The 144179-nt window shown below is 50.0% G+C and overlaps 1 protein-coding gene across 3 annotated transcripts; it reads right to left on the bottom strand.

The window, feature by feature from the left end:
* Positions 1–6696: 6696 nt before the first annotated feature.
* Positions 6697–91552, bottom strand: CHST15 (carbohydrate sulfotransferase 15). 3 transcript variants are annotated; one of them, XM_025396459.1, is made up of 8 exons: positions 91330–91552; positions 43579–44639; positions 42486–42825; positions 40086–40232; positions 36273–36429; positions 20460–20616; positions 11525–11672; positions 6697–9380 (listed from the first exon to the last, which is right to left on the bottom strand). In XM_025396459.1, exons 2-8 carry the CDS (start codon positions 44122–44124, stop codon positions 9190–9192), a joined length of 1686 nt encoding a protein of 561 aa, XP_025252244.1. In that variant the 5' UTR covers positions 44125–44639; positions 91330–91552; the 3' UTR covers positions 6697–9189. The 3 variants fall into 3 exon arrangements, with proteins under 3 accessions (XP_025252244.1, XP_025252245.1, XP_025252246.1); XM_025396460.1 differs by lacking the exon at positions 91330–91552 and adding an exon at positions 90186–90325; XM_025396461.1 differs by lacking the exon at positions 91330–91552 and adding an exon at positions 61985–62881 and having other exon boundaries at positions 6701–9380.
* Between the last annotated feature and the right edge of the window lie 52627 nt (positions 91553–144179).

Below are 144179 nucleotides of genomic sequence, written 5' to 3' on the forward strand. Positions count from 1 at the left end.
CCGCACTCTAGCCTGGGCATCGGAGTGAGACCCTGTCTCAAAAAAAAAAAAAAAAAAAAAAGATCGCCTTTGACACAATGGTTTGTTACTCACAGTTCCCAAGAGGAAGAGACACACCGGGCTATGTGGGGCCACTGGGAAGCACCGGGGTGAGGAGGCAGAGAGAGCACTGGGGAAATGGTGAGCCAGAGCCTTTGCTGTGGTTTTCATAGCAAGAAATGAACAAATAGCAACCGGGTTATGCAGGGCTAAAGCTGAGTTTGAATAATTTTATAGGGCTCAGGGTGTCTGGGCTTCCAAGTTGTCTGGGCTCTGGCCCCGGGACGACTGGGGAGCTGCATTGCCCACTGTAAAAGCTCAGGAAGGGAGATGGTCAGGGTGGGCTGGGATTGATTGTTTTGCATACAAAAGGTGTGCTCCAAGTGCTGCTATATCTAGGGGTTAGCTAGTCCCGAGGGGGCAGTCCTTCCCAGGTCAGCAACATGTCAAAGGATCATAAAATACAGAAAATAATCAGCATAACTAATACAAGCGTGGTTAAGATGAGGGGGCAGAGCCGGGAGAACGGTGGATCCTCTGAGGCAGGGGGAAGACCTGATGGTGAGAGAGTGGCTTGGGAAGGGGCGGGGTGGCTGTTTGGTCAAGGTGGTCGGGTTGATTGGGAGGTTGCTGTCAGCCTGAAGGAGGAAGCCGGGGCAGAGCCTTCCCGCAGAAGAGACTGCAGGAGCAGGACAGTCGGCGAGATGGGTTCCAGGGTGGGTGTGGGCGAGCAGTGCCCGGTGGAGCTCAGCGATGTGGCCTGCATGGGCTGGTCACTGCGACTGAAGATGGAACCGTGCTGGGGAGGCGGCTTAGGTGCGGGGACAGACCCAAGAGCTCCGAGTCATTAATGCTGGGGGCGCCACCTGTCACACAGTGGGTGCACCAGCCTGTGCTCAGGGCTGAGGTCTGGGAGTCATCGGCATAGAGATGGCGTCTGAGGCCACGGACTGGATAAGACCAGTTATGGGAGAGGGCTGAGGACTGAGCCGCTGGGCACCCTGACATTCATGGCCAGAAAGAAGAGCAGGTGCAGCCATGGAGGCACGATGGGGACCAGCGAGGAGTCCATTGTCCTGGAGACCAAGTGAAAGTTTCAGGAGGAGCTGCCAACAAAGTCAACAGGGCCAGAAGATTGGATTAGGGTTGGCGTCTCCAGACGAGCGTCTGTGGAGGGTCTGACAGGGTGCACTCAACTTGACCCTCAATGAAGCAGAATATTACCCACTCCCAAAAGAACCCCTTGCTTCTCATAAGCAGAGCTATATTACCAAAAAATTGTACTCAACGATTGTATTTTGAATTCTTTCTCTAAATATTTGTGGAACCTCTTTTCTCTCTGTTACATTAGTACCTAATATCTTCTATTTTTCCTCTTGGGTCCACAAAGTGTAATATATTTACCATCTGGCCCTTTATGGAAACACTTCAGTCATCTTGAGCCAGAGCAAGAAAGTGGAGGAGGCATTTTGAGAATGGATGAGGGGCCACGGGACACATAGGACCCAATGCAAGGTATAGTGGCTTCCTGAGGATCAGGGCATGGCAGCTTTGGGGTGATCTGGTAGGTAGAGACTCTGGTAGGCCTGAAACATTCTGGGAGTGGTCTTCGTGCAGCCTGGGGAAAGCTGGGCGGTCAGTTCCAGCCCAGCCTCCTCCTGGGGCTTCGTCTCTGAGACAGATGGGGAAGTCAGAGAGAGTGGAGTAGCTGGGGAGGGGTGAGGGTATCTCACCAGAAATATGTCACTGTCCCCAGTATCGCCCCTCATGGCTGTTGCAGTTCTGAAATGCTTTAGGCAATGCTGTGATCAATGTCTTGTCTGTTTCTGATCAATATCTGTCTGCTGCACTGCAAGCAGGCAGGGACCAGCTCTGCTCTCCCAGGTGCCTCTAATACCAAGGACATGGCTGGTGCTCCCTCAATATTTATTGGAAGAACCAGTGAAGGAATCAATGAATGAGCAAATGAACTATGCCCCACCCTCACCACAGTGCCCAGCCCAGTGACTCGTGCATAGTAGATGTTCAGAAAATATTTGCTGAGAAAACTAAATTTTGGCTTTTTTATGCTTTCTAGCTCAGGTGTGTATGTTTGGTGCCTTTGACGCCCTGGGCAGGGCTGAGACCTGGGGTGGAGCAATCTGCTTCTGATGTGACTCAGGGCTCACAGGATTCCTCTCCGTAGCTAGCCCATCACAGCCAGCCCCTGAAGTCTGCCTTCAGGGAGGCGCAGACAACTCACGCCAGCCAGCCCAGGGCAGGGGGAATATCCATGGCAGCAAGTTTCGGCTGAGAGAGCCTTTTGGCAGAAAAAGTCATGTTTATTTCCCTTGTTTCCCCCTAGAAATCCCAGTCATCACCTAGACCCTTGATGAGTTAAGTTGCACAAACCCCTGGCCCAGGTGACCTCAGAAACCACTGGCCTTCCCCGAGGGAACTTGAAAGGGGGGCATTTGAAATGGAGGGGAAGGAGAACTGACCCTCGAAATGCAGACAGGCTGCTGAGGATGGGAGCCTGGGGCTGGTGCTAAGGGTGTACAATGCAGCACTATGGTTAAAAGTACTGACTCAGAATGTCTGAGCTGCCATTCTGCTCTTTCTGGGGATCTGAGCTGTGTGACCTCAGGCAGGTGTGCAGCCTCTCTGATCCTCAGTCCATATTTGTTAACTCTGAGACCCACTCATGAGCAAGACAGACCTGTGGGTGCAGAAAGGGCCTGTGGTGTACCGAAGGTTATGAGATGGCTGTCCCAGGCCCTCTGCTGCGGAATTGGGCTTTGAATCCAGCTCATCTGGCTCCAAACTCAGGGCTTACCCTCTTCCCACACTGTCCCTATCGGGGGCAGAGTTTGGTGGATACAAATCACAGTCCCTTATGGTGGAAAAACAGTCGAAAGGGGATGGCTTATGACCTGGGGGAGATGGACCAGGGTGCAAGGAGAGGCAGCTGGGATTTCCCCACCCCGATTCCCTGGCCCCTGCCTTTCTCTGCCCTGCCAGGAAGAGAATTCCTCAGGGAGCGTTGGGCCTCCGACCCTGGGCAAGTCACAAGGCTCAGGGAGGCTGAGGTTTCAGCCTCAGCTGAGACTTGCCCACTTCTAGATCTGACCAGGACCTGACTTTAAAGGGGCCTTTCAAAGCATGCAGAGCTGATGGTACACCCCAAAAAGCCCTCAGGATCCCCATTGGCCCTCAGGCCTGCCAAGGACCCTGCAGGAACCCGGCCACCTCATGCTGCTGGCGGCTCTCCACCATGGGAGAGGAGGCCTTTCACAGTCTCTGTGCCCCAGACACGGTGCCCAGCACCTATAGGGCAGTCAGCAGAGGCTGCCCAGCAGGGAGGAGACCAAGTCTCCTCCTCGCTTTGCCACAGGTTCAACAATGAAGAACCCGGGTGCAAGCCTGAGCTGGGTCCTGGGTGCCCCATGGCAGGACGACGCAGCCACTTGCAGGTGGCAACTGAGAGCCCTGGTGCTCTTCCCCAGCCTCTCTCACGGGCCTGCTGCGTTGCCTGAGAATCCCCACCTTCTGCCTTCGTACCCAGCCTTACAATCCAAGGTTAGCAACCTGTGCAGCCTCAGGCTCCCAGGACGGCCCACAGTGCTCAGCCTGCTGCCCCGGACCTGAGTAGGAGCAGGTTTGCAGAGGATACTGGGGATGAGCCACGGGGCTGGGGACAGGGTTGGTGAGGACAGAGATGGTGGGGGTGAGTCCAGTCTGTAGCCATCAGTGAGACTGGACACCAGCCTTCCCAAGCCCAAAGCCATGAGGCTGGGGGCCACGGAGGTCACCAACCCCTGAACAGGGACTGGAAAATGTTCTATTTCTGCAACTTTCATCAGCTGCTGCCTTTGAAGTCAACAACAGCTGAACTTCAGCAACTCAAAACTACCCAGGTGGCTGATGTGTGTAGTTTACACGCATCCTGGAAAACTCACAAAGTAACTTCACAGACATTTTTTAAAAAGCAAAAAGGTAAATAACTAGTAAGCACTCAAAAATTACTTCTACCAAGAGCTGGAGAAAATGTCCTGTCTCCATTGTGGGGGACAAGGCTGAGCCTTGGAAACCAGGTGACCTTCTGTGAGAAAAACACTGATGTGAATTCGGGAGGAGGTGGGTCTGCGGCCTGACCCCTCACATCGCCCTGTCCACCTACTCCACTACCCCAGTCATAGGGCCTTGCCTGGACAGGAAGATGCACTGTCCTGGAATGATGCATCCAGAAGCTCGGCCTTCTGCTGAGGGCAGCCCCCTCCCCACTCAGACCTGCTTGGGCTGTACAATAGAGCATGGGGAAGCGGCCAGGGGGTACCCCCTCCATCCCATGCTTGCCCGACTGGCCAGCTCTCCACACCACCCTCCTGTGGTTGGCTGAATAACGGCCTTTGAAGATGTCCACGTCATAATCCCTAGAGACTACAAATATGCTCCCTTCTATGGCAAAAGAGGCTTTGCAGATGTGATCTGGAGATGAGGAGATAATCTCGGATGATCTGGTGGGCCCAGTGTCATCACGAGGGTCCTTACGACACCGGGAACATGAGGGTCAGAGAAGGCCATGTGATCTCGGAAGCAGAGGGAGAGAGTTAGACTTGAAGATGCCATGCTTTTGACAATGGAGGAAAGAACCAGGAGCCATGAGTGCAGGCGGCCTCTCAAAGCTGGAAAAGGTAGGAAAACAGACTCCCTTTGAGCCCCTGGAGAGAACCAGTCCCGCTCATCACTTCACTTTAGCCCAGTGAGACCGACTTCAGACTGCCAGCCTCCAGCACTGTGAGATCATAAACTTCTGTTGCTTTGAGCCACTAAGTTTGGGGTGATTTATAGTAGCTGCTGCAGTTTAGATGTGTGTACCCCAAACCTCATGTTGAAATCTGATCCTCATTGTTTGGGTCATGGGGGCAGAGCTCTCAGGAATAGCTTGGTGCTGTTCTGGGGGTAGTGAGTTCTTGCTCTATTTGTTCCCACAAAAGCAGGTTGTTAAAAAGAGCCTGGCACCTCCCTCCCCCGGCCCTGCCCTCCCCTCTGTGACCTCTGTGCAGCCAGCCCTCCTCACCTTCCGCCAGGAGTGAAGCAGCCTGAGGCTTTCACCTGATGCTTAATCCTTAGCCAGCAGAATTGTGAGCCAAACAAGCCTTTTTTCCTTTATAAATTTCCAGCCTCAGGTACTCCTTTATAGCAACACAAACTCACGAAGCTCCCAGGCTGCTCCAGCTAATGCAGCGTCTGCCCCACGGAACCTGCTCTGTCTCTGCTGCTCCGCAGAGAACCCTGCCCGGTGAAGTGCTGGGAAAACCCGATTTAACAGTGATGTTTTCCGATCAGTCCCCCTGGGATCCACCGCACCATAGGCAGCACAGCTGTCTGGAGGGTGAGATTTCTGGAGTAACAGGAAAATAGCCACCCACACAATCCCTGTCTCCACACTCAGGGATCCTTGGAGTTCCTCCACCTGGAGCACAGCCTTTGCTTCAGTCCCCAAATAGGGTCACTGTGGGGAAGAGGCGTGCTCATCAGGATCCTTCCCGAGAGCTGGTTTCTCGGTGGGGAGTGGGTGGCCTCACGGGAGAGGCTTTCAGAGGAAATCTGAAAGGGAGGGAAGTCGTGCCCTCAGCCCTCAAAGATGCACCCCAGCTGTTCTGCTCCTGACTCCCACCTGTCCTCCATTCCCTGCTGGGTAAAGCCATTCCTGACGCTGGCAGGAAAAGATGGGGTCTTCCCTATTTCCAGCCTGGACACACCAGCCCCCAACCTCAACACACCACCGTGGGAGGCGGTGCTGGGGAGAAAGGGTCCCCCAGGAAGGTCTGCCCAGAACTGGGGGACCCACCAGGGTCCACGCTGTGCTCAGGATGGCCCAGCTTCCAGAGCCCTAAGCCTGAGATGTCCCCTCTGTATGGGCTGAAAAGTGTGCCTCAAATTCATATGTTGAAGTCCCAATCTCGAGTACCTCAGAATGTGACTGCATTTGCAGACAAAGTTTTTTAAAGAGGTGATGAGGTTAAGATGAGGCTGTCAGAGTGCGCCTTCATCCCCTCTGACTGGTGTCCTTACAAGGAGAGGAAGAGGCAGCAGGGCCGTGTGTGTGTGGCCACACGAACACACAGAGAGCATCAGCCATCAGCAAGCCAAGGAGAGAGACCCCCAGAGAAACGAGCCCTGCAGCACCTGCAGCACCTTGATCTCAGGCCTTTGGTCTCCGGACTGAGAAAAACAGTTTCTGTTGTTTGTGATCTTTTTTTCCTGGCTGCCCCAGCTGAGTGCACACCACCTCCTCAGCGATAAGGACACGTGCCACAGACACCAGGGGTCTCAAACTCACAGCTGCCGGGGACCAGGCAGGCCACCGGAATGAGGCCTGTGGTCACCCAACCTTCAAATTGGAAGGTCTGAAGACAATGCTAGGCCTGACCGTGGGCTGGGCCGGACCTCCCACCCTGACTCACACCCCAACAGGACTCGCACGGGGAGTCCCTGCTAACATCTGAATCCTTTTCTCTCTGGTCTTGAGTTTTCTTCTGCCTGTTGCTAGCACGATCACACCTCATCTCGCAGCAGCCAGCACAGCTGTAACTCCCCTTTACACAGAGCCTGCACAAGTCGAGCAGGTCCGACACTAAACCACTGTGATTCATTCACGCCCCAGGAAGAGCCTGGCTGCAGAGGAAGAGCACCCGCTCCACAGGCGTCACTCACATGGGTCCATCTTTAATTATGTTAAATATTAATAAAAGTACAGTGTAACTGCGATTTACTGAACATACTTTACAGGACTAAGGGAGTACAATTTAACACAGTCTGGTACACAGCTTTTGAGAACAAAAAGGAACTTCAATACCATGTTATGAGAAATGCTCTAATTCACTTTGGTTTTGAATGGCAGGCTCGAGAACCACCGCCCAGAACAGAACCTATCCTGTCAGCAAGAGCCGGGCCTCGAACGAGAGGAAGCAGAGGCAGCAGAAGTGCCCTCTGGAGAAAGGCCCCTGGAGGGAAAAACCATGTCTGGATGGCATTGATTGGCACAGAAGGGATGGGACTGCATATATAAAAAAGATCCGCATAATAAACCAAATAATATTGGAAATAATACCTTCAGTAATACTTCTGTAAGAAGCAGAATTACACCACATGTTATTCACATGCATAGGAGTGCATAAGAAAAATCCCTTGTTATAATTATGGTTGGTGTGGAATAGTAAAATATGTACTGAAAATGACAAGTTAATTGGCAGAGAAATTAATCTATAAAAGGGTTGTGTCCAGAGCGGAGGAGCCTCATTAGCAACTGGAACTGAACAGAACTCACTCAGAAGACGCACTCACCCACACGTGCGAGTACACACACACACACACACACACAGAGTACTGCAAATAAATACACACACACACTGAAGGGATCTCTCCCTAAAGCATCCTTGTGCTCAGACCAGATTTCCCTGCTGGCGGCTGCTCCCAGTGCTGGCTATAGAGAAGGTGGGGACTGTCCCTGCAAGTGGGAGTTCGGGACACACAGCTCCTTCAGTAGCAGGAACAGCTCCCGGCCATCCTGGTGCTCAGAGCCCTCTGCACACCTTCAAATGGGCTGTGTGTCCCTTCCCTGATGGCAGAAAGACAACAGCACCAGGGGACGGCTGAGCGATTGCAGATCCTCCTACCCCTAAAGCCCGGTCTGTCTCACACATGCAAGTTAGGGCTGGGTAGACGGGTGCTTGCACTTTCTGGCTTTGGTGGACGAGACCTTGGCCTGAGAACTTTGGTTCACAGGAAGCTTCCCTTGACAACACTTGAGTGCAAAGCTTCATCCAGGTCCCACCTGGGCTGTTGCCAAGGATGCTCAAGTCTTCTCTTCAATCTTGCCCGTGACTGCCAAGAAATGACAAGATCTCTTGCCCATCCATCGGTAAACCAAGCTGCCAAGTAGCCTGGAAAATTCCATGAAGAACACGACTCTTAGAAACCTCATCCCAAATCTCAACACGCCACGTTCAGCCCAAGTTCAGCTTATGCATTGTGTTTCGGAATTGGGACATGGGTATCTATAGTCCCTTGCTGGGCGAGGAACTTTGACCACACGTAGTGGAGAATGTGGAAATAAACGTTTTCCAATGGGAAGGCGGAGAAATGGAGCCTGTAGCCGGCCAGAACTGAAAATTAAAATCCTCTGTTTCTCTGATGATCTTGTAAACCTGATGAGGGCTTGAATTACCTACATTTTCCATGAAGTGTTCAATTCCTTCGGGTTGCTCATTCTGGCATTAACAGCAAAAATTTCCCTTCCAATTATAAACTGAATTTCTTGACATATAAAGAGGCAGCAGAGAGAGAGAGCCAGGACTGGTTAAATGCAGAAAGTGGTTTTGTTTTCAATGTATTCATTTTCTAGGTTAAACATAAGTAAAGTCCACAAGGACAGAATAGGAGGAGGTCAGAGAGATGAAGGTGCTGCCAAAAACTGACTGATTTTTTTCCTTTTGGAAACAGTGACGTTAACAGGGTTTACATCTGAAGAAACTAGAGGGCTGACTTTGGAGTAAAGGAGAAAAAAAAATGAAGAGCCTCCATTCTCGAAAGACTGCGGTTCTCTGTCCCAGTGAGCTTAGCGATCCCAACAAGCGTTTCAGAAGTGAATGTGATATGATCACACCTGTGAAGATAGCCATTGAATATAGACAGTCTGCGCAACACAGCGAGACCCCATCTCTAGGGGGAAAAAAGGGAACGTGAAGTGTAAGTTCCAGCCAGCCCTGTGGCATGACCTCTGGCGTGCTGACTCAGAACCCAGACTGAGGCTCGCCAGAAGGCGGAGGCGGGCAGCGCTGGGCTGCCTTCCCTAGGTGTTCTCTCCACACCCAGTGCAGGGTCAGCTGGCTGCATCCCCAAGCTCCAGGACGCTCGGAGCAGAGCTGAATTCTTGAGAAATGGGGTCTCCACTGGCCTCAGACAGGAGCTCTGTGAGGGGTCCATTGCTGAGCTCTTGAACATCACAAAAGAAATTCCAAAATGGTTATACTTTATGTGTGCCTAGAGTGGCGGAGTCCTGGGGTTTTCCATACCATGAGTCAAACAGTTCCCTGCAAAGAGATTTGTAAAATCCTGGTGATGACGGCATTGGCGGGCCCAGCACGTGCAGCAACAGTTCAGCTCTCACGTCGTCTTCCACGCAAACGCCTCATCAGCGAGGACCTGCGCCAGCCTAGCGTTGAAAGGCCTGTAGAAATCCCGCAGAATCTTCTGTGTGATGGGCCACATGGGCCCCAGGTTCCGGTCCTCGGGACGCCGTGCATTGGAGGCGGGGCTCTTGGTCATCAAAGCCTCCTGCTTCTCACTTAAGGGCCCTAGAATGAAAGAAGAGGCGTCCCGTAAGGCAGGAGGCATGGCAGGAAGTAAAAGGGACTTTGCAAAAATCCCAGCTATGCTTCGTATTCAGACAGGATATTCCTTTAAGAAGAATGTATTTGGGGATTAAAATTCTTTGGCTGGATCCATTTTGGAAGCACTGAGGAAAGTGGAAATACCATTAGGAAATTGCAAAGAAATTCTGTGGCGGGTGCAGGATGCCCACCCACGGGGGAGCCCAGCTGGCATTTAATGATGATACAGCGTCTGAGGCTGACCTCAAGGATTCCCTTCCAATTGCCCTTGGTGGGCTGCTCTCCATGGGTGTCAACCCATCCTTGGAGGAACGTGCAGCCTGCCGGGCACAGCCCATGGGCTTCAGTTTTCCTGCTCAGCAGCCCTCTGGAATTCCGCCATCATCGTTTCTATTTCAGGCTGCTCATGCCAAGGGCCCTGGGCCTGCAGTTTCACCCTGTGCGTCTTGCTGTGAAGTGGCCATAGGTTGGAGGGTGGGGAGGAGGCCACCTGTACCCAGAGCCCCCACGGGGTGAACCTCCATCTGCAGCAAGGAGATCAGTGAGGAGAGGTCTGCCGGCAGGGGCTGTCAGTCGCCCCCACGCCCCGCCCTCTGGAGTGAGGAGAGGCACTAGATCAGGCCGGCAGAGGTTGTCAGTCACCCCCACGCCCCGCCCTCTGGAGTGAGGAGAGGCCCTGGAACAGGCCGGCAGGGGCTGTCAGTCACCTCCACGCCCCGCCCTCTGGAGTGAGGCGAGGCACTAGATCAGGCCGGCAGAGGTTGTCAGTCACCCCCACGCCCCGCCCTCTGGAGTGAGGAGAGGCCCTGGAACAGGCTGGCAGGTGCTGTCAGTCACCCCCATGCCCCGCCCTCTGGAGTGAGGAGAGGCCCTGAAACAGGTCGGCAGAGGTTGTCAGTTACCCTCACGCCCACCCCTCTGCGCCACAGCTTCTTAGTGTAACCCATCACTGCTCAAGCCTCTTTACCCAAGGCTCTTGGGATCTGGCCAAAGTCCTTAGCCCATATACAGAAAAAGCACATCCCAGCATCCTGGGGCCATATGAGATACAGAATTGGCCTTACTATCCATCTTGGGGACAAAAGACAAGCTCATTAATGGGACAGAGACAACATGTGGTCAAATCAAAGAAAGATGAGTCTAAGCCTTGGAAGGGAAAGAACTCATCCAACTCCATCACATTACCAGCTCTCCAAAAAAAGGAGAAACAAAATCAAATGATCAAAGGGTCCAAGTCCCAGTGGCAGGCAGATATATTTCCAGAAACACTCAATTAACCAAGTTCCCGGGCAAGACCATCAGTCAGAGCTGCAGGAGGTGTTCTGGGAAGGAGGGCAGCTTGTTCTGAGCCTGTTCAGCCTTTCAAGCCATCCCTGGGTGCCCCGTCCACATGGGCAGCCCTCACTCTGCCAGCACATGCCTCTGCCAGCCATCACCACAGTCAGCAGTGTGGCCTGTCACCACAAAGTGACTCTCAGGCCCGTGGGGGCGCTGGTATCCACAAGCTGAGGGCAGGTGGTCATGACCCAGGGGCCCAGCACCCATGACCAGCAGCCAAAACTCAGCCACATGGCTGTGACTCCAGGAATTTCCCAGAATACCCAAGATGATGCAATGATCTGTCTGTTCCCTCCTCCAAGCCCCATGTCCTCTGCTCCAGCTCCCCGGTGACATCCTGTTGGTCATACAAAGCTCAGCTCTCAGGCCCTTTCCTTCCATGAAGGCTTTCTCATCCCTGCAGTAGCTGGGATCCCAAACCATCAGCACGTACCTTACATGACAGTGCTGACCTTCCCCATGGCACCCTACCTGTCATTCAGTTAGGTGAGCTATGGCCTCTTCCTCTGCCTTCACTAGACTATAAGTTCCCAGAAGGGAAACTATCTCCTCCTCTCCAGAGAATCCCTCACCATACTGTGCACAATGACCTGTGTACAGCTAGTGCTCAATAAATGGTACTTAACAGGCCTCCTGGAGGGCATCCCCAGGTCTCCCAGCTCAGCCCATTCCTACCCAGCTGACCAGGTCTGCATTTGCCCCAGAGGACTCCCAGAATAGGTCCACAGAGCTCATGCTTTGCCCCATCAGTCTAAGCACCACACTCATACCTAGGTTCAGAAACTGGAAGACCTTGTGCATGGTGTACTTGACGTTGGATGCATGATCTTCCAGGCGAAGAATGAGAAACTGTTGCTTGTCAAAAACACTGAGCCAGTCCAGAAGGTACACAGCATAGAGCCCGACCTGGAGCCTCACCTAGGACCACAGAAGAAGGGCATTATTTCAGGAGCAGTTGCCCCAACACCATAGGGTACTTTTCCAAAAGTGGTATGGCATTTCACTAGGATACCACAAAAGAGTTATCCTAGCAAAGTTACTTTCAGAAGCTGGATTTTAACACAAGGTGTTCTTGCTTCTTTACAGGGGGTTTTGTGCTACATGTGCAAAGAATTCCTATATTAGGGGTTGCATTTAATCCTCACAACACCCTGTGGGTAGCTGCATGCCTCCATTTCACAGGTAAGGACTGAAGTGCAGGGAAGACGTCAAGGTTGTGGCCACAATGGTGCGCATGTTCTTTGCACAATATCCTGGCTATTTCTCTGTTCCCAGTGTGACCTCTATGCCCAGCACACAATGGGCTGTGAAAAATCAACCACAGACACCCCAAAGACAACCTAGATGAGTGAAGAGCCAAATGCCTGATGCCAGAGGAACATCCTTGACTGTGAGGGTGTGTGTAAATCAGCATCTAATCAGCACTGAACCAAGTCCACAGGAGGATGTTTCTATTTAAGTCCTTTCTACTTTCTAGTACCCATTTCCTGGGTCTTCACCCTTCTGTTCCTTCTCTCAAGCCTTGCTGCAAGCTGTGTGGTAAAGATTTCACTCTATTCTAAGAGAACTCTGGCCTTTCCCTCAGCTCCTGGGGGGTGATCTCTAGGCCCCTGGACATCCTACCAGACAGAAGTGTCCTGGTTGGCCTGGGGGTTTTGGTCATAGGCAGGCTAACACTGTGCTTTATGATGGGGCCTTGGGCCACATGGTATCAGTCCTGACTCTAATAGGACTGGAGACTAAAGGTCAGCCACAGGAGCTGCATGTGATGGAGCCCCAGTAAAAGGCCTGGCCCCCAAGGCTTGGCCTGGCAATACTCCCCAAGGATTGTCACATACCATGGCCAGTGGCACTAACACCGTCCATGACTCCACAGGGAGAGAAGGACCCAGAGCTCCGCATGTGGGCCCCTCCCGGACTCTGCCCCCTGCACTTCCTCTCCCTTGGCTGATTTTAATCTTCATCCTTTCCCTGTAATAAATCATAATCAAGAGCGTAATAGCCTCCAGTGTGTTCTGAGAATCCTTCTGGAAAATTACAGAACCTGAAGGTGGGTTGGGGAATATCTCTCCTGAACTTGCAACTGGTGTCAGAAGTGACAGCAGTCTTGGGAACAGTTTCCTCTAACTCCACAGTTCACCCTAAACTCTTAGCAAAGCTTCCAGGAAAAACAAAAACAAAACAAAACAAAACAAAAAAACAAAAAAAACAGCCTCTTCCTCTTTCGCTGAGGCCCCCTTCTCCAGGACTTCTCCCCTTGCCCCTTCTCCAAGTGCCCAGGGACCCTGCTCTGCCTATCTGTATCTGCACAGAACTTCTCATCTCCCATCTCTCCCCAGTTCACACCACTCCCTTTGTTTGTGCCCCATCTACAGCTGCCTGAAGCTGATACAGCCTCCTGGCTGGTCCTCCTTCCCCTGCACTCCCATCTGCACACTGACACCAGCATGGGCTTTCCAAAGCAGTGAGCTAGCCACAGCCAGCCCTGCTTAAAGCTTCCATGGCTTTCTATGTATAGAATGTTCTGGGCCTGGCTTAAACTTCCAGCTCATCCTCTCATATATGCAGCACTTCCCGGCTCCCCAGGCTCCTCTCTGGAGTTCCCATTTTTTAGGCAGACACTCTCATGTCACATTTCCTTTCCTGCCCAACTTGACCTGGACCTTGACCTTGAGGGCAGGGACTGTGGCTTCTCCACCATCCCATCCTTGCGAAGCCTGCACTCTGGCCCTCAACATGGTTCTCGGGTGCAAATGCCGAATACAGTGTTAACAATAAGACAATGAAAGATTGGGCAAAATATGTACAGATGCTAACTATTCTTTTCCCATTTCATTATTTTTCTAACCATGGAGGAGGATGGGGAGGAAGAAAAGCAATTAGAGTGGATAAGTTGCCTTCAAAATTCATTAGCTGTTTCCAACCCACACTTTGTTGCTACCTCACATGCCAGCTCAGAAAAAAAAGACCTCAAGCTGGGCCGAAGCTAAAGAGAAAATGAGAACGTGCCAGTCTCGGAAATAAACATGCGTGTCGCCTCCAACGCAGACGAATCATGACGAGACCATCTCGCCGTTAAGTCACCGGCCTCCCGGGGCTTTTCAATTCTCTCCCTGGCAGGCTTGTAGGCCGTCCCTCGTAGGGGAGACCAGTCTGATGAGGTTTTTCTTTTCCAGAGAACGTGCCTTTCAACAGGAGAACTTTCCAGAAGGAAAGCAGCCAGGTGTCTGTGGCAAGCTGGGGTGTTTTAGAGCAGCTGTGGCCTGCCGAGCACCTGGCTGGGCACCTGCCCCTGACAGCTCTCTGAAACCTCGTTTGTGCCCATCCTCGTGAAAGCCCCCTGAGTGGTCTCAGGTGGACACAGGCCTGCACCGCAGCATGGTCCTCCTCAGCAGGCGGCGCTGAGCCAGGAAGGGGAGGAACAGAGGAAACCGCAGGGGCTGCGCGCGGGGAAGGCCTCCAGGCACTTGGCTGCTTCTCCGGGGGCTAGCTCCCCTCCCGCTTTGTGCCTTCCCTCTGATCCATCCACCCCAAAGTCCCCTCAATTCCCACCCCAACCCCCAGCCCCCGTGCCAGGGAGGGGGAGTGCGGTCACCTGAAGTGACAGTTTCTGGTGCAGGCAGTATCACTACTGCAACCATATGCACCATGAAGACAGGACAAAGACAGCCCCCAGCAGACTGTTTTCCCTCACCTTTTCCCAGTATAGGACAGAGAATCAAAATAGAACAAAAAGAAAAAGGGTATTTAGGGCAAGTGCCCAATGTGCTTAAAATTAGAAAACATCAGAGCTGCGAGAAGCCTCTGAAGTTAACTGCGCCAGCCGATTCATCGATAGAAACATGAAGGTGCAGGGCAGGGCAGGGGGCTACCCGGGGTCGGTGGCCAATACCCTTGAAGCCAGGACCCGAAGCCAGGTCACCTGTGCACATGGAGCTTGTCCCCCATGCAGGGCCCCAGGGAAGAGCAATCCCCACCGAGATCCGAGGCTGAGCTGAGCACAGTCCCAGTCCCCTCTTCTCCCCAGACAGGTACCTGGCCAAGCCTCTCCATCCCCTGCTAGGGATTTCAGTTGGGAGTTCCCACTCAGCCTCCCCACTAATCCCCATTCATTCATTTGGCAAATAAGCTGAGCTCGTGCCACCATGTGCCAGGCACCCTGCTAGGCAATGGTGATGTGCTGCTAACAGAAGTGGCCCTGGCCTCAGGGAGGCTGCAAACTCGTGGAGACAGAGCTCAACTGGTAAAGAAACAGACTTCAGCGATCACCTTGTGATGCACGCAGTGGAGAAAAGGAGTGGGTAGAAAGAGAAGACCGTCAGAGTAAAGCAAGCCCTGGAGTAAGTCTCCCCAACCCCAGAGGGCAAGAAGGAGAGAGTGGTGACAAGAGCCCTGGTGGCTCTCCAACCGGAGCCCACAAACACCCACCTGGAGGGCCTGAGAAACAGACCATGGCCCTGTCCCCAGAGTTTCTGATTCAGGAGGTCTGGGGCTGGCAGAGCGTTTGCATTTCTGACAAGTTCCCAGGGGCTGTGGCTGCTGCTCATCCAGGCACCAGGCTTCTCGGGACCCTGCTCTGAGGCAGGCGCACTGGCCCCTCTGAGCACCCCCAGGGTAGGGTGTGCTGCAGAACAGTGGCGGGGGCTGGCCAGAGGCAGAGGGGTCTGTGCTGCCCCTGCGTCTGGGTGCCACAGGAAGGTGGTGAATGACTCCAGCAGGGTGTGCCAGGGCCTGGGGTGCCTCACAAAGCTGCCCTCCCAGGGCTGTGGCCGGGCTGGGATTCACAGCTGGAGGGAAACTGGCTTCTCCCAGAAATGAAAATTCACCTCTATGAGGAGCGTTTCCGATTTCGTGGCTCTTTCTCTGACGTGTGAGCTCTCCAGGGACTGAAGAGAAGATTAAGGGACAATCTGTTACTGCTACATCCCTCCTGTCCACTGAGCCTGCCCCTGGGGATCTCCTTTGACCAGAGGCACCCGCTAAGCTACTGTCTTGTCACCCTCAGCAAAACACAAAATTGAACATAAAAGCCCAGGCCTCCTGGCAGCAAAACCCTTTGCTTTTAGGAGCCAGCTAGGGAAGGCAAAAACTCCCTGAGTGTCAAAGGCCAGCAGACCCAGGACTGACCCTTGAGCCTGCCTGATAACAGCTATTGGTGGGAGGATTCACCTCTGTGGGCCTCAGTGTTCCCATCTGTGAAGCAGGGATGGATTTCAGGGGATCTCTAATGAGACGATGCAGTGAAAGGACCTGGGACAGGGGCTGGCAGTAAAGAATAAAGGTTAGATCCCTTTCGCCTCACACAGATGGAGTTTCAGAAACCTTTTATCAGAAAGATTCAAGCATACACAACACGGGGAGGATCACGATGGCGCCCACGAACTTATGGCTCAGGTTCAGCAGCGCTCTTAAGTTCAGTCGGAGTGTCGACCTGGAGCAGGAGGGCAGGGGCACACCCTCCCTTCTGTGTGGGAGAAAGTGTCCAAGTGCTTGGCCCCAGGGCACTGGATGGGGGTCAGCACGCTCTACGTGGTACAAAGTGCACGGTAGCATGCAGATTGCACATGCATATTAAATATTCGCTCTTCTGCAGCAAGAAACACTATTTAAAGCTATTAAAATAAACTGTGCCTCGGGTCAGGAGTTCCCCCTGCCCTGCCTCTCCTTGCCCATCAAAACCCAGCCCAGCTTAAGCCGCTTCCTCCTAGGAGTCCCCAGTGCAAAGCCCACACCTACCCCACTTTTCCCAGTCCTTTTCAGGCAGTCTCCTGCAGAGAGAACTCAGTGGTCCCAGGGCCGCAGCAGAGGGCTTTGGCCCCTTCTGCGACCACATTAGCTGGATATCTTGCCCCTCGCTCTCCTCATCTGCTGACAGTGACACTGACTGACTCCTGTCTTCCCACCCACCCATCGGGTTTGTTACGAGAGTCACGCAGGAGAATGAACAGGAGAAAGTTTCAAAAGGCACAATGTGGTAGAAATGCCAAGGTGGGGACGGACACATGCCTCATTCCAAGCACACAACTGGTCACAGCACCGTGCTGCACCTTCTCTCTTGGACCAGGGCCTGCCACGCCATGGGTGCCGAGTAGCAACCACTGAAGATCAGACCGTTGGGGAAATGTTGAGGCCAAACACACGTCTCGGGGAAGCTGGGTTAAAAGGCCTAGCTTTGGGTCCTATATCCTCTGCTTACTGGCTGTGACTCCAGAGGAAGGCTGCCTCCCTGAGCCTCAGTTGTCCCAGTAGGACGCCCCAGGCATGCAAGGGCCTGTGTTAAGGTTTAGTGCCAGGCTGATGCTGAGTCTACACTAGCTGAATCCATCACTTCCCATCCATACTCTGACGAGCACACATAGCCTCCTCGGCAGGCTCCATCTGGTGGCTCTTGTCTACCAGAAGGCACTTGGGCAGAGAAGGGGGCCAGGCAAACAGGGTCACCTGGCCGGATGGGGCCAGGAACCACCAATGCCTTCCTCCTTCTCATCCCTCCCTCAGTCAGGGTGCTGGCCTCAGACAAGCCTTGAAGGTCGTGCATCAAGCTCTTCCTTCCCTTAAACGAGGCCCCTATCATAGACAGGACAACACTCCTATTTGGTTCCTCTTGGATTTTCCTTGGACTTTTCCCTCAAGATCCATTCCTGGCGGAGGCCTGCACCACCTGACCCTCGAGGGACAAAGGTGCACCCTCACTTCCCACACTAAAGTAGGCGAATCCCCCCAAGACGTGCTTTAAATTCACCTGGAGACAGTCTCCTGACGACGTCACAAATTTTGTTCATAATTACAGTTGTTTAGGATTTCAAATTATATCATTTAATAATGCTGGGGAATTTCCTCTCTTTGCTTTGCATTTATAAATATTGGCTGATTAAGTGAGAGGGTGAGTGCCAGCCAAAGAAGTGAGCTCGGAGCCACGAACCCCTGTAAGGGGGAATTATCTAGTGGTCACGCACTGGGGGAGACACAACCAGGCCTGTCTGTTCAGATTCGCCTCTGTGCCCCCAGATCTTCAGAGATGAGGACGTACAGGGAGGGCACCTCTGCTCTGAGCGTTTTACGGCCAGCTTCGGGGAGGAGGGGACAGGGAGGCAAGGGTGGCCTTCCTGTTTCTGCTGTTTTCTCAAATGCCAAGCTGTTGTATTTTGGAGCAGTGTGCCCTGAACCCCATCAATAGTGATGGCAGTTTGGCATTTCAGAAAGATGCCTGGTGCAACGGATCAAGGTGAGAAGGGGTCTGGGGAGGGGCTGCCTCCCAGAGAGAGGGATGTTGTGCAGGTGGGGGTTGCAATGAAAGGGCCAGTGGCTGAATCAGGGCAGTAGCAGAGGGTGGCAGAACAGTGGAGCTCTCTAGAAATAACTGGGAGAAAGAGGGAAAAGGACTTGTGGGTGGATTGAATCAGGCATGCTGGGATGATGGGGAAACGCAGTCCGCGAGCATGTTCCCCGATGTGCGTGCCACCTCGGCATGTGACCCATGACAGCCCTGGCTCTTAGCTGCTGCGATTACTGTTTATGCCAGGACTGAGGGTCCTCCATGTGGGGCCTGCAGGATGGAAGAGCCACCTGCAGCAGGAAAGTGTAGATGTGGCACAAAATGGGCCTGGCCTGAGTCACAGCTACAACTTGATTTGTGTCTGTCAGCACACGCTGGGCACCCCTCTGTGCTCAGCATCGTGATCGTGCTGGAAGAAACCACAACCCCACCTTGAGGCGTCACGCCCGGCGCCCCTTTCCTCCTGCCAGCCCCAGCCCTCAGATCGCCAGGTGGGCTGCCCTGCCTGTTCTCTCAGACTCACTCCATAGGGGTCCAGGGCCAAGAATCACAGGTGAGAGCAGTTCTGGGTCACGAAGCTGGGTCGACAAGCTGTGCTGGCCAAGCCACACACAAATAAAGTTTCTCCAAGACCCTGTGTCCCCTGTGACGGTGGCCGCAGAGCCACTGGGTCATTCCCCCTTTGACAATCATAGCCCTGTGCCCGACTGCTCTCTTCATCAAACCCAAGCACAAACACACACAGGTTTCCCGTTTCTCCGGGTCTCCGTTTCCTTATGAAGGCTCCCTCCCGTGTTACATGAAACTTACGTTAAACAAGTATGTGTGCTTTCTTGCTTTAGTCTTTTATTACAGGTGCCTCAGCCATGAACATAGTAGTGAGATATTCCTTTTCCACTCCTACACTATCCTCCGCTTAAAACCCTCCGAGGGGTCCCATCTCTCTCAGGGTGAAGTCTAGACTTCTTCTGAGGCTCACTAAGTCCTGGGGGTGCGGCCCCACGTGCCACACACTCAAGCCCCCTCCCTCAGTGCCCCCATCTCCCACACCACACGGCTGGCTGTGTTCTGCATGGTAGGTGGTGCTGACCACTGGGCCTTTGCACACGCTGCTCTCAGTTCCCTGGCCAACTCTCCTTCGGGCCTCAGCACAGACATTCCCTCTCCTAAGAACCTGCCTGATGCCCTGTTCTCAGGTGGTTCTCTGGTGGCCAGAGCTCCCTGCCCAGCCTCCATCTTCTCTCCCTGCCAGTTGCACAGGAAGGCAAGGACCACACCTGTCCTGGCACTGCTGTGGCCCCAGGACTCAGCACCATGCAGGGAACATAGTGGCAAGAATGAATGCAGGAATGCAAGACAGACTCATAGCTCTCTAATCCTTACAACGGCCTGGTAAAGCAGTATTATTACCCCATTGTGTGACAAAGCAACTGAGTCTCAGAGAGGCTGAGACAACTGCCTAGAGTCACACAGCCAGCAAATGGCCAAGCTAGAAACCTGATCCACACCAATGGCTGGTTCCAAAGTGCACTCCTCCCACCTGGCACCAGAGCAGACTCTGGGGTACCTGTGTCCCTGTGGCATCTTCCTTACCAAACTACAAAGTCCAACAGGGCAGGCTGGAATCCCACCCGCTGCCCCTGCATGCTGCCTCCCAGATCCGACGGCCTCTGTAATAAGAAAGAGGGGACAGAGCCTCTAGGCCTGAAGTCCCACCACCCTGGGGCCTTCCGAGATTCCACAGCAGGCCTGTTCCTGCCTTGCCATGCGAGACGCTGAGCAGAGCAAGGATTGTAAAGCCACTCCGGAACAGGCAGCGGCATTAGCCTTGCTGCATAAGCCCTGCTGTTGAAGCACACAGCCAGCCCAGGGAGCCCAGCATGGAAAACTATCCCAGGGCTAAAAGGTGCTGAATTCACGATTAACAGCATTCAAAAAGGCTAGAAATTTACAGACATAGTTCTGAAGGAAGAACAAGAGATACGATTGAGGAATCAACCGAAAATATTTTTCAACTGAGACTCTGTCAAAGAAGCATTGAAAATCATTGGTGGGTAATTTTTTAAACCAACAAAACAATCCGCCGATCGAGAGAATGCTCTTAAGACAATTTGAGAGTCGGGTGTCCTCGCGTCTGCCGATTCTAATTGCCGGGTGTCTTGCTAAATGGTAATCTTCCTAAACGCACCCTCATTCTCCTGCTGAGGGAGGAGGGGGAGGTGGCAGGTGACCAGCAGGGAAGAAGGCAGGGAGCCAGCCTAAGAGCCCATCAGTTTTCAGCTTTTACATCCATGAATAATGGGGAACAGCATTTGCACATTAAAACGCTTCTCTCTGTTCCTATGCTAAAACCCAAGCCCACAATGCCACTTGCATAATAACAACAAACCAGCTCCTTCTGCCGGGGGCCAGCTCGGGGGGATACGCACAGGCATGGCGTTGTTGAGGGTGTTGTTGTAGACGCAGGCGCGCAGTGAATAATCAAGCATGCAATTTTCAAACAGCTGCAGAGCTTCTGTCACTTTCTCATGGAAGTCGTCTGCGGATTTATTCGAACTTGCAAAGTAGAGATAGTCTGAGTACAACCTGTGAATAAAATAAATGTATATTTTTACCACCCATGAACGTGCAATCACACCATTTGGGTGACAATGAAAATCAATGTACAATTACATTATCCAGTTTTCCTGATTGAAACACAACCACCCCTCTTCCTTCCCTTGCAGATGAGCCGCCTCCCTCATCCCTTGGAGCTCCCACCCTTCTCGTGGTCACCTAAGCTCTTCCAGACCCAGACATGTCTACACTGGCCCCACACAAGCCACCGGCCGCTTTTCTGTTGTTGCTCGTTCTAGTCATCTCAGGCAGCCTCTGTTTTCACAGTAACAGGGAGCTTCAAACAACACCAGATTACAAAAATGGTACACTAGCAAAGAGAAGCCATGAAAATTTTATACACCTTCTCATTCCTCTCTGCTCTGCTGAAGGGAGCAAAAATAAAGAGCATCTGTTGCTCTCGCAATATTACAATTTCACATGAAATTCCCAGTCCTTTGCATACACATTCCTGACATTGAAAAAAAAAAAAATGATGAAATGTGTCTTTCTAGGTTGGTAGGGACCTCGTTTTTAACACAATATAAAAGCACCCCCACATATGCACGTGAATACCTGCAGACTTACACGTTTACCTGTGGACATGGATCTGTTCATAGACACCACACACGCTATGGCAGATCGCTGCCGCACAGGAACTGGTTGTCTTCCTTGACCCACTTCGGGCTCCTCTGTATCCTCCTCCCAAGTAAACCTCAACTTTTCTACCTCCACATCCATCTCTGCATCACCCTATTTTACCAAGAATCCTGCTGTTAAATAAACTTTATGAGAGGCTACTGTTCTGGACTGAGCTTCTGCACAGGCCAGAACAGTCATCTGTGCTAGGTGCCACGTAATTGAACTGAACTTAGAACGGGCCAGTTTCCAAAAACCAGGGGATTCACAGCAACCAGTCAGACGTCCCCTTTGCTTTAACCCTAGAAGGAAAGTCACTTTGAAATGAACAATCCACTCTCTGTTCCCTGTTTTTGTTTCTTCAGCCCATTTCTGCCTATAAAGCCAGAACCTGGCTGGGTCCACAGGAGCACCTTCGTATTACAGGAATGGGATGCTGCCCTGTTTACGGACCGTGCTAATAAACACCAGGGAGATCTTTAAACTAAATTTGTCAAAATGTTGTTTGTTGACACAGCTACACTGGTTTAGCCAGAATCCCCCACCCTTGATAACTGATCACCCTTCTTATCCAATCAGGTTCCTGGTCCACCACCTCCAGGAGGTGCCTGGCCACCTGGCCTGTCTCCAGCAAGAATCCCATCGGGTTGGTTTAGCAGGAATCCCCACCCCTTCCCCCTTGATGTTTCCCCTTAGTAACTTTCCAGCCACCAACCCCCTCGCCCTGCTCCTGGCTTTTTTTTTTTTTTGAGACGGAGTCTCAATGTGTCGCCCAGGCTGCAGTGCAGCTGCGTGATCTTGGCTCACTGCAACCTCCGCCTCCCAGGTTCAAGCGATTCTCCTGCCTCAGCCTCCCAAGTAGTTGGGACTACAGGCGCCTACCCACCAAACCTGGCTAATTTTTTTGTATTTTTCATAGAGATGGGGTTTCACCATGTTTGCCAGGCTGGTCTTGAACTCCTGACCTCAACTGATCCACCTGCCTCGGCTTTAAAATCCCTACTTTTCCTAGTTGTATTCGGAGTCTCTCTCCTCTACTGGAAAACTGTCATGGCAGTCCCTATACCTACTACCATGGTCCTGAAGAAGGCCTGCATTGCCATTTTAATAAATGTCAGGGCCAGGCACAGTGGCTCATGCCTGTAATCCGAGCACTTTAGGAGGCCGAGGTGAGAGGATCACTTGAACCTAGGAGCTCAAGGCCAGCCTAGGCAACATAGTGAAACCCTGTCTCTACTAAAAATACAAAAAATTAGCCAGGCATGGTGGTGCGTGCCTGTAGTCCCAGCTATTCTGGAGACTGAGGTGGGAGAATCACCTGAGCCCAGGAAGTTGAGGCTGCAGTGAGCCGTGATCGTGCCATTGCACTCCAGCCTGGGCAATGGGAGTGAGACCCTGTCTCAAACAAAACAAAACAAAACAAAAAAAAGTGTTTTTATCTTCAACAGAACTTTCAGGGTGTGAATTTCCTATTCTTTTTTCTCCTCTCTCTCTCCTTGCAGCCCCTTTTGTCTGTTTTCAACCTTCCTGCCATATGTCCCACTCTCTTCTTGCACACACACCTCATCATGAGCCCCATGGCTCTTCCCAGAACCCTTCACACATTCATAGCCTTCGCTGTGTCACCTGCATCTCTGGATCAAGGGTGAAACCGGGCTTATGAAAAATGTGGCCTACATGGCTCTGCGGGGTCAGGCTTCTCTCTCCTCGAAGCTCTATACTTTCTATTCCTTCAGCTTCTCTAACCTGGCTTCCCCTCTTTCCAGGGACTCTCCATCTGCACCCATATCACAGGAAAGAAAGAGAGTCTGTCCTGTGACTCTCCTTCTGCACCCATGCATCCGGGTATCTGACATCCATACTTCCAAATACACCCAGACCTTCAGCCACACACTGTCCTGCAAAAACTGTGCTCCCTTATAGCAGGGTCTGTTGCCAATGTGCCTCCTCCACCGCCCTCCCCTCTAACTGAGGTCATGATACAGGGATCAGCATTTCTCAGGGACAGGCCCAGAAGCTATCCACCTCCGTAGCCCGCCTTGGCACATGGGGTGCCTCTGACACAGCCCGCTAGAATTCATCCACGGCCAATGTCCACAGAGGACACCTCTTGGAAGTCTTGAGCGAGTGGTTTGAGATCTACCCACAGAGTTCCTAGAATCAAAACACCCACCGGAACAGGAGTGTTCCGTCTACCACAGCCTGGTCAGCCAAACTGTCCAAAGGGACCAGTCAGCAAAGGTACTCGGTGGTCACTGAGTGGATTTCCCCAGATCCACACTCACCTGAGAATATTCCCCACGACAACACCACATCAGCTTATTACTAGTGTCCCCAACATCACCTGTACTATTTTCCTTCTTCAGAATTAGGAGACACATCAAAACTGAAACACGGCATCTGTCACCATAGGGTCGCTCATAGTTACTATGACCTAAATGACTGGTCAATAAATGCCAAAATCAGATACACGTGAACCTTCAAGCAGGGTTTGGCTGTGTGCACTGAGGGGTGCCAGGTGGCAACGGGTCCGAGGGGTACCCTTCCTGGCTCACACATTTCCTACGAGTCCTGTCAATATTATGGCTCAGCCCAAGAAACTGCGTCAATGAAAAGTAACAGATGCTTCTGAAAATGTCATAAAATCCCACGTTAAATAAGAATTTGAAGCCCAGTTTTTACCAAAGATGCCCACAGAACTACCCAAATTGTTTGGCGGAACTGGAATTCCATCACATAAATTACCTCATACAAACCCAAACATTGGCTGAAGGTTTCCATACTGAGAATTTCTTTGTGGTAATAACATTTCTTACAGATATTTGGCTCATAAGTAAAACAAAAGCACCTAAGCCTGTCTTGATTTTAAATACAAAGTCACTTTATGAGGGATCTACTGATTCCATACAATTCTTCAGAGATCAAGAAGTAATCCCTGGGAAAAACTGAGACATACGTACTGTTCCAACCAGGCAAGCCCACCCCCAGAAGGTGAAACGGCTGATTTTCATGTTTGGGGTGGGTTAAAGTGAACTCACTACCTCCCTTCCTGTGAGTCCCATTTACAGACTTTGAGAGCCAGGTCACGCTCCTTCCTGGGCTGGATGAAAAGAGACTCCTTTGGCCTCTCAGTCACCTCTGGATACTTTGGATCTGCTCAGAGAATTGGCAGTGGGCTTTGGGAGACCCTTGAACCCCACTGTGAGAACCCACTCTGGGTCCCTGGAATCCTGCTGTGTCACAGACATCTGAACAGGGTCTAGATTCACCACAAGCCATGGCCACCATCTGGATTCTGTAGCTGGATGGACAGTGGACACCAAAGAATTATGTCCAAGTCTTAAGCCCAGCCCCTGTGAATGTGACCTTTCTTGGAAAAAGGGTCTTTGCAGACGTCATTAAGTGCAGCATCTTAAGATGAGATCCTCCTGGATTTAAGGTGGTCCCAAATCCAATGGCAGGTGTCCTTATAAAAACAGAAGAGGACAGAGAGCACCACAGAAAGACGGAGGCAGAGCCTGGAGTGCGGCATCTATGAGCCAAGGAACGCCAAGGAATGCTGGAGGCCACCAAGAGCTGGGAGCAGGGGACGGCTTTTATCCCTTAGGGCCACCAGAGGGAACCAACACTGCAGACATCTTGATTTAGGACTTCTGGCCTCCAGAATCATAAGAGAATACATTTCTGTTGTTTTAAGAAGCCAAGTTTGTGGTGATTTATTCCGACTGCCCTAGGAAAGCAATACAGATTTTAAACCCCAATTCCAAGGAAGACCAGTAACTCCAAGGAGTCACTTTCGCTGACACCTCTCTGCCACCCTGAGACCCTGGAACAGTGGCCATGAGGGAAGTGGGGGACTGGAGCCATGTGGCCAGGTTTCCCACAAGGAGGCATGAAGGAAGGCAAATGCAGACAGGAGCACTTCCCTTCAGGGGAGCACTGGGACAGGGGAGCACTGTTTGGGTTCTCCCCAAAAATTAAGCGAATGCTTCCTAAGACTGTCTCCAAGTAACAAAGCTATCATTTCCCCCTTGACGACTCTCCAGGGGAAAGCAGTGAGTTAATAATCTTGGGTGAGGGAAAGCCACTTGGGTGGGTTAAAGCCACTCAGAAAATGTCGAGAAGAACAGCAAACACATCAAGAATAAGTATCCAGTGGACCTCAAAAGGCTGGACAGGCACACCATTGAACAAGATGAAACATACAGAGACAAACTGAAATGTCCACCTTTTAGTCTTCAAAATCCACTGTCCCATGAGGAAGTGGGGGAAGGAGACCAACACGGAAAACACACAGCTCACGATGAATCATCACAGAACTGCAGGGGCACAGATGCAACCCCAGGAAGCATTAACAGAGGCACCGCATCAGGAATGTGGGAGGGCGGAGCCAGGCAACGGGCAGCTCACGGCCTCAGCGGACGCTTGCTTTCAGTGCTGGGCACCAAACCTGGCTGCTCTCCCTGGAGATGCAAAACCTCAGCAGGAGGGAGCCCAGTCCCGAACTCCTGAAAGACTGACCAGCAGGCAGAAGGTTTAGGAAGAAAACCTGGTGCAGGCAAGGGGAAATATCTCCAGTCACGGCAGCCCAACACAATCAGATGGTCCTAGGAGGCAGAAGCAGCCTAGGCTGGAGGGAAGGAGGGCTCCAGGGTAGCGTGGGGGCCAGGGGACCTGATACCCTCCCAGCCCTGAGTTTCAGGGCTGCCCAGCCCCCTCCAGCTGAGCCACCTCATTTTCTTACTCTCAAACCATCCCGAACAGATGGGTATTACATTTGGCCAGGACTGTTTCCAACGACAATTCCAAATATAAGTCCAAATGCATTCCAGGCCTTCTGTGCTACGGTTATTTTAGAAGGCTGCCGGTGCGGCCCCTCACACTGGGCCTGTGCTCATGGGGTGCTGCTCAGTCCCTTTCCTGTGGAGCACAGGGGTCCTGGGACCCCTGGAGGAGCAGTGGGATGGGAAATGTATGTTGGGGGCATAGGGCTCCATCAGTCCAGTGCCTCTGAAAGTGACCATATCTCTCCCCAAGGGACAAAGGAGAGGCCAGCAGTGGGCAAGGCCCTACTATGTAAAATCTGGATGATCACCCCAAGACCACTGCTGAATTCATTCAGGGACACTTACAGGGTGCTGTTCTGAGCCAGCGTGAGCAAAGGTCAGTGAGCTGATCACTATTAAAGCAGGACAGGGCTCTGTGTGATTGCTTTCCGGGTTTAGCACCTGCAATGTTCTCAGTTTCCACTCCTGATGTGGATGCTGGGGGGTAGGGAGGGCCACCACCACCAGGCCCTGTGCAGGGTGCTGCAGGCATGCTCTGCTTCTATCTTCACAACCCTACAATGAGATACGGGCCACTGCATTTTATGGAGGAGAAGGCTGACACTAGAGAGGTTAAGGAGTTTGCCCATGGTCACACAGCCCAGAAAGCTCCAGGACAGGACAGGGACCCAAAGCAACCCACGCCTGCCTGACCCCAAACCCCCTCACCCAGCAGGATGTGGCCCCTGCCCTCCGAGCTTAGGCAAGGAGATAAATCCATGGCTGACTAGAGTGGGTGCTGGCTGTCTGCACTGACAGTTTTCGGGTTTTGTTTGTTTAGATGTTTTTATTATTTTGGGTGCACAGTGATTTGGAAGAAAAAGTCAGCTCTCCTCCAGAACTACTTAGTAAGTCACAGGAGACTGATAAACAATTACAAATGTAACAGAGCGGCAAACAAACACTTAGGATAAACGTGAGGAACTCCAACGCCACGGTCGGGAACAGCAAATGTGTTTATGGAACATCACACTGGGCATCTAGAAAAGTGACAGCAACAGCAAAAGGGAATTCAGGCATCTATCATGAAGCCGGAACACACTGCGGGATCTTGTACCTCTTGGAAAAGCTAATATTCCTTGGTGATCGCAATAGCTCATTAGAGTTCAACGGATCCAGTTCCTAAGTGACGATGTGGTTGTTCATTGGCCTGCCCTCTACGTGGAGAACTCCGCAGGTCCCGGCTCCAATGCCACTAGTTTGGGAAAACCTCTCTCCACGGTGGGTTCCTCCTCCTTTTGTAGTATTTTTGTTCATATCATTTTTATATTGAGAAATGATCCACATACCGTAGCATTCACCCATTTAATGTGAACAAGTCGCCAGTTTTTAGTATACACCACACAGCTGTGCGAACACACCACTCCCCAGTCCCAAGGTGTCTTCATCACCCTGATAAGTGACTGCTGGTTCTAACACAGCAGTTCCCAAAGGGACTCATGTCAGAAGTCACTAAGATCACCCAGCTCAATAGGCACCGAAACACACAAGCTTCAATCTCAGCTTCAGCTCAGACAAGGGCAGGTGCTCGGTGGCCTTGAGCTGTGACATTTCCTCCAGTTACTGCTCCATGCATGGGACTTCTCAGAGGGCCACTTTTGAGAAAAGATCCCAAGCTGGTGCTGCAGTTGCAGGCGGCGGGGAGCAGGTGACCATCCCTGGGCTGGCTCACCCCAGTGGCACTGGCTCCACCTCCCGTATTCCTCAAACACCCCCAGCTGGTTCCTCAATGACAGTTACGGGAACGGTCACATTTCCTCAGGCAGGAGGACCCGAGATGGGGACACGCTCATGTCCTCCAATTCACCCTCAACAACATCTTGCAGTCCTGTGGCCACGTGAGGGTCATAATGAGAGGCAGCCAGAGCACCTGGCCTCATTATTCTCCATTTGCTGGAATCCGAATTGAAATCACTGATCAATAATTCCCAGCCTGTGATATGGTGCCATCAATAACGATTATATATATTTTTCCTACCAGGAAAAAAAGGCCATTTAATGTAGCTGAGACGGAGCCCTTTTGTTCCACCGAATCACGAACTGTGACTGTCTCATCAGGAGGCTCGATGAGACAGGACTGGCCAGGCCAGCTGATCTGGAGGGACTGTCTACGGTCACCTTAGACTGAACACGGGGGTGACACTGGGGAGGCTCATTTTCTGCCAGTTAAGAACATCCACATTTGGTCCTAAAAACGCCCACATGAATGACAGGTGTCCTGTTTATCGGGGCCATTCTATTTCCTACCAGGCCCTAGGTTCCTTGTGCACAAGTGGGCTTCTCAGCCCCTCTTTGTTCCTTCCAGAGCATCCAATCACAGGGCCCCGGTAACTGTTCACAGACTGGGAGACAGCACTTCTCAGAGATGACACCAAGCATCCCTGACATCTCCGAGCCTGGTGTGGTTTACAGAGCACCTTCTCGTGATTCACCAGTGATCCTGATGGCAGATGTTTCTACAGGCAAGAAATCTGGGGTGCACTGAGGATTGCCCTTGTAACCAAGGATTACCCAGGTGTGGGCCTCTCACTGCAGGGCAATGGCCACTGCACACCGGGGGGTCCAGTATGTGACATGTGTGATCTCCTCCTTCAACAGCGTCAACCTCACTAAGCAGCCCAGAACTCTGGGCAAGACAGGTCCCAAAACTCTGGCTGCCCCAGGGTCGTTTCTAAGTGCCCTCCCTGATCCCGGCCCAGCGGGCAACATCTCACTTTGGGATCTCTATAGATACAGACACAACGGGACTCTTTTTCCCTAGGGTGTGCCTCCTGCTCGGAACTGTCCTTTCCAAACAATCGTGTGGGAATACACAGGACTGCCAAGAACTTCGCAAACATTTCCCCACAACATAAACATCGTTCAACACTTGGGAGTTTTCAGCTTGGTGGTTTCTCTCCCACCAATAACAAGATGTGGCGCCTCACCAGGCAGTCCCTCCTGAACAGTCTTCAGAGAACTCCTTCACAAAGACCGGAGCTGTCCTTCTGGCCTGGGCGCTGCCAGCTCTCCCTCCCCTCTCTGTGGTCAAGGCCAACCCCCTTGACCTCGGGTGGCTCAACAGCTCAGTCCTATTAAAGTGACCTCGCACCACTTCCAGGGCCCATATCAAGGTGTGTCAACAGGCAGCTTCTGGAAAGCAAAGTGCCTGAACCCACCAGGAATCAATAGGCAGCTTCAATAAAGATACCGCACTACAGTAGTCCTCGCAAGGACCCTTGTGATTCTTAATCTTCCAAAATCTTAGAGAAAAGGAAAGAGTGAGAGCTGGAGGGAGGAGCGAGAAAGAGAAATCGATCTGTGGCTGTTGCTGCAACCTCTACACCCCCACGGCTTTCTCCTCATTCCGTCTCTTCTGCACAGAGGCGTTCTCCTAATTTCCCTTTGAGATGGTTTAAATCAATAATGAATTCCTCAGTGCTAGGAACAGCCTGCGTTTTAATCCTTGTGCAAATCTGTTCTAGAGAAAACATCGCATGACATTCCCAATGCCAGGCTCTCTTCTGACTGAGAACATATCCACGGCTTTCAATCAGTGCTTCTAGGGGCTGGGGGAAGTTCAGTTGTTTGGAGAAGGGCCTTTGGTGCTGCCTGAATAGCAAGAGAGATTCTCAAGTCAAAGTTCTGCTGCGGTTCAAAGGCATGAAACCAGCTCAGCTCCCTCCTGTGCGTGCTGGCTCTTGCCCTAGGGTGGGCATCCTGCTCCCTCTGATGTGGAAGTAGGTGAATGAGGTGTAGACAGAGGCTCCCTGAGAGCAAACGGGATGGATTTTCCTCTCGTATGTACAGCTTGCATCTAGCACATCAAGGGTGTTCGATAAATACAGCCATGCGTCACTTAACAGCAGTGACATATATGTTCTGAGAAATGCATCATTAGGCGATGTCATTATGTGAACATCATAGAGTGCTCACACAAACCCAGATGGCACAGCCCCCTACACACCTAGGCGGCAAGGTACAGCCTACTGCTCCTATGCTATCAGCCTGTACAGCAGGAATCCTGTAGGCAGTTGTAACATAAGAGTTAGAATTTATGTATTGAAACATAGAAAAGGCACAGTGAAAATACGGGATTGTAACATTATGGGGCCACCATCATACATGGGGTCCACTGTTGAGCAAAACTTGGTTATGTGGTTTGCAACTCTATTTGGGGAATGAGTAAATGAGTGATCAGTTTATTGTTATTATTATGAGCTATTACTGATACCTAATAATAATAGCTAATGATTACATATTTTCCATTTGTCAAGCCCTGTTTAAACACATCACTACATATATTAAGTCACTGAACTCTCACTACCCCGGAAGTAGAACTATCTTCCCCCATTCTACCGATGAGAAAATGAGGCACAGAGAGGTTAAGTTTCTTGTCCCAGTTTACAGAGCAGTAAGTGACAGAGCTGGGGTTCCAATGCCTGTATCCCTAGCACCAAAACCCCAGTACACCTCCTACTCAGCGGGTGAAAGCTGCGCACCACCCTCACGCCCCCTCACACGCTCTGCAGACAGAGTGAAACTGATGCAACCAGGATTCCTGTCCAAATGTTCAGCCCCGCTATTCCTCTGTGTCCCCCTGAGTGACTGCCTATAACAGAATCCATTTCATTAAAAGCCTGCTTCCTTTCCTAGTTGATCGTCATAACTGAATCATTTGGCCAGTCCAACGGGTTGTTTAAAAACGCAGTTTATAGAAGCCGATGAAGAAAAGAATGAGCCAGGCTCCAAGACTCCAGGCGTTTGGGTCAAAACCGAGTTTGAATTCTTCACTGAGCTGAGTTCTCCTGCCCTTTGGACTCGTCGTCATAAAAAGGGAAAACGAACCATTCCTGTGGTGGGTCGTTTCTGGGCATTGCATTAAGACTATACACAGAATTAAACCCAAAATATAGACACTGTAAAATCGTTAACAGATGGTGCATGACCCCACTCCAAATGTCCCTTGAATAAAAGAGGAATGCAACTAGGTTGGAGGGGCCAGCACCTTCCACGCATTTTTCACATTTAATGGGGGCTATAACTGCCTCTGAAGTAAGAGACAAACTCTATCAACTGTCTCACAAACGAAGAGGCAGGAGGCTAATGTGAGATGCATTTGAAAAGAATAGTCTTTACCACTTACGAATGGGATTAAATAAAGACAAATTCTGCTTGCAACTGGTAGCTTCTTTTTAATTAACTGGGCCAATTTAGCATAGGAATGCATGAAGCTAGTTTTAAATTGTCATGATCTCTTACAGAGAGAAAACTGGAACATGAATTCTTGGCTGGCTTCTTTGGCCATATGAACCATCCCGTCCACTTCTTTCCAGTATTCCTCTGTTCTCCTCCAGGAAAAAAAAAAAAAAACAACTTGCCACTTGAATCTTTCTCTGGAAATTTAAAAGTGATTTGACTTCGCTTAAAATTCCAACATTTTCAAACCCTCTACTTTGGATCAATTATAGAAGTAAAGGTTGAATGTGAACCTAAAACTAAAAATAAAAGTAGTATTTCCCCTCTCCAAGTCAATTTATAGAAGGAAAAGAACAACTTGGGACCAATCCAACTTGCACCCAGCGACCCACAACATCTCCCGCGTACAGAAGTGCAAGGCCACAGAACAGGGCTAATGGCCCAGGATCCTGTTATGCTAATGGAACTTGGGCTCAGAGTGTTTGTTTCTTCAAGAGTGATCTAAACACACAGTATTTATCATCCTTTCTGGCTGAGATGGGAAACGCGCCAGCCTTCGAAAAAGAAGAAATTCCTATTGTTACTTATTTTTATAAATGTTTAAGAATAAATGAAATAGCTGCTATGTCAGTAACTTACACAGAAAATACGCACATAAACACAATTCCTCTGCCGCTAGAGCTGGGATCAAGCTGGAAGCTACTCTCCTGGCTGCAAAGCCCAGGCCCCAGTTTCCTGAGGATCAGGTGCAGAACAGGAGGTGGCTGACTCCTAGGATGGTCCTCAGTGATCCCCGGTTCTTGGTATTCACACCCTGTAGTCTCTTCACATTGAGTGTGGCTAGACCTCACGACTTGCTTCTAACCAACAGAATATGGCAATGATGATGGGATTTCACACCCATGACTAGGTTAGGAAAAATCGTGACTTCTAATCTGCTAGCAGACGCTCTAGCTTGCTGGCTTGGATAAAGCCTGCAGCCACACTGGAGAGGCCCTTTGGCGAGGTACTGAGGGTAGCCTCTCGCCAAAAGCCAGCAAAGATCTGAAGCCCTCATTCCAACAGCTCTTGAGGGGCTAAATTCTGCCCACAACCATGTCCAGTTGGGAGCAGGTCCTTCCGCAGTCAAGCACATGGAAGAGCCCCAGCCTGGTGACAGCTGGATCACAGCCTTGAGAGAGACCCGAAGTAGAGGACCCAGTAAAGCTGCACCCAGGTTCCTGATCCCCAGAAACCATTTGAAGCTGCTAAGTTTTGGCGAACTTGTTCCCTAGCAGTACATAACTCATACAGCAGGCAATCAAGGCCTGGGTCAGCGTCCTAACACATGCTGCTGCCCCGGCATCTTGCCCTTCTCCTCAGCACCAGGACATATGCCACGACAAAGCCGCCGCCCACTTCTCTGATAAAGCACCAGCTCCCAGGGGGTAGGCACTGGGTGGCCACTGTTGTTCATCAGGGCACGTATGCTCAGTGCCCAGCACAGCACCCAGCCTGTGGCAGGGGCTGAATATGTGTTTGAATTGACCAACTATTTCTGTTAGGCTGAGGACCAGGGAGGCAAGAAGCTTTCACGTTCAATTCCTAGGATAAATGGAGTATTTGTTATTAAAAGAAGAAAACATGGTGGCTACTCGGGGGGACCACGCTGTGAACTGTGAGCCTCCTTCTAGCTGGCAGACTCGGGCTGGGTATGAGAGAAGAGTTTGGCAGGTCTTGCTCCTGGCTGAGCCGCTTGCACCTGCACGGTGCTGCTGTCTTCTGTTCCAACGCTCACCTTTGTAGTGTTTGTGTCCTCAGAGGTGGGACCAGAACCCAGGAAAAAAGCAGCACACTCAGGGACCCTGGCTCCACCCCCTAACAGGGACCCTGGCTCTACCCCTAACAAGGACACTGGCTCCACCCCCTAACAGGGACCCTGGCTCCACCCCTAACAAGGACCCTGGCTCCACCCCCTAACAGGGACCCTGGTTCCACTGGACCCTGGCTCCACCCCTAACAAGGACACTGGCTCCACCCCTAACAGGGACCCTGGCTCCACCCCTAACAAGGACACTGGCTCCACCCCTAACAGGGACCCTGGCTCCACCCCCTAACAGGGACCCTGGCTCCACCCCCTAACAGGGACCCTGGCTCCACTGGACCCTGGCTCCACCCCAAACAGGAGAACACGTGGTCTTTTCCTTTGCACTTGTCCTTCTCTCTGCCTGGAAGGTTTCTTCATCTTAACCCACCTTCCTTCCTTGTTTACACAGCAAACTCTTATTCATCCTTCAAAATCCAGTCTGGCATCAGTTTTCTCCGGGTCAATTCCTTCTGGATCTCCCCATTCAGGAGCCCACTCCCCCAGCCTCCTACTTTGCACTACTGTAACCAACCACAGCCACGCCCACGTGCCCACCGGGAGCTCCAGTCTCTCAGGGCCCAGAGCAGGGCCCACACACACCAAACCCAGTCCTGACAGATGGGCCCCCACCTCTCTGTGCCCAGAGAGCACACAAGGCTGCCCCTGAGGTTAAGGCGTGGTCTGACCTTCCTCAGAATGAGGAACTAAGGAGCAGCGACAGGAAACAATTTGATGAGCACACCGAGCACTTGCGCCCTTCAGCTGGGAGCCGTGGGGGGGAGGGAGGCAGAGCAGCTGTGAAAACACCTCCAGGGACTGCGAGGGGTCAGTGCGAGGTGACAGTTACGTCACCATGAGAGCTCCGCTAGTGTGCGTCAGCCCTGCTGAACAGAGGGAGACCAGCCTGCTCAGCAAGGCCAATTTCTGCCTCCAAAACACAGGAACCAGCAGGTGGGACGGGACATGGCAAGTGACAGCAAGTCAGTGGCTGCCTCGGAACAGAGTGGACGAAGTCCTGGGCTGGGAGATGCAGAGGGTAGGGAGCGAAACCACACCTGGCACCTGCCAGAATGCATGGCACTGGGACAGCCACCAAGAGCTCAGGCTCAGGCGCTGGGGCTGAGGGAGGGCGGATCCAGCCTCTCCCTAACCAGGTCATACTCAGAGTGGCGGGAGCCCTGCAGACTCCATAAGAGGGACATCAGCTCAGAAGTGTGACCAGGGCAGACTTTAAAGCATGTTCTTTGGGGACAAGAATGCAAAGTGAAAGAAGCAGGACATAAGACTGTACCGTCACACCCACGTGTATACACACACACACACACACACACACACACACACCTATTTGCATAGAAAAAGTCTGGAAGAAAATACACCAAAACATAAATAGTAGTTATCTAGGTGAGAAATTATAGTTTGAAAACAGTTTTCCAATATATGTTCTAAAATTTCCACAACAAACACGCCTTATTGTTATAATTGGCAAATACGTGGGGCCACGAAGGTATGCCACCTGAGGAAGGGATCCCACAGGTCAGTGTCCTGGGGCTGCCAGGACAAATCACCATGAACTGGTGGTGCACAATGACAGGACTCTTCCCCCAGTGTCCTGGAAGCTGGAGTCTGAAACCCAGGTGTGGGCAAGGGGGGCTCCTCTGGGGTGCCGGGGGAGAATCTGTTCCATACCTCTCCTGGCTTCTGGTGTCTGCCGGCACTCCTTGGCACCCCTTGGCTGGTGGCAGCATCACTCCAGCCTTGTCATGAGGCATGCTCCCTGTGTCTTAGGGTGGCTCAGGGTCTACCCTGATCCAGTATGACCTCATTTTAACCTGAGTGCATCTGCAAAGATCCTATTTCCAAATAAGGCCACAGTCATACACACTGGGGGAGACAACTTCGGCATATCTTTTTGCGGGGCATAATTCAATCCATCAGAAGATGCAGTTGGATCAAAGGAAAATACGACACAAAGGGCTGTGGTCCCCGTCTTTAAATATTGCCAGCCTCTCCTGTTTTGGAAGGATTAGACTTGGTCTGTCTCACTGTATTGAGAAGAAACAGGACTAATGAGTGCATGTTCCCCCAAAACAGACCTGGTCTCAAAATAGGAACACAGCTGTCCTAAGCTACACTGGCCATCTTGTGTGGAGAATTCCCTGACTCAGAGCGCCTCGGATTAGACTGGGGCCCCTCTGCTCTGATGTGGTGGTACTGGAGGGAGCGTTGGACTAAATAATTTTAAAGTCCTGGCAGCCCTGAGATTCTGTATTCACACAGGCAACAATGATGCAAGCAGCGCCCAGTGGCAGCTGGGCCGCCCCACAGTGGCTGTTCAATATCCCACTACCCTGGCCTCACCCACGCTGGGCAACCCTTGATCTTAAAGCAAAGCTGCTCTACTCATCACTGTTCTTCCTTTTGGTCTCTCAAGGAAAGCTGGAAACTGTACATTCAATGCAGACAAGGATAAAGGCATCGACCACGTTGAGAGACACAGAATTCTAGGAGTTAAACCACGTGGCGAAGCCGACGCCCCTGATTCTAAGGGTGTTTCCTGAGCCTTGACAGCACCAAAGAACTGTCCTGTGTCCCTGGTCAGGCCCACTGGGGCTGAAGACATGCAGACCAGGATCAGAATGGTTAAGAAAACAATCTGCAATGTGTGTCAACTCAGTGACGACAGCCCCAAGAATAACACTTACGTAAGAAACAGCAGTAACATTGCAAGTTCCATTGATTTTTATTTGTTTTTATTTATTTATTTTGAGATGGAGTCTTGCTCTGTTGCCCAGGCTGGAGTGCAGCTGCGCCATCTTGGCCCACTGCAGCCTCCACCTCCTGGATTCAAGCGATTCTCCTGCCTCAGCCTCCCGAGTAGCTGGGACTACAGGAGTGTGCCACCACGCCTGGTAATTTTTGTATTTTCAGTAGAGACAGGGTTTCACCACGTTGGCCAGGCTGGTCTTGAACTCCTGACCTCAGGTGATCCACCCACCCTGGCCTCCCAAAGTGCTGGGATTACAGGCGTGAGCCACTGCACCTGGCCTGTTCAATTTTTTCTAAAGGAGACAAAATCTTAATTGTGATGACAGGAGAATACCTTTCTTCAAAAGTGCTTCTTCTTCTCACCCCAAATACAACACACAGAAACTGCTCACCTCTCCACAGGGTCCCTGAGCATGACAATCAGTTTGGCATTCGGCTGAAAGGCATGGATGAAGTCCTGGGTCAGAAACGGTGGCTCGCCGTCTGTGCTGTTGTCGTAAAAGAACGTCCAGGCATTGTTATCCCACATAGTGGAAGCACTGGCCTCCCCTGGAAATAGAAAACACTCCAAGTGAGCAGGGGTGGGATTCAGGCTCCCACGAAGTGGCCCCGGGTGCCAGAGGCCAAAGCTGGCCCCGATGCCTTCCTCTTAAGCAGCAGGAGAGGCCAAGCTGTCAGCCTTTGTGGGCAAACAGGACTCCAAAGAGAGAAGGTTGGATGCCCACCCCTGCCACAGTCGCACCCCACCTCCAGCCCAAAAACCTCTGTCTGGAAGTCCAGGCAATCCATGCAACACTGAGTGTCCCCACCCCTGAGCCCCCTTTCCAAGCGGAGCAAAAAAGAAAACCTTCACCAGCATCTGGGCCCCCAGTTTCACAGTATTTAACTTTGCTCATGGTGCACAGCTCTGTGGCATTTTAAGGGCCCACGGAGAATGCAGTCTGTGAGAAAATAGACCAAAACACAAATAGCAGTTATCGAGGTGGGAAATTATAGGTGGTTCTGAAAATGGTTTTCCTGTATAGTTTTCCAATATATGTTCTATATAGTAGATGGTTCTAGTAATAGATGGAGTTCTCTCTGAACTGGGGGCCCAAGATAGCGAAAGGCCTTGCCATTTCTGCCCCGGATCTAACAAAGAGAAAGAGCTGGGGCAGAGCCAAACCACGTTTCAGAGCTGGGAGGAGCCGAGAACTGGTCTAGCAGCCCAGGAGCCTGGAGCTGGTACTAGATGGTTTCCTTCCAAGGCATCAGGAGAAAGCAGGAGGGTGGGAACACTAACCCTGACGAGGAATTCGAGTGCGATTTCCTTCCTTGAAGCTGTAACTGTTCATCTCAGGGCATACTCTAAGACTAAAAGACAGAGGGGCTTTGCCATAGGGCTCACACACCCTGTCTCCTGTGAGCCACTGCTCTGCACGCAGCTGGTGCCTACTCAGTGCAGACTGGGTGAACGGGAACTGGGTCCCAGCCAGTTTCACATTTCATCATGGTCCTCATGAGTGAAGGATGTAAATGGCAAACACACATCCCAGCACAGAGGTGATGCCAAGATACAGGCAGGCATTCCAACAGCGCAGACTCTCCCAGAGGACGAAGCCAAGTTCCTGAGGGTTTGAGGGTGTGTGTGTGTGTATGTGTGTGTGTGTGTGTGTGTGTGTGTGTGTGTATGTTTGGGAAAGTCTTCAGAGATTTAAAAAGGAAGGCAAATCCATCAATCAGCTCTACACTTGATTTCCTGACAGTTTGCCAAGGACCACAGGACACATCTGAAAGTTACTTATCCGGGGAAAGACTGAGCCAGATGACTGAGTCTTTGGTCAGTGACAAGTGTATCATATCCCTGCAGGCCCCTATCAGTTCTGTCGGATGCATAATCACATCCAGGTGAACAGCTCTGTTCTGGCCTTTTTTTCTTTCTTTTTTTAAAGAGATAATACCCCAGGACACAGAAAAAACAAGTCAATCAGAAGTCCCTTGAAAATTCTACTCACAACGAATAAGAATATAAAGGACAAATGAACTCTCTAGCTAAATTGGCACAAATTCTGTCAGATCTCAAAAATGAACTGGTTCTAGAGCCATGGAGGCATTTCTCCATCCACCTGACTGTCTTTCTTCCATCCGGCCACCATCCATCCTTCATCCACCCAGGAAGCATTCATTTGGTGTCTAATCTGTGCTCAGCATTGTGCTTGGCACCAGGGACAGATCAGGGGAGGAAAGCACAGCCCCTCGTCTCTCAGACCTTAAGAAACAAGGGGGACAACAGGCAATTCAAGAAACAGAGTACCACGTTGGGTACCTGGGAGTAGACGCAGGAGCCTTTCAACATGCCTAAAGCCCTAGCCCCAAGTTCAGCCATCACGTTCAGGCCACTTGCATCCTGAAGCTCTTGTGTGACTCTAGCTGTCAACAATGACAGCAGAAGAAAGGTCCTCTCTGCCCTAGGGGCCCAAGATGAGGCAAGATCCTGCTATCTCTGCCCCGAATCTAACACAGAGGAAGGGCTGGGGCAGAGCTGAGTCACATTTCAGAGCTGGAAGGAGTCTAGAACTGACCTGGTCCAACTATTCCACTTTGCAGAGGTGCAGACAGAGTCCAGGAACAGGAAAAATGACCAGCTGCATGGCACAGAGCTGGCTGCTGGCCCAGGCAGGGCTAGATACCTGTCACACCACAAGACTACCATAAAACTCACCAAACTCTGCTTTAAGTAAATATCAGCACAGTGATTTTATTTTTTGTTCTTTTTAAAACCTAGGAGCAAGCAAAATTAGGAGACCAAACGGAGGCTTTCCTTTTTCATTCATTGTCTTAGTCTCTGTTTCCTGGCCCGAGGATACATATTTTTAGCACTTTCATAAGAACATGTGATTTTCCCAGAGGCATATGGTATAGGAGTCACAATGAAATGTAAGTCAGACTTGAGATTTGGGGAGTTTGGACCCCCAAGTTTGCAAAAACCTAGCTAACAGCCAAATCATACTGGAGGTGACTCCCAGTGACTTAATTTCTTTGAGTTTAAAACAAAAAAAAAAGAGTAAGTCAAGACTTTGGCACATAAGCCTGTCCCCTTGGATAGGAGAGTCTTAAGTTCAAAAGTCATCTTTCAAAGGGTTGATTACAATTCCTCTTAGTAGCTAATAGATTTATTTAATTTGGAGACTGCAAATATAACAGATCTAGGGAAATTAAAAAATAGATCACTGTCTACGGTAAACAATTTAAGCAAAACGTGATTCAATTTCTCTTTCAGAAGGCATCAGTGGATAAACGCCTTCTAAGCTGAATCCAATAAAAAGAATTATGTCAGACAAATAACAACTCTAGTGATGTAAGGTAGAGCGTGTGCACCGTAGTTACTAATCCTATTCCTCCTGTACTGCATGCCGGAAGTTCTCCAGGACAGTATATTTCAGGTGCTTTTACCACACACACGCCTCCCCTCCCCACACACAAAAGTAACTGTGAAAAAAAAAAATGGCTACGTTAATTTGCTTTACTGTAGTAATCATTTCATTGTCTCTGTTTCCAACAAAACATCACATTATGCTGTACACCTTTAATTATACAATAAAAAATAAATTTTAAAAAGAGTAAACATATATGTTTACTTATAAAATAATCTTGTGAATATTTAAAACAAATTATTATTAATCAACCTCATTTTGAATGCCCAAAGGCATTAGGTTGACAGAGGCTAGGCTTTTTAAACAGCAATTAGTTATAGGCGATGTGTCAGAGCGGAGTCTATTTCAGAAGAAGCTGCCTCCGTCTTATATGGTCCCAGTGGCCAGGGATTACAAAAGCCCCAAGCAGCAAATCAATGACTAACCAGTTAACTGCATTTATAATTCCCCATCCAAACCTACCAGATCAGTACATCAGGAAAAGAAGTCAATATCCCTGCTTAATTTCTTAAAAACAAAGAAATGGCAACTTCTCATGAAAGCCATCAGCTGTCCTTAAGTCTCCACAGACGGAGAAAGTCAACATTTCTGCTTTATAGTAACTGTTCAAGTGATGTGAACATTTTATGTAGTGGTAAAAGTGACGGCCAGGTGGAGCAGTGGAGGCTCAAAAGAAGTCTGCTGCCACGATGCAAATGTTCTGCAGGTGAAGCAGAGCTGGGCCAGGCCTGGAGCCTGAGCCAGGACCTCAGGGAGGGTGCTAGCCCTGCCAGAGTAACACAGAAGCCTTACCGATAATGATTGTATTCATCTTGCTCTGCTCCTTTGCAGAGCTGGCCTGCAGTCCTTGATGGATCTGGTGTGCGGCCAGGTCAAAGAGGTCCAGATAATCTTCCACAGGATAGCGGTCTCGCAGCCCATCTCTTAGGCGGACAATTCCTACAAGAACCAAGATGCAGGAGATACTGAGGACAAAGTTGCTACTGCTGGAGCAATGGCCTCCCAGACAGCAACCAAAGAGAGATGGAACGGCCTAAAGGGCCTGGCTACAGCAGCAAGAGGCTCAGCCCGGGTAGCTTCAGAAAGGGTCGCTGGGGATGGGGGTCTATGGGGCCTGGCTACCCACTTTCAATCCATGCATGCTTCAAGGGCTGGAAGATACCACCACTAAGCTGGACAGTGGGAGATTAAAGACTGGAACACCTATTCAAGAGCTAGAAACATGTTTGCTTGGAGGGACAGAGTCTGGGGCTGGTTAACTTGTGCACAGGTGGGACTCTTAAGTGGCCAGGCAGTAATGACAGCCAGGATGCATATGTTGTGTGAAACAGGGACAGAGGACCAAGGGCAGCCCACGGGGGAGAGGAGGGCAGTATCCTATAAACTCCATGATGTCTTCCTCATGGGGGCCAGCCAGCACCTGCCTGATGTTCTCTCTCCTGCCCTGTTCAATCAAATACCCTGCCCTTTGTCCAAACAATAAGGGGAACTGATCACACTCTAGACAGACATGGATTCTGGCATCGGCCACATAGAGCTTAAATTCACCCCCTGCCTGAAAAATAAATAAATTTCACTTGCAAACATTTAAAAATCCACTTCCCAACGCCACAACTCCTGAAGTCAATGGAAATTGGAAAGAGAACATCCGTGGCCAAAGCAACAAGAGGTTCAAGGTGACATTGAAGACTAGATTCCAGAGGCCCGCCTCTGTTCTTCCTCCTTTCCTGCCAGTGGGAAGCTGGTTTTCATTAAGGGGAAATCACTGTGAGCCTCGGGGGAGCACCCTACGGCAGGGGAGTGTGTTCAGACACACCAGCAAATGCATAGGGATGTGAAACCCTGGCTCCTACAGCGGCCGCTGCTAAACCACAAAAGAAACATTTACACTTTAGCTCACTGTAGGACGAACATCATCAAAGGATGAAAGCAAACGTTTGTCAGGAAACACATTAAGAGTTGGTCTAAGGAAAACTTTGAAGATTCCCTTCTAGGCAACCTGAGTCCATTACTGGAAAACACCCTCGTGGCCTGCCCAGACTCTGGTTGACAATAGGCACGTATCACCCCTCAGCTCCAGTGACCAAACCTCTCCTGGCACAAGCAAAAGGTTACAGAAAGGAAACAGTGATCTGAGGACCACAGGGTGCCTGGGGCTGGGCTGGAGCAGAAAGGGATGGGCAGTGGTCATGGTCAGCCTGCGGCAAAGGGCTGAGAGCAGGGCCTCCAGAATGATCTCCATGTGGTTATCATATGGAACCCATAAGGCACATGGGGCAGGTCAGAGAAGCTGAGGCCTGAAGCAACTCAGTATCCCCCAGGTGCAGTGACTGCAGCTGAACAGCACACAGCTGGGAATAGCACAGAGGAGGGAACAGCACAGAGCAGGGAGCAGCACAGAGCACGGAGCAGCACAGAGCAGGGAACAGCACAGAGCAGAGGAACAGCACAGAGCAGGGGAACAGCACAGAGCAGGGGAACAGCACAGAGCAGATAAATAGCACAGAGCATGGAACAGTACAGAGCAGGGACCAGCACAGAGGAGGGAACAGCACAGAGCAGGGAGCAGCACAGAGCAGAGGAACAGCACAAAGCAGAGAAAAGCACAGAGCAGGGGTACAGCACAGAGCAGGGAGCAGCACAGAGCAGGGGTACAGCACAGAGCAGGGAGCGGCACAGAGCAGGGGTACAGCACAGAGCAGGGAGCGGCACAGAGCAGGGGTACAGCACAGAGCAGGGAGCGGCACAGAGCAGGGAACAGGAAGGAGCAGGGAACAGCAGGGAATGGTACAGAGCAGAGGAAAGGCACAGAGCTTGGGAGCAGCACAGAGCTGGGAGCGGCACAGAGCTGGGAGACAAGAGTCCCGATCACACCTTCCTTGCGGGCCCTTACTAGCCACTGGCACTTACTGCTCACTGCTCGGATCATGTGCCCGGGCTTTCGGAACAAGAAGAGCTGCCAGTTCTGACTCATCCCCCTGTCCTGCACACAGCTGGCAATCAATGCTCACTGCATGGCTCACTGGAACCGGGTTCCAGTGCTGGGTCTTTGCCTGAGAACAGCCTCCTAACAAGGGAATTGTGCAATCTCTTTCTGCGGCCCTCGCCCCCCAACCCCAGCGCTAACGTTGCGGGAGGAATGAACGAATGATGGAACGAGACCAGACAGGAGCCCTGGGACCCGGCACTCACCAAACCGCTTCCGGGTCCACCAGTGTGGCTCCTTGATGGCGGAGAACTTGACCTCAGGGTGCAGCCGCAGGCGGTCATAGAGATCTGTGGTCCCGCACTTAGGCTGCCCTATGATGTAGAAGTGCGGCAGGCAGCGCAGGCGGAAGTGCTTCCCGTGCGCGTGCGCCAGGTGGCCCCAGAAGGCCTTGCGCAGCGCGTCGAAGGTGGAGCGGAAGCGCTTGGAGTAGAGCACGTAGGAGTTGGTGAGGTACGGGTCTGTGGTGTTCCGCCCCGAGAACTCCTCGTACCAACAGGGGCTCTTACTGTTTGGAAGGAATTTATTAGGGATGACTGAAAACATCTGCAAGGAAACAGAGGAGGAGAGACACCGAGGAGGGGAAAGTGAGCAAAGACACAATCTAACCGCAATGGGAACATGCCGTGAGACTGACGACCGTGTTCAAATTCGACCTGTTTGACAATGACTAACAAATAAAGCAAAACTTGGTAGACGGTCAATGACTGTGCTTTCCTCACCCCCCCCCCCCCCCCCCCCCAAAAAAAACTTGGATTAAAGATAATCCAAAATAAAGATTATTTTGATTAAAGTTAAAGAATAAAAGTTTAATTAAAATCCATTCAACCATAATTTACCTTTCTGACACACAACACACACGCACACATGGTAATTAAACAGAATCTTTTTACTAGTTGTATATTTAAATTGCCGTTAGAGATTAAAATATAGAATAGAAGCAGAAAATCAAATTTAACGCAGCTTTAAAATCCCAAATGATGGTGATCTGCAAAAGCAACTTTTAACTACCGCGATCACATGTCAAGCAAGAAGTTCTGGAATGAAATAATGAGAGCCGGCGGCCCTTGAACATGCCTAACCCAGCGTTCAGGACAGCAGATTCCCTTCCTAGCACTCCATGGCGTAAGCAAACATCACTCTTTCAGTGCATTCAAATCCATAAGGCTGTCAAATGATCCTTGCTACATCTGAGACATTTTTCAGTCATTTTCCTTCTGTGTTCCCAAAGATGGTGATAGAAAGAAAAGCACTCATTTCTAAAAATCAATCAGTCAAGATTAGCACAAAGCTACTCACATGCAACTCCTGCTTCTTAAGGTCTTCTAAGTCTGGGAGTTGTCTGGTCGTGAACTCAATCCTAGCTGTGATGCTGTTGATAATTAATTTAATGCTTGGATAGTCCTTCACGTATGAAATATTATTTACAGAGGATTGATGATGATGTTCTTTTGTGTCGCTTGGGTTTTCGCTGTCCATCAAGCTGGGGTTGCTGGGGAAGCCTCCGTAATGGAAAGGTGATGAGATCAGAAGCTCTTGGTGGGCCCCAGAAAGGATGTAAGAAGCCATTACCAAGGTCATTATTATCAGTCCAAAAACGAGGCTACATCGCTTCCCCTTCTTGAAGCGCATAAACCCACCCCAGTTCTCGTTCCCTTCAGTCCTCACTTCGAGAACAGCAAGCAAGTTCATCTGCTTACTGTCCACACGAAACAGAATTTTGTTTTCTCCTTTGCACGTGGGGCACGCCTGGTGACCGTGGTGGGGGCCCCCTCGGCAGTTGACCTGGTGCTTGTGTGCACCGTCGGGTAACAGCTGTATGCAGCAATTAATGCAGTGCCTCATGGTAGTGCCAGTGCCCTGGGCTGCTGGCTTACCGAGCCATGGGTGGTGGTCCCCCCAGGAGTCTGGATGTCCACAAATTGTGCCGGAAAACCTTAAGGATGCCTTGTGATTACATAAGATGGATGGAAAGCACAAATACAAAAATAAGCACACACCACAGCACTAGAGAAAGAGGACGCACATTCTTTGGTTCCGCTCCGAAAGAAAACAAAAGGAAGTGATGTCCCAGAGTCATGTTCTACAAGAGCCTCTGCAACCTTGGAGGAGGTCACTAGTTCGGGAGCAGCTCTGCCTGCCCTTCAGGTTTTTCCCATGGCACAAAAAAAGGTGGAAGAATTCTCACTGGGGAATATGGAAACACACAAAAAATTAAAAGAAATCATGGTCTTCTCACTGATGGATGGATTGCCATGCCATCCACGGAGGCATCTGTGAAGATCTCCACTTTTACATCCTGAGTACCTTTGGAATATTTCCTCTTTGTGGGGCGCAAACTTTAAAAAATGCCAGATTTCCTACACAAAAAGACAAGAGGCTTTATTACATTGTGTGGTAATAGCGATAACCCAAAGCTCATCCTCCAACCAGAGACAGATGCTCACTCTCTTTTCCACCTCTAAGTCCAGCCAAGCCAGCCTGGTTCTAAGCAAGTCATAGAAAATCATGAGGATAAAGGAAGAGGTTTCAGGTCCTTGCAGTTGGCTTTGGGGCTCAATTTCTGCCACCAAACATGGTCCCAATTCCAGCACCACCAGCGCCACATCAAACATCTCACATTGTGCATGGTCCACATCTCCCCTAATCCCTCTGCCTTGATATATCTCAGTTACAGGATCTCTGAATCCCAGGATGTTGTGATCATTCTCAGATTCATGCACAGTCAATGACTACAAATTTGAGGGATGAATTGAAATATCAGTGCTTTTCAGTCAATGAAAAATCTCAAGAATACTAAGGAGGATGGTTAGAATGGGAGCAGGCAGAGAAAATGTGTTTTTTCCCTCTCACTGGCATCAGCAGTCTCTTTCTTAGAGTTAACCTTTATTGTCAGATTAGGAAGCAAAAGTTAATGAAAATTTAGAAACAATGAAATGAGTCCCTCCTTCAGTAGAATGTATCATATTAAAAAAACCACTTGACTTTAAGTTATTAAGCAATTAAATCCAATGTATAGTATTCCCTCGAGTGGCACAGAGCTTCAGACCCTGACATAATTTTTCATTTTCATCATCTCGAGCAAGATATGATTCTTAAAAACCCATTAATAGAATCCTGTGGTTATAAAATATATTGTTGCCCAAATGACACTTCTTTGTAGATGTCATAAAAAGAGCCATGGATAAGCAAAAAAGGAGACCTACTTAGTTTCTGGCAGTGGTAGATCACCACTAATTGGCTGTGTGACCCTGAGCAAGCCACATAACCTCTCTGAGCTTTGGTTTCCTCAATAGCAAAATTAGGAAAATAGGGCACCTTAACAGGTACTAAATTAGCTACTACATGTAAAGAGTTTGAATAATGCCTGACACATATTTAGCATACCATAAAAGGTAGATAGTATTGATAATAATAGCATCATCAACTACTACTATGATTTTTCATTGTCAGTGAATGCCAAAAACATTTGAAATGGGATCAAAGATGAGAGATCCTATACCACATGATTATCCTTTAGCAATTGAAAATTACCCAAGAGTGATAGATTCATCTCCAACTCTACACACGCCACGCCTCAAACAACCCTCACTGTGTCCATAGAGGCGGCATTAACTAACCCCGCATCAAGATCTCCATGTACTGGCTGAAGGATTAAACAATCAGAACTCAACAGAAGAAATGTTCATGCCCCTTGGACTGAAAACCTCGTGTTTTCTCAAAATATGGTGGCCAAGAAATAGCCAAGCTGTGTGTTTCCCAAAACGTCTTCCTCCCACAAAATGTTCCGCTTGCCGTTGGTGAGTGTTCCATGCTTAAATTATTTGGAGAAAATGTGGAATGGACAAAATTACACAGAATTCTTTACAGCCGAACTTTTCAGGGCCTTTGATATGCTAATAAGCCCTGTGAATCCACAAGAGAGGAATATAATACACAAAGTTGTAAGTACATAATTGGCCAAGGAATCTCACTAGGGTATCAAGGAGCCAGTTTGAGAAAGGCTGGTCAGTAGAGGCTGAGACCTGAGTCCTGCAGAGGCGCTGGGGCGGGGATGCAGAAGGGGCCAGTTCTGGGAAGCCAGGCCGGACATCTCAGGCCCTACCCCCATCTCTTATCCCTGAGGGCAGCTGGAGGGACATGAGGGCAGCTGAAAGGACATGTCAGAAACCTCAAGACTCAACCTCTGCTTCAAACTTGCTCAACCACCCCTGACCCATCGCTTGCTACAAACAATTCTTCCAAACTAAAGAAACAAAAGGGCAAGATCCCCTACTTGGAAACTCCATCATTAAGGCCAAGAAAACATTTTTTCACATGTCCAAGACAGGGCCAAGCCGGGGTTAAAAATGAGACTCCAACCAGCAGCTCAGCAGGGAGGGAATTCACACCCTCCTGTCTTTCTGCTGCAGAAGATCGAATTAGATTCTTTAAAAAGCAAACAAAACACGGACTTTGAAGCTCCAAGACAGGAATGTACATAATCTGGACCCAAACGAATGGGCAAAACATTCCTAAACAAGGGCAGGGGAAGCTCATTTCAAGCAAAGCGAAAACATGAGCAGCTGACAGTCTCAACAGAGAGGAGGGAAGATGGGGTGCCCGGATCGGGTCCACAGAGCATGTCTGCCGGGCAGCCGCCCCCTCCAACCAGCCCAGCCTCTGCAAGTCCTGCTTCCTAAACAGAAAGAACTGAGGAGGCAATTTGAGAGGCTGCAAGAACCTAAGCAAAACACTCAGATACAGTGTTTTCTCAGCTCCTAGCATTCTTTCATTCGTTCATTCATCTGTTCAACAAATATCTTTTGAAGAACAGCTGAGTGTTGCACATGTCCAGTTAGGGGGAGGCCAGCCAAAAGCCAATACAAGATGAGGGATGTGATGTGGAAATAAAGAGATGAGTATTTGGACTCTATCCTTGGGTACTGGTACACAAGTACACAAAAAATTTTTGGTACACAAAAAATCCTTGGAATTTTTCTGAGTGATGGGGTGAGAGAAGCACCTGTCGTCATTCATGACAAGCCCCTTTCAGCCATATCTGAGTGTATCCTGATGCGGTGACCCTTTGCAGGCCAGGATAGCTCCAAGCTGAGGGCTGGTCACCAGAAAGACCAAGCCTTAGTGAGCAGCTTTCAGCAAACCCCCCAAACTCCAGGTAGGGAAGAAGGGCTGCAGATGAAGTCAGTCACCAGTGGCCAATGATTTAACCAATCATGCCTTTGTAATGAAACTGCCATCAAAACCCCTAAACCACTGGGCTCAGGCAGCTTCCAGGTTGGTGGACCCTTCGAGGTGCTGGGAAGGTGGAGTGGAGGGAGAGGGCATGGAAGCTCTACACACCTTCCTCCAACATACCTCACCCCATGCGTCTCATCTGCTGGCTGTTTCTGCATTGTATCCTATAATAGACTGATGATGAGCCAAGCACTCTCCTGAGTTCTGTGAGTCATTCTAGAGAATTACTGAACCTGAGGAGGTTGTGGGACTCTCTTGCCTTTGTAGCCAATTTGGACAGAAGCATGGGTAACCTGGGGACCCAGTACTTGGGACTGGCATCTGAAGTGGAGCAGTCTGGTGGGACCAAGCCCTCAAACCTGTAGAGTCTGCCTCTGGTAGGGGCAGACTTGAATTGAATGGTAGGATAATCAGTTAGGTTCTGGAGTTGGAGGATTTGCTGGTGTTGGAAAACACCCCTGGGCTGGGGTGGGAAGGGGGGTCCTCTCTGAGAAAAAACATAAAACTACCTCACATTTACAAGTTTTTACCAAAATCGATAGCCACTGTATAGTATGTCAAACATGCAGTAAGATGGACAAGCAATCTGAAGGCCAGGTGAATCCCTTGTAAGTGAAGGCCCTAGAGCCCGGCGGCTTCCAGACAAGCCCTCCCCTGACGGGTGCGAGTGGTGCAGGGCTGACCCAGAGAGGAGTTCTGTTCCCAAGTGGAGCTCCTGTCCCACCAGGGGTAGGGGTTGCAGGGCACAGGCTATAAAGAAGTCCCAAATGAATAAGATAATCCCAGATGCTGCTAGATAGAGGCTATGCAGAAAAGAATAAAGAAAAAGGGGAGAGAACAATAAAACCATTGGAACAGGGTTTTGGAATTCTTTGTGCCATCCTAGGATGGCCCATTCTTTGTTGTCAGGGCTGTCCTGCGTAGGATGCTTAGCAGCACCCTGGCCTCTACCCACTGGATGCCATAGCACGCGTTCCCCTGAGATGTCACAACTAAAAACGTCTCCAGGCATTGTCAATGTCCCCTGGGGTGCATAATCACCCCTGGGTTAGAGTCACTGCCTTAGAGGAGTGGGAGGTATGATACACAGGGTGACAGGGAAGACGATTTCACAGGGACATTGGAGGAGAAACCTGAATGACAAGAAGGAAGCCAGTCACATGGAGACCAGGGGAAGCAAAGGCCCTGTAGAGAGATGCTGTGGGGAGTCCCAACCCATGAGGGCTACTGGCAGGGTAGGCCAGTAGTGGGGGTGGAAACCCAATGGGAGAGGAGGCAGGGACCAGGCTCTATAAAGTCTTGAAGGCCAAAGTCAGGGGTGGGATTTGCTCAAGTGCAAAAAGGGAGGCACACTATATATTCTTTTTTTTTTTTTTTTTTTTTTTTTGAGATGGAGTCTCACTCTGTGGCCCAGGCTGGAGTGTAGTGGCACGATCTTGGCTCACTTCACTCTGCCTCCCAGGTTCAAGCGATTCTCCTGTCTCAGCTTCCGATGTACTGAGATTACAGGCACACACCACCACGCCTGGCTAATTTTTGCATTTTTAGTAGAGATGGAGTTTCACCACATTGGCCAGGCTAGTCTCGAACTCCTCGCCTCAAGTGATCCAGCCCGCCTTGGCCTCCCAAAGTGCTGGGATTACAGGCATGAGGCACCATGCCTGACCTCAAAAGAATTTTTATACTATGTATAATTATTAAAGAGCATAACTCAGGGAAGAAAAATCCAAGTAATGGGGTGGTATTGAAAGGAAAATGGATTGCTGTTATGTTCCTTATCTGGCCTTTTCCATAGGCCACAAATTATCCCAAGCACAGTTATTCAGAAACCTAACACTCAAGTGGTTCCTCCTTCAGAAAGGAGTCATGTATGCCCCTGCACTTCACCTGTCTGGAATGTCCACGTTTGGTGCCGGTCGACTCAGACAAGACGGGGCCCTTGGCGCTTCCGTTCATGTATGAAACCAAAGGATTCAGGTGTACATTTCAGTGAGATTACTTCCCACCTGGGCTGAATTCTGAGCCTGATGGATGCAGACCATCACTGTGGGAACCTGGCACCAGGAGAGAAATCAGATAACGGGTCCCAAAATAGAAAGTGTTCAATTACCCAGCCCTTGCTTGGACACCCCCTATTAACCTATGCACCCAAGCATCATTAGCAAGCCATTTATAACAAAATTGTAATTGAGAGACCCAGAAATACCACTTTAGATTAAGTAATTGAATGCCCCCTCAGTGTAAGATCGATAAAGGGCATCCAATTTCACCCTAGGAAAAACTTATTAAATTATTGTAGCTATAAGCTGATATAGCAGAGGAAAGATGTATGAAACTTCAGAAGAAATCTGGATGGATTTAAATAAATAGCTTCATTTTGGTAGAACATTTACATCTGTCCTCTGCGGAGAGAGAGGGAAAAAAATAGCTAATTACATTATTTTACCTTTATGTTTTAAGGAAAAAAATTCAATGGCTCTTAATTAACCTTTACTAAAACACAAAGCCTTCTTCTGATTAGTATGTCTAACTGCTGACATTCCTCTTTAGGCTATATATATGGAAATACATTTTTTCAAGGAATATTAATCAACAAGTAGGAGAAGGAACATTTTTCACATGTAGCTCGAAGACAGAAGGTTGTTGCTGAGACTGAGAAGAAAGCCAACAAGACTGAAGAGTTCTGTACAAATTGTAAATCATCAGATTCCGTCTTCTACCTGGACGTTGACAGTTTTGATCACATCCAGTCAATAGGCAGAATAAAGCCGCATCACAACATTCACTGGCCCATAGCATAGTGGAGAGAACACAGCAGTCACATGGGTTAGGATTCCAAGTCCATGTCCACCCAGTGGCCTTGGGAAAATCACTTAAGGTTTCTGGGCCTCTGTATTTTCAAAAGAAGTCCCTGCTAGCAACAGATCACGTACAGCATTGGAGTTCAGAGCCCAAGTGCTAGAGCCAGGCTGCCCAGGTTTGATCTTGAACAAGACATTAAACATCTCTTCTCCCCATTTCCTTGGATACAACTTAGGAATAATCACAGGACCTGTGTCACGGAAGTGCTGTAAGCACCTAGTGAACTCATTCATGCAAGGTGCTTAAAAGAGTATCTGGCCCGGCTGAGCGCAGTGGCTCACGCCTGTAATCCTAGCACTTTGGGAGGCTGAGGCGGGTGGATCACAAGGTCAGGAGTTCGACACCAGACTGACCAACATGGTGAAACACCATCTCCACTAAAAATACAAAAATTAGGGAGTGGTGGCGCACGCCTGTAATCCAAACTACTCAGGAGGCTGAGGCAGCAGAATCATTTGAATCCGGGAGGCAGAGGTTGCAGTGAGCCAAGATTGTGCCACTGCACTCCAGCCTGGGCAACACAGCAAGAGTCCGCCAAAAAAAAAAAGTGTCTGGCCCATAGTTAGTGCTCAATAAATGTTAGCTGGTATTACAGATGCACAGTGCTGGCCCACAGTGGGAATTTGATAAATAGTTATTTATTACTCTTTACCATAGATTGCATTATTGGTCTCAAGTTTTTCTTCTTCCCCTTGTTCACATTCTTTGCCACTTTGGAGGGCCTTCAGCTGCAGCAGTGATGTATTTCTCCACCCTTCGGTTTGAGTTGGGTGGCTTGCTTTGGCCAGCAGAATGAGGCAGAAGTGGGCTTAGAGCTGGCACATGCCAGGCCCTCAGACATGTCCTGTGTACTCATTTGTCCTCTTGCACCCTTGCTTGGCCAGGAGGAGTTGAGACAGGTGGAGCAGGGCCACCTGGCTGAGCCCACCCAGAGCAGCCAACACCCTCTGGATCTCAGCCAATTCCTAAAGACAGCAGAGAAATAATAAAGGGTCGATTTTTCTTTTTCTTTTTTTTTTTTTTTTTTTTTTCCGAGATAGAGTCTCACTCTGTCGCCCAGGCTGGAGTGCAGTGGTGTGATCTCAGCTCACTGCAACCTCTGCCTCCTGGAGGCTGGCTACCACCAGCAGTAGATATGCCAACATGATGATGGAAACTCAGAGGGGAGGCTGGGCGCAGTGGCTCACACCTGTCATCCCAGCACTAGGCAGTCGGATGACTCAAGCCCAGGGGTTCTAGACCAGCTTGGGCAACATGGCAAAACCCCATCTCTATAAAAAATACAAAAATTAGCTGGGTGTGGTGGTGCACACCTGTAGTCCCAGCTACTTGGGAGGCTGAGGTGGGAGGATTGCTTGAGCCTGGGGAGGTTGTGGCTGCAGTGAGTCGTGATCACACCACTGCACCAGCTGTGCAACAGAATGAGACCCTCTCTCAAAAACAAACAAACAAAAAGAAACTCAGAAGGGAGCTGTTCCTGAATCAAGACACAATGGCTGAAACATCGGAAAATAACACACCAGGTTATTTTCTGACAAAATGTGTGTGTATGACAACCACAGCTGTTTTGTTTTAGATATCCAAACAACCAGCCCACACTCCCCCGCCTCCTGATGAAGAGGCCTTCCTCCTTGCCTCTTTTTAGTTACTAATTTCTTCCTTGCTTCCTTCCTCTCCCTGAGCAAGCCTTTCCTGTAATCTGATCCTTATGGTTTCCTTGCCAGATTTCATCTTTCCTGATGCCTGGGACGCGTCACTCATGCTTTGTCTAAAACAGGTATTCTCAAACCACGATCTGGGGGATCTTCCTGGCCGGCCCAAAATCTGTGCATACAAAACCCAGGCAGTTTTTAAGCTTATTATTAAAGCACACTTGACTGTCTTTTAAGTTCATCATCAACATTACTTTTGGTTAATCACGACCACCTTACATGCATACAAAGTACATTCAATGCTATTATTTTAGTCCGTAAGCCATATCCATAATAAACAGGCATTTCCCCAAGACCAGATCTCTATAATATGCAGCCAGCGCCTTCCCCGTATTCTGAGCTCACTGATTCTCAACTTAGTAGTGTCATGTACGTCCGTGTGAAGAGACCACCAAACAGGTTTTGTGTGAGCAATAAAGCTTTTTAATCACCTGGGTGCAGGCGGGCTGAGTCCCAAAAGAGAGTCAGTGAAGGGAGATAAGGGTGGGTCTGTTTTATAGGAGTTGGGTAGATAAAGGAAAATTACAGTCCAAGGGGATTTGTTCTCTGGCGGGCAGGAGTGGGGGTCGCAAGGTGCTCAGTGGGGGAGCTTTTTGAGCCAGGATGAGCCAGGAAAAGGACTTCCACAAGGTAATGTCATCAGTTAAGGCAAGGACCAGCCATTTTCACTTCTTTTGTGGTGGAATGTCATCAGTTAAGGCAGGGCAAGGCATTTTCACTTCTTTTGTGATTCTTCAGTTACTTCAGGCCATCTGGGTGTACATGTGCAAGTCACAGGGGATGCGATGGCTTGGCTTGGGCTCGAGGCCTGACAGGTAGAAAGATGGGATGTAGGAAAAACGGTTTCCAAGCAGTCAAAAATAAGACATTATGCCAGGCTTGGGAGTCAGGCAGACCTGAGTTTCAACCCGAATCAAGTCTAAGGCTGCTCTAATGATCTCAGGCAATGAATTTAAACATTCTGTGACTAGGTTTCCTCATCTGTAAAATGGGACTCAAAAGATGTCTCCTAGTGTGAACGTGAGGAAGAAATGAGGTCATATACACAAAATGCGTAACCCAGAGTCTAGTACCCTGCAAGCCTTGGAAGGATGAGCCATCCCAAAATATGCCAAATTGATATGTTGATTATTTTGAGTCAAAAACACTGGAGGAATTATAGTTTCAGACAGGGCCAGCTGACCTGTCTCTTCCTGCATACTCCAAGCCGTAGACTCCTCTGGGAGGAGTACCCTTCCCCTGCCAGGCTGAGAAAATGGCCCTCCTCAGCAAAGCCTGGGAACTGGGGGCTGCAATGGACCAGGATAAATACACTTCACAAAGGAACCCTTCTCTTCCACTGGTTTTACACACCCCATATATCTCCCAGAGACTCCCCTAGAAATGTATATTGCTCCACCAGATCCCTTGTGTTCCATCTCTTCTGAAATTGATTGTCCTTTGTCTAAAAGGTCTAAAACCTTCAACTCCACTCTCTTGTGAAGATTCCCAGGTCCGTGTAAAACTAACAAAGTGTGTTTGCTTTCCTTTTGTTTGTCTGCCTGCTGTCAAGTTGGCTTCTGGCTGCAGTTGAGGAGCCCGCAAAAGAGTTAACGAGGAGGGGGCTGGAGGTGATCTCTGGCTCTCCTGCATCTCAATACATGACCTGGATTCCTTGCATTATTACTGGAGAGACCCTTGCGTCCTCACTCCAGGGTTACTTGCTTTCAGTGTGCATATATTATAATTCCAGACACTGGTGTCCAATTTTCTTGTCTGCCACTCATCTGAGGTGATGCCTTGGAAGAGGCAGGTAGCCACACAGATGCAGGAAGTAACACCCAAGTTCTACACTAGAACAACGTACTAAGAAGCTGAGCTGGCCGGGATCATTTGGGCACCCCTGGCACCAGGGCCCATAGCTCTGGCGAGCCGGGCACAGCTATGGGGAAAATTCTGGAAAAGCTCACCCCCCTCCAACGACCGTGGCCATCCAGAACTTGTTTTAGTGCTCAACAGCAAGGGCCAACCTTCCAGAAACGCACCCATCCCCAAAGATCTAGGGTAAACCAGCCACTGCTGTACAGATGGGAAATGCCAGACAGTGAAGCTCCTGGGATCCCTGAGGATTCTACTGCAGTCATTTACAATCAGAAACACCCGGAACCCCTCAACAATGATGGTGAGCACACTCAGACCCAGGGCAAAACCCAGGTGGCCTCCAGCAAATCAACTTGCCAGTATAAACCTACGGGTACCTGTCACCCAGCCTGCCTTTTACAGAGAAACTAAGGCCGGTGTGGTCTGTACTTCCCCAAGGACATGCAGCCCATGATAGAAAGGTGGGGCAAGAGGCCCCAGGGGCCTGACACTCAGTCTTCCACCATCCCTCAAGAGAAGAGCCCATCCTAACCTCTACCCCTACTACCCAGGCGTGGCCTCAGATAGTCCAGCGGCTTCTCCAGGCCCCTGGTGTTCTTCTCCCTTCCAATCTTCTGAGGAATCCCTTCCAAGAAAACAGATTTGCAGTCTCACCCAGAGACACAGGACAGGAAGGCGAGGGAAGCATCCCAGGAGGAAGCTGATGGGATGAAACTCCCCAACCTCCTTCAATCTCCTTTGAGCGCCTTGTCGGCCTGGGGCATTGTCTTAAACTGTCTCAATTCAGACTCTAGTCATCACTCAGGCTTGTCTCCTGCAGCCAGGGAAGAGCCTGCTAGGACCGGGTACAGCCCCAGGACAGAGACAAGGGATGGGGGAACAGAGATGTGCAGAGGCTGGCCTGGTGCCAAGTGTGGGGACAGGGGAAGGAAGGACAGAAAGCAAGGCGGGCAGGGGCAGGGGAGGAGGGAGAGGCGGGGCTGTCCCTTGTCAGTTGCCCTTGCAGCTGAGTCAATGGATAGGAATGGAACTAGCCCCATGCACAGGAGGCAGGCCCCAGTGCACACCCCCCAACTCCTATTTTGTCCCTGTACATCAAAGAAGCCTGGGCTGTGTATAACTGGACACACTGCAGCCCAGGCCTGTACAACCAGACACTCTGCAGTCCAGGCCTGTACAACTGGACACTCTGCAGCCCAGGCCTGTACGACCAGACACGCTGTGGCCCAGGCCTGATGGACCGGACACACTGCGGCCCAGCCAGTACGACTGGACACGCTTTGACCCAGGCCAATACAACCAGACACTCTGTGGCCCAGGCCTATAGGACCGGACACTCTCAGGCCCAGGCCTGTATGACCGGACACGCTGCGGCCCAGGTGGTGGCTTCCATGATGATTTGCATTTTAAAACTTCGGAGCAGCAAAGGAGGGACCCCCCAGCAAGGCAGGGAGCTGCTTGGTGTCCTGATCACTAACCTGGCTGGTCACCCTGAGCGTCACTTCATCTCTCAGGGCCTCTGTTTATCCGTATATAAGATACGGATTTGGGACTACCCCTTTTGGCCCTAACACTCATAGGTGTATGATTTGAAGTTAATTTCTCCTTAATAAAAACTCATTATCTTCATCTGTTATGTCTTTCAGGGCTGCTCAGAGGCCAGTGATTTTGCAATGAGCGTTGACTAGCCGGCGCAGCGCTTGCTTTATTAGCCAGATAATTAATTCAACAGAGACGCAGAGTTTTCTCCAGATTAGTGGTCCACACACTTTTGTACATGTTTATTTAAACACCTACTATGTGCAGGGCTTGCATTTGCCGGGGCTCCAAAGACAAAGAACGCAGCGTGTCCGGTCGTACAGGCCTGGGCCGCAGAGTGTCCAGTCATACAGACAAAAAAATGAACAGCCTGAATCCTCTGGGAACATCCCATCTAACTCCAGAACAAAGACTCCAGAGGCTCCAGAAAAATGCCCACATTCGGGACTGTATATCCCATTTCAAAGACAGCCGTGAAGCCCACCCATTCCAGGGAATCTGCAGAAGAACTAGCTCTGCTCCAGGAATCCGAAAAAGCATGGTAACAACAGCCGTGATTCAGTGAACCAGGGCCTCTGGCCATGGCAGGCAGGAGGGAGAATGGGGTCTTTTTCCTGTTCTCTGTGATAGCTTGGTCTCTAATAAGGCAATCAGCTCCGGCTCCCTTGTGCAGCCACCAGAGATATAGGCCAAACACAGCAGATGTCCCAGTCTCTCTGAAATGCACAAAATAATCAGGTTTTCTCAGCGAAGGGGCAGGGTGGACCACAGACTTCAAATATGTTCATGCTGCATTTCTCCCCCAGTGATTTCAATGTGCACAAAAGACTCTAAAGGTCTTTGTGACACAATCAATAATTTTTTCTGAAACCAAGTGAGGAGAAAAACTATTTCAGAGTGCTCATTTTATTATTTCCAGTAGTAAATCACACCAGTGTAGGGACTAGATTTTCTCATGCCTATATCTACTGACTCTGGTTTTCCAATAAGGCAGAGGCCGCTCAAGAGGAGCTTACGGGGTGTGCCGTGAAACGCGTCTACCGAAATGGCTCTAGGGAACAAAGCGAGGACAGTCATATAGCTGCAAAGCATTTTAGCAGCACGTGGAGTCAGTTTAGGGTATTAAGTGGCCCCAGGGATAGCGGCAAAAGAAGGAGGAAATGCCTGATAGTCCAGTATCTGCCACCTGCAGAGGACTGTGCTCGGTCCCTTCTTGAAGGCACTCTCTGAGGTCAGCACTGAGATTCCCCAAGTCGTGTGTGGGAAACTGAGGCACAGCAGGGTTAACCACATGCCTAGAGTCACAGGGCTCCCCAGTGGTGGGGCCAAAATCCAACCGCAGGTCTGTGTGGCTGCAAAGCCCGTGATCTTTCTCCTGCAGCAGGCGAACCAAGCTGTTGTTGGCAGCTGTAGGGGAACCTGCTCAGAACTCAAGGCTCACAGAGGAGCACGGTCAGCCATCACTCAGCCCACTGGCCACCTGTCTCCCTTGTAAGGAGGTGAGGCTGGACTACAAGCTCCATAAAAGGCCAGGTCAGTGGTGCTCAACACTGAATAGCACAGAGTAAGTGCTCAATAAATACTTTTAAATTAAAGAGTCAGGGAACAAGCTCCAGAAAGCATGGCAAATATCCAGCAAATATCCAGAACAGAGTCATTATTGCTGAGTCACAACAACAATGATGCCAGCTAACATGTGTTGAGAGCTTCCTTGTGTCCAGACACCAGGCTGGGGTTGATGGGGATTATTCTATTTAAATGTCATAATCTAAGAGGAAAGTACAATTATTACTTACATTTTACAGATGGGGAAACTGTGGCCCAGAGAATTTAATACTATACACTTCCTCCCCAAATGACTTACAGAATACAGGAGAGCGAGCTGGCCTAAGGAAGAGCTGGAGACCCAAGGCCTAGGCTGAACACTGGCCACACGGTTTAACCAGCCACATGACCGTAGGCAAACCCCTTCACCAGTTCGACCCTCATTCTCTTCATCTCAAAGTCGACGTGGAAGGCTCAGCATTGTTACATGGGTGCAGTGATCTCAGGAGTCCAGGATGTTTAACACATGTTATAATTATTCTTTTTGCACATTTTCGGGGTTCAAACACCTGCAACATCAAACCTTAACTACCAGGAAAAAGTGACCCATTTTCAGACTAGGGCTCATTCTGGCTGTCGTGTATTTAGACTACAAAGATGAGTGGTCCCTTCTAGTTGCTGTCCAACAATTTTTCCCTGACACAAATAGAGAAATGAATGAAAAGAAGCAGCCCAGAGTATAATGCGCAGAGACTATAGATTAGGGACAGAAGGAGCAGGGTGACTCTGTCCACCCTCAGGTCCCCAGAGTTCTCCTGCCCACTTCGACCTGACTTCATGAAAAGCAAAAAGGTTGCAGGATAGTGGAAGATGCCCAGCCCAGATGTCCTTCAGGACGGGCAGAGGAGAAAGGTCTCGCGTGGACACATAGCTCACACGTTCAAAACCAACTGCAAATCATGATTCTGCAGATGCACAACGCACCCTAGAACGAATCCATTACAGGCAGCGCGACTGAAAGGGGAGCAGCTGCACACTCCCCACCAGATGGCCTTGCTGATCCGGGTAGTTCTAAACATTGTTTTATTTCCAAAGATGAGCAAAATAAGAATCTGGTTAACCCTTCAACGAGAAGAACGGCCTGAAAACACTTCATTGGAATTTCCTTCTTTTTGATGGAAAGACCAAGCAACCCAAATAAATGAGGAGGTCCTCTGGAGGGTTTTAGAGCCAGGCGAGGGGAGTTTCTCCAGGGGGTCACCTGAGGTCAGCTGACATCCACTGTCTGCCCCCAGATGGACCCAGCCCTTACTAAGCGTGCCAAGAGGTGAGGAGAACAGCTCCAGTGCCAACCCGGCTTGGCTATAGGGACCTCAGGAGTGTGCAGAGTGTGCCAGCCCCCATGCAGTGTGTGCACAGCAGGTGTGCCAGCCCCCATGCAGTGTGTGCACAGGTGTTCCAAACCCCCGAGTGTGTGCTGGTCCTCCCCAGGAGTGTATGATGTGCCAGCCCCACCCCCAGAAGTGTGCAGAAGTGTGCCTCCCCCAGGAGTGAGTGTGCAGAGGTGTGTCTGCCCCCCAGAAATGTGTGTTGTGCCAGGCTCCTCCAGGAGTGTGCAAAGGTGTGTCCCCCCCCCAGGGTGTGCGAATGTGTGCCAGTCCCACCAGGGGTGTGTGGAGGTGTGCCAGGCCTCCCAGGGGTGTGTGGAGGTGTGCCAGGCCTCCCAGGGCTATGTGAAGGTGTGCCAGCCCCACCAGGAGTGTGCAAAGGTGTGCCTCCCTCAGGGGCATATGGGCATGTGGAGGTGTGCCAGCCCCTCTACCTCCAGTGTGCAGAGGTTAGCCAGGAGCTGTATGAAGCTGCAAGAAAAACTGAAGCTTCCATGTTTAAAATATTTGAAATTTTCAACATTGAAAACATTGTTTTCAAATAAGTTATACCCACGTATATTACTAACTGACAAAATTTGCAGAGATCCAGCTCGCCTTGCTGGCTGCAAGCTGTCGGGACCAGCCTGGGGGACTCCAGGGAGCCCTCACTGTCTTTCACCTTTGAGTACTGAAGAGGAAATTTTGAGAAGCACTGGTGTAGGGAGAGGGGGAAAGGAACCAGGATGACCTGCTGTTTTATGGCAGGCATGAAGCTGGGAACTTGCTTCCTCTCATCTCTTTCTGACTTTTAGACAACACTAAAGGTAGGTGTAATTGCCCCATTGTGCAGATAAGAAAATGGAGGCTCTGGGTGAAGTGGCTTGCCCTAAATCATGCTGTAAGTAAATGGCAGAACTGGATTTAAACACAAGCTGAAGCCCAAACTGCCTCTCACTTCATGGAGGATGGGGACATGCACATTCACATTCACTCCCTGATATGGTTTGGCTGTGTCCCCACCTAAATCTCAACTTGAATTGTAGCTCCCAGAATTCCCACGTGTTGTGGGAGGGACCCGGGGGGGTAATTGAATCATGGGGGACGGTCTTTCCCACACCATTCTCGCGACAGTAAATAAGCATGCCATCTGATGGGTTTATCAGGGGTTTCCGCTTTTGCTTTTTTCTCATTTTCTCTCGCCACCGCCATGTAAGAAGTGCCTTTTGCCTCCCACCATGATTTTGAGACCTTCCCAGCCAAGTGGAACTGTAAGTCCAATTAAACCTCTTATTCTTCCCAGTCTTGGGCATGTCTTTGTCAGCAGCATGAAAACGGATTAATACACTCCCCAAACAGTTCCCCATTGTTGACTGTGGGTAGCATTTGGGGGGTTTTGCTTTCTATTTACACATTTTCATCTTGCTTCCAATTTTACTTATATAGAGCAAGCAACACTTTTGTAACTACAAAGATAATAAAGAAGAAATAATAAATGTTGCACAAAAAACGATGTGGCAAACAGAAAACGGACTGGGCCCAGGCCTCCAGGACGTGAGTTCACATCCAGTCAGACAGGTTTCTGAGACTCAGTTTCCTTATCTGTTGAACATGCATGCACTCCTTGCCTCCCTCGTCAGATCAGGTGGAATAGGGAATTGAAATGAGGCCACAGGCCACAAAGGCAAGGCAGAGGTGGGCTAAAGGCTTTGTGCAAAGCACCAGTGGGAAGCTCTATCCAAGCTGCACTGTGTACCCTCCTTTCTCAAGTTATCTTTGATTTAATAACATCTTTCCTTCAGATATACTATAAACCATTAAAAAACAAAAACAAAACCAAAACCAAAAACCCTCCCATTACCATTCAACTCCAAATGACAGGCCTGGGAGTGCAGCTGGGAAGGACATTTTTCCTTGTCTTCTCTGCCACTGCAATGGAAAACCCCAAGCAGACCACAGAATTCCCTGGAGTGGGCATGCAGTTTTATACACACGCACAGACCAAAAGAACTCCAGGTCCAAGAGCAAAAGGGACAATGTGACCCCGGAGGATGCTGTTTTATGAACGTTCACCAATGCCCAAAGAGAATTCGACAGCAGCGGCCGAGGATCTCATCCCGTACAGCTACTGGGCACATAGGAACGGGCACATACCCTTGTGGAAAGAGAAACGTGGTGGGGAAGAAAGACAAAAAGCCAAAACCCAGAGGCAGGTAAACATCCACACACGCCATCTGGTTTGTATCAACCCCTTACCGGCTATGTGCCCTCGGGCAAACTGCTTTGCACTTCGGTGCCTCCCTTCGCTGATCTGTAGCAGGGAGATAACGGCAGTATCGACCATTTGGACAGGCGTGGAGATTAGGTGGGAGAATCCCTACAAAAATACGCCCGTGGTACCTGCCAACTCTAACTGCTCAACGAACGGCAGGCACCACCACCACCAGCCTCATTTCTTTTTCTTTCCTCCCTCCCGTTTCTGCAAACAGGATCTCAGCTCAACAGTAAGGACTTTGGCCTGGTGTATAAAGACCCAGCCGAGCCAGAATCAGTGGCCGAATACTTTTAAAAAGGAGGAAGGGAGCCCGAGGCTCTGGCAGTGAAGTGGCTTGCCCTAAATCACACTGCAAGTAAGAGGCAGAGCTGGACTCAAAGGCAAGCTGAAGCCCTCTCACCTCATGGAGGATGGGGACATGCACATTCACATTCACTCATCAAGCAGTTTCCCATTGTCAAGAGTTGGGGGGTTTGGTTAAAGCTGCATGCAGACCAGCAATGTCTGAACAAAACTGCTTTGGAGAGGCTGGGAGAGAGCCCTTCTCCACCCTGACGTGGCCATGAAAACACTAGTCCCATCAAGACATCAGGAGGCAAAAGCTGTTTTTCGGAGGAAGAGAGAGATCCAGAGAAGAATCTAATTAAAAAAATGGTCATTTCAGGCTGGGTGCAGTGGCTCATGCTTGTAATCCCAGCAATTTAGGAGGCCGAGGCAAGTGGATCACCTGAAATCAGCAGTTTGAGACCAGCCTGGCCAACATGGTGAAACCCCGTCTCTACTAAAAATACAAAAATTAGCTGGGTGTGGTGGCAGGCACCTGTAATCCCAGCTACTAGGGAGGCCGAGGCAGGAGAATCGCTTGAACTCGGGAGGCGGAGGTTGCAGTGAGCTGAGATCACATCACTGCGCTCCAGCCTGGGGGACAGAGCGGGACTCTGTCTCAAAAAAAAAAAAAAAAGTTCATTTCAGACCCTCCTTCTCCTTGTCAACTTCCTCTTGCCTTTTAGATAACAGACCTAGTTTCTGATAGCTCCACTCAGATCTAGAATCTAGATTTCCAACGTCTGTAAAATAGGTCAAACAAGTATTTATTTATAGACCTATCGCCCAAGACACTGAACTTAGATATGCCCAGTCTATCAAAAAGGAATGTTTTTCTTTTCTCTTTTCCATTAGAGACAACCTAAAAGTGTTGATGGGGCATGGCTTTAAAAAAATATATCTCTAAGTTTCCTTATTCAGAGCCGGAAAAGTGAACATTCAATAAATATTATAACAAAGGCATGTTCCCCCAGAATACCCACGTGTCTTCAGAGCATAGTGAAGACCCTGCGTAAACTGCTGCTGTCTTGCTCATCCTGTCAAGAACCAGGGGCAGCTGCCAGCTCTGGAGGGAAAGCCTCCTTTTGCAGAGAGGTAGAGTAGAGAGGGGAAGTGAGAAGTGAGAGGCAGCGATACAGCGTATGAATCAGACAGCTGAGCTTCAAGCGTTGTGTTGTGTCCTCAGTGCTGTGTAAACATGATAATAAAAAAAAACTTGTTCAAAAAATAATAAGTGGATCTTGGCTGAGGCACAGTCGTCTCCCACAGAGCAAATGATCTATGGTATGAGAAATTAGTAACCTCTCTGAATTAACCACAGAAGAGTGGGATCTTTCTCATAAAGATCTGGAAAGCATTCAGGCCTCATTACGAAGGCCAGGACTTTTTTGCAGATAGCAGATTTCCTCCTGGGCTAAAAAGAAGTCTCTCCCAAAAAAAAAAAAAAAAAAAAAAAAGAACTTAAGAAAAGTCATTGGAGCTGACTGGTTCAAGCTGACTGGTGCAATCAAAAACTGCTCTGGTTTCTGTTTCAGAAAAATAAATATTTGATCAAAGCACGCAGTTGTTCAGACCTGAAGTCAGTTCAGAGTAAGAATTTTGCTCCACGCAGTCGAAGTGCCTGTGTGATGGCCTCCCCATCCCCAAAGCCTTCCCCATCCTTGCAAAGGTACAGCAGCGGCCACGGAGCTGAACGCAAGCCCCTGAGTTGGAGTCCATGGGGATTCAGAGTGCGCAGCGTAGACACAGCCCTAGCTTTGTGGGGCTTGCAGCCCAGGAGACACCACACGATCATGAAACAGCCACACCCACGCTGTGACTTTGGGCAAGTCCCCCAACCTCTGAGGCCCTTCTTCATTGCTGGGCTGTACTTGGGAACATTCAATCCCCCTTACAGCACTGCATCCCCCAACCCCACCCCGGACCCCCGACCCCTGCTGGCTGCCTTTATCTCGCTGTCTCTGTGTGTCCATCTCCACCTCTCCCAGCCTCCTTAGCCAGATCCCATTTTCCTCAACACCACTGGCCCTGCTAGACGCTTTCACTCTTGTTCACCCTTCAGATCTCAGGCAAGGACCCCTTCCCTGAAACCCCAGACCACACTGGCCCTGCCCTGATCTCTCCAACCCTTCCCACTTCCCTTTTTTGTGTGTGTGCTTGTCTGACTAGCATCTGCCTTAACCAGCTGATAGTCTTATCGGCTCTGTGAAGGCAAGAGAGTCTCTTGTTTTGTTCACTTTTACAAAAAAAGTCCTGGAGGAAATTATAAAGGTAGGCAAGCAACACATATAAAAACTTAGCCCAGTCATAAAGAGAGAATGCCCAATACATGTTGGGGTGGGGGCCGGGGGTTGAATTTAAAATTTGGGCTGAGCTCGGTGGCTCTTGCCTGTAATTCCAACACGTTGGGAGGCCGAGGTGGGAGGATGGCTTGAGCCCAGGAGTTCAAGACCAGCCTGGGCAACATGGCAAAACTCCATCTCTACAAAAAATTTAAAAATTTGCCAGGCATAGTGGTGGTGCTTATAGTCCCAGCTACTTGGGAGGCTGAGGTGGGGGGATCTCTTGAACCCAGGAGATCCAGGCTGCAGTCAGCCGTGATTATGCCACTTGCACTGCAGCCTGGGTGATGCAGCAAGACCCTACCTCAAAAAGAAGAAAACAGTAAATAAATAATAAAACTTGCCTCTAGGCTTAGTCTCCATGTCACTGAAAACCTGTTTCTCCATGACTTTCAGGGGAATTGTTGTCACCCAATATTGCTGTGGGACTGCTGGGGGTTGGCCCCAGGCTTCACTGGCCGTGGGGTTCCCGACACCCACAGAGAGCTGCTCCCTGCACCTCCCCACCCAGTCCTGCTGGAAGCAGACACAAGGGTGATTCTGAGGGCCCCATTACAACATCTCATTCCTACCAACCTCAAGAGCCCCTTCCTGCCTCTTCCAAATTAGCTTTCACCCTTAACAAAACATGCCAAAATGATATGTCTCAGTAAATTATATGATTCTTATCTGTGGCCAGAAGTCTTGTTTTTTCCGTTTTGTTTTGTTTTGACCCATTCTCAGTTTCGTATAACCCTTTCAGGCAAATTTCTGCATCCAGAAGATATAATTTTTCAGCACATGCCGCAAAATCCCAGGTACTGAGCTCAGGACAAAAGAAGGGGAAAAAAAAATCCCACCTCCCCTTTTGGATCATTTTCATTCCTTTCCCGTAAAGGAAACTTGGAAACGTTTCAAAAGCATCAAGTATTCAGAATCAACTAAAAACCCAAATTCTTCTGTCTTTTTGTCTTGTTTGGTCCCCTCAGTCATTTTTTCCCTCTTCTACCTTCCAGAAAAGACAAAATACCAGTTACCTACTAATTAAATGAGTGCCTCCATTTAATCAATTTGAGAGATTCACTGGGTTTTGTGGGAGGCCTAGATTTGGGGGTTAAAAAATTATTCATCAAGTTACAGATGAATTGGGCTAGGAGAGCTTTGAGTGTCGACCAGCTAGGAGAAGGGGAAGGAGGCTGAAATGGGAAGAAAGAGACAGGTGCTTCTCAAACTTCTTTAGCTAACACACTGCGGGTCTGGGACTCGAACCCAGGGCTGTCTTTCTCCACCACCACCAAGACATGTTCTGTCACTGCTTCTGCATCTATTTCTGGGACTGACCCACACCTCCTCTTATGTAACTGGCTGGGGGAAAAAAAAAGTTTACATGGTCACAAAGCAATTTGCAATTATCTTCTTTCTAAATATTCATAAGCTGGGATTATTTTCCCCTTTGGATGACAACACAGTCGATGACATCGCTGGAAAGTCTTTGGTTGACTTAGTTTTTCTGAGGTTTTCACACCCAAAACCTTGAGCAAAAATGAAGGATGATGAACCACCCAAGGGGCTTTTCCTTAGAAATGGCCAAAAGCGTTCACCTTACAATTTAAACAAGAGGTGGAGACCTTTCATCTTAGGGTGGCGGCACCCCCACCTGAGCTGCCATGCACCTCCCTCCTGGGGAGGTGGGCTCCAGCCCAGCTACAGCTCATTTCCTGGGCTGCGTCTCCCTGTTTCCCTGAGCAACCAAGCCCGACCCAGCCACAGCTTTCTGAGACAAAGCCACGACTTTTGGTGACAGCACATGCCTTGGGCTCAGCCTCCTCCTTTTGTCCCATTCTTCCTGCCCCCACTAGGACCTGAGCCACCCCAAGGGGGCTCTGCAGCTGGGGCAGAGGGTCCATTTGCACACACCAGAGTAACTGGCTGCACTTAGCACTGTGCCGGGCATGCAGCCTCCCATCTGAGTGACAAGACAACCGCGCCCCACACTCCACATCTTGCACTTAACACTGTGAACACCACGACTTCTGCAAGGGGCACACTTCCAACTCCCTGAAAAATCTCTTTGGGGATCACAAAGAAGAGATTAGGGACATTTTTCAGGAAGTAGCATGAAGCCCAGATATTTATCGTCCATGGGTATTTTCTGGCCAGTGATTCACATTCACATCATTCGTGGAAATCTCTGGCATCTACTGCACTTATTCAGACCAATTTGCTTAGTAATCACTGCAGGCGCGCTTCTGTCCTGCTTCCTAAGACGTGTAATCCAGTTGGGCATGGAAGCTGCTAGAACAGAAGCTCAGATCCAAGCTGAGACACTTGAGAGATCATGCTGTTGAAACCTCTCATCTCCCAGATAAGGACCAGGAGCAGGCCATCTGCCCCAAACCACGGCTGACTTTCAAGTCTGATAAACAAGGCAGCTGGAGACTTCTTCTGCATGTTGGGCAATTAAGCTTATAACTGGAAGTCTGAGCCCTCAACTACTTTCAGAAACAGATTTAGAAATAGATGGTTTTTGTTTTTTTGTTTTTTTGAGACGGAATGTTGCTCTGTTGCCCAGGCTGGAGTATAGTGGCGTGATATCAGCTCACTGCAACCTCCACCTCCTGGGTTCAAGCAATTCTCCTGCCTCAGCCTCCCGAATGGCTGGGATTACAGGCGCCCACCACCATGCCCGGCTAATTTTTGTATTTTTAGTAGAGACAGGGTTTCACCAGGTTGGCCAGGCTGGTCTCGAACACATGACCTTGTGATCCGCTGGCCTCACCCTCCCAAAGTGTTGGGATTACAGGTGTGAGCCACCGTACCCGGCCTAGAAACAGAAGTTAATATTATTTTCCCCAAGTAGAGTTGGGTTTTCAAGTTTCATTAAAGGTTGTGTCTGAGGGTGCAAAGTGAAAATGATACATTGAGGCAATTATCCAGATACTTACTGTCAAACTACCAGAACCTTTGCCTCAATTAGTGAAATAACTGAAGCAAAAAATGAGAATATGGCTAATTCCAGGAATAGCCGGCTCAAGCTCTCCACCTGCTCCAGGGGTCAGAGGCAGAGCCAAGGGGATGGTGAAACCAGTCCCCACCCCGCAGTGGTGTATGTGCTGACCACTTGGGAGCAGAGTGGCGGTTACCAGGACATGGGTTGTCTAGACAGCTGGTGTTCTCATCCTGGCTCCATGGCCTGACACTTAGCCCACCTCAGTTCCTTATCTGAAAAATGGGGATGATGTGACAATATGTAGTCTAATGGAGCCACAGGGAGGACTGAGATAATCCATGGGAAGCATCAAGCAAAGACCCGGCACCTGGGAAGTGCTGGAATCGTTGGCAGTGCTCCTCATTATGGCAACCATCATTGTCACTATTATTTCTGTTTCCACCTGCTCTTTGACATTTAGCTGATGGGCCGGGTACATGTCTGGTCTGGTTTGTGTCACACACTTCCATATTTTATTCCAGCGTCTCCTAGAGGGCTGCCTTGCTGAAATGCATCCGAAATGAATTACTTTACTGTCTGTTACAATAACTAGTCCTTCATATTCAAATCCAGAAAAAGATCAAAACGCATACATTTTAATGTCTTCTAAGTCCGTTGTGAAAAGCATCACTATGCTCTTATTAAAAATTCTGCTTTCATCACCTGCCTTAATATCCCTGTTCTTGAATTTAAAAAAGAAGTCAGAAAGACAGAGGAAAACAGTTATTTTTAAAGTAAGACCTTATCTTATGAATAACTGTAAAATGTTCTATTTTAATAAGAAACACAAATTCAAGCAATAAAAAGGGGATCATTTTTACTTTAGAATGTTCGGCCTTTTGGCATTTTGGGCCCTAAGTATACAAAGAAAGCATACAAGGAGATAATCCAAGCTAGAAAGTATCAGAACATGCTGCAGCACGCCTCTCTCTGGGCTGAGCTGGGGTCAGATATGAATCAGACAGGACCAGGCAGGATGAGAACTGCCCCTCAGGTGAAGAGGACAGTCCCTTGTCTCTGCACAGACATCCATGAGCTTAGCATTCCTCCCCAGAGGCCTCTCCCAAGGATGCAGGTCTGTGCTGCTAGGCAAAGTTGCAAACTCCCACAAATCAACATCTGGTTTGAGTTCCTACATCCTGTAGTCCTCCTAATATAGAGAGGTCGGGTTCAACTGACTTCTGCAGGCTCCACTCTAGTACAAATCAGTGCCACACAGATCATAAATATAGCCAGGAAATTCAAGAGTCTTGCAAAGTTCAAGTTAGTCCCTGTTGTTTGGGGGATACCCCCACCATTGGTGATATGGCACAGATGAAAATGGGGCAGAGGCACCATGAACAGAGTAACATCACAAGAATCATCGGGGCCAGGCTCGGGGAATTTGGGACAGGGAGTCCAGGGTCTCTGGCAAGTCTCTGAGTCATCAAGATCAGTGAGCTTCAAAAGCAACACAGAGGAGAACCACGAACAAGCAGTGCCGCGTGCAGGACCCATGGCCTGGGGAAGGCTGAACAGGGATGGAGAGTTTACGGTTTCACAGTTTTAAAAGTTTGAGTCACTGACTTTCAACAGGTGAGGCAGAGCAGGGGACCCAGAAAACAGGAACAGTGCTCCTCCACGAGCCCCTGCCATAGGACATCTGGGCAGAGGCCAGCCTGAGCCTGGACCTTCCCAGTCAGCCAGCTCATCCCTCGAGGAAGGACGAAGATTTCTCTCTCATTGCCCGCCTTTAACACTTCTGTATTCCAGGCCTGACCAAACCAGATTTATCCATTAGGTTCCATGACATGTGGAATATAATGAGGGCAAAGAAGTCACCCCGAGATGGGAGTTCCCCTGAATCTAAGGTACAACTGTGCCTCCCTTTAGCTGTAGGACTTTGGACAAGTGGGGACATGCAGAAAATGGTGATGTCCCCCCCAGCATGTTGTCAGGAGCAAATGATATAGTCTGGCTGTGTGAGTGCTTTGTAGAGAGCACACAAAGGACAGGATTTTTCTTTGCAATGGAAAGTAGTTGCAGTGTTGTCCAAGAAACAGTTTCTGGAAAAAAAAAAAAAAAAAGGAAAAATCTGCACTTACAGATCTAGAGTAAAAACACAATGTAGGTCTGAGGTTCCTAGCCACTCCCAAGCCAGAGGCCCCTCTGGGAATCTCTCCCAAGGGAAATGCATATGCCCACCTACGGGGGTGTCACTTCAGGGAGGTCAACATGAAGGCTATATTTGATCAGCAGATTTAGGGGGCATGCTCCAAATGAACCCATTCAATAACGTTTTGTGGGATTTTTTTTTGTTTTCGTTTTGACACTGAGTCTCGCTGTGTCGCCCAGGCTGGAGTGCAGTGGCTCGATCTTGGCTCACTGCAACCTCTGCCTCCCAGGTTCAAGCGATTCTCCTGCCTCAGCCTCCTGAGTGGCTGGGATTAAAGGTGCGCACCACCATGCCCAGCTAATTTTTGTGAGGTTTTTTTGTTTTGTTGTTGTTGTTGTTGTTGTTGTTTTAGTAGAGACGGGGTTTCACCATGTTGGCCAGGATGGTCTTGATCTCTTGACCTTGTGATCTGCCTGGCTCGGGCCTCCCAAAGTGCTGGGATTACAGGAGTGAGCCATCGTGCCCGGCCCTCAATAAAGATTATTAAAGCCCTACTCTGTGTCAGGCCCAAGTGTAGAGCCCTGGGATGCAGCAGTAAACAAAACAAGTCCATGTTCAGCTGCACCTCGCAGGCTGGTGGGGAGGCTTCCAGAATCCAATGAAGAAGAGGGCAGATGACCTCAGACGGGTTGAGGACCTTGGATGAGAACCTGAGAACCTGCCAACCCACTACCCGGCTCACCTGCGAGTCCCTGCCCGCCGCAGCCTCTGTAGGCTGCCCTTCATGGCACTGTCTGGGGGGTCTCCTCCAGAAACAGTGGGGCAAAGGCAGGAGGCAGAAATAAAACCTAATTTGCTTTCTGGGCCACATTCCTGTAGCTTAGTATTTGGCGGTGCTCTCTACCCCACAGGGGTAAAGAATTCAATTTGATTTGATTTGATTTGATTTGATTCTAATTTAAAGGCAGAGTTCTCACCCTGACCAGCAGCAGGCCATGTCCCACTTGTGTGAGATGCAGTGCAGCCCAGGGTGAGACGTGCTCAGCTCTCTCTTCCTAGCCTAGAGCATTAGAGAAGATTCTCATTTTCTAAAGGCACTCCCTAGAGGGAACTGGCAGTTTCCCTCTTTGGGCAAGGTACCCAGGGAGATGGACAGGCCAGCCAGAGCCCAACGGACCCATCACAGGTGGCCTTGTGGCCATCTGTAAGGCCAGGTGTGCTATCAGCCTGAAACCCTGCTCCCACATGAGCCAAACAAGGGGCCACAGCGGGGGCTTCTCTCCTCTCCTCCAACTCCCTGGCACTCTGAGTCGAATTCCAGCAAGTGCCTCAGAGTATCACTGCTCAACAAAAATGGAGTGTGAGTCCATACGTAGGTTAAATGTTACAGGTGAAGTTAATTTACATGTAGTTCAACTCGAATAGACCCAAAATAACCACTTCAACATGTAGTCAGTGTAAAAGTTATTAATAAAAAATTTGAATTTTTTTCAGACTAAGTCTTCAAATTCCAGTGTGTATTTTACACTTAGGGCCATCTCAATTTGGATGCTACATTTTCATCTAAAGTACCCGAGCTGTATCTCGATTTCATAAGACTTAGAGTTGGAAAAGGAGTTATGGACCCAAGCTGCTCCAAACATTCTTAAAAGTTTTCTAATAACTGAATTAAGTATCTGCTTTTAAATTTAAAATAGTTAAAATTAAATGAAATATAAAATTTCCATTCTTCCACCGTCCTAGTCACATTTCGAGCATGATCCTGTGGAGCAGCAGACACAGAGCTTGTCCAGCTCCGCAGAGAGCTTCCTGCACGAGACAGCTCAGGCAGGGACCTCCTGGAGCGCGAGATCTGTTTCTTATTTCCTTCATTCCTCTCCTTACCCAGCCTCCCAACAAAAGGCCCTGGGAAGTCACTGCTTCCCCAAATTGAGTACAACTCACCTAAGGCATTTGTTACAAACAGCTTCCAAGCCCTGCCCCAGATTTACTGAATCTACTTGGGGTAGGGAAGACAGCCGGGCAATAACCCCAGCTAACGGCCACAGGTTTTCCTTCCTTCCAAGTCTCTTTTATCCAGCCACTGCCACTGTTGGGGGTTACAAATTTGACAGGGCCGGGGCAGGACACACACCCCAGCTGGGGCTCTGCTGCTCAGGGACAGTGCAGAGTCTTCTCTTCTTCCACTTCCTGTGCGGTTGGGGAGACCAGCACACCTGCACTCAGGTTCTCATGAGCACGCAGGAGGCTCAGTAAATGTCAGTTGCCTCTTCCCACTGCTCTGGATCCCCCATCACACCAAATAACAGCTTTTGGCACAAGGAAAGCTCTTTCTCCAACTAGAACACCGGGTGGGAAGTCCAGGGGCTGGGTGCAGAACCAGCTGGTTCTAAGACTAGACTGATCTACAAATAAAAACCTTTCTTGACTGAGCCATTAAATGGTGGCAGCTCTCAAGCCCTCCCAAGAGAATACCCCAACCAGCTACCAGGCCATCCACTTTCCTCTCAAAGATGAGCCTGGAGGCTTTGCTTCATTGCATGCAGACACCCAAAGCATGGAGACTAAAATGCTGAATTCTGGGCTCTTCTCAGAGACCAGCCAACCCCATCCTCAAGTTCAGACACAGATTGGCTTCCAGTGAAACATGACCACGTGGGCAGAACCCCAGGAGGGACAGGGGCATCTTTCTGGGGCATCCCAGAAGCCTTCCCTCTTCCAGTGCACCCACATCCAACGCAAAAAGGGCCAGCCATTACCCCCCGGGGTCTTTTCTTTTTTGGGAACTTAGGTAGAGGACAAAAGGGAGTCAGTCTCACCTTACATTTTTTCCAGGCTCTTATTTCATCTTTCCAGAGACTCATACGCTGCTGATCGCTGCTGATGGGAAAGGTAAATGGGTACAATCGCTTGGAACACTGGTATTATCTACTGAAGCTGGGTACACTCGTTCCCAAAGACCACAATTCCACTCTTAGTTACATACCAACAGAAAGGCATCCACATGCTGATCAAAAGACGTGAACTAGAACACTCATTGTACTATTTGCAGGGCCAAAAACTGGAAATCACACAGTGTCTACCCACAGTAGAACAGATAAATACAATTCAACTGTGAAAATGAACAAGCTACACCCGGGAAGAATCTCACCAATGAAGTACTAAGCAAAAGAACCCAGATACAAAGGAGAACAACGCATGATTCCAGTTAGAGACAGCTTAAAACAGGCCAAAAACCCAGGTTGTGGAAGTCAGGATAGCAGTTTGCCTTGCATGGGGACTGAGAGGTGGTTAATGACTGGAACGGAGCCCAGTGGTCCTGGGGTGCTGTCTGTATACCTGATCTAGGTACTCGTTGCACAGGTGAGTTCTGTTCGTGAAAATCCATCAAGCAGCACACCTAGGATAGAAGCTCTTTAATGCATGAAGGTTATAGTCCAATTCCTTAAAAGTTCACCGAAAAAGAAAGCCAGATAGATGGTGGGAAGTTTCTGCCCCATCAGAAACCAAGGGAGACGCAAAGGGCACAGCAGCCATTCGACAGGCACATGAATGAGCCAATGCAGGCCGGTCCTTGCACCCTGACCATGAAGGCAAATGTTCTCTCATCAGACGACGCCCGTTTCCTTTCAGAGGCGCCAAACCAAAGCTCCTCTGTTAGTGCATTTTAAAATGGTTAACAGAGCTCGTAACCACTTAGGGCTTATTTTACGACCCGGCTCTTAGTCAGACGGCTAATGACCTCCAGTTGCCAGGTTTGATGGGTTTCCAGGGTCTTAAATGGCTCCTCCCGGGTGGACTCAGCCAGGAGGCTGTAGATCCCCCTTGGCCATATCCCGGGCCGCTCAGCTTGGCAGCCACCTACGGGCTACGCCCACACAGGGCAGGGGAGAGGTCTCAGGTGGGGGCTTTAAAAGAGATGCTCTCCACATAGTCTTTTTAGCCTCTTTGCATAGAAGACTTTCTCAGGGCATTAGTGGGTGCGATCAGCGCAAGCTCAAGCCATTCCTGCCGCGCCCCCAGGGAAGGCAGCTTGCTCTCCCTCCCAGGATCTTTCCACTTCATCTCTGCAGGGCCAGTGCCCCCCAGCCACGAAAGACACCAAATCCTTGCACTGCTGCCATTAGACAGTTTCTACTTGGCAAGTTGCTTCAAGAATTTCTCAAATCTCTCAGTAGAGAGAGAAAGTCAGCAAGTCCCTGGAAGCCTGGAGACCGGGGGCAGGAGACACTAAACAGAGTGTGCCACCCGATGGCGGAGGGCACAATTCGGGTGGCAGGTCGGGGCGGGGGCCTGGGTGGGAGCATCGCCCAGTTGTGATCATCAATCCAGTCTCTAGAAACAAGGATTCTAGCACATTCTAAACCTTAAAATGAGAACTCTGGGTCCAGGCACCTCATTGGGGACTTACATAACTTCCCTCTGCACGCCCAACACCATCGCCAGGTCTGTAATCTCTGCCTCCTCTCCCTCCCCACAGAGCTTCCTCCATTATGACCTGGAGCTCTCCAATGCACCCCGCACCTCTGCTAGACTGGGCTCACAGCATCGGCAAACTCGCTCATAGACCACTTCCCGTTCCTGTCCCCAGCTCATCACAACTGAAATTAAATGATCCTTTGCCTAAGTGTTTCCACCTCATTCACCTCCTAGACTCTAACCTCCATGAGGACAGGACCTGGGCATGTCTCACTCGCCACTGCCTCCCAGCAGCCAGGGCTGACTTTCCTTCTGAATGCGGCTGTGCTAGGCAAGGGGGTGCAGTGTGTGGACAAGACAGACAGGCTTCCAGCCCCCGCGGAGTTCATGATGTTTTGCAGGGAGGATTGTTCCGGCACATTCCTCTTGTCATGCTTCTGTTTCTCTTTTGTGTCTCAAGTTTTTTTCCCCCAATACTTTTAAGCCAGACTTATTATTCAAGTTCTCTCAGACTCCCACATCAGGTAATACAAATATTGTGAAGTTTTTTCCTATTATTTTGCTTCTGAAAGTGAAAACAATGACTGTGGATAGCTTAACGGGGAAAATAAATAAAGTCAGCTTTTGCTTGAACGTGAAGGTGCTATGTTTGTTATTTGCCGAATAAGTTAAGAATAGGCTGCGCGTCCCCATGGTGGGGAGGGTGCAATCCCAGACACCCAGAACAGCACAGACCTCCCTCCACACATCCCAGGCTCCACGGGAGAAGCTTTGGCCTCCAGCACTGCGGGCTTCCTGCCCTGCTCTCTCTCCCCAGCCAGGAGGCATAAAGGATGGTTTCTTTCTTTCTTCAAGTGTCACAGCCCATTCAGGCCCATCGACTTGTGACAATGAGAGGAGAGCACAGCGGCCCGGCTCCCTTTGAGCTCACATCTCCAGTGACCTCTGTACAAACCGAGGACAAAGGGAGGAAAATCTAGCTGCGGTGCAGTCACTCCCCCGAGACGCTGCTCGGAAGAGATCTGACTTGGGCAGCTCTCTCCTGATGTATTCTGAGCACCGCATCCACCCCGCACACTCCCTTCCAATAAAAAACTAACTTTAATGCTCATTCAAGAACCCCTCTTCCAATTTAAAACCTGAAAAGTCCGGGCTCTCCTTGGCTGGAACCTCCCCTGTCTTTGGCAGCCGGCCCTGGATGCTCCTCTCTCCCTCTCCACTGGCAAAGGGGAAAGGGCACCTCTGAGGCTGGGCCAGCCTGCAGGGAGGGAACAAAGAGTCAGCACAAAGGAGTCCCGGGCCCTTCCAAGCCTCTCGCTCCAGGGAGATGCTTCTTGGGTGGGATTTTATTTCCTTACCAAGATGCACTATGTCCCCCTCAACTTTGCAAGGTGGCATTCTCCGGGATCCAGAATGACAAGGATGACCTACAGTGGCCCCTAAAATCCTAGACTGTCTCCAGGAGCTTTTTACTCCACTGGGAGGGGCAGCGCTTACACAGCGGACATCAGGGATGAAAAGCCAGGGGAGATGGGCTGCCCCTCTCTTGGGACTGAGCCACAGAGTCACGACAGACACACACGTTAACCACACATAGGTACTGGAGAGACACTGTGTGTCAGTTTTTTCCATTTTACAGTGAAAAATCACCAGGACTAGAGGCTTAGACACACACATAGTGTAGATGGGTTTTGTATTCAGGTTTTCTCTTCTCAAAGCTGAGCTGTCAAGTCAGTGAGTTTCATTAGAGAATGTTGGTCCTTGTCCCTGTCTGTTCTGAAGAGCCTAGCAGTAGACTGTCCCAGATTCCTAACACATGGAGGCTGAGAAACCCACATGAAATTTCCCCAGCAGACCATATTGTTGGCTCCATGAGTTAGTTGATTCAGCGGGCATTTCCTAAGCGAGTGCTTGGGTCAGGCCTCCAGCCAGACCCCTCCCAGCACACCAAGGTGATTCAGCTGCAGCCCGTGCCCCCCGTGAGGTCACAATTCACACAAGTTGCTACAAATCACATTGGTCTAGGATCAGCATCCTACGAGATCCCAGAGCCAACTCCGAGGGCGGAGACCCATGGGCCATCACACGGGGCCCTTTGCTCAGAAACGCCCTACATGGGATGTATTGTTCCGCTTTCCCTAGTTTTAAATTCTTAATAATTTTTAATATGCATTTCATGTTGTGATGCATCTTGCAAATTATATAGCCTTTCCTGGAGATACCTAAAAAGTTATCTTATCAGGATTAAAGGAGGGTGAGAACACACCCAGAGTGCTGTTCTCATTCCTGGTATATGTTAGAGCCAAAGAACAGATACTTGGAGAATGGCATTCCGCCTCGGGTTTAAGCTCATCTTGGGTTTGAGCAGAGACCTTTCCTGGGGCGTGTCAGAATGAGAATCAGAATCTTCCATTCCATACCAGGAGTGAGGATAGCAAAAGCTGCTTCCGTGAGCCTGTTTATCATGTCTCATCTCGAACGGTATGTTCTCTAATGCAGCTCTGCCTGATGATTTAAAAATATGGAACCCTTTAATTCATCATGCTAATGTGATTACACATTCATCCCCAGAGTCCAGGCCATCCCTGAGGCACTCAAGCGGAGGCCTTGTCTGTGAAATTTACCAGCCGAGGCTTACACTCTTTCAGCCCCTTTAAATGGGAAAATCTTTACCTTAGTTGAGTGATGTGCTCTGTCCACCGCCTAAAGAGAAAATTAAGCCCTCCAAGCAGTGCCCTGCTCTGTTAGTTTCTGCAACTCATCCCCAAGCCTGCGCAGTTTAAACACCATTTACAAACAAGCTTAATTTTAACCTTCCTTTGTGGAGAATGCAAAATCAATTAAGTATATACTGATAATGCCCTCGCATCTCGTTCCGGTGACATCTCACAATTAATGCTGCCCATGAGGCCGAGCGTGAGCAGCTCACACAGTCCTCTGGTTATTACGAGCATCACTCGGCTCCGGAGTTGAGCGCAGTGGGAGGCAGGCACAGCTCGCTACATGGGGACTCTGCCTCTTTGTAAAATCAGCTTGTAGATGGTTTAACTAAAATACACCGGAGCATAATTCAATTGGAATTGAGGCTCCCATCAAACCAAACTAGGCTGCAGAAATTTTACCAACCTTAAAAGCACCTACAAGGGGCAAGGTACAAATTTCGTTTGGATGTTGCTTGGGTGTTTCTAGCTCTACAGGTAGAATTGTTTTCACCACTAAACCAACTGCACTCAGAAATGGAAGGGACACGGCAGATCTCACATAAGCTTCTTGCACTGCAGGTAAAGAAACAGAGACTCAGAGAAGTCAGGACAACCCTAGGGCACAGAGCAGTCACTATGCAGGTCTGAGCCAAGGAGGGAGCCCCGCAAGGTAAGAATAAGCAGTCTCTGACTTCACACTGCCTATCTTCCAGGCCCAACTCTACCATCCAGCTGCAGGAATGTGGGCAGGGTGAACTCCTCCGAACTCAGTTCTTACATCTGTAAAATGGGGATGTTAACTGTATCTACCTCGAAGGTTGCTGAGTGTGTAAAATGAAATAAAGTAGATAAAGCCTAAAGCATACTAAGTACTCAATGCAGCTTGGTTTCCATTATCAAAACTGCAGCTCCCCTGGTCTGTCCTATGAACCAAACTGCTGCCTAAGGTTCTTTATCTCTGAGAACCTCTCAGATCTGCGGAAGAAGGTTACCTGTGTGCACGCATCAGAGACAACGCACCCACAGAGCACCATGTGGACCCGTGGAACCTGTGAAATTCATCCTCCAGTATTTGTTGAACTTATGGAAATGAATTTTAATTGATTGTCAATTGGAAGGGATTGAAACATCCTCTAAAAGACAAACAGCAATGCTAAAGCTTATGAAATTCTAAAACGCTTCTAAAATGCTATAGATCCCTAGATTTAATAAGAAGAATAAGGTCTGCAGCTCAGTTAACGGTATTTTACCAGTGTCAATTTCCTGGCTTTGATCATGTCTGAGGGTTGCATAAGATGTTCTCCCTGTGGGAAGCTGGGTGAAGGGTACACAGGGACTCTGTAGTATTTTTGCAACTTCTTATGAGTCTGAAATTATTTCAAAATAAGAAGTTAAAAGTATGAGGCAGCATATAGGAGTGACAAGAGATTATGGGGACTCTGAGCAAGCATTCAGCATGTCAATACAGCCACAGCTTCCTGGTGTGGCCTCACGTGACTTGGGAAGTGATGCTGAATGAACAACGGGAATGATTCTAAACCAAACTACTCAGAAAAAATATTTCTTTTATCTTTCCATTTATTAAAATGCAAAGAAATTTATGTTTTGTCCACCATTTAAAAAATTAGTCAACAACATAAAACGGAGATGTATATTACTGCCACAACTACTGATAAATATTTATCGGGAAAACTTTGCAATGTGACAAAGGATCACTCTTAAGGATGTCTGGGAAGACCAGAAAGAGATTTCAAGTTTATGAAAATAACTGATAGACACAATCTGTTGACGCCCTACTGTGTGTCAGGTTGACCAGCTGGTGCCTCGGGTGTGGTTTCCACAAGAAAGCCTGGCATTAACACGTCATTAACAAGAACGGACTCCATGTGGTATGGAGCAGTTCAGGAGTGGACAAGGTTCAGAGTGTCCTGATGGAGGACCTGGGAGGCCAGAGTGCTGCCCCATGGAGACCACGGTTACCCAGGTTAACGGCAGGACCTGGGACGAAGAGGCAGCCTGGGGTCCACTGCTTCGCAGGTAGGGAGGTGGCTGCAACAAGAGGACAACCAACAGCAGGGCCCTCGAGAAACTGAGGTTCTTACTGACAAGGGTACATAAACAGCTGGAGGCAGCACCAGGAGGGAGGAAGAGCTGCCTGAGAGGGCCCAAGACCTGAGCAAGGGCTGGGTCTCTGTTACAGCCAGGGCCGGAAAGCAATGCTTAAAGAAGAGGCCAAACCAGCAAACAGTTTTCCATGCCTCATCCCCCTCCAAAGGATTCCCGCTCCAGGACCTAGGCTGCATGGAACTGTCCCCAAATTCAAGTTAACGGCCTGTGTTCACCTTTGGGAATTCGCAGTCCTATTTCAGTCTTGTTTTTATGAGTGTGGTTTCAGCTGCCCACCCCAGGATGTCCCCCCTCAAGCATGTGCTTACATAAAAATAGCTCTGCCTCCCCAGCCAAGCCCTAAGTGAGAGGACAGGGACGTTGGGGTTTTGCTTTGTTTTTTGCTAGCCCTGTTTTCTGAAACTGCAGCAGCTGCAGGCCAGCAAGCATCAGACAGGTGTTCTTTACCCAGAGATGGGACGGGATGAAGGCAGAGCGGCAAATGTCAGTGCAGAGGATGCAGAAGAGAAGAAAATCAAGTCAGGCGCCCAACAAACGAAGTCTCTTTCTCCCGAGCGTAACTGAATCCCATCCCATCAACAGGTTCTCCCCTTGGGGTTCTGGCACTGACTGTTCCCTCCTTCCAAGCATCAGACAGCAGCACCCTCAGACCATTCAAGAATCAACTGAGATGTCACCTCCGTGAAAAGGCCTTCCTCGCCCACCAGCCAGTCACTCCAGCACATGGCCTTTATGCCTGTCTGTTCTCTTATATTTGCGACCTTGTCTGCTGCCTGTCTCTGTCCATGAGAATATGCCCTCTGTAAGCGCTGGGACCCTGTGTGTCTAACTCACGGCTAGATCCCCAGCTCCTAGGACAGCATGGGGTACACAGCAGGGCCTCAGTAAAGATTTCTTTTCACTGGAGGGTGACTCTCAAGAGGATGTGCAGAGCTTGAGTCAGAAGAGTTGAAGACATCAAAGAGCCAGGCTCCCACATATTCTTCTTGATCAAAGCTGAAGGACTGGGGCAAGTCACTGACTTCTGCAGGCCTCCATTTCCCCAGCTATAAACAGACGATCTGAAAGACGCTCACCATCCCCGCACTACGGGTCAAAGTTTCCAATTATTCACTGTACTCCTGCCTGTTTTCCTTTCACCCATCTGTCTGTCCATCTGTCCAATCATTCTTTCCCATGGACTAGGCCCAGGGGATGCCACCTTGAATAAGACATTTCCTGTTCTGAAGGGACAGATAACCTTCCAGTGGCAGAAACAGAAAGGAGGCAATTCTGCACTGACCAGCTATCTGTCAAAGGAGACTCCTGGGCCTCCAGCCCAGGCTACTGTGGGGATGAGAATGGGGTCTTTCCCCAAGAGAAAAACAGATCTAAAATTCCACCACTACTACTGAGTGATGAACAGTGTGTGTTACTTATAACCAGGGAATCTGAACATGAAACTCAAAGACAGCCACAAAGTCTCATCACAGATTGAGGACAAATGAGGCTAATTCCTGAGACCACTGTGCTAATTATCTGTCCCTTATCTTTGCCACAGGAGAACTGGAAATTCTCATTAGAAGAATGATTACAATCACGGCTAAGTTCCATCAGTGTTTCTTAGCTAAAGAGCTTAACAGATGCAGGTCCATGCATGCACACACACACACGCATGCACACACATACATGCCCAGCATCCATCCCCGGAGATCTGATGCAACAGAGCTGATGTAGGACCAAAGTATATGCATTTCTTTCAATGAGCTCCGTGGGGGGTTGCAAAGCAGCGCCCCTGATTTACAGCCACTGAGTTTCTGCCAAGTTTACTTCTTATTACAGCTGTAAAGGTGTGTTAGAATGTCAATGATAACAACGAGAATTATATCCATGAGGATGTTAACGGAAGAACTTTCCTAAGCACAGAGAACACTCCAGCCACAAAACACTTTTATCCACCTCATCAGAGCTACATGGTGCCTGGAAACATCAACGCTGGAAGGACCAGCCTGAGGACACAGCTGCCCCTGGGACCACACCCCCAGGCCATGCAAGAAACCCAGCCTAGGGAGATCTCCCAACCTGGCCTCCACATATTTCTTTCAATGCTTTCACCCAGTGTACTACTGAAAAAAACAACTTCCGAATGTATCCTGGAGTCACAATCACAGCCCCTTGCTTATGGGCTTGGCCAGATCAGATAAAATTTCATTCTCTGAATTGGTTCCTAATTTAATTATTCCCCGGATAAGCAGCCGGGCCTCCCATCACTGCAGGGGAGAAAGAACTAGAAAGACGCTGGCGCCACAAGTTGTAGTTCTTATTTGGCCACTGGTGGATGGGGAGATGTTCTGGGCCTTGGACATCAGATGCATATCGGATGGACAGAGAGATGGGTGAAAGGAAAACAGGCAAGAGTCCACTGGATAACTGAAAACCTTGACCGATAGTCACATAAAAGAGGGCAAGCTAACCACCATCTGTTCACCCAGCCCACCTTAATCTGCTGCCCCAGGCCAGTCAAGAAGGCAACTTGGGGTTTTAGTAAAAGTTTAGGGAGAACATTTGGAGTAATTGGATTGTCACTCCAAAAACCTGGATTCAATCCTGTCTCTTTATGTGTGGCTTCTCTGGCCCTCAGTTTCCCCATATATAAAAAGGGGCTGAACCATGTTTGCCCGAAGGCCTTTCCAGCTCCAGAATTCAGACAATTCAGTATCTCAGCCAGGATCACTGACAGGGGGATCAGGATCCCATCTAAGAACAAATCCTTTTCTAGGGTCAAGGAAAGAGCATTTTTAAAAAAATGAATCTTATTATTAGAAGAAAGTGAAAACATCTCATAAAACATAACCCTAGAAATGGAAACACATGTCCACACCCAAAGAAGCTTGTACACAAATGTTTGTGGCCGCCTCATTCATAACAGCCAAAGGTGGAGACAATCCAAGTGTCTGTCAATGGACAAATGGATCCATGTAACTGTGGGCTATCCATACAATGGAATATTATTCAGCCATGAAAAGGAATGAAGTGCTGACGCATGCCACAGCATGGATGGACCATGAAAGTTACAGCGTACAAGAAGCCAGTCACGAAAGACCTCATTCTATGTGATTCTGCTCATACAAAAGTCCACAACAGAGGAATTGGAATGGACAGAGACAGGAAGTAGATTTGTGGTTGCTCAGGGCTGAAAGGTACATGTGGGGGAGTGGGGAGATAAAGGAGTGATAGCTAAAGGGTACAAGATTTCTTTTTGAGATAAAAAAAGTTCTCAAATTAGCTGTGGTAGTGGTTGCACATATCTGTCAATATACTAAAAAACATGGAATTGTATACTTTGGGTAAATTGTATGGTGTGTGAATTATATTTCAATAAAGCTGTTAAAGAAGAATAGATTGAATAGGATTTTCAAAAGTCTGTTTTATGACTTTTTTAAAATAAATCAGTTGAGAACTTTGAAAGACACACATGCCTACCCTTCAACGCTTCTGCAGCTTCCTAAGTAATCCAACGGGTGATTTCCAGTGAGCAAGTCTTCTCACCCTTCCATAAACCAAAAAAACTGCTGACTCAAAAGTGGGCAGGCGTGCATTTTTTCTATTGACTTGTTTCCATTTTTATGGCCAAAAGCAAATTTATTTTCTACCACTCAAATGGCAACTGAAGCTTCATCTTCTTTTCAATACATCGTTTTTCTTCTCTGAGCCAAATTTTATACAATGCAAAAGATCCCTGGACTTTCAATTGTCAATAGGTGAGCAAATGATTTTTTCTTTTTTTTTTTTTTTTCTTTTTTTGCCTGGAAGATATTTCTGAGGAGGAGCTCACAGTCACCCAGCTCCCACTCTTCTCTTCTGTACATCTCCTCATATCTAATTTCTCATAGAAACTGCTATCAAGTGGGTATAAATAGCTTTTCAAAGTTAGGACGACACAAAATGTCAGGCTTATACTGTTCTCATTAGTCGGAGCGTGCTTTCTTCCCACTCATTTATTCCCACTGATAACTTTCTTAGGCAAGTTCAGCGTGTCCTAAAAGCAGCTATTTCCTCTGACTTTCACTATAATGACTTGGATCACTGACCTGATGCGGCATGGCACTCAGCCTTTCTGGAACATATTTTCTGCATTAAAAACTGTGACGGATGATGAGAGAGGATCGCGCCACCATGGGTCAGGCTGGAGATAACCACAGGCAAGGAAGTGGTAAGCCTTCGCAGTTCAGCACACCCAGGGCTCGGAGGAAGATGGTCCTCCCCAAGGCTCACGGTTTCTAAGCCCACACAATGTTTCAGTTGGGGTCACCAGGCAGAGAGATGTCAGACACTCTGAGGCTCAGGAGGCTGCACCTTTGCAAGGCAGAGCTAGGGAAGGAAAGATGGAAGGGTCCCTGCTGCCCCAAGGAGTCCAGTCCTGAGGCATCAGTGTTCAGTGGGATGGAGGAGGAGCTGACCCTCCCAAGGGCGGGGCCACGCACTGGCTAGGAAGCAAGGACAAAGGGGGCCCTTGGTACCTGCCTCTCGGGAAGTCACAGCTGAGGGCCGAGGACCCTCCTGGCTGTCTTCTCATCTGCCCTTCATCCTGTGATGAGACAAGAGGGAGGCTGCCAGTTGGATGCCCACCTGCATTCAGCCCTCCTCTCCAGGCGAGCTGACCTCCACGGCCCAGCCTTCTCCGTTAGAGCCTCTGGGCCAGAAGGTGTTCATCAAAGGCTGCCCAGAGAGCCTTAGAAATAAGTTCCCCCATACCAGGGACAAATGGCCTGCCCAGCTCCTGCTACCCCACCAAGCCCCCCACTACCAAGAACAGGCCAAGGCCAGACCAGAGATGGCATCCCACCCACAGTAAGGGATTAACAAAATCATCTGGGTTGTCCTTCATAGAAAAATTAAATCTAAACAGCCCCTAGGAATCCAGTGGAGGAAGATACCACACAGAGGCCCTCACAGTTCCCCTCTGAACTGGACATGAGAACTTCCTGCTCCCTCCACCAGACCACAGAAAGGGCACTAAAACTCCCGAACATCTGTCTAGAGCAATAGCAACTCTGAAGTCAAGCGTCTGGTTACGTGACACAGAGGTCAGCCAGCTGCAGCCAAATCCCCACCTGGATGTCCAGGAAACCGAGGACAGAGAAGCCAGGCCCCTGATGACCCACAAGATCTCAGCCAAAACTCCTCCACCCCACCGCCCTGGGCTGCTGCAGCTACCAGGCAGAACCATCAGAAGTGCGTGGAGAGAAACGCAAGCCTTCGGCCCACACTCCCCGGGACAACCCTGCTTTCTTGTAATCCTGGCGGTCCGTCGTGCATGAAGCAAACAGGATTTGGTGTGTACATTTGGAAGACTCTTTACATATACAGGTTCACAAAGCAGAGAAAATTAATCCTCAGTAGACCCATAGTCTGATGTGGGGTTTGGAAATTATAGTCCCTAAAAATACACACCAGGACATACTTTATATTTTTAATGCAAATATTTACATTCCAAACAAAGGAGCATGGAACTTGAAGCCGAGCTATTTATACCAGCTATAAGAAACACGAGCAGCCTCCACATTTCTCGCCTGAGTAGATGGCTCCGCTTATATTCCTGAAACAACAACCAAATTTCCATAACATTTTCCCCTAAGGCTCTCAAGACACAAAAAACTGTGGTTACTACGTTTTAATAGCCCCAAAACCTAATGCCAGGAAATCCAAGGTTATTCCATTAGGCTCTCGACTCCTTGGGAAATTGAGTGACAAGTGTGAGCTCTCCTGTGCCACACTATCAAACTTAGGGTTCACATACAATCTCCAGGACAAACTCGCCTTTGGAAGAATCATTTTTAATTGATGCATTAATGCAACACGTGGCGGTCACTGGCCACTAAGTGAGAGTCCAGCTACACAGATGTGCCGTGAGTCCCAGACACCCTCCTCCTGAAGAGTCTCGTCAGGCTGGGAGAGCAGACCCCACCCGGGAAACTGTAGCCCAGCACAGTGTGGAACAGGGTCAAGGTTGAGAAATACAATAGAGGAAAACTGCAGAAGCTCAGAGGAGGAAGGTTCCACCTGGATGCGGGAGGGAGGTACGGGGAAAAGATGGCAAGAATGACAGGCAAATGCTTCCTGAAGGCAGTGGGGGTGGGAGGGCTCAATGATGAAGTAGGCAGATGTGGGAGCTCCCCCTCTCCAGTGGCTGGAGGACCCAAGTGTAGCCAAGTCCAGGCCCGGCTGGCCAGACAGACAGAGCCAGGTCTGATAGAAGCAGAGGCCCTTTGGGGGCCTGGGACCAAGAGAGAGGAGGCAGAGAAGCTTCTCCAAGCCCAGGCTAGGAGTCAATCACTACCTCAGCTCCCTGTGAATTGCGTTCAAGTTAGAATGCGACCTTGAGATCCATGGCTCACCATTATCTCAATCATGCTCTGCCAACAAGTAGGAAAGAGATGTTCTTGAATTTAAAGCCAGATTATTTCCTGGAGCAGACAACAACACCTACTTGACACACTGCGGCCACCTCTACCAAGTACGTACCTAACAGATGCCATTGACCACCCTCCCACCGTGGGCCAGGCACGGAGCCCAGCATGTCATATTCCTTGCCACGGGGCGACTCTTCTCCACCACTCCAGATGTTTCCTTCCCTGAGGAGGACGCTCCCCCTGTGTAACTTTCCTGTTGTCTATACCTGGTGGTGTCTACACCATCCCAGGAATATGGAAGGAGGGCCTGGACGTGACAGCCCAGCCCTGCCTTTCCCCATGGCAAGGAGGCCCTTCACCCTGCTGGGAGAGGCTTCTCCAGCTCCACAGGCGATGGGGTGGGCAGGTCTGCCTGACTGCCCCACTTCCTCACTTCTTTGCCCACTGGTTCAGCCACATTCTCCAACAACAGCTGCAGTCGGGATGGCCATTGCATGCGGATTTCCACCTGCCTTCCTCCTCCTGTATCTCTCCATAGGTTTAGACCTCGCCCAGAAAAGAGTGGTTCCATGTGGGGAGCTCCCCTGAACCCTAAATTGTACTCTTTCAAATACTAAAGCCATCCAACCAGGTAGAGATCATTAACCCCATTTTACAGATGAGGAAACCGAGATGCAAGGTGAGCCACTTGACCAGAGTCACAGGAATGGGATGAAGCAGTACTGCATGAACTTGAACCTGAGTCCGCGTGGATCCCAGGCTCAACCCACTACCTGCCCTGCCCCACCCAGTGCCTATGGCATCTAACACTTGAGCTAAAAGAGCATCCTTGTCACGGGGACCAAACATTTGGCTGACAAGAAACGTGAAGGTACAGGTGAACTTACCGCCATCAGCATGAGTGAGCTGCCAGGGCTTACAAAAGGGAACACAGCTGCCCAGACCACTTTCATGGAAGGGTAAAATAATACATCTTACACCTCTCTCGACCTCTTAGACTCTGAAATGCAGGCTCTGGCCTCCTAGCAAAGGTGCCATGGGCCCAGTCCCTCGGGACAGCTACCTACAGGGACACAGAAGAGCAAAAGCAGGACAGAACCTCCCGAAGATAGATCCAGGGCCACCCTAGGAGGGATGGCATTGCCACTTCTCCTTGTATGCCCTCCCCCTTGGTGGCCACACCACTATCTTTCTGACCACAGGGAGCAAAAGGGTCTGGCAGGGGCGTATTCCATTTCAAGAGAAAATGCTAAGCCACCAAGTTCCAGCCTATTGTCAGAAAAACATAATTGTGCCTGGCCTGTATCTAATTATTTGCCCATGTTGGGGTATTTTCCAGGCACCTGGGTGCCTGGGCTGTCTGTTTCAATATTTTTACCACAAATGCAATTCTGGAAAGTGTCCAAGTTTCCATTATAATGATACCCTCTGCTTTTGAGGATCTGCCAGCCTTACTTACTTCAGAGATCTAAAAGGCCTGGGCCATGATGAGTTCTAGAAATGTAAAATAGGCATCAGGGAGAGCCTGCTGAAGCCAGGAGGCCCCCCTCAGACCCCCTCTGGGCTCTTTTAAGCTGGGAGTGGGGCGAGATGTAACATTCAAGTGAGCTACACCAGCACAGTTCCACCTAGAGCTGCGCGGTCTCCTCTCTCTGGTTAATTGCGTCAACTATGGGCACAGCCGAGCTGCTCCACAGCCTGGCTGCAAGGTCAGCTGAAGGGTCTTGAAGGGTAGCTGTTTACCAGTGTTCTCCTCGCACAGATGAGGAGACAGAGTCCAGAGAATGAAGCCACCACCCTAAGGAAACCTAGCTGGAGCCAAGGCTTGCAGGGGCTCCTACCTATACCCTTTGAGGTAGAATATACTGGAATCAAATATGGAGACATGCATGGTGAGGAGCTCCAGGGCTAAAGAATACCACCCGAGCCAGTGCTTACTGAGCACTTACTGGATGCCAGGCACTGTGTCAAGCACTGGCAGGTATTAACTCTTTGAAAAGACACCCGTCCTCAGGCCAGGGCCAAAGTCTTCCCTGAACACTCCAATCTCAAAGTCGTTACCCCGGGCTCCCGCTGCACTTTGCCAAGCCCTGTAAGGTGCCTGTCAACGGCGTTACGTAACTCTGACTTGCACAAGCTCCACCTCGCTCACTGATCTGAGTGCTGTGCTCTGTGCTAAGCACTGACTCTCTGCTCCCATGCACCTGGCCCAGGGCTGCAGGGCAGAAACGCCGCAAGTCCTGCTGCAGACGGTCTCCTTTCCTCCCCATCCCTTTGGAAATCAGCAAAGATGAGAAACTGCTTCCCACTTGCCACCTCCCCACAACTTAACCACTTGCTGATTCACGCCGCCTCCTCCTTCTGGAGCCACAGTTGCTCTTCTCCCCTCACCCCCTTATTTCCCTCCTGCCTCCACCGTCATTCCCAATCCCTCCTCCTGCACATCCGGATGGCTGAGAGCTTGGTGTGTGTCATCTCCAACAGCCTCCCAGGCCTCTAAAGGACACAAAGGGATACACCTGTGTGACCTGCCTAGCAGAGGGCCAGCATCAAACCTGTAGGGACACAGCACGTGATAGCTCTTGCAATGAACTGTCTTCCCATACTTACAATTTTAAAAATCTATATTGGCCCAAATGGACACAAAACCTTTCTCCTTCCTGGACACTCCTAACTAGACACCTAGACTGGACACACTAATTAGATAACTGTTCCCTTTATGCTCCATCTCCTGCTGTGGAGACACAGGTCTACACATAAATCATTTTGTCCCAGTGCTTTATTTGAAAGGAGAAACCATCTCAGTAAAGAAATCAGACCCTCATACTGGAAGCCAATAAAGAAATGCCTTGTGCAGTGGAAACACTCAGTCTCCCAACACTTAGCCAGCTAAGTGCAAACATGATCTCCTCATTCACAGCACAGGAACACAGTGACCATTTGAAGTAACTTAATCTCATACCTGAGCGTCCCCTTTACAGACCAGAAGGGGAGGGAAGCTGCATGATTCTCACCAGTGACTGAGTCACTTCCAAATCACAAGCTGCTAAAGAGACGTCCGCTGGCTGATTGCTCAGATCAATGACACTCCCAAGTCAGCTACCACTTTTAAAAACAGTCTCTGCTTTTAGAATTTAGACGACTCCTCTTTCATACAAATGCGCTCCAAACAGCATCTCTGCAATCCTGGGCCTGCTGAGGCCCCAGGAAGGGGGACAGTGCCTGAATGTGTAAATGGGAAAAATGAGAGCTGCCAATTACAGGGAATGTCCACTCCTCTGGGAGTTTCTAAGAGGCCTCAGCCCAGCACAGCAGAGATGAAGGAGCTGGCCAAGAGCTGGAGATCAGAGACCCCCTGACTTCCCACTTACTGGCTATGTGACCTTGGGCAAGTCACTCCCAACTTAACATCATACCTGAGCATGCCCTGCTCACGGGGTGGGTGACTCCCGCCCACTGCTCTGAAACTCAATGTCCACACCTGGAAAAGGAGGCTCCTCACACTCCCCCGAGTCCACCCTCCACTCCCCCACTCCTGCTCCCAAGCCTCGCTTTGCATCACTGCCCTTCTGGGCTCTTTCGGCAGCTTCTAGAGCATTTGTCTGTCTACACAGCCAATTCTGCTTGTCCCCCTCCCATGAGGGCTGGGACCCTGTCTGTCCTATCCCCACCAAATCATCCCAGAGGCTCAACTGCAGGATCTATTTGGTGAAAGGAATTATATGAAAAGGTTCATGCAGATGACTTTCCACATCATGGGAATTCATTCAACAGCTGCTGAATGAACGTATGGCACACGAGTATGTGAAGGAGCTCTGCCCGCCTCACCTCCAGCCTAGACCTGGCCACAGGCATGATGGGCAGCCATCAGTTCTTAGTCTCTGGGCCCACGATGGGTGTGGCTCCTGTGTCCTGCTCTCTGATGCAGTGACACCCTTCCCAGTAGATAAGCACTGGGCCAGATGGCAAGCTTCAGCCCTCCTGGAAGGGCACTCACCCCGAACCCTCTACCATACTTCTGGAATTTGAGCCCACATTTAAATACCCAGGCTGGAGAATCCTCTCAAAAACTCACAAGACCTATCAACTCTGTGTTCCCCCCAACTGGCTGAAACTGAGTCGAGGCTGTCCCCTGTAGTTGGGCATGTGCTTACCTGTTCAGGACACCCCTGGGGTCTCCCTCTTCTCCCCAGCCCCCTCCACTAGCAGGGCACCTTCCAGCCGAACTCAAAAGGGCTTCGACCACCACAACCCAGCACTAATCTACAGCTTCCCCTACTGCAGACTCCTGGCGCCCAGCAAGTTAACTTGGAGTTTCTTTTCTGCTGTTTCTCAAGACGCCAAATAAGTAGAATCTGCTTCCCACTTTACCAACCTTTCCCCAAACACTTCTTCTCGACGCAGGAATTAATCTTCTCTCTTCTAGGCATGTGAAAAATCAAATGCTTCTGACATCTCAGCTTTCCTGGCCAGGGGGAGCAGCAACCAGGGATGACAAAGGCGTGGAAGGAAACTGCAGCCCTCACGGCAGCCACAGTGACCCCCGGCTGGGTCCCTGGCCAGGACAGTGGCTCAGACATGGCAAGCTTTGATCATCCAAGAAAAGCAAGACACACATGTGACCATTGTGGCCCGACCTGCCTGCCACCCCCCCGGCCAATATCCTGGAGAATTACCCCTGCATGCTTCACCTACAAGCCAGTTCACTGCAATCATCCAGTGTCCAGAGGAGAGAGCCGCAGAGACAGGGCTGGACTGCCGCAGAGGGTCCCTGAGCTGGCTCTCCTGGGGAGCTGGACTTTGGAGGTAAGCCCAGACCTGCAGCTCCACCTCCAGCTCACCTATGTGCCCACAGGAAGGCCATGACAATCCACTTTACCTCGCCAGCTCAGTGTGTCCATCCAGGAGGTGGCAAGAAAGAAAATCTTCTGACAGTTTCTCAGGAATTTGGGGAGAAAAATTTGTTTGGTAAAAACTACCTACTTAGAAGGCATTTTTATTCCTGTGATACTTTGAATAAAATCATATATGATCTATGTATGTATTTATGCATCAATCAAGAGATGCTAGTTCAACATTCAGTTTGTAAAATTAGTAAGTGCCACGTTCTGGAAGGGAAGGTTCCTGATTTTGCAAGGTTGCGGGTGGTGGGAGGAGGAGCAGGAAAGCGCCGGATGGATAATGCTCCAGGAAGGTCCAAGGAGGGTCCAGGAGAAACGCTAGGCAAAACTCTAGGCCTCAGTTTACTTCAGGACCCCTCGGGGGGTGCAGATGCCCTCTGAGGCCTTTCTGCCCCAACACTGGGCGGCTACCCTAACCCACCGAGGCATCCCACAACACTCAGGAATTGCAGCTGATAAAGTGGGGCTGGGGGCACTGCCAGGGCGCCCAGAGGCAAGGTGAGTCCCTCTGCTCAGTCTCACTGACCAACTTGTCACATCCCTCTGCAGGGCATCCCGGAGCCACGCTTCATTCCCGAGAACTCGTACCATTAACTTATCCAACGTGAACAAGGCGAAGGCACCCAGCTGTCACAGCGGCTCCGCGCACGCCGGCAGACGAAGAAGGGCCCCGGTCCCCAGGAGCTGGTCCCAGCCCGCAGCCTGGCAGCCTGCTTCGCGGACTTCCCTACACCCGGCGCGGACCTCCAGCCGCCAGCAGCCAGCAACCCAGCCCCAGCCTTCCTCGCCTATACCCGCCATCCCAGCCGCGCTAGCCGGCCCCGGGCGCAGGGCGGGCAGGCAACATGGGCACCGGGACCGCGACGGGGCAGTCAAGCAGCTGTGCCCAGGACCCGGGCGGCTCCGAAGCCTCAACACGTACACACTCGAGCGCACGCCGGCCAATCGGTTGCCTGGAGGAGTCGGGAAGGCGCTTCCACGGCTCTTCATTCATTCATTCTCCCAAAGGCAAGGTTCCCTTCGCCCCGGCGCCTCCATCCTGCCATCCCAAGGGGCCAATTGCGCCACAGCCCGCCACCCAGCCACCCACAGCCACCGCGTCCTATCCCCCGGCACACACAACCCAAGAGACTCGCATTTCATCTCCACTGCCAGAGTCGCCTCCGTGCCCGGGCCGCTACCACCTGGCTCCCCAGCTTCGCCGCCCCGCAGCCCTGGATCCCCGCCTCCGGCCCCACCGCGCGGCTCAGACCTGCCTCGCTCGGGTCGCCGCACCCAGGCGGGCCAGGGACGCCGCCGCCACTGCTGGGAAGCGCCGGCAACTCCCGAGTCACGCCGCCTCCCGAGACGCGGCGGGGCGCAGGGAGGGGACAGCAGTGGGGGCGGGGCGGGGAGGAGGAAGAAGGAGGGGGCGGGGAGCAAAAGTTCACACCGCTCGGGGCTCAGTCGCGCCCCCATCTCTTCCCAGGCCCGCCCCCGCCATCTCCCTCCCAGAACCCGGTCGCACAGGCGTAGGCGCCGGAGAGCTCTGGCCTCGCAGCCCGGAACGGCCGCAAGGCTAGAGCCGGGGTTCTGGAAGCGTATCCGAGCTGGAGACCGGGGAGAGAGTGGCTGATGCCCGCTTACCTCCCCCGGGCCGCGCCTGGAAACTTCCCCAAAGTGCGATAGGGGTGTGGGGGCAGAGCGCAAGGCAGAGGGGAATCCCCGACCCCTACCACCAAACGACGCGCGCTCACACCGCGAAAGCACTGGTCTGTCCGTCGGTCGGTCCCCTGCCTGCGGCTCCCAGAGCTGGGCGGTGCAGGGGCGCCCCGATTCCGACTACTGGGCTCCTTCTCCCGGATAGCCCGCCCGTGCGTTCCCCGCGGCGTGCGCCACCCGCCGGCCTCCAGCAATCCACGGCGCCACCACGCCACTGCTCGGTCCCCTGTCCCCTCGCTCCGACTGCGTCCTCCCTGCGAGGGAAGGGGCGTGCGTCGCCGCTGGGCAACCCTTCCCGCGGGGTCCTCAAGCGCGCAGGGCTCCGGAGCGCCGCCAGGACCAATGGCGAAGGGACACCTCCCGCTGGGGATCTCTGAAGGCTCGGGGAGGCCGAGCCGAGGGGCGCGGGGCCCAAACCTACCTCGGCTCGTCTCGCTCGCTCGCAAGTTCATTGTCTGCCTGGGCCGCCGCGGCCACCGCCACCACCGCGCCGTGAGCGCCGCGGGGAGTGAGCCTGCGCGCAGCCTCCGCAGGTCCGGACTCCCTACGCCCAGCCCCGGCCGCTGCCGGCGCTGCCTGGCCAGAACCCGCGGAGGGGCGCCGGAGCCCCAAGCCCAGAGCCAGACCTCCTACCGCCGCTCCTCGCCGCCCCCACCTCGGCATCTGGCGCCTAACTTGTACCTGAGAAGCCCGAGTCCAGCCTGGGAGCCTCTGCGGCTCCGGCTCCGCGGGAGCGCGCTCAGCTCCCGAGCCTCTAGCCCCGCATCCAGGGCGCGTCAACCTGACTCCGCGAGCGCAGGGAGGAAAAGTTTGGGAGTGACGTGCAGACGGCGAATGAAACATCCAAAGAGAACCCTCCCCCCGCCCCATGTCGCGCTGACACACATCAGCTCGAGTCTGGAATGCGAGATCAAGGCGTGTGCGCCGAGCGGTGGGTTTGGCCCCCGCCCCCTCCCGCTCCGAGTCAACACTGCTTGTGTGTTGCAGTGATTCCAAATAAAAGCACATCGAAACCCCTGAAGTCTGACAGTGACACCTTGCCAGAGACTTTTTTTTTTTTTTTTTTTTTTTTGAGACGGAGTTTCGCTCTTGTTGCCCAGGCTGGAATGCAATGGCGCGATCTCGGCTCACTGCAACTTCCGCCTCCCGGGTTCAAGCGATTCTCCTGCCTCAGCCTCCCGAGTAGCCGGGATTACAGGCGTGCACCACCACGCCCGGCTAATCTTGTATTTTTAGTACAGACGGGTTTCTCCATGTTGGTCAGGCTGGTCTCGAACTCCCAACCTCAGATGATCCGCCCGCCTACGCCACCCGAAGTGCTGGGATTACAGGCGTAAGCCACCGCGCCCGGCCGCCAGAGACATCTTTAAGGAACCTGGCGGTCTGGAGCCAGCCCATACATTAATATTCAAGGCCACGGCGCTGGTGAGTTCGGCGCCCTCTGTTGTATTTGCATCCCGGGAAGGCTGGCCTGGCTCTTTGGCCCGGCGTGTTTGCTTCCGCCGGGAGGTAAAGCTCTGCAGGACCCCGAGCGCCACTGCCTGCCGCAGTGACCTGGAGTCTGCTCCAGGTAACTACCTGGACAGCGCGAGGGGCAAGAAAGCGGCACCAGTGGCCAACTCCACTGACTCTGGGCTGAAGATGTCAGCAGTTAAAGAAAAAGACACATGAAATTCTGGCAGATTCGCTCAGAGGGCCTTGCAGCACCAAGCCCAGCCTCTCAGGAAACTGAGGTCCAAGGGGCAAAAAGAATCTGCAGTTTTTTTGCCAGCCTGTGTTCCCGTGGCCAGAGTCCAGCACCCTCTTCCTCCAAGCAACCAGCAGTTGAAATGAAAGTGCTCCGTTAACTATAGACTGCATGCCACCGAAGGGTCATTCCTGACAGTGCCTTCTCCCCATTATCTCTTTATTGCTGGAGGCTTCATCTCACCCCCTTGAAGCTACAGTCCACCCTGAGGTCATAAACTTCTGCTCAGCATCCATGGCAACTAATTCAGAGGTCACCATCAGAGGATTATGACTGCAGATGGGAAACCGGGATGAGAGGGGAGTTCTTTAAAATCCTGTCTTGTTTTCCTACAAATAATGTCTCTTACATAAAATTTGCAAAGAACCATGAATGCAGCAAAGAGACTTGCCTTAGAATATCAGACTAGATTGCTTTTTCCATATAGACTCCACTTGGTGATTTTTATTCTTTATTATTTTTTTAAACAAAAACCTATTTCTGAAAATACAATGAGCTGCTTTTTGCAGGGTTCACAATTCCCAATAGATGATGATGCCATTTTTCAAGGTCTCACACACGTTGTGGCTTTGGGGCTTATTTATTAGCTCCCAAGAAAAGCCTGCCTTTCAGTGAGGTTTATATACTCGAGTAATTGCATCAGGGGACACAGAGCAGGTTGCTGTTAAAGAGGGTTGGTTGTACATGCGTCTGCAAGGAAGGCCCTGGGCCAGGCAGCTGTCAGACCAGTGTGCAACGGGTTTAAACAAACACAGGGAAGGGTCTGTGGAAACAGCGAGGAGGAAATCCCCTTCTGTAAGGGTGTGTGGAACATTATTCTAGGGCCACACATACTGCCAGGGAATAATGCCTTTCCTTTCCTCCCTCCAGGTAAACACATAACTCCGTTACGGAGATGGCACTGGGCCCACCCAGATCACCTTCAAATTCAGGTGTCAGAAACCACAGTTGACATGAAGCAAATTGTTTTTAAGTAAAAATCACGGTACCGCTTTGATACGAATTCCACCAGGGACTTTCCAAAGGTGTTTATACACGTGCCTGAGATTAACTAGAGGGTGATTTTTTCCCTTTCAACCTTAATTTCAAAAAATTACCCAAGAATTGCACTTGGGCCTGTTATTGCAGAGAATTGAAAGAACACCCAAATGCCAGGTCCCTGTGGGTGGGTGGAAGGATAGACAAATAAATGTGTAACTGCAAGAGAGGTTGGTACTAACATGGTAATAGCAAGTCATGGCTGAAAAAAATGCAGATACTGGCCAAGCACAGTAGCTCATAGCCTGTAATCCTAGCGCTTTGGGAGACCGAGGCAGGCGGATCACTTGAGGTCAGGAGTTTGAGACAAGCCTGGCCAACATGGTGAAACCCCGTCTCCACTAAAAATACAAAAATTAGTGTGGTGGCACATGCCTGAAGATTGAAAGAGAATCGCTGGAACCTGGGAGGCAGAGGTTGCAATGAGCCGAGATCACACCACTGCACTCCAGCCTGGGCGACAGAGTGAGACTCCCTCTCAAAAAGAAAAAAAAAAGAAAAAGAAAAAAGAAAGAAAAATAAAATGCAGATACTTTCAGAAAATAAATCCCTGCTTCCCCTGTGTGCACTCTAGGCCCCCACAACTGTGGATTTAAATTGCCTGGGTTCAAATCCTACTTCTGTCACCCACTAGCTGAGCAACCTGGGCAAGTCACTTTTTCCCATGCCTGGGTTTGAGGCTTCTGATAGCACCTACGAGTCGTTGACTGAGATGTTGATCCCAACTCTTCACTCTCCTGTGGTGGTTATTACACATATGCATCCTTGTCACGGCCTTCCAGTGTGGGGATTGCACCTCCCCATTCCTTGACTTTGGACTTGCTTTAGACAATGAGATAATGGGGAGTATACCTGGATCAGAGGCTTGAAGTGTGCTTGCAGGGCCAGACCTGCTTTCCTCTGTTCTGGTGGTCCACCATGAGAAGAACACGTTGCTGCCTCTTTCAGAGAGGCTTCAGAATGAACACACATGGAGGAAACCTGAACTTGACTTGCTGTCTGGAGCCATGTCACTCCACATACAGCAGGACTCACAGCTGCTACAGGCAACCTGTAAGAGCAAGGCAGGGAAAATGCTTATTGTTGCAAGCCACTGAATGTTGCAAATGTTTTGTTACACAGCATTGTTGTGGCTGTAGCTGGCTGATACATGGCCTCAGTGGCCTGGTGTCAAGACTGAAGACAAAGTATTTTAAAAATACTCAGCACAATTCCTGGGACACAGTAAGAGTTAAAAATCGTAGTTCTTATTAGTAATCATTATTATTGCAAGTAGTTTTATCCATGATAGTCACATAATTGAATGTTTGTTAACATGCAATTGTGTAATAAATTGAATCCATGAATAAGTATAACTCGAATAAAGATTCTGTAAGAGATGCTACAAGGACACCAGCAAACGGGAATGTCAGGGACCTGCCACAATCCTTGAAATCACATTCACTTACTCATTCGTTATTCACTCATTCAGCAGACACTCTCTTAATGCCTGCTGTGTGCCACTCACAGAGCTGAATGTTGGCACCACTGAGGTCACTAAGACTCAGCCACCTCCTGAAGAAAGGGACCTTCAAAGTCCCACGTTGTGACAAGCATTGTGCTGAGCACTTTCCCATGCCTGTGAGGCCAGTATTACTTATCCCCATTTTTCAGGCCAGGAGACTGAGGCTTGCAAACCAAACACTTAGGCAAGGACAAAAAGCCATGTCTGTTCCATGAGTGCGCACCAGTGCCGATGAGTTCAAGTTCATAGTGGGCAGACCCATTAGGGAAGCACCGTGGGGCAGGGCAAAGAATGGACACACCTTTTCACTCTCTGCCTCCTGCGTGCTAAGAGGGGCTCAGTAAACACTGAAGCTCAGGAGCCCCAGGTCCTGCTCCTGCCACTGAAAAGGGCTGCACCTGGGCGTAAGGGAGCCCTTCGGGTCATTGCAGAGGCCTTCAAATTCATTTTGGCAGCCCTGGCTTCAGATTTCTTCCACCTCTGCCACCAGCAACGACCTGCCTCCCACTCTGTGACTTTGACAAATTTAGACTGCTCAGTAACCTGAAGTGCATTTCAATTTCATAAATTTAGCAATGCTCTGGTTAGGTGGCTCCCTTCTGCAGTAATGCATCCATTAAGTGCACTTTAAGCCCATTTTGGTATGCTAATCCATCACAAATCGACGTGAAATTTGGGTTCTTGTGAAAATTTCCTACACCCCATCCAAAACCTCTACCGGATTTAGGACAATAACAACTAGTGGTTCCTTAGAACAGCAGACTTCGGCTCTGCATCAAACCTTCAGTGACAAAAGGAATGGGGTTAGTTTTAAACCAGTGTCCAGGCTTGTATATTCACGAGAGCTGTCTGCTCTTACAGGGTCCTCCTGAGGGGCGGTTCGCATGTTCCAAAAGTGCTGCTGCAGCTTTAAGATTTCAGAGCTCTATTCCAGAGAAATGGAGTCCTGTATGTCTCTGCATTCACCACCCCTAGCTCAGAGCCTGTAAATGTTTATGAATGACCCAGTTAGAATCACCTGGCTTGATTAGCACTTACTCATTCATCAGACTTAGTTAGCTTCATATGATTTCACTATGTCCTGATGAAGACTGGGGATCCTAAAACACAGGCAGATGCCTCCGAAGGAAAATCAGATGCAAACCCCCCGTGCCTCCAGTGATGACCACGTCATCAGAATGGTGCAACCTGTTTATCCTACAGCCTCTGAGGCCGGAAGGAATGTGCAGCCAGTAATTGACAATACAAAGAACCTACAGGTGATAAAAGAGATATAATGTCATTGTTATCACCACCTAAGACTCTGTTGCTACCAATTGTTGAAGGGCAGCACCTATTAAGTAGATGTTTTTAGCTGCGTAATAGACATTTCGCCAATAAGATAAAGTTTACAGCTGGTAGCGTTCTCACTTACTTGCTTCTGTCATAAGATCTACAACCCATTCAACAGCAAAAATGAGCTGTTGACTTGGTAAATTTAGAGCAGCATCGCCTGCCCTAGATGTGAAATACCTCAGCCTTCTAAATAAATTTCATTTTCCTGGTTGAGCATTTAATGCAGTGAAATGTTACAAAGCGGTGTTTAGGAGGATAATAGAAATGAACACCCACAGGCAGACACAGCAAGCAGCGCATCATGATGGGCACTCCTTCCCAGCCCAGCTTTGCTTCCAGCTCCAACCCAGACCTGCTTCACCCCCACCACCCCGGGCTCTGTGGGTGTCCACCGTGCACCTTCTCAGGCGGTGCCTGTGAGAGAATCTCCATGACATCTTTACTGCTGCTCCTTTACCCCAGTGCAGTGAGCCATAGTCCTCTTCCCAAGCCTGGCTCATCTTGGAAGTGCCTGGACAGTTTTCAAAATGCAGATTCCTAGGCCCCAATACCAGAGATTCTATGACAGTGGGGTGGGGCCAGTCATCTGAATCAGAGTGTCTGGGGTGGCACCTGGGCACCTGTGTATTTAACAAGCTCCCTCAGCGCCCATTGACCTTTGAGAGCTGCTGGTTTGGACCAGTCTCATGTCTCCCACGAGGCTGTCACAATAGCCTCCTCCTGCCACTTTCCCCGCCTCCTCTCCCTGCTAGCTGCTAACTGGTTCTTTCTACTTACACAGCCAGGGTCTTTCCAACACACAGATCTGATTCTGTCGGCCCCATGGCTAAACACCTTTGATGCCTACCCTTAGCGCCTCCACTGCGCCAACAAGGTTAGCCAGGTCCAAGTCCACATTGCCAGGCTGTGCAGCTGTGGCCCTGCCTCTTCCCTGGGCCCATCTCCCTCCTTGGCTCCTGGACACCCATCGGCTCCATCCACATGGCTTCCCAGAGTGGCTCAGGGGCAATAGACAGGGTGGTTCTGAAAAGATGAGTCCTGTGACAATGGCAGCACAGAACACGGGTGTCCACTTCCAGGGACTCTCTGCTCTTAGATGGGGGTTGGCTCTTTAGGAGTTGCTTAGACAAAAGCAACCACCTGCTGTGGGTATGGCTGTGGGTGTGGGTGAGAGCTGGGGGCGGGGAGCAGTGTGAACACCTGTTCAGAAGTGTGCCCCACCCCCATCGGACCCGTGGTAGGCTCACCTGAGCACTAGGTACATGGGCCACAAGCACCCAGACTCCGGCTCTGACCTCAACTCCACTCCTCCTTTGCTGTGACCCCCTCTGAGCCTCACATCCCTCCCTGTAACATGAAATGTGGAACAGGATTCTCTCCTGGGACGGTCCCCTGTCCCGTGTCATCCAGAATCGGTATCTCTCATTGTGAGAAGTGAACAGAAAGGGATTTCCTCACTCTCTGAATTGATCTTCTGTTGCTGAGTAAGAAATTTCCAGCAATTCATGACTTAAAGCAGAATCCATTTTTTTTTTTTTTTAATCTCACAGCCTGTAGACCAGAATTCTGATGGGGTCTCTGCTCTGGGTCTCACAAGAATGAAATGCAGGTGTCGGTCAGGCTGGGCTCGAACCTACAGGTCCTGGGGAGAAATCCAAGTCTTGGCTGTTGGTAAACTGAGGCCCCCATTTCCTTGCTGGGTGCCAACGTGGGTGCACTCTCTATGCTTAGAGGCCACCCACATTCCTTCTGTGTGACCCTCTCCACCTTCAAACAGCAACGGCATTTTGAGTCTTTCTCACTCTTGAAGCCCCTCTGCCCTCCTTTTCTACCAGCTTTTAAGGGCTCATGTGATTCCATTAAGCCCACCAAGGATAATTCAGAATAACCCCCTCTGCTGAAGTCAACTGATTAGTAACCTTAATTACATTTGTAGAGTCTCATTTCTTATGTAACCCAACATATTCACGAGCATGACACCAGGGCACAGGTAAAGGTGATGGGGTAATGGGGGTAAAGGTCACAATTCTCCAGAGAAACAGAACCAGTAGGATGTATGTATGTGTGCATGCATGTATGTATGTGTGCACTAGAAGAAATTGGCTCACATGATCATGGAAGCTAAGGAGTCCCAGCCCTCAGGTCTCAGCCTGAGTGTGACAGAAGGCAGGAGGGGGCCGGCATCCCAGGTGAAAGCAAAGAGAGAGAGGACTCTTTCTTACTCAGCCCTATGTTCTATTCAGGCCCTTATTGAATTAGAGGAGACCTGCCCTCCCTGGGAACCCTGGCCTGGGGAGGGCAGTCTGCTTTGCTCCATCTACCAATGCAAATACTAATTTCATCCCAAAACACTCTGATATGGTTTGACTGTGTCCCTACACAAATCTCATCTTGAACTGTAGTTCCCATAATCCCCATGTGTTGTGGGAGGAACCTGGTGGGAGGTGATTGAATCACAGGGGCCGTTACCCCCGTGCTGTTCTCATGATAGTGAGTGAGTTCTCATGAAATCTGATGGTTTTATAAGGGGCTTTCCCCCAGACTTCACTCAGCATTTCTCCCTTTTGTCGCCATGTGAAGAAGGGCATGTTTGCTTCCCCTTCCACCATGATTGTAAGTTTCCTGAGGCCTCCCCAGCCATGCTGAACTGTGAGTCAATTAAACCTTTTTTCTTTTTAGATTACCCAGTCTCTGGTATGTCTTTATTAGCAGCATGAGAATGGACTAACACATACCCCCACAGACAGACCCAGAAAAAAATGTTTGACCAGATATCTGGGCACCCCATGGCCCAGTCAAGTTGATACATAAAATTAACCATCCCAGGGGTCATTTAAAATTCAGCCTATCTCACTCTCTGTGTTAGGAGTTCCAACCAGCTAGTTTGTCCCACTTCTTCAGCAAATATTTTCTGAGCAGGCTCCAGGGATATCACACATGAGCTTCCAGGACTCCCACCCTACCCTTGGGAGGCCCACAGTCTGAAAGGCTTCAGACAGGAAAAAACCGGGTGCCATGCCCATGTCAGGGCTGGGGCAGGTGGCACCCCCCATCAGGTGCAGGTTCTTGTGCACTCAATGAGAAGCCAGCCCAGGCAAGGCTTCCCAGCCACATCACTCCAGGCCATGCTCAGGGATTTGCTTTACACAGGGACTCCCTGCACAATCACTGACTCACCATGTTCTTTTGATATAGTCACACAGAGGCAGATGACACTGAAGTATACACAGGTGAGTTGTATGGTGGCTGGGAGTTGCTTCAATAATGGGCTGTGGGATGAGCTGGGGGTGTCAAAAAATGAGACCAGCCAGGGTCATTGAGGCTGGAGGGTGGCATGGTGGTATTCATCCCTATTTCTGGTCTATATTTGGAAACATTCATTTAAAAAGTGTTTTAAAAATGCATTTTAAATGACAGTTTTTGTCCTCCTCAGAAAGGAAAAACCATCATCATTTACCATTAAAAAAAAAAAATCACAAAGTAAATACAATGAAAAGAAAACAAAGTTACTCAACTCCAACCAGGTACTAATGAGTCCTTCCTCCTTGTTAACAGGAATGTGAGTGAGTGTCAAGAGTTTAGGGCCCAGGGTCCAGCAGGCTTTCTCACAGGGATCAGTTTTTAGCAAGATGCATCAGTTTTCTTTTGATCTTTCTGATTTTAAGAAAGCTGATAACAAAATACCCTTCTCAGTCTGTGGCCCTGCTGTCTTTAGCACTGGATGTCTGCATTACCTAGGAGCCCCTGTGGTCTGGGTGAGCCCTGTCTGGGCACACTGCATGTGTGCAGGGGGAAGAGGGATGCAGGTGGGAGAGGGGCCAGAGGATGGAGAGAGCACTGGAAGCAGCCAGGGAGAATCCACTCAAGAAGGGGAAGCTCCGGCTCAGAGATGGCCTCCGAGGCCCCTCCTCCCACCTCAGGACTCGACCTTCTTCTCTGGATCCCACTTGCAATCCCCCTGCCCTTAAGACTCAAGACCTGGAAGCACTGTTCATGCTCCCCACCCTCTGCCCCAAGCTTGCCCTGGGAAAGGGCCCAAGGGCCCTCCACACCCTAGTTTCAGCGTCCAGTGAAAACCCCGCCTCTCCCGCCATCCCCAGGTCTAAGAGGGGACTACTTTGTTGTCTGCTAAGCCTCTGATGTCCTGAGCATTTGAGGAGGTTGAGGTGTCGTGTTCTCAGCCCAGGCACAGCTCAGGGGCCTACACCTGAGGGCTACATCCCTGAAACCCTGAGGGACGTCAGCTTCACGGCTGGTCCCTCCATCCAGAATTGGGCTTTGGGCCTTCTGGTCCCATGTGAGGCCAGGCCTCCCAGCCTCTTGGCCTTTCTGAGTCCAGGTCTCCAGTCCACCCCAGTCTCCAAGGACAGGGGCTGAGCAAGGATACAGCAAACTACCTGTGCTGAAGCCACAGGGGAGGGATGGGAGTAGAAGCCGATCCCCCTCAAAGAGCACAGGGTCTAGGGGCAGTGAGTGCTCTCCTGACCTTACTGTGAGGGACAGGGCAAGGGGAGGCTTACCCCACACCGAACTTGTGCCCGGCACTACACTAGGGCATGCCTGTTAGCTCAAGCAAAGACACTGCAGCCTGCCACCTGCCCTGTTCTGGCCACCCTCAGATGGTGTACAGCATGGTTGCACAGTCCTGACCCACCCAGGCCAGGGGGGCTGGGAAATGAATGAGAGGACCCAAGATGGCCAACAGGGAATGGGTCTTCAGCACCATGGAGCACACATGCCCATCCAAGGAAGCCGCTATGTCTCAGTTCCCACTGGATGGAGCATGGGAGTCTGAAATTTGGATATTATTGTGAAATAGCCCAATTTAAAAAAAAAATCTTGGATTGGCAACTAAATCAGAAAAAATAATTGTACAATATAGTGAGATCCAATGCCATCAGATTGCAGGAGAGTCCCACAGGCCATCACTTTGCAACCTCTGGGGTGATAAACACCAGCAGCTGAGTCTGTAGCTCTGCACCAATGGCTTCCAGATGCTTCAGCTAAGCTGAGCCTGCAAGGGCTTGAGTAGGGCTAAGAGGACGCTGCCCCATCTACAAGCTCAGGCAGTGGGCAAAATGCACACAGCTTTGTAGGAGTTGGGATGGGACTCATTGGCCCTTGAATCAGTGCCCTGTTCAGAGTACCATCCAACCCAGAAATGGGCCAGATGCTGTCTGAGAATCCCACCCCAGCAGACCAGAACCAAACTGGAACCCAGGTGTCTCCTCCAGAAGCCTGAGGGCCACCTGTCACCTTGCTCCAGATTTGCATGTTTTTGCTCCAGCAGCATATGCCAACAGGGACTGCAAACATTTTCAGATGACAATGTCACAATTACAGTCCTTGGGGCAGTTTGCTATTTCCTGTTTTCTTCTTTTATTCCCAAGCCAGGCCAGGCTCTATCACAGGAAGGGGTACAGGGGTGATGGAGCTGAGACTAGGACAAAACAGAGGTGGAGCAGGGCCTACAGATGGGGACAACTCAACGATGGACACCACCTTTGATGGTGTCCCTGCTGCCTGAGGCCATCTGCCTCTAAACATGGCATCACAATGACTTCTCGCTTTGGAACAGAATTTGCAAAGGCTCCAAGGTTGATGTTATATTGTCCCCTAACGTGGCCTTCAGGTCTCTCCTAGGAGAGCAGCTATAAGCTCTAGCCTGCCCTGACAGGGCTGCAGGGGAGGTGGTTGTGGATGTTGACGGTGTACCTTTCATGGGATGCTTCTTTGCCCTGGCGGACGGCCTGATTAAGGCCCAAGTGTCTGACCCATGACCAGGTGTCCTTGTCCCTTGTGCTGGCAGATGCCCTTGTGGCTCTTGCCTGACTTGTGTCCAGTTTATTCCTACCAGGATACCCGCTCTCTAGGACAGCCCTGAGCAAGAGGGAAGGTAGATTTGGGTGTGTCAGTCAAGTGAGACACAGAGAAGGCAACTCAGCAAAACACACGAAATAACAGAAGCAGATGTTATTACTTACAGGTCCCAGAGAGAAGAGGGCAGCATGCCTCAGGGCCAGCGGGCAGCAGGGAGCTGTCTGGGACGCGCAGGCTCCACCAGCATGTGTGAAGCAGGGCTGGGGGGACCCAGGGGCCAGAGCCTTTACTGGGGTCCAGGGCTTACCTAAGCAGGTTTTCCATGGGAGTTCTAGCTGGTGGGTTTAGAGCAAGCAGGCACAGGTATGGGGTTGCTGTGGCCGAGAGGGTGTCACTGGGGCATATCTACTCAGTCCATGCTGTGTGGACATCAGTGGAGTGAACCGAGTAGGCTGTACCCAGCTGTCCCATAGGAGGTGGGGGCATGGTCACCAGGAGGCCTGGCATAAGGCAGATGTCTGGATCAAACACATTGAGAAACTGGGAGGAACCGGGAGGAACCAAAGAAGTGGAAACTGTCAGGGGGGTCTAAGCTCTACCTCTGGTCTGAGAAAGTTAAATTTATATTCAAAATGGATGCTGGGGCAATGTAAAATTCTAAGAATTCAGTCCAGGTGGAGACTTGGATCAAGGGCCACCCCCTCACTATCCTCATGCCTCTGGGGATATCTGGCCTCTGGTTGGACCCTGGGTGGGGGCGATTCAAGGAGGGAGGAGCCCAGCATTTGAGAAGTGAAGGAGTGGAGAAGGACATCTCCTGGACCACAGAGGCCCCCAGGCCCTGCACCATGTTTAGGGCTTCTCTCCTTCCAGAGTGAGAAGCCCCATCATCTTTACCAAGATGAGGAGGCCGTGCCCAGTCATCCTCTGAGCCAGGTCCTTGTCTGCCTCCTGCAGGTGCCCAACAGGGGCTGTGTTGGAGACAAAGCTGAGAGTCACCCTCAGGCCCCATCTGCTAATTATCTGCCTCCTCCAGGCTGGGCCTCTGTAAGTCCTGGGAATGGAGCACCAATCTCTTCCCAGCAGGGAGCACATCTGAACCAGCCTTCCAGCAGACCTTCCCCGTGCCTCCAAGGCATTCGGAACTCAGAAGGCTATTCCTTCAGGATCTGCCTCCAAAGCAGCCGAGGGGGGCTTCTCTCTCCCCCAAGGAACCACCAACTCTAACACGTGCATCCCATCTCTTGTCCTCAGGCCAACCAACCAAAGTTGTTACTTTACTGGCTGCAATCAGGGTCTACAGCTGCCTGCCCGGTGGGAGTGGCTGAAAAAACAATTATTTCTTCTTTCAACTCAGTTAGAATACTGAGCCAATAGTTGAAGAGGCAAGGAATCAAATATTAATAGAAATGGCTGTGTAATTCTTATTTGGAATATTAATTTATGTGAAGGGACCAGGGACCGACAGACGAATCCTCTTCTGTGAAGTCCTAGTGAAGGAGCTCTCCCCAGTCTCATCAAAAAGCCTAATACAAATAAACAAGTTCCTGAGGCTGAACAGGACCTGCCCCAGGCAAAGCGCTGCAGCAGCAACACACCAAAAAATAATCATGCCATAAGTATCTCTGTGCAAACGCATTTATATTCATCCAGTTATTTGGGCCCTGGTACCTATCTCTTAAAGGTTCATGTAGGAAATATTAATGCCCCATTTTATAAATGAAACAATAAGCTCAGAAAGAGGAAACGTCTCACCCTGGGACTCACAGCCGATAAGTCATAACTGTATCAGGAAGGATTGAAATCCAAGTCCTGCGCTCTCCCTGCTAAAGCCCCTGCACTTCAAAAATCTTAATCTCACAGCATCCCTGGGTCTATACTTTATTCAGCCCATTCTGTAGAAAAGGAAACTGTATTTGAGAAAGCATTGTCTTTGACACTTTCCCAAATCCCCTGTAGCATCCGTCCACCCACCCATTCCCCCCTGTAGCTTCCCAGCACCCTAGGAGCCTAATCCATGTTTCCCAGGATCAGAACCCATGGGGGTGGTGCATCCACATGTGTTGTGCAGTCTTCAGGCTCTCCGGCTCAGTATTTTAAAAATATCAACACCCCAAACCACAGAACACAAGGTTTCCGCACCTTGGCAAATTCCCTGCTGACTCAGCCAGGCTGGGAGGGAGCCAAGTATGGTAACTCCTCCGGCCTTGCGTGAGAAATATTTATTGTTGAATAGTCCTCTGTTTAATAAAAGGCACCCAGGCCTCTTGGCGGGGCAGAGAGGCTCCAGCGAGCACGACTCTATTTCCCAAGCCTGCCACTTTCCGGTGGGATTGTTCAGGGGCAGCTTCATCCTCAGTTGTCCGGTAGAGCTTGTGTTTTCCCTCTGCAGAGCACAGGGTGCGACCATGATTTACCTCAGTCAGAACAGGTTTTTCAGTTTCCATTTTCACCCTATTTTGGTTTTGCTTGGTGAACTAGGCAAATGACTTAACTCCTCTGCACTTCCGTTTGCCCATCTGTGAAATGGCTAGAATGTAATGTAGACACTGATTGATCTGTAAAGAGCTCGCCTCTGATTCACCTCCAGATAACATGATTCTTCCCAGAAGTGAGAGGTAAGAGCTTGTGTTCGGGGCTGAGGGGAGTCCTTCCTGGAGGCTGAACAGGTGGGTCTGTGTTGACTTGAAAGGAGCCTTTGAAATAAATGCCAGAACGCAACAGAGAAAATGGCAAAGGACTTCAGGGCACAGGAAAACTAACTCCACTGTTCAATAATGCACGAAGCTTTTTATGATGCTTATGAGAAAAGCTCCTGTCTGCAGAGGAGGGGCCAACAGAGCCGGTTTCAGAACAGAGTGTTCATAATATATGGGATTCCAAATCCCAACGACCAAAGACCAGGGGGGTTAATCATGTTTCAATTACCTCCACAATTGCAAAGCATGATATTTATGTGATGTGCCCTGGCCGTCTCTGTGTTAAAAGCATCCTTCCACTTGCCATAATGAGCACCTTCATGTCTGTTCCCCCGTCCCACCCCCGCCTGTCCTGGGATTACTTATGTTCAGACTGGGAATTGATCACCGGCTTCCGAGCTTCAGTTGCCAGGATAACACACGGGGCTTTTTAATCTGTCAGGCTCCCCTTTGTTCTTTGGGGACTGGCTGCTGAGCAGTGCCCAGCAGGGGTCAGAGGCAGAAGGGCAGTGGATGCTTTGCAGGGTGTGAGGGGAGGTGGCCAGGGCACCTGGTGTTGAGCAGGTTGGTGACTCTGGCCCGGGTCTCTCTGAGCCCTCTAATGCTGTAACCTACTGCCTGTTGGGGCAATCCATCAACAAGCCTGTCATCTTTCCCCAAAGCTGCCCTAGCCTCCCTGGTCGTAAGCTCAGTGAATGACAGTCGCCCAAGTGAGGAGTCTGGGAATTGCCCCGTCCCCAGCTGGATTCCACTGTTGATAGCTCAAGGCCCTGCTTCCTCCTCCCCTGCTGCGTTACCATGGCCCCATTCAGGAGTCCATCCCCCATGTGGAGATCTCTGCAACGGCCTCCCGAAAGGTCTCTGTGCCCTGTACACTCCACCGCCTTCTTTTCATTGTAGCCAGAGCTCTCCAGCCCGGCCCAGCCTGACCCACCACCTCATCCTTTCCACCATGCAGCCCCCATCCGCCTTCCTTGCCGCCCCCCTGCAGGCACCCGGAGCACTGACGGCTCCCAGACACCCTTCTGCCTCTTGTCCCGGCTCCCGCAGCCTGGAATCCCCCTGGCCCTACCCTCTGAATGGTGTACATTTACTGCTGGTCGAGTATCCGTTTGCTTCCCTGCGTTTCCCAGCCCCTCTGCAGTGATGTGGGGCCACGTGGCGAGTCCTGATCCAGGGATGGAGAGCTGGACGGTCAGTGTCATTTCCAGCTGAGGCCAAGGAGCAGGCGGGGCTCTCCAAGTGCTGTCTCCCTCGGGATGAGACCAAGGACCCCCAAGGGCAAAGCAACCACAGTCCCTAAGTCACTGCAAAGACACCTGGATGCCGAGTACGCATACGTGAACTGCTATGCCTACGTGGACTGCTATGCCTGGCGAAGCCCAGCTCAGTCACTCCTCTAGGAGCCCCCAGCTAAACTCAAGTCCAAGTGGTGCTTCCATAGCGTCCTGTGATCTCCCCGAGGGCAGGAGCTTTGTGTCTGATAGAATTTGGGTGTTTGTCTCCTCCAAATCTCATGTTGAAGTGCAATCCCCGATATTGGAAGTGGGGGCTGGTGGGAAGTGTTTGGGTCTTGGAGGCAGATCCCTCATGAATGGCTTGGTGCTGTCCACCAGAGTAACGAGCAAGTTTTCATGAGAACTGGTTGTTAAAAAAAAAAAAAAAAGAACCTGGCACCTCCTCCCCTATCTTTTTCTTCCCCTCTCACTCTGTGACATGCCAGCTCCCCTTTGCCTTCCTCCATGAGTAGAAGCTCTCTGAGGTCCTCACCAGAAGCAGATCCTGGACCCACACTTCTCGTACAGCCTACAGAACCGTGAGCCAATCACACCACTTTTCTCCATAAATTACCCAGCCTCAGGTATTCCTTTATAGCAATGCAAAACGGACAAATACAGTCATTGCCGCCATCACTACCTATCGTGTTCTGAGCTCTGTCTAAATGCTTTACACATCTTATCTAATCCTAGTAGTTGCCCTCTGAGGTCTATACTATTCCCATTTTGCCAACCCAGACACTGAGTTCTCACAGGTTAAGTGGCTTGTTTAGCCACCCCGCTACTGAGGGACAGCCTGTCCAAGCCCACATGCTTCCCACATCAGTATCCACAGCCAGCATTTAGCACAGGGGCTAGCCCACAGTGGGTGCCTGGTGAAGTTTGTTGAATGAATACCTAAAAGATGCTCCACCTTCTGACTTCCCTTTTATGCAGTGGAGCCTGGGGCTGGGCGAGTGGGGGGGTTTCCCACTGGGCACTGGGGACAAATGGCAAGTTGTGCCCAGGAAGGTACATCCAGGGCAGGTGACTCCAGACATTTCCCCTCAACTCAAGTTGCAGAGTACTTTTGTGATGGGGCCTTTTTTTCCCTTCTTCGTTTAAAAGAAAACCGAAGAAGGATGGACTGGCCACAGTCCTCATCGCTTGCATCCACCCTGACACTCATCTGAAGGCTGTGGTTTGGCCTCAGGACCTCTGGCAGCAGCGCCCAGGTGACTGCCCCTGCCCCTCACCACCTCTGTTTGGGGGAGGGAGGACGAGGTGCACTGAGCTGGGCCTGAGCCACTGGGTGGGGGGCTGGGAGCCAGAGTGAAGAAGGGAGCTTGCAGGGGCTCTGGCAGCCTCTGCTCTGGTAACATGTTCAGCACAAAGAGCCATTATGCCAATTGTCTTCCTTCCTGGGCAAAAGAAAAGCACAGCCAAGGTGACAAGTGAGAAGGCTGTTTGAGAGACCCCGATGAGTGGGGTGGGGGTGGGTGGTCAGCTCCGGGAGGGGGTTTGGGTGGAGGGAGGAGGGCTGCAAGGTGAGTGGACAGTTTGGAGTTTGTCTTTCCATGACTGGTGGCATGGTGCCAAGCTCTGGGCAGAAGAGAGGGACTCTGCCTTCTGTGGGCAGGGATTTGTTGGCATGTCTGTACCCAATTGACCAGTCACTGGGCCTCTGGAACCCGCTGAAGGTAGTTGTTTGTTTGTCTTTTTCTGCTCTGCCTGGCCTGCCTGAAGACCCACTGAGACAGCGTGTGGGGTTTGAATTCACTCTTCATGATCGGCTTCTCCTGGGGATTAGAAAATCCACAGCCAAAAGCCGTCTCCTGCCCCACCCACCTCCACCATCTGCAGGAAGGAGACAGTGGAAGAGAGAGCCCCTCTTTTCCCTTGGGATACTGTCATGTTTGTGTCTGGCTGTGATGCCCAGAGCAGCTGCACCTCGCCTCCACCTTGAAGATGCAGCCAATGGGCAGAGCCCATGGGATCCAGGAGAAGTGAAGTCAGAGCTTTGACATCCTGTCTGGAGCATGCCCTGCCAGGATTTCTGGGCTGTGAGATGACAAATGTCCTTAAGTCTTAGACTAATTTGAGTTGAGACCTTCTATTGCTTATAACAACATCATTGTAAGGATGTTTTTGGGAGTCTGGGTCTTATTCTGGGGCAATGGAGAATAGATAATGACTACTAGTGGGTGGGTGGATGGATGGATGGATAGATAGAAGAATGGATCGGTGGATGGANTGGATGGGTGGATGGGTGGATGGGTGGATGGGTGGATGGGTGGATGGATGGCTGATGGATGACGGTCACCGCCTGGTCAAAAACCATGAGGCTGCTATAAAGGAAATGGATTGTGAGGAGGAGGTTTTGGGAGCCAGAAGCAGGAAGGATTGGAATCTGGTAGGAGTTGAGGGCCCACCAGTCCATGCCAGCCCCACCTTTGCAAAGAACCTTCACCAGAGATGGGAAGCCCCCCATGGAGCAGTCAGCCCATCCGGCTGCTGGGATGGTGCCATGACCTAGAAAGACATCAGGCATCCAGTGCAACATGGCTCCCACTGTTGCTTTCATGCCAACATGTGTAAAACTCTGCAAAGGCACAACATGCATTGTCTCTCCACCCACAGAGACAAGCAGAGTGTCTGTGTGTCTGACTGTGTCAACACACAGTCATTAAAAAACATGTTTCATTGAAAACACAACCACATAATCACAGCCATTACCTCCTATTCCCTTTAATAAACGAAGAAGTAAATATCAGACCTAAAGCCCAAGAAATGTCAGTGTGGGGACTTGGGAGAAGAAAACAGATCACAACATTAGGGCATTTACTCTCCTGTATGCTTGCTACTCCAATAAGCCACCCTGCCCGAGGCAGCCACCCTGTGTATCCTAAATGCTCATTAACTGCTGGGTCATGGCCAACAGATGCTCAGGGTGCTTACGGAACATTGGTGTGGAGTTCATCTGAAATCTCTTGGGAGACCCTATTGGGGAAGGCACGGGGAATCACACTTGGTTGGGCTTATATCACGGCTCTGTCATTTCCTACCTGGATGATCTTGAGGTGGTCTCTCCTCTGCACCTGTGACGTGGCGGTTTGAGGGGGGCTTTTTTCTGTAAGGGTTAGGTCCATGTCAGGGAGAGTAGAGGAGCTGGGCTCCTTGGAGGAATTGAAAGCAGGGAGTTAAGTTGGGAGGGAAGAAGGGTATAATGTGTAGGTGACAGAAGGGCTGGCTTTTTCATGTTTTCTCACCATGATTTTTAGCCTCCTAAAATGTTATTCTCTGCCATAGATTCAATATTACATTGTTGAGTTCCGCTTAAACAGGTTATTTCTCAGTCCTCTGCAAAATGAGACCCACCGAGGCCTACCTCAGTTGTGAAAGTCCAATGAAGCACTTTCTGTGTTGGCCGGAGCTGAGCCACACCCCTCCCTAATCCATCTTATCACAAACCAAAATTGTCAGTGCCCTGATGGATTCACAGGCTTCCTCCAATTTCACCAGCACCCTCAGGTTCAGCTGGCCAGGGACACCCTCACGGTTCATCTCTGACTTCACACACTTTGAGCCCCGTATGTCCCCCTGCCCTTATGTAAGGGTCAGGGAAGTACTGGGGAGGTGAGGAGCTTCAGCAGAGGTGTTTATGTGGTCATTTTTCCATCAACTTTCAAAACTCCCATGGTGTCTCCAAGACAGCAGCCTATGTGGTCAGCATTAGGATTAACCCAAAGTATTGGGCATTCACCCTGTGGAGTCACCACAAGAGGGTGGAAAAGCCAGAAAGTACACAAATGATGTCGGTTCCAATGGATCCACATATCTGAGAAGCTGGTGCAAAAGATGCCTGTCTTCTAGATCATTCTGTGTCTCCTCTGTGACCTGATTGACCTAGAGTCCCCCTTACCCTGTTGTATATATGGGGGTCTGAGATCGACTATCTCTAATAGCAGAGGAAAAATCTTCCCAGGCCATTGATGGACATTATCCAAGAGTCTGTCTCATAATTCCTGCAGGCTTAAGAGCAGAACATTGGTGTGAGCACAGGAAAAGTTGGGGGATACGAGATAGAGGGAGTAGAATCCAACAATAAACCTTCCACATGCCCTCCTCTCAGCCCCATCCATGGGAGAGGCCTGGCAAGAGCTGGATAGGATCTCAGGCAACTTGCCAAGGAGGGAAACTGAGGCAGAGGCCAGCCCTGAGACTGGGCCTGCATAGCAGAGGGAAGGGAAGATGCCTTCAAGTGCTTCAGAGGGGCTCCTTGGAGGATGTCAGGTTCATTGGTTCTGGAGGACTTCCAGGACATACCACCTAGTGGTAAGATTAGCGTCTTATATCCTTAGGTTCCCATCGTAGGCCCCAGCAACTCTGGTCGGGACGCTCAGGGGAAGCTGGCGCCCAATATTCCTAAGAACTCGAACATCGTTCGCCTGCTTCCCACTGGGCAGGCTATTCTATGACTACTTCTAGCACTGGGAACACGACATGGGGAGGGAGGGCCCGAGAGAGCCGCGTAGATGGCTGTGTCTTTTCAAAGACTGTGTCTAAAGAGCTGTGCGGGCAGGGGCTTCTGAAGAAGGTGGAATTGGAAATGGCCCTCTCTGGTTTTGAAAGCACCAGAAATGAACAGCCTCCTGAAGACGGAAGAAGGCTCTGCTGGCTAATATTGATTATCTTTGGGGCCAGAAGTTGTTTTGCAGTTGTTGCTGATTGAAAGGTTTTCTATTAATTCCTACTGGCAGGCAGAATAAGAAATATCGAATACCCAATTGTCTTTGAATTAATGACACCCCCACATGTAATATCTTAACCAACGCACCACGCAATCGATGCTTTGCCAAACTAGGCAGTTTCCAAAGGCAATGGCAGCGCAGCCCCGGGCGGGGGCAGGGGAGCACTAAGGCACCAGGCAGTGGGCTCAGTGCATCACCTCCTGCTCATTCTTGGCCATCAACAAAGTTGGTGGGCAGGAAGCCCCTCCCATCAGGGGCCTAGAAAACAGAGATGGGAGCACTTTCCTGGAGCGAGCTGTGGGCAAAGGATAGAGTCAGAGATGTGCGTCCGAGGCTGCCTCCACCCTCATCCTATCCCACTGACCCCCTCTGTCTCTGTCCCCTTGGCTGCAAAGTGAGACCCACTGAGAACCACCTCATTTGTGAAAATCCAATGAAATAACTCATTGCTGTACATGAAAGCATCCTGTAATCTATGAATGCATCTACTCATTCATTTACAAATGTTTATTGTCCAGTGCAGTGACTCACGCCTGTAATCCCAGTGCTTTGGGAGGCCGAGGAAGGTGGATCACCTGAGGTTAGGAGTTCAAGACCAGCCTGGCCAACATGGTGAAACCCCTTCTCTACTAATAATACAAAAATTAGCCAAGTGTGGTGGCGCATGCCTGTAATCCCAGCTACTCGGGAGGCTGAGGCAGGAGAATCGCATGAACCCACAAGGCGGAGGCTGCAGTGAGCTGAGATTGCACAATTGCACTCTAGCCTGGGTGACAAGAGTGAAACTCTGTCTCAAAAAATATATATATATATATAGTACATCAGCACTGTTCTGGGTACTAACGTTACAGTCATGAGTAAACCAGACTGAATCCCTGCCCTCAGAGAGATTGGCTTCTAGTAGGGAGGCAGATGATGAGACGAATAAGTAAAATGTGTAGCACTTCAGTGGCAAAAAAATGTAAAGAGAAAACGTACATCAGGGAAGGAGAAATAAAAGGAAAAGAGGACAGAAATTGGAGACGGTGAGTAGAGACCATGTTCTCCAAGAGTTTAGCTGTGAAGGGAAGGAATTGAGTGGGCTGGAATTGGAAGGCAGGTGAGGTCATGGGAGGAGTTTACGTTTACAAGGAGAAAGTATGGCAGGTTTGGGTTTTGATGGGAATGAACCCATGACGAAAGAAACCTCCTTGCAGGAGGAGGAGGGGGAAATTTCTAGAACAGTGTCCTTTAGAGCAGGAAAGAGAAGATGGGATCTGGCACCAGGGACTGACCTCAGCTGGACACAGAGATGGCTTGTCCACAGGAAGAGGAGAGACGATTGTGAGGGCCAACAGGCAGGTGGGTGTGGCGCTTATGGACATTCTTGGGTTGCTTTAATTTTCTCGTTAAAGTAGGTACAAGGCCTTCAGTGTTGAGCGGAGATGGGGCAGAGGTGCTGGGGTTTGCAGGGACAGGAGAGTGGACATATGGCCAGCTGTGTGTGGTCCTGGTCCAGCATCCCAAGGCAGACTAGGCGCTGTAGCTGTGTCTTCCTCCAGCCACATTTGGCTTCCAGAGTGCAGGCCAGGGTAAGTAGCAGAAAGGTAGATTTAAGAGGGGTGTGGTTTACCCAGAAAGCACAAAAAAGCAAAAGGGGCTGGGGTATGGAGGAGGATGTGAGGCAGTTGTCATGATGACAGCCCAGGGAATTCAAGCTGGGTGAGGAAGGGGTGGGGGACAGTGAGAAGATGGTAGGACCAAGGGCCAGAATCTCCTGATGTGTCAATGGATCGTTGGATTGGAAGAAATCAAGGCAGGGGGTGGTTGTTCAAATATCAGCTGTGGCTCTGGTTTGGGCAAATCTTCACTCAAGTATTTGCTGGGCTTTTCTATGAGGCCAACATTCCCCTAAGTCCAATCAGGTGAGGAGATCATGGATGGGTGGGTGGGTAGATGGGTGACAACCCCCTCCAGGCTCCTACGGTCGCTTTAGAAGAAGACACTTTGGGGTACTTTTCAAATCACTCACCTTCCTGGAGCTTCTGACAAATAGTGTGCAGGGACTACTCACATGTTTACACACGGCAGGCCCTGTTCTAAGCCCTGTGCATAGATGGTCCTTCTTAATTCTAACACGATAATAAGGGAGAATTAGTACCATTCTCCAGTCACATGGACGTGGTTGGAGAGGTTACGTAATTTGCTCCCAGCCACAGAGGGGGCCTCAGAGCTGGACATGTGCCCAGGCAGTCTGACTCCAGTGCCAGGTTCTTAACCACTCCCCAGTACCCCTTCCACACATGGAACCCCCACCCTGCTTCAAGGTAGTGATCCTACCTCGTTTACAAACTATTCATCGAGTCTATCCAATAAACCCACTTACTGGTAGAAAAACTGAGGCACAAAGAGGAGGAAGCCTTCCTTTGGGAAGATGATTTTTTGCATTGCATTGAGGCAAAACCCTGCGTGACTTAGAGTCCCAAATTGGGGTTCAAATCCTAGCTTCACCTTTATTGGCTGAGAGACCTCCTTACAGTGTATGGTAAATGCACCTGACAGCAATAACTTGCACATACCCTGAAAATGACCCTGTAGGGAAGATGCACCTGAATGCAGTTCACAGTTTGAACTAAGGAATCGGGAATGTCCAACCTAGAGACTCATTCCTCATCTATGAGGAACATCTGAGTCTCCGGACTGTCCCATGGAGTGTGGGCCATACAGGGGATTGATGCCCTTCGTTTTGGATTACATGAAGGTTCCCAGGTGGAGGTCATTAAGGGGTGGGTGCTAAGTGAAAATGCTACATAAAATGCATGCTTTGTGCCAGGGGTTGTGGCTCTCCTGTCCAGCCCACTGGCCCTGGATTCTCTCCTCTGAATGTAGCCCCCAGTAAAACCCCATGTCTCATTCGCTGGCTCTGGGTCTCTTCTTTGGCCTCTTAAACCTAATGCCATCCCCACTGGAGTCTATATGGATGTGGCGTGACACCTAGTGACTCCAGCTTTCAGTTGACCTCGGCAACTTAACCAGGAAAGCCGGCCATCTGACCTCAGCCCATCCACTGCGCACAGTGGCTGGTTTTCCTAAGGACAGAGCAGCCTTGCTTCTCAAGGGGCGGTGAGAACCCCCTTCCCACCTCGCACTGGGGATATGAAGGATGCTGGCGCACATCTTTGCGTTGTTGGCTTATAACATCTCAACCGTGTTGCAGGGGCGAGGGCACCTTCCTGCCAGCGTTATTTCTTTGCTCCCAACTCGCAGACCAGAACACAAACTCACAAAGCTGCTCCCTTCTTTTCCTCCTTCCAGTAGAAAGCCTGCAAACACTTATAATGTGACCACCGTCAGCACACCACTGTAGGGCACTGCGGTGGAATTTTTAAAGTGACTGTTCTAATTGCCGTGGCTCAGCCTCCTGAATACTAAAACAAAAAAAAAACCCAAAATACTAATAGTTATATCTTCCACTGAGAATTTGAAAAAAGAAAAGGAAATGAAATTGTACTTTTAAAAAACCACTCAATGTTATTCTAAAAACACCTTCCTTTTGAGATTTCATTTCAGTCTGAAGACATGGCTGTGGGGGCTCCAGGGGACAGCCGGGGCCAGGCCTGCAGGAGGAGAAGGCCGCAGTGGGAGGCTGTTTCCAGGTGCCGTGGGCTAAGAGCAGCCCAGCTGAGGCCTCTCTTCAGATAACAGACTTGGCTCTGAGCCACGCTGGATCAAATCAGCACCCTTCTGTCAAGAGGCTTTGGAGCTCCAGGTTCTGGGGTTGAGAGCCGAGAGACCTTGGAGGAAGATCCACTTTCTTCTGCACCCGGTGTGGCAGGAACGGGAGCTGCCAGGGAAGGCAGCTCTTCGGGTAACCAGCATGGTCTGCTCCACTCATAGGCCAGTGCTTTGCCGGCCTCAGCTGAATGGGGACCCAGGGCAAGGAAGTGGAAGTCCTCTGGGACACACCCTGGCATAGAAGGCTCCAGAAGGATAGGAACACAGCCAAACATGGAGCCAGGGGCTGTGCAAACCTGGCCTCACCCAAACTCGGTCCTTGCCCTCAGCCCTGATGCCATGAAATGCCCTCAAGACCCCTGTACACTTTTGGTCCTGATGTTAGCCTCTGGGCAGCGCTTGTCACTAGGGGCCACCCTCCCTCTCTACCTTGGTCTCTTTCCATCCTGTTCGCACCATGCACACCCCTGCAGGGTTCCATCCATCTTCCTCCTCTTCCTTTATTCCATCAGTAGATATCTGAGCACCCGTTTTGTGCCAGGCCCTGGCAGGGGGAACAGACACTGTGTGTACATTTTAGCGGGCGAGACAGATAGGAAGAAAAACAAGGTGTCGATCAGGAAGGCTTGAGTCTCGCATGTCCAAACTCTTTCCTCAATTCCCCCAAAGTGAAGGATTCTGGCGCGGAATGTCAGGATCCCAGGATTCCCAGCCTCTCTCGGCTTTGAGACACAGAGGAAGCCACTTGGCCACTTCAGGCCTCAGTTTCCCCACCTATAAAGTGAAAAGGCTGGACTATAACCTCTAGATCACCACGGTGCTATAGAACTTTCTGCGATGATGGGAACTTGTACATCTGTGTGCCCAGGTCAGCTGTCACTAGCCACGTGTGGGTATTGGACACTTGAGGAACTGGCTTTTTAATTTAATTTCTATCCATTTAAATTTGAGTAGGTACATGTGGCTGGTAGCTACTGTGTCAGACAGCACAACTGTAACCACGCTGGCTGTTCACCCAACACAACTCTAACCACACTGGCCGTCCATCCGACACTCTAACCACGCTGGCCATCCATCCAACACTCCAGAAGGATGCAATAGCATTAGCCAACCATGCAACGACATTACCTGCAAACTCTCTGAGTTGATCAACAAAATAAAGACACAGAGGAAGGTGAAGCAGTTCTGATATTCAAATGGACTCATGCCTCCTTCCAAGAAAAAGACCCCCCCCTCCACCACAGGAGACCTGGGGGAGCCCGGGAGTGGCCATCTGGCCCCATGGCCCACCACCATGGCTGCATGATAGAATCTGCTGGGGGACATTTTTAAAAGCACTAGTTGGCCGGGCACAGTGACTCATGCCTGTAATCCCAGCACTATGGGAGGCTGTGGTGGGCAGATCATGAGGTCAGGAGATCGAGACCATCCTGGCCAACATGGTGAAACCCCGAATCTACTAAAAATACAAAAATTAGCTGGGCATGGTGGTGCGTGCCTGTGATCCCAGCTACTCGGGAGGCTGAGGCAGGAGAATCCCTTGAACCAGGGAGCCGGAAGTTTCAGTGAGCTGAGATCGCACCACTGCACTCTAGCCTGGTGACAGAGTGAGACTCTGTCCCGGGAAAGAAAAAAAAAACAACAACAAAAAACCATGAATCACCAGGTCCCTCCCCAGTCAAATGGAGTCAGGATCTCTGGGGCTGGAGCTGGGCTTAGTCGTGTTCTTAAAGCTCCCCATAGATTCTAACATGCGGCCATTGTCTTGTCCAACTGCTTCACTGAACTGGTGGGAGAACAGAGGCCAAGAGAGGAGAGAAGTTTGTCCAGGTCACACCATGAGTTCATCTCAGAGCCTGAGCAGGACCCCAACTCCCTGCACTGCCTGGGCCATGCTCTGGGAACAGCACGCAGCATCCAGCGGGGAGGCGACTTCCTGATTTCCCTGGTAACAGAGCTGTGGCCCAAGCAGAGCTTCTGCCCACCTGTGCCATTTTAATTTCCCAACTGCAGGTAAGTCACCCGCGCATGCCAGCGCTCTGAAGGATGGCTCAGAGCCATCTCCCTTTCTCACTGGAGGGTATTATTAAGACCAGGGCTCCATGCATTTGAGAAAGGTAGCTCTTCCTTTGTCACTTCGTGAAATAAGCTATTTTCTAGGGAAACATTCACATTTAAGCTCATTCCAGACACGGAGAGCCCCAGCTCATCACGCCGCACCCACCAGCTGTGCCTGAAGGGACGGGGAGGCGGGCTAGGGATGGGAGGTGGGGAGGAGGAGGTAAGGGGAGGCAGGCCAGGGGAGGAAACTCTGCTGGGTCCAAGCCCCTTCAGGCCAGGAAGGAAGGTCCCTGATGCAGCAGGGGACACTCAGCCCCTGACCCTGGGCAGGGCCTGGCCCTAGGAGCCCCGTGGTTGGCATGGGCACTCCCACCACCTCAGGCTCCTAGGTTCCCCTCTGAACATAGAACTGGCCGCTGCTCCACCTCCCTCAGGACCTCCTCTGCCAAGGAGCCTGCTCTTCACCCCAGCTGCTGCCTGAATTGTTTGTACCCCAGCTCCTGTCTCATGGGCTGCTGGTGACCCAACCCTGGCAGACCCGGGTTCAGGTCTCAGCTTTTCTACTTAGTAGCTGTGTCACCTCCTATCAGAGCCTCAACGTCATCTCTAAAATGGGGATCAAGTGGAGCCTACCTTCCTGGGGCTTCAGGGGGGAAGGGTGTGGTCAGCACAGTCCCAGGTACACCATGAGTGCCCAGTGAACACTGTTGTTTTCCCTGAGCTCCTCATGACCATGGGCAGCCCCTCCTGCCCCTGAGGCCAGGCCTTTCCCAGTTCCTTTGCATTTCCTAGTTCCCACCAGCATTTCTTAGTGCCTGGCCTGGCACTCGCGGATGGTAAGTATTTTGCAAATTTATGTTAAATGTGTTAAAAAGTGCCCAGAAAGAAGGGACCTGGGATTGCCTCCCCTCTGTGTTTCTGCTCCAGAAGTTAGAATTTGAAGCCACCTTCCCCATCACTGATAAACCAGACAAACACAGGCCATCCTGCCGCAGCTTCCGCCTTACAAACCCACGTGCACCAGACACAGTCCCCGGGAACAATAGGCGGAAATGAGGGGGCCTGGGAACGCTGCCTGAATCCTGCCCAAGTGTTCAGGAGCCTTGCATTGAAGATGCGGGTGGTGTGCAGAGGAGGCCCGAGAGGGCGGGCCTGACAGTGAAAAAACAGGAAATGGTGCAGGAAGTCGGGGGTGTTGGATGTGTCCGATGTGCGTGTGACATGTGGTGTGTATGTGCGGGGGGTGTGTGTGGTGTGTGTGTGTCTATGTTGTGTGGGGTGTGTGGGGCGTGTGGAGGGTGTGGTGTGTGTGCTTGCGGTGTGTGTGGGGTATCTGTGGTGTGTGTATAGTGTGTGATTTGTGTGTGGATGTGTGTTTGTGGTGTGGACTGTGTGATGTGTGGTATGTGCATTTGTGTAGTGTCTGTGGTGTGTGGTGGGGTGTGGTGTGTGGAGGGTGTGTGTATTTGTGGGGTGTGTATTTGCCATATGGATATGTGGTGTGTGTAATATGTGATGTGGTATACGTATGGTGTCTGTGATGTGTGTGGTATGTGTAGGAGTGTATGGCGTGTGTACTTGTGGTGCATGTGTGTGGTGTGTGTTTGTGGGGTGTGTGTGTGTGGTGTCTGTGGTGTGTGTGTGGTGTGTAAATGAATTTATAGTGTGTGTGGTGTATGTATGGGGGTGTGTGTGGTGTGTGTGGTTTGTATATGGGTGTATAGTGTGTGTGTGGTGTGTGTGGTGTGTATATGGGTGTATAGAGTGTGGGGTGTGTGTGGTGTGTATATGGGTGTATAGTGTGGGGGGGGTGTGCGAGGTGTGTGTGGTGTATATATGGGTGTATAGTGTGTGGGGTGTGTGTGGGGTGTGTATATGGGTGTATCATGTGTGTGTGTGGTGTGTATATGGGTGTATAGTGTGTGTGTGTGGTTTGTGTGGTGTGTATATGGGTGTATAGTGTGTGTGGGGGGTGTGCGAGGTGTGTGTGGTGTATATATGGGTGTATAGTGTGTGGGGTGTGTATATGGGTGTATTGTGTGTGTGTGTGTGTGTGGTGTGGACAGGCTGTGGAGTGAGCCCACCTATGGTTGGGTGGCCTGAGGTGTGTCCTGACCCCCAGGAGCTCTCCAGGCCCAGGGTCAGCCCGGGGTGGGAGGATGGCATGCAGCGAGGTGTCGGGAACTCGGAACACCATGGAGCCCAGGATGCCCAGGACTTAGGGCCACGCTCTCGGGAAGCCTGTTTCCATGTCCACCGTGGAGGAGCCCAGGGGTTTTAGGAGAGCCACTCACAAACTAAATGGTAAAGGGTTGGGAACTGTTGATAGCAGAAAACTGCCTGGACAGACTTGGGAAGCCTGAATCGTAATTCTCACTACACCATTGCTTTGGCCAGGACAGAAACCCACAAGAGAAAACTCGGAAAGGGGAGTTTATCTTAAGAATCAGCAGAATTCAGGTGGAGCTGGAATGTCAATAGGACTCAGTGTCTCTCTGTCTCCATCTCTGTCTCTACCTCTGTCTCTCTTTGCCTCTACCTCTGTCTCTCTTTGCCTCTCTGTTCCCCTCTCCTTTCTCCCTGGGCCACATGGCCTCTCCGCTTTCTCTTCTGATCGGCCCTAATGTGTAGGATCCAGTGTGGAGGATCCAGTGTGGAGGATCCAGTGTGCAGGATCTTGCAGTGCTGACATTCCCTCTACTAGTCTCCAGGTTGCTTGGGCTATTCCTCCGTTTGACCGGGTATCCGAAAGGTGCCGACCATGCCCAGGCACCTCGAAGCAAAAGGGACGCAGAGTGAGCAGGGCAGATTGGCCTGCATGGGCTCACTTGGTATTTCCAATTCTCCAAGGAAAGAATCTGACTGGTTACTGGCCAAAGACCTGGCTGGCTTTGGGTTCCATCACCCTTGGTCCATCGGCTATGGCAGGAAGAGTTGCATGACACTGCGGTGAGCAAGCTTGAGCCTTCAATGGGGCTGTGAGCAGACCAAATCCGACCTGCCACATCACAACACGACCTCAGCCATTCATTCACATATTTTCTGTGTCTGCTTTCACACTAACGCAGCAGAGTTGTGTAGTCGTGACAGAGACTCTGTGGCCTGCAAAGCCTAAAACTTTTACTATGTTTTCTCAACCCTGAACTGGGAAAACAAATGCAAAAGATCCATGAGTACCACAAAGCACTGCATAAATATGAGGAATTCTAACGACAGTTACGTTGTTCCTCATCCTGCCAGGACTTCACAAGAGTCTGCTGGGCCCCCTGGATAAAGTATCAACCATTCTAGATGTGATTTTCCATCGTGCCAAATTTCCAGGCCATTTGCAAATACGAAATGGAGCTGGTCTGTCCCGGACCTGCCGGTTGTGAATATGACCTCCACTGAGACTGTCTCAAGATTGCACGAGCCCATGCCAAGATGAAAGGAGATGCAGTTGTTCACCCAGATGTTGTGCTCAGCACTTCACAACCATTATCTCATTAATCCTTTCAACAACTTAATGAGGCCGGTTCTGCTGTTGCCAAATTCTACTGAAACCAAGGCTTGGCGAGGGCTCCACAGTGAGTACAAGACAGCCCTGTGATGGATCCTGTGTCTGCAGACACAAGGCCTCCTGCCCTTCCTCCTTGGGCTAATGAATTTTTTTCTAAATCATGCATTTAGGTCATTCACTCAGTTAATATCATGTTCATAATATGTGCAAAATACTGCACTAGGTGCTTTGGGGAACAGAAACAATGATGAAGAAGGTGCAACCGTTGCTTCAGGGACAGCACCGTCTGGGGCGGATGATGACACAGATAAACACTCGAATGTGAGGCTGGGAAGCCGAGGCAGACAGATCACCTGAGGTCAGGAGTTCAAGACCAGCCTGACCAACATGGAGAAACCCCAACTCTACTAAAAAATATAAAATTAGCCAGGTGTGGTGGCACACACCTGTAATCCCAGCTACTCAGGAAGCTGAGGCAGGAGAATTGCTTGAACCCGGGAGGTGGAGGTTGTGGTGAGTTGAGATTGCACCATTGTACTCCAGCCTGGGCAACAAGAGTAAAACTCCATCTCAAAAAAAAAAAAAAAAATTATTCATGTTAGTTTGGTGGCAGAGACTGACAGCTGTGACCCTAACCCACTTCCCAGCTTCCTGTGGACAACCCCCCGCCCCAGCTAGCCGTGCAGTACGTGTGGCCTGTGACTGCATCATCATCACAGGGATGGAAGTGGGAGTGGTGTGCACTACTCTGGGCCTGGCCCATCGACACATTTCCACATAGTATATTCCACGCTCTCTCCCCTTCCAGCTCACCAGCATGGAGATGACCCCACTGAGACCATGGAGGTAGCTAAAGATGACGTTGAAGATGACAGACACAAGATAGAGGAGGCAGGGCCGTGAGATCATCACCTCGAAGCTGACTGGCTGCTGGTGCGTTTGCACGGATTGACACATGAATGAGAACAAACTTGGATCACGTAGAACAGTGAGATTTGGAGCGTTGTTTATTACAGGAGCCAGTGTTATCTAACATATTCGGATCCCAACTGTGGCTCACAACTAAAATCATGTGTGTTGCTTCTTTGACATCTTAGGTCGTCTGAGCTGTACCCCAAATGCCCTGGTTCAGTAGATCTCGTATATGGTCTGAACATGCACATCTTGAAAAAGCATCCTAGGTGGTTCTGATACAAACTCTGATCATGATCCTCTGGTTTCTAGACAAACTTCCTCATTTTACAGAATGAGAATCAGAAAAGGAGACCCGGAAAGACCATCGTACCAGGTCACACAGCTAGGCAGGGGCAGAGGTGGAAGAAGAACCTGGTCTCCGAGCACGGCTTAGATTATATGACGGAGCTCCCTGTTCAAAAATTACATCTACAAACTCCTTGTAACATTCTTTAACCTCCAATGGCCCTGTTGGGATGTTTGCCAAGGGGATGTCTTTTTGTTGATAGGGCTTAAATGCAACCAAGTTGTGCAAAAATATTTTGAGAAAACTGTTAACCAATTTTGGAGGTCAAACCAGTACATTCACGTGTTTATGCCTTTCCTGTTTACAATGCCCTGTCCCCACCTTTCAGGTTATCGCAAATTCCCATTCTCTTTAAAACCCTTCCTGACCACTTACGCCCATGGTTGACATCTCCTTGGCACTTCAGTAGTCAGCAAATAAACGCACACACACACACACAACCCACATGTACTCATACACCTACACACACACATTCATGCCCCCCAAACACAGTCATACATCCCCACACAAATTCACACATATACCAACACATTCACACATACACCCGGACACACTCACATACACCCACACACAAACTCGCAATACACCAACACACACATCCACCCAAACACACACATGCACCAACACAGTCACACACAAACTCACACACCAATACACACATATACCCACACACACACACCAACATACTCACATATATAACCCCCCCACGCACATGCATTCACACTCCTACACGCACATATACCAACACACACACACTCACACATATAACCCCTCCCCCACACATGCACTCACACACCCACAAACACACTGACACACCAACACACACACCACACACATTCAGGCATACACCAACACCCACACACACATACACCAACTCACACATACACTCACACATATAACACTCCCACATACATGCACCCACACCCCCACACACCCACAAACACACTGACACACCAACACATACACACTCAGGCATACACCAACACCCACACACACACACACCAACTCACACATACACTCACACATATAACACACCCACATACGTGCACTCACACCCCCACACACTGACACACCAATACACTCACACATACAGCCTCACACACTATCACACGTACACCCCACACACTGACACATACACCAACATCCAAACTCACACATATAACCACCCCTACACACATGCACTCACACTCCCACACTCCCACACACACACCAACACACACTCACACATACACCAACACACAAACTCTCACACATACACCAATGCACACCATACATACACTCACACATATAACCCCCCCTACACACACACACACACACACACACACACACACACACTTGCACTTCACCCAGCATGGTTGGAGAATGTGCATCCAATGAAATTAACTATCCCAGACTAGTGACATTTACCCTCAGAACACACGTTTTTAAAATTCAACTACACTGATCAAAAACCTTGATAAAATGTTTTGTGCATCTCTTGGGTTCTCACGTAATAGGATGACTACAATTTTCTTGATGGTTTAAGATCACCACTAGGGGCGTGAGCTAACACGGAGACACCTGCTCCATCGGAGCTGGCCTGTGAGGCTCTGAGCCCTGGGCCTCCCCGTGGGTCTTTTCTCTGGTTCCCGGCTGCTGTTGATGGTTCGGCTGGTGAGGATGGAGGTGCTGCTGCTTGTCATTCAAACCTTTGTAGAAGAAGAGACAGTGAGGGAGGACTGAGGCTGCTCTGCCCACACAGTCAAATGCCAGGCTTTGCAGAGCCCGACTTGACTTCTTTCTGCAGCCCCAGATCCCCATCTCGAGTTTATTCTAGACCCAGGTTTGCTCGTTGTGATTTCTAGATTGGTGGAGTGTGAGGGTGTTCACACGTTGTACACTAACTTGTCCTTGTTATACACTGACTAGTCCTGGTTGTACACTAACTTGTCCTGGTTGCACACTTGTCCTGGTTGATATGCTTATTCGTCAAACCATCTGTGTACCGTCTGTGCCTCCCACACTGCGCTGGGAGCCGCTGAGGGCTGATCGTATCTCAGAGTCTTCCCGTCCTTCTTCCCCTCCCCTCTCCACGCCTTGGCCCAGCACCCAGTGTGTCCTGGCACACAGTAGGTATTTCTTAATACCTTTCAGCTTTCAGTTCCAGCCCAGGGCAAAACAGTGTCCGATTTTATGTTAACTTTTTCTTTGCAAATCTGATCCTAGCTGCAAGTCAGTGAATAGCTAAGGCGCAGCAGTTGCCTCTGGGAACATTAGCCTCAATGAGAAGATTTAGATTCATTAGATTTCTGCCTTTAACAAGGAAAAAAATTTACCTAGGGGGCTCAGAAGAAAATTCCATTCCGTATTTTAAAGTCATAGCCTAGATTTTTAATTTCCTAATGGATTTATAACACGAAAAAAAAAATACTCCTCAATATGGTATTCTTGCCAGACACCAAATCTATTCTCATTTTGAACTCATAGCTGCAAAACCCTCGCCTTTCTTCAGCTCCTTCACGGAGCCCGTTTGTGAAAGCAGAACTTAGAGATGCATCCGCTCCTGCTCCACAGCGGCCTCTTCCCCAGGGTGAGCACATGGGGCTCTTGGCTGGAGCCCTGCGATGCCTGTGGCCTGGGTCTTCCTGCAAGGTCCCTGTGGATGCCTTTTCCATGCACCCATGAGGGTGCCCAGGTCAGATACCAGCAGTGGGAGGTTTTGGAGCCTGAAGAAGGAGCCCAAGAAATGGCCTCACTCCACCAGCTGGTGAGGGACAAGGAACTGGAGACTGAGAGCAGCTTTTGAGGGTAGCCTGGATGCAAGGCCAAGACCAGACATCCAAGCTCGTCACCTCCACCACCTTCCACCCACCCAGTATTCCCTGAGCACCTTCTTGTGTGCAGGGGAGCAGCAGCCCTGGTCGCACTGTGCTCATGGTCTAGCCCTCTACCTCCCTGTCTCACTGGGCCCGTGGTCTAGCTCTCTACCTCCCTGTCTTACTGGGCCCGTGGTCTAGCTCTCTACCTCCTGTTCTCACTGGGCCCATGGTCTAGCTCTCTGCCTCCTGGTTGCACTGGGCCCGTGGTCTAGCTCTCTACCTCCCTGTCTCACTGGGTTCATAGTCTAGCTCTCTGCCTCCTGTTCTCACTGGGCCCGTGGTCTAGCTCTCTACTTCCTGTTCTCACTGGGCTCATAGTCTAGCTCTCTGCCTCCTGTTCTCACTGGGCCCGTGGTCTAGCTCTCTGCCAACGCTGCCTGACGGTGGGGAGAACTTAAGCTGGCATTTTCTCTAAATGTTCGTAATTGGCACCTTAGGGCTGAGGTCTCTTTATCAGGAATGCCAGTGTGCCTCTGAGCTGTTGGATCCTCTAGACCTACAGGCAGCCCTTCTCCTGAGCCCCGGGCCCTGGGTCTTCCACAGAACCCTGGCAGTTCCTCTGTCCCCACCCCATGAGGTGCTGGCCTCAACTCTAAAGGAAGATCAACTCTAAAGGAAGCTCACTGCCTGGGTGAGGGTGTCGGGAAGGCAGTTTCCCCTCCACTCCCAGTTCTGACCCTCCCTGGCCCTGGGGCCTTGGGCTTCGATTTTCTCATGCACCCTTGATGGGTTGCACTGGATGAGCCTAGAAGAGCTTTCTAGATCCAATGCTCAGGACATCATCGAGAGGATGACAACAGGGGCAGGTGGCCCAACCAAGGGGTTGCAGGCTTCCAGACACACCAGATAGGAACACGAGCGAGGCTCAGTTTCTGGTTTGTAAAGCAGGAGATTGGAAGGAAGAAATGAGCTGGGTCAAGCCCACAGTTGGTGCAGCGAGTCCAGCACAGGTGCTCAGTGAGCAGCCCAGGGATCTGTTAACCCTGCTGTCCATGGGTCCCTCCCACTGGGGTCCTGCCAGTCACCCCTTCCGAGCAGGCCCTCCTGCTGGCAGGGAGTGGCCTGGCCCCCTGCCGCATCACCAGCCCTCCAGCCTCCCCTGGTCCCTGAGAGACCTGAGGGACCCTGGCCCCAAGGAACCTGAATCTCCTTGGACAAGCCCACGCCATCAGGGTTTCCTTTGGAGTAGGTGGCAGCCCCTGTGATGACCCTGTGGGCAGGACCGGGCTTGCCTCACCCTACCTGGGCCTCACCCAGGAGTTCCCCTGAGCAGCACAGTGAGACCCTGGGGGAGGGGTGGCACAGTTTTCTACTGAAATGAACTGTTTATCCAGCCTGCAGTCTGTGCTCACCAGGGCCTCCAACCCAACCTCACCCCCTCCAGCTGCTCTGGCCCAGGAAGGAACATCCCTTCTTAACCCTGAGCAGCCCCCAGAAGATTCCACAGCCATCAGCCTCCCAGCTGCTCCTCCTGTTAGCACTCACTGGCTTGTCAGCCCACCCCAGGCCCTCATCTTGTTCTTTTTCTTGCTGGGGGTACAGAAGGGGCTTCTGAAAACATGGCCACAACCACCATTGCTGCCCCCTCACCTGGCTAGGCTCTGGTGTTGGGATTCAGCTGCAGCCTTGGCCAGCTGGTGGTTTGAGATGTCCATGGCTTCATTGCCACCCAGGATGCCAGGCTGGGCACCAGCCTCACCAAGGGCCAAGAGGATCCCCCCTGCAGAGCCAGCCCAGCACCGTGGTGGAGGTGGATCGGGCTGGGAGAAGCTCAGCCTCGTCCTCTGAGCTTGGGCACTCCTTTGCTGAGCTCTGTTCCCAACCCCAGCAGGATGCAAAGGAAAGGAGGGAGGGGTCAGCAGAGGGGGGAAGCAGGGACATGTGTCCCAGGAGGCTCAGCAGCAGGACTGGAGAGGCCGGGGAAGGCAGGCAGCGGGAAGGCAGACACTGGGGCCCTGGCCAGGGAGCTGGGTGTGGGCAAAGATGAGGCTCCACCGGCAGCCACTGCTCGGGGCGGTCCCCAGGCCATGCTGAGGGCTCGGCCCTTGGCCCCTGAGGAAAATGGGGAATGACACACTTGCAGGGGTTGGAAGCAGGACAGTGACCTGCTCAGATGGTCACCATGACCAGGTGGCAATATTCCTTTGGAAAGACATAAGTCCTTGTCCAGAATCAGCCCTAATGCCCACTTCCTTTGCCATTATCTTCCTCTCCCAGGGCAGCACCGAGCCCAGCCTGACCTTCCAAAGCCTCCTTCCATCCTCTTGATGGGCCCCGTGGCCCCCATGACCAGGTAAGCACCGGGACGGCCACCATCCCCACTCCACGCACTCTTTGGGGCTGCACAGATCCTGGCCCTAGAACAGCAGGGCTGGCCAGTGGGTCTGAGGGTCATCCATGGTGACAAGGACTGAAGACAGTGCCTGGTGATGGGTAGGCCTCAGCCAGAGCTTCCTGGCATGGCCTGGGATCCCACATTTGTCAGGTTGGGAGCAAGGCTCAGGACGGCAGGCTAGACTCAAGTCCCCACTCTGCCGCTGCTGCTCTGACTGTGGCCTCGCTGTTCTTGACTCCAGGCCTTGGTTTCCTCTTCTGGGGAAGGGAGATGACCCAGCGAGCCTCATAGGTGGCTGTGAGTCAACGTGCTACGGAAAGCCCTGGCCTGCACAGGGGCATCGTCCTCCCTCCCCCGCACTCCTTCCTTGCAACAGAGCCTTCCGCTACTCCCTGCTCAGCTGGCCAGGCACTGGGCAGAGGCACAGGAGGCTGGAGGGCGCTACAAGCTGTGCCTGGACAGGCCCGTCCTGGTCCCACACTGCCCTAACTGCCTGCAGGGCTGTTTCCCGCCATGCAGGGTGCTCAGCGATGACTACCCTTTGGAGAGAACCTCAAAATGCACCGAGAACATTTCTAAACAGCGTGTATTTAAAATTGGGGCCAATCCCCAGGGTGGACAGAAACTACACTGCCACTTCTGACACCAGCCTGGAGGGCTGATTTGGGGCTCCCTTCTCCTCCTCATGAGGATGGGGGTGTTGAGGGCGGGGATAGCGGTCACAAGAGAACTCAGGAGAATCCAGCTCCTGTGGGTGGGAGGGGTGGGTGAGAACCATCTGGAATCCCCCAGAGAAGATGGACTCGGTGAATGCCAGTCTGGGAGAGGTCTGAGATGGCACAGCCCAGCCCAGAGGGGACAAACGATTTGCCTGCGACCACAGTTTGAGCCATACTAGAGCCAGAACTAGAACCAGGTCCTGGACTTCAGCCCAGCACTCTCCCTGTACATGCTGGAAGGGGAGGGCAGGGCCATGGTAGGGACAGTAGGGTGGGATGGGGTCATGGGAGCAGTCCACAGCTGAAGGAGGTGGAATAGGCTGTGTAGTTAAGAAGACAGGCCCAGGCCAGCTCTGCCATCTGCTGACTGGGCGCCTGGGGAAGGTCCCTGACCTCTTGCAGCCGGGGTCACTGTCACCTCTGGTTAACAGGATAGCAATTGTACCTGTCTTGGGCAGCCACTGAGAGGATGCCAGCAGGTGACATGTGACAAGTGCTTAGCCCTTGCTGGGTGCAGGGTCTGTGCCTAGAAAATACTTATCCAGAGCCTCCTCTTTGCAGAGGACACAGGCAGCTTCAACTCCCTCTCCTGTGCCCAGGTCTCCATCACATGCCGAGCTCTGTCTCCTGCCCCTGCCTCCTCTGACTCTGCTGTCTCCCTCTTCTGCTCTCACGGTTCTTTCCCCAAATCCTCAGGATCTGGAGGCCTCAGGACCGCTTGAAGTTCTGGCCAGGAGCAACCAGCAGATATTCGGCCTCTCGGGTTTGTGATACCATAAAACCTAGCAGGGCAAGTTTTTTCTGCCCCACCCCAGGCTCCCAGGCTCCTTCCAAGCAGCCTCTCTGTGCTAACCCTCAACTCCGCCACATCTCACTCTCTCCGACCTGCTGCTTGCTCTTAAGCGACTGCATTCCCCTCCGTGCAGCCTCACTGTAAACTGGGGGCATGGATTAGATGTCCTTCAAGCCTTTTCCTGCAGAAGCTTTTAGAAATCCAAACTCCAGGGTCCAGCCCAGGCCCAGGAAAGCCGGAGACCAAGCTCTTCCTGCTCCACGTCCACGCGTTAACTAGCCCTGTTTTGCACACATCTCCAAACAGTTATTTTCCCTTTTAACCTACAAATAATTTTTTTCCACTCCCAAGGAACTTCTGAGGGGAGGCCCAGCCTATGTGGGGTGAGGCCAGGCAGGGGCGGCCTGGCAGATGAGCCACATTCCATCCCTTCTCCCAGTGGATCATCCTTCTGAGACTCCCGCCTGTCAATACCGAGTCACTCTTGGGGAAGCGGGTCATGTATAATTGACAAGGCTTTCTTCTCTCTGGTAGAGCCCTGAGACACCCATGGCCATAATGCAGGATGTTAAAAGCTTCCCGGGAAGACACAGCTCTCATCTCCAAGAGGAGTAATTAATGTCACAAAGGGGTTTCCAATGATGATTCCTGCTTCAGCTTTGATTTCCTCCTACAAATCCTCCTGAGATACTCCTAGAAGCACCTAAGCCTTTCCTATGTGCGTCCTCCAAGGAGTCCCATCCGCTTGCATCTGTTCCAGGGATTGCTAAAGAAGGAGTCCCACTTTGCTAGGATCCAGGCCTGTGTCTAGGTGCAATGCAGGGAGGGAGACAGCCATTGTCTCAGAAGCGTACCCCATCCAAAGGCCTTGCCTGGGTTCTCCCAGAGGGCTAGGCCACCATTTCTCCCTCTCCATCTCTTTTTATAAAGAGTGATGCTTGGTCTCCAAAGGGGATTCCCAGCCAGAGCGTCCCACTCTTGCAGCAGCCAAGAGAAGCAGGTCACTGGTTTTACAGGTGTGCTACCTGAGCCCCAGAGAAGCTAGGCATCCTACACAGTGCCACACGCACTCACAGGAATAGCAGGGCCAGAAACTAAGCCATGTTCTCCAAATGCCGGTCCCTTCTCCCTGCCCTAGGAGCTGCCAGATCACGATGAAAAAACTCATCTCCTGCTGAGCACCCGCCACCCCTCCTAGAGCCTTCCTGGAGGGAGCTGGGAGGCACTGCTTCTTCCTTGGAGTGGAAGGATGAAGAAAAGAGGGACCCCGCAGTCTCAGTGCACAGTCCAATCCCCTCTCATGCACATTGGCTCAGCCCTGAGATGCGCAGGGGCCTCAGAGCCTCCACTCACCTGCTGGAATCAGAGGAAAGTGTAAAGGGACTTTGGAAAACAACCCAGCTGTGGGTGCTACAAGAGAGGCTGCCTTGTCTGAGCAGGAGGGAGGCCCGCTGTTCAGGGTTCCAGCCAAGAAGGCCGCAGCTCAGGACACATTTTAGGACTGGCTTAAGACCTGGTTTGCTAAACAGGGAAACTGAGGCAGCCACCCAGGAACGCAGAGCACTCTGATGCTGTGGGATGGTGGAAAGGCCCAGTCACCCAGGGCTCATGGCTAGCACATCAGAGGCAGGACAGTCGCATACTCCCAGGCGCTGCCCCATTGTCTGGGGGTTGTGGGGGGATCTGAAGCTTGAGGGACAGGCACCAGTGACCCCATTGCAGGGCAAGAGGATGGGCAGGTAGAAAGCTCCTCCTCCTGCTCCCCTTCCCCTCCTTGTCTTTCCCATGTCTCGTTCACTCCTCTCTTAGCCTCCCTCATGCTCCCGGATTTCAGTTCACCACCAGGCATGTGCTGTGTGGTTCAGTCCCCAGAGGACAGAGATGAACCCAGAAAGCAGGAAAATAGCGAGGAGGTGATAGGAGCCTGGGGGTCATGAGCAATAGGATGAGAAGATAAAGAAGGAAGCCAAGTAGCTCGACAAAATGAAGTCAGGAAAAAAGTCTTTTGAAATAGCGTCATTGATAGCACTGCACTCAGCGTCCTGGGACCTCCCTGCAGGTGCTCGGGTGGAAGCCGTTTCTACCCTTTTTCTCCCGTCAAATCCCTCCAGAGTCACTGATATTTCTAGTTAGCCTCAGGCTGAGGCTTGGAAGTTCCTGGATATTAAAAATTAACATGGGCACATGTGCTTTTCTTAAAGCAAGAACAAGCCAAAGTAGAGAATTTAAGAAGTCAGCTACTGTGTGATCATTTTTCCTGCCCCATGGTTCAAGGGTTTGACATTTTCATTCATTTACTGCACAAATGTTTATCAAGCTATGTGCCTGGCTTGGTTTTGGAGGTAATGACACCACTCTAAGCTGCTTGGGTACTTCTACATATTTTTAGCATTTGTACACTTCCCAAACCACCAATTGGTTTAATCCCACAATTTTTCAGGGGAAAAAACAAAAGCCTTGTTCCGGGATGAAATACCTGCACAGGGCCAGCCTGGGCAAAAAGGAAAGTAGAGAGTCGGTGGTCACCTGTGGTTACCAACACCGGATCTCTCTACCATGGGGCAGGGGCTGGTGTCATGGGAAGCGGGGTGTCTAGCAACCCCACACCAAGCAGCACATGGTAGTTGGAAATCCCTTTTGAAGTTTTGTTTTAGTAGAGGAGAGCTGTGTTATTTTCAATATGCATAATACTTACTGAGAGTATCTGAAAGAAATCAGCAGATTCTCAGGTCTTAGAAACCCATATTTGCAAAATGTGAGTGAATAATCAAACACGGTATTGCTATTATTCAGGTGTTTTAAACATTTGTTTATCTGACTCCTATACATGCTGGTCTCCCTCACGAAACATTAGTCGAACGATGCAAATGCCCAAGCCTGTAAACACATTTCTGATTGTCTGAGGAGGGCTGCGTGAGGCAAACTGGCAGAAAATGGCACTTGGACACCGCAAGGAAATGAAGAAACATGGACCTGCCTAGTTAATTTCAAATGCTGTCACTGTTTTGATGACCCGTCTCAGAGGAGGACCTTTTTCTCCCTTGCAGAGTGTAAATCAACCCATTAGTCCTATGAAGCTCCCTGAGACAAGGTAGCAAATGTTTCTGCCATTTAAACACGGCCACTTGATGGCCAGAGGAGTGTCCCCAGTGACTCAGAAGGAGCTAGACACTGGCTTTGAACGCCCCATGACATCTGCGTGGCTGTCTTCTCAACAAGGTTGGCTGTGTCCTGCTGTCAGCAGGAAGCCCAGGTGATTGGCTGCAGGAGCTGACCCTTCCCTGAAGTTTGGTCACTACTCAGATCTGTCTCCAGGGCCCTGAGCAGGGAGGACCCAGACCAGCTCTAACACCACATCCACCTTTCCATCCACGGGGCATGGCACACCCAGGCTGGGTAACATTGATGGGAGCACACCCCCTGGCCCACTGCCAGACCACACACCCAACCCTTTGCTGGGACTGCCCAGGACTGGATCTGCCTTGAATGAGAATAACTCCAGTCTGCCTCTCCGTCTGGATTAAAACGCCTCAAAGGGAGGTGTTCTGCACAACCTGTAACCCACTGCCAGGCACGGTTAGTGTTTGTTGAATAAATGTCAGCTAATTGCATGATGAACTTTGTTTCTTCCCGCCAGAGAACGGCAATTTTCAAATGTTTTTCAACTCTTACTCTTGATTTCTTCTACCTAACAGGTAAGCAAACATTTGTAGAGCATCTCTAATGTGCCAGGCCTGGTGCCATGCTGGAAATGGGGAATGAATAATTCATGATCTCTTCCCTCAAGGAGCTCAAAGTCGCACGGATGAGACAAGAGGTGAGCAGATCGTTTCCATGAGGCACTCTTTCCCATGCTTCAGGTCTCAGCCCCAAAGGACCCCTTCAAAGAGAGCATCCTATTCAACACCAACTTCCCTGCTATCTTTATCAAAGCACCTATTGATTTCCTTCATCGATAGCCATAATTTCTATTTATTTGATTATTTACCTATGGATTGCTTATGTCCTGCCAGAAAATAAACTCCACAAAAGCAAGAAGATTGTCTATTTAGTTGTCCTCTATAATCCTAGTACCTAGCACCTAGTAGGTACTCCACAAATATTTCCTAAAGAAGGAGTGTGTGCAGTGACATAGCTGACTTTCGAATGCAAACTTGCAGCCTTGCCTGTCCTGACACTCCTTGGATCCCTTCTTGGCTGTACTTTTTCCTCCAGTAGTTGTCATACAAGTCATTCATGTATATTGTCTACTGACAGCCCTCCCACTCACTGGGATGTACATTCTGTCAGAACAGGGTATTTTGCTATTTTGTTCACTGGTTTTCCCTAGCACCTGGAACAGTACATATAGCAGATACTCAATAAATATTGTATGATTGAATGAATGACAATACCATGTAGAAGTTAGTAGGTAGATAATTTAGTCTATTACGGGCAGGGGATGTCACAGAAGACTTCCTGCAGGATACGGCACTTGAACTTATTCTTTATTCTTTTTTTTTTTTTTTTCCGAGATGGAGTATTGTTCTGTCAGCCAGGCTGGAGTGCAGTGGCATGATCTTGGCTTACTGCAAACTCTGCCTCTTGGGTTCAAGCAATTCTCTAGTCTCAGCCTCCCAAGTAGCTAGGATTACAGGCATGCACCACCAGGCCTGGCTAATTTTTGTATTTTTAGTAGAGACGGGGTTTCACCATGTTGGCCAGGCTGGTCTTGAACTCCTGACCTTGTGATCTGCCCACCTCGGCGTCCCAAAGTGCTGGGATTACAGGTGTCAGCCATCGCGCCTGGCTGAGCTTATTCTTAAGTCCTAATGAACATGTTAGTGACCAAAGCTGACTCAGGAGGAAATAGAAAACCTGAACAGTTCTATGACCACTAAATAAATTAAATTAGTTTCCACTAAAAACTGCAAGGCCCAGATGGTTTTATAGGAGAGGTCCACCAAACTTTTCATTCCAACTTATGTAAACTCTTTCAGAGACTAGAAAGGGTGAGACCATTTTGTGAAGCTAGGGTAACCTTGGTAATTCAACCAGGTAAAAGCAGTTTGGGAAAGGAAATTTTCTGGCTAACATCTCTCAGAAGTATATATGCAAGAGTACTAACAGGACATTAACAACCCAAATCTACCAATGCCTATAAAATAATAATACATCATCATCAAATTGAGTTATTCTAGAAATAAAGACAGTTTACTATTAGTAAGTTATTGGTAATTTCACTATATTAAGAGATTAAAGACAAATAGTAGCATCTTATTAATGATAGAAAATGACATTAAATAAAATTTAACCCTCACTCATGATAAAAGTTCCTAGCTATTTAGAAAAATATGGTACTTTACTTAATCCAATAGAATAAATTTAAAATAGCTACATAAACATCATGTTTGATGGTAAAGCACTGAAAAACATTTCTTTTAAAATTATAAAATAGGCAAGAATATCTCAGATCATTGCTTTTATTCAACCAAAAAAGTTGACTAATTTGGAAGAGGGAAGGGTTGACAATTAGATAAATGGTGCTGGGAAAACTGGCTATCCACATGACAAATAAACTGGATCCCTACCTCAGATTATATGGGAGAAAAAAGACAAAAAGCAAAAATCACAGAAGAAAAAAAATAGAACAATTTAACTAAATAAAAAATATTTTGTCAATCAGATACAAATAATACAAAAATGTTTTGTCAGACAAAAAAGGCAAACCACAAACGGAAAAAATACTTGTAACATATCACCAAAAAAAAAAAAAAAAAAAAAAAAAGCCAGCTGGGGGGGGGCATGCTTTTAGTCCCCGCTCCTCAGGAGGCTAACGTGGGAGAATCCCTTGAGCCCAGGAGTTTGAGGCCAGCCTGGGCAGCACAGCATCACCAGGACCCTGTATCTCTTTTAAAAAGATTATCCAAAATATATTTCAAATCATTAAAAACTTATTAGAGGAAAAACAAATAGAAACAAAAGTTATACACAGGCATTTCACAGAAGAGGATATACAACAGTCTGCCTATAATCAGGAAAATGCCAAGTCGAAACGACAATGGGATTCCATTTTACATCCATTTACTGTCAGAATTTTTAAACCTATCAATAGAAGAGGTTAGGCAACCATGTAGACGGAAGAGAAATGTTTTATATACCACTGGCCAGAATATAAACTGCTCTATTTTGACAAATTATTTGGCAACGTACGGTAAAACTGAAGATGTGCTGGGCCTCTGAGTTGCATTTCAATTCCTGCATGATACCATCGAGGAGCTCTTGTCCATGTGCACAAGGAGATGTGGTTAGCAGTGTGCACAGCAGTAGGTTAATAAAAGCAAAAACAAGGAAACAACCTAAATGACCCACGAGAGAATAAACACACACACACTTACAGAAACACACACACACATTTAAATACTGTACATTACTGAAAATGGGTGAACTGGGGCTGTATGCATTAACACGGAGCACCTCAAAAACATGAGAGAGGGCAAACATGGCAAGTTATAGGGGAATATAGACAGTATGATATCATTTACAAAACGTGAAAGCATTTTAAGCAACAGTGCATATTGCTTAGAGATGCATGCGGATATTCATGTACAAAGATCATTATGAAAAGGTAACACACAAGATTCAGAATGATGGTTACCTGGGAGAAGTAAGGAAAGGATTAGGAAGGAATATACAAAGAGCTTTAACCATGTTGATATACTTTGTTTCTTAAGCTTGGTAGTGTATTCTTTATATCTCTTGGATGCCAGATACTTTATTGAAAAATTGAGGGAAAAAAGGAATGTGTTAGCATCAGATGAGGGAGAAAGAAAGGGGTCTTCTAGGAGGGAACAGGAGCATAAGCAAAGTTACTGGGGGGTAAACCAGGAGGTAGAAAGGGAAGACCACAAGAAATATAGTGTTTAAAGCACACATCGAGGCCGGGTGCAGTGGCTCACACCTGTAATCTCAACACTTTGGGAAACCAAGGCAGGAGACTTACTTGAGCCCAGGAGTTTGATACCAGTCTGGACAATATAGTCAGACGTCATCTCTACAAAGAATTTTTTTTTTTTTTAATTAGCCAGGCGCCTGTAGTCCCAGCTATTCGGGAGGCTGAGGTGGGAGGATCACTTGAGTCCTGGAAGTCAAGGCTGCAATAAGCTGTGATCACAACACTGCACCCCAGTTTAGGAGACAAAAGTGAGACCCAGTGTAAAAAAAAATTATATTTAAATCAAATGAAATAAAGCACACACCAAGGGGGATGGCTAAAGTTAGGCATCGGAGGTTGTTGGAGAACCGATCCTAAGTAACCTGGCATGCAGTGCCAAGGAGCCAGGAAATTGTCCGGAAGCCAATGGAACTTATTAAGTGTATGAAGTGGGTGGGTGATTCAGTCCTCCAAGCATTTGAGAAAGTCCACTGTGGAGGAGGGATTGAGGGGAATGGGGCAGAGGAGTGGGTATTCTGGAAGCAGAAAAGCCAGTGGGACACGGGAGAAAGGTCTGGACCAAAAAATGAGGGGACCCTGAGCAGTGCAGTGACAGTGGGGAGAGAGAAGCTGCCCAAACACTTAGTACCCAGTGCCTCTTTCAACAGAATCCTAGTGCTGTGGTATGCCCACACAAAAATGACTGCTCAGCATGTGGCTGCCATGGAGTTCAAAACACAAAGCCTCCAGCCTTTCCCATGCTTTGCTAGGACAGCTCAGAATGAACTTGGCTGACTTTCGCTGGCCTCCGACGCCTTAATTACGTATTTACTGGTATTTGGAATGGCTTGTGCAAGCTGCCCATGTTGTCAGGTCATTGCCGAAACTGAATGATGGCTTCTCTGTTCCATTTCTTCCTAATGAGTACACACACTTGAACACTTAATATAGAGCAATGGCTTTCCAGGACAAATGGCCTTCCAGTCGAACAGAGCACTCTAAGGAGTTAGTGATTTCTGACATTTGTTAGCCAGGCTGACAACTCTGGACAAGCAAATTCGAAATTTTGGGTTGTTTCCAAATTGGCTGAGTTAGAAAATAGCAATTGCAAAGCAAAGTCACAGAATCCCAGATATTTAACATCAAGCCCAACTCTTACTGGTGGATGAGAATATGAGAACTTGGGACAGAAAGCAACTGTGACCTAAGGCCACTCATTAGATTAGTGGCATCTAATGACAGAACATAAACATTCACTGGGCACCTACTATGCACCAAGCCCTCTGCTGGGTGCTGGGGATATAAGGGTGACCACATGTCCGCCATTGAGGAGTCTGCATTCTCGCTGGGAGAGAAAGACAATAAACAGGAAGCAATTCACGAACTCACCATTTCAGGTACCGGTTAGTGCTGAGAAGGGTACCGGTGGGATAAGATGATGAAAAGAGCCTGAAGCTACTTTTCCCAGGATGGTGCGGGAAGGTTTCTCTGAGAAGAAACTTCAGTCTCTAATCAAGAAAGCAGATCCCAACCAGGTGATTTAAGAAAAGAATTTTAATATAGAGAACTAGGTCCAAAGGTGCTGGAAGAGAAGAAAGGGCAAAGGACATGGTGAGGCTATCCAGAGATTAGCATTAACAGCAGCTGCTACCAGCCCTAGCTACAGACAAAGGGGAAGGCTTCCGGAACCCAAGAGGGGGCACCGTAGAAGGAAGGGTGGCCCAGTAGAATGTGGAACCCAGAGGAGATGGGGCAGCTGCCTGGGGTAGTTCCTAAAGCAGAGAGAGGTTTGGGGGAAGAAACAGCCTGGTTTCTCCCTTCTCCCTGCCTTCCAATCTGGTATGAGCACCTTCCATCAGCCGAACATAACCAGAAACCAAAGGGCAAGCATGCCCTGGAAAATGCATCTTCCCCAGGGAAATGCAAACGTTTTGCAGAAACCACACAGGGATATACAGCAGGGTCAGGGGAAAGTGGAAGCTAGATCTTAGGGCTAACAGGCAAATGACCGGAACATAAGGTAACAATGGAATCAACACAAGTCTGATAAAAGGAGGGACCCATGCCAGTGCTAGTGGGTGAGAATTCCAGCAAAGGCACACAGGGTGGCCTAGGCAGGGTGGGATGCACAGGCTTCCCTGTTCAGACTCATCTCCGGCACTGGCCACCTTTTTGAGCCTCCTTGTGATTCTCTTTTGCCGTATTTTCCAGCTCCTCTCAAGCTTGCCTCTTGTGCCTTCAGAGAGCTGCAGGGACCTGATGGAGGAGGAGCCGCTGGGCAAGCAGAGCATTCTCCAGTGTCGGAGCCAGTTCCATGGCTCATAATTACACCTTTCTCCATTAGATTGACTGTTTACCCTGGGAATTGCACAAAAGCTTAACAGCAGCCTATGATGGAGGCTTCCTTCTCTCCACTTGACAGATGAGGAAAAAGAGGCTCCAATTCGGTAAATAACTTGCTCAGTGGTGCAGAGGAAATGGCAGGGCTAAGATTCCTTTCACTCATTCTGTTTCCAAATGTTTAATGAACGTCCATCTATCAAGGTCCAGGCTGTGGAGATAAAATGGTGAACAAAACAAGCATAGAATATGGTCTCATAGGGAATACAGCTATTAAACAAATAACCATGCTTGTGGTGTGATTATTAAAGAAATTATCTATGCCAAGGAAACAAGAAAGTCCAGAACCATGTTTGTCTATTTCTCAAGTATCTCAAGTATAACAATTGATTACCTATTTTGTTAGTTTCTGCTCTTGTATTTATCATTTTCTCGCTTTCTTTTCTTTTAGTTTTACTTCAAGGTTATTTCTAGGGACTTGAATTGAACCCTTAAATCATTTATAACTAAGGCTACACGTATTCCTCTGGGTGCTGCTTTTGCTATATCCCACAAGTTGACTAGACTCTTCTTTTATCCTTTTATTTTATTTATTTATTTATTTGACAGAGTTTCACTCTTGTTGCCCAGCCTGGACCTCAGCTAACTGCAACTTCTGCCTCGTGGGTTGAAGTGATTCTCCTGCCTCAGCTTCCAGAGTAGCTGGGATTGTAGGTGCCCGCCACCACACCTCTATTCTTAGTAGAGACGGGGCTTCTCCATGTTGGCCAGGCTGGTCTCAAACTCTTGACCTCAGGGTCTCAAACTCTTGACCTCAGGTGATCTGCCCACCTCAGCCTCCCAAAGTGCTGGGATTACAGGCATGAACCACTGTGCCCGGCCATGTTATTTTATTCTTTAGTTCTAAATATTTTGTAATTCCCCTGATTGCCTCTTTCACGCATGAGTTATTGGGCAACATTTTAAAACTTCTGTGTCAGTCCATTTGGGTTGCCGTGACAAAATCCCATATACCGGTGGGCTTATAAACAACAGAAGTTTATTTCTCAGTTCTGGAGGCTGGAAAGTCCAAGATCAAGGTGCTGGCAGAGTCGGTGTCTGAGAGCTGATTTCTGAGTCATAGATGGCACTTTTTGCTGTGCCCTCACATGTTAGAAGACATGAGAGGTCTCTGTCAAGCCCCTCACGTGGGCACTGGTCCCGTTCATGAGGGCTTCACCCTCTTGACCTAATCACCTCCCAGAAGCCCCACCTCCTAATCCTATCACCTTGAGGGTTAGGATTTCAAAACACAAATTTTGGGGGGACATGAACATTCAGACAATAGCAACTTCCAAACCTGCTTTTTATCTTTTTCCTGCTGACTTTTAATCGCTTGTGCTCCGAGACAGTGTTAAGATAATGTTAATTTGTTGGTATTTGTTGAGACTTTAGTCAAGATTTACTGCATGATACATTTTTATACACATCTATACATTCTTAAAAAGTATATACCTATATATTGGCTGCATGGTTATTTCTGTATTCTTTCATAAAATCTAACTTAATTCATTATCCATACCACTTTTGTTGTCTGCTTGATCAATAGAGCTGTGTTAATCTATGAATGTGGATTCCTCAAGTTCTCTTTGTATTTCTGTTTTCATCTTACATATTTTGAGATTTTTTTTTTTTTTGCTTTAAAGTTCAATATGTGTCATATTATCGCAGAGCCCCTTGCTCAAAAATTATTTAGCATTTTGAGACAATCCCAGCAGAACTTTAAACCAAGCAGGAGGCCTTTCTGAGCCCAGAGCCCTGTGCCCACCCATAAAGCTGGCCATGCTTGGATACTCTGGGGTGGGGACTGGTTGAAGGAGTGGCCCCCAAAATATCTCATGACCTTTAGAGAAATCATGTAAAGTTCATGCCTACTTGGTGGGCACATGACCAGCATCAATTTCATGCAAGGTTTGGGAGGCTGGGGGCCAGTTAGTAACACTGAGTCATTTCAAATAACTCGCTGGGTGCCCTTTGCAATTTTAAAAATGTAAGCTCCTGAAAGCTTTTAATTTTCCCATTTACTTTTGGCTGTGGATTTTGCCTCAGCTGAAATGCGAAAGCCTGAGGATTATCTATTTAAAGCTATCGTCCAAGCTTTACAGTAGGCAGATGCTGTGTCCAGTGTGGAGGTTTACAGACGACAGTTTGAAGAAAAGTCTCGGTTCTGATGCAGCTGTCTTTGGTTAGCACATATTACCCTTGGAAAGAAACCCCTGGGGGCTAAGAAGTAAGTGGTTTCTGCTTCTGGGGTTTCGTTCAGAAACCCAGAAAGGCATAAATAGCATCATTCCAGCAACATTCTTGCCTGGCCCTTTGATCTTGGCCTGGCAGCCATTGCAGGGTGTGCCGCCCACCCACCCTTTGTGGGCTCGGTCAGTACAGGGTTACGTGCAGCCCTTCAGAGCTGGAGTGGCCATAAAACCAACTAGTGCAACTCCTCAAATCACAGCAGAGGCCAGAGAGGGCAGGTGCCTTGCCTAAAGGCACAGCAAATCAGTTGCAGAGCAGGGGGTCTTCCTCCTTCAACCTCTGCCCCTTGGCCACCCCCCAACTCAACTGATCATCTGCTGAAACATGAAGTTGGCGGGTTTTTGTTGTTGTTATTGTCTTTTGCCAAAGCACTGATCACCTGAACTGCTTGCTGGGCCAGTCTTTATTCCCAGCCACTGACACTAGAGACATGGTCAGACAAGGCCACCAGAGGCCGGGGTCGAGGGATAGGGAGATGAAGGAGTCGTTACTTCCTCTTTCTGATCTCCTTTCCATAGAACCACCCAGTGAGAAACCTAAAACAGCAGCCACTTGTGAGTCAGGGATGTGTGTCTCATCCAAGCCTCCGCCTAGGTCTCGAGGCCTTGCCCCACTGTCCCTGTCCACCAGCTGCCCAGTCCTGCTTGGATACAGCCAGTGACAGGGAGCTCACTCCCACAGTGGGGCTCAGGCCACCACCCTCAGCTCTGTCCCCACACATCCCCTGTCGGTGTCACAGAGACCATAACTGAGTCATCCTTTTAGAAGTCCCTCTCTAGGACAGTGTGAACCTGAGGGAGATGGCACCATGCCCTCTTCACAGGTTTATTCCAGCTCCTGGTTCAGAGATGTTGCTTACAACGGAATACCTGAAACTGGGGGATTTATAAAGAAAAGGAGTTTATTTCTTACAGTTTGGGAAGCTGAGAAGTCCAAGGTCGAGGGGCTGCATCTGGTGAAGTTCTTCTGGCTGGCGGGGACTCTCTGCAGGGCCCTGAGGCAGCCCAGGGCCTCACATGGGCTGAGCACGCCAGCTCAGGTCCTTCCTCCTCCTCTTAAAAAGCCACCAGTGCCACTCCCACAGTAACCCATTAATCCATTCACCCATAATCCATGGATAGATGAGTCCATTCACGAAGGCAGAGCCCTCATGACCCATTCTCCTCTTAAAGAGCCCGTCTCTCAATATTGCCACATTGAAGGTTAAGATTCAACATGAGTTTGGAGGAGACAAACATTCAAATCATAGCAGTTGCATCACACACATTTCACTAATCAATAGTTATTGCTCTTTCCCCCAATCTCCAGTCCTCATTTGTTACATCTCTGGGCCTCACAGAACAATCAATTTTCCACAGGAAAGTTCACGGAGCATTGCAAGAGCGTTTGGTGGCCCCTCTGAGTCATCTCTTCTCCTCATGGGATATCCCAGCATCTTCACGGCTCCTCAGAGGCACGGGGGCCACCCTGACCACCCTTCTCAGAGTGAACCTCCGTCTATGTGTCCTTCCTCATATGTAGTGGCCAGAAAACAGATCATGTGCACAGAACAGAGGCTCTGGTACCATCGTGTGAGTGTGTGCCTGTGTGTGTCTATATCTGTGTCTTTGAATGTGCCCATATGTGGGAGCTTGTGTGTCTTGGTGACTGTGTAAGACTGTATGTGTGAATGTGAGAATGTGTGAGTCTGTGTGAGTATTAAATGTGTGTATTAAATGTATGTATGTATGTATGTGTGTGAGTTTCTATAAACGTATGAGAGTGTGTATGTCTGTGTGGATGTGTCTGTGTGTGAGAGTTTGTATGACTGTGTTTGAGCATGTCTGTGTGTCTGTGTGAGTATGTGTGAGAGAATGGGTAAGAGTGTGTCTGTGTGTCTGTGTGGTTTGTGAGTATGTGTGAGAGAACGGGTAAGAGTGTGTCTGTGTGTCTATGTGGTGTGTGAGTATGTTTGTGTGTCTTTATGCACGAGTCTGTGTGTGTGGATGCGGATGTATGAGAATATGAGTCTGTGTGAATGTGGCTAGGTGTGTGTTGTGTGTGCACATGTGGCTGCATGTTGGTCTCTGAGTCCTCTCCCAGTGTCCCTCAGACGGAAGACTGATGGGGCCACTGTATGGACAGCCCATGTGAGGAGACCCCTCAGCAGCCTTGAGTGGGGGCCTGGCATCCGGGAGGTGCTCAGCAGCTGGAAGCCATCACCATATCAAGATTTGTGTGTATTTAGTAACAAGGCCCCTGTTGTGTTTCTATTTCCTGCAGAAAGAGTGATTGCAAAGTGGGGACTTGGAGGCAGCCAGTGGGGAGTCCTGAGAAGTGCAAGACCCAGAGGTCTATTCAGAGAGAAACCAAACAGCCCAAGGACGTGGTGGCCACATTCCCCTCAACACTGAAAACCAACTCTGTTTTAGAGATGCAGAGGGGAAACGGAATCCCAGCACACAGAGTGAGGGCAGGGATAAAGATGCATCACTCTGCCCTTCGGAAATCAGGGGAAGGGTGGTGCCAGGGTGGTGCCAGGGTGGTGCCAGGGGGTCCTTTCAAAGGCCTGGGATCACCACATGCAGGCAGGACCATGCCACATCTCCCCACTTTCAGGTGGTCTCGACAACACGAAAGGGCGTATGTTACAGACACAGAAAGCTCAGTGGGGTTAAATGACAACTCAGTCACACAGAGCCCCGCCAGCAGTGCAGCCGGAACCCACACCCGGGTCTGCTGACTCCAGGACCAGCGTTCTGGGCCCCAGAAGCCCCCGTGGGACTTCCTGTGCACACTACCCAACAAAATGAAAACATCCTCAGCTGTCCCTGTGTGTGAGGCAATTCACATCCTGCTGCCAAGTGTCGCCACCAAATCACTCTAAATTGGGCAATTAGCAGCATGATTTGTGAAATGGGGAACAGGATATGCTTTGACCCGTTGAACTTCTTCCCTACTGAACTCTCCAGTTCTAGCTGAGCTTTTAGTTTGAAAAGTGGGAGTGGGGTGGAGCAGGAGAAAGTTCCTTAAACCAGCGTTTCTGCCAATGGCCACTTCCTGGGGAACCATCTCTACCTGGATGGTTGACGTTTCAAAACGAGACTCCAGCAAAATGAAGACAAGGCAAACTGTGAACTGGAAAAAGTCGGTAGACCGCTCACTGCCAAGGGTTGAGATTCTTAATAGAAAAGTGTGCTTAGAAAATGAGGACAACCAGGAGAGCAGGCCAAGCGCATGAGTAGGCAACCTCCAGCGAAGAGATGCGAATGGGCATCCGCACAGGGAAAAAACGTCAGCCTCACAATTGCTACACAGAGCATGTGGGAGCCCATGGATTTGGACAGAGCTTCTGCACAAGGCCCCAGGCCTCACCAAGATGAAGTCACATGTCACCAAACTGAAGTTATCTGACCTGATGAGAAATCGGGAGAAAGACTTTAGCCAAATCCTCAAACAGGCCAGTTTTAGGCAGCATCAGGGAAGTCCTGTCTGCTTTAACCCTATAAGGAAAGTCACCATGAAATGATCAATCTGTTCTTTATTTCTTTAGCCCTTTTCTGCCTGTAAAGTCCGCCTCCTCTCTTCTGCCCATATGAGCTCCTTCCTATTACAAGAATGGGATGCTGCCCCATTCATGAACCACAAATAAAAGCCAATTTCATCTTTAAACAAAATTTCTTGAAATTTTGTTCTTTAACAACAACAACAACAAAAGACAAATTAAAACACTAGGATGTTATTTTTCTCTTAATAGAGCGACAAAGATAAGACCTAGCCCAGCGAGGAAGCAAAGAAATGAGATCTCCCTAGATTAACGTTGGGGTTGAAATCGGCACAGTCTTTCTGAAAGGCCTTTAAGATGTGGGTAAATTTTACCCTGTAATTATTTTAAGACTTTGTCCTTAGGGAATTGGTCAAGATGTAGGTGGAGCTGACTATACAAAGATATTCATTGTGTTGTTACCTGTAATATTGGAAAATCTGGAAAAAATACCCCAAATGTCCATTAATAAATTACTACTCATGAAAATTATAGTAAACCCATATGAAGTGATACAATGCCACTGTTAGCCATTCCATGGCAGCAGAATCTTTGACTCCAAGTCCAGTGTCTTCCCACAAAGAGAGGCTGCCTCTCAAGTCTGCCCAGACAGTGCCTCTACCTTCCAATGGCTGTGAACCAGCTGGGGAGGTGTCAGTAGCTAACACCCATGAAATGGTGAACATGGGGTTCAGGGCTGGGAAAAGGAACAGGGGATGTGGGCCAGAATGTTCCACTAGCATCCAATTTGAAGCCTCATGTTTTCAAATATGAGGCTAATTAAGTAACTCCATCATGTACTTGCATATTTCACCCTTGTTTACTTCATTGTCAACCCCACCCTGCCATTCTGAAGAGGGTTTATGGCCCATGTGGAGAATAGTGTGAAGAGAGGTCAAAAGTCTTGATTCTGTGACACCTATCAGCTGTGTGATCTTGGACCACTCAGAACCCAGGCTCCTCCTTTGAAATAGCCCTTGGTTAAGGGCCTGGTCTATGCAGGTGTTCACCAAGTGACTGACATTGCTAGTGGCTGGTTTCCCCCTCAACTATCTTCCCTGGTAGCCCTCTGA

This window comes from Theropithecus gelada, chromosome 9 (genome assembly GCF_003255815.1).
Source record: "Theropithecus gelada isolate Dixy chromosome 9, Tgel_1.0, whole genome shotgun sequence".
Taxonomy (NCBI): Eukaryota; Metazoa; Chordata; class Mammalia; order Primates; family Cercopithecidae; genus Theropithecus; species Theropithecus gelada.

Excerpts from the sequence above, each read along its gene's own strand:
- CHST15 (XM_025396459.1), bottom strand. The coding sequence starts at position 44,124 with ATGAGGCACTGCATTAATTGCTGCATACAGCTGTTACCCGACGGTGCA. Across the intron at positions 20,617-36,272 it reads CTCAGGGACCCTGTGGAGAG|GTTGTACTCAGACTATCTCT; the intron begins GTGAGCAGTTTC and ends TTTTATTCACAG. Across the intron at positions 9,381-11,524 it reads CTTCCAGTTTCTGAACCTAG|GGCCCTTAAGTGAGAAGCAG; the intron begins GTATGAGTGTGG and ends CTTTCATTCTAG.